The 144179-nt window shown below is 41.4% G+C and overlaps 3 protein-coding genes and 1 long non-coding RNA gene across 7 annotated transcripts in view; 3 read left to right on the top strand and 1 right to left on the bottom strand.

Annotated features, from left to right (window-relative positions):
• The window catches only part of LOC117445049 (excitatory amino acid transporter 5-like), a 30501-nt gene extending 27490 nt beyond the window's left edge, over positions 1–3011 (top strand). The window contains exons 9-10 of the mRNA XM_071203040.1: positions 417–519; positions 2841–3011. Coding sequence (XP_071059141.1) covers positions 417–519; positions 2841–3011 — 274 coding nt within the window. The remainder of the gene's footprint in view (positions 1–416; positions 520–2840) is intronic.
• Positions 3012–13117: 10106 nt separating this feature from the next.
• Positions 13118–21878, bottom strand: LOC117445945 (tetraspanin-33). Its single transcript, XM_034081899.2, has 8 exons — positions 21804–21878; positions 17760–17817; positions 17121–17245; positions 16920–16994; positions 16437–16532; positions 16227–16355; positions 15636–15797; positions 13118–13549 (listed from the first exon to the last, which is right to left on the bottom strand). Exons 1-8 carry the CDS (start codon positions 21858–21860, stop codon positions 13394–13396), a joined length of 858 nt encoding a protein of 285 aa, XP_033937790.1. The 5' UTR covers positions 21861–21878; the 3' UTR covers positions 13118–13393.
• An 8270-nt stretch (positions 21879–30148) lies between these two features.
• reep6 (receptor accessory protein 6) lies at positions 30149–122941 on the top strand. Of its 3 annotated transcripts, XM_034080524.1 has the most exons (7): positions 30149–30252; positions 61233–61326; positions 106485–106623; positions 119720–119888; positions 119968–120092; positions 121827–121848; positions 122696–122941. In XM_034080524.1, the coding sequence occupies exons 1-6, from the start codon at positions 30222–30224 to the stop codon at positions 121839–121841; spliced, it is 573 nt and encodes a 190-aa protein (XP_033936415.1). In that variant the 5' UTR covers positions 30149–30221; the 3' UTR covers positions 121842–121848; positions 122696–122941. The 3 variants fall into 3 exon arrangements, with proteins under 3 accessions (XP_033936415.1, XP_033936416.1, XP_033936414.1); XM_034080525.1 differs by lacking the exon at positions 121827–121848; XM_034080523.2 differs by lacking the exons at positions 121827–121848; positions 122696–122941 and having other exon boundaries at positions 119968–120624.
• A 1907-nt stretch (positions 122942–124848) lies between these two features.
• LOC117445969 (uncharacterized) lies at positions 124849–126346 on the top strand. Of its 2 annotated transcripts, none has more exons than XR_004552064.2 (3): positions 124849–125112; positions 125454–125559; positions 125726–126346. It is a non-coding gene; the product is annotated as an uncharacterized lncRNA (long non-coding RNA). The 2 variants fall into 2 exon arrangements; XR_011643196.1 differs by having other exon boundaries at positions 125454–125621.
• Positions 126347–144179: the final 17833 nt, after the last annotated feature.

Raw genomic sequence — 144179 nt, 5'->3', positions numbered from 1 at the left:
CGGCAGAAAGCTTACACACCTTCCAGACTGAAAACTCATCTCTTTCGACTCCACCTCGAGCGATAGAACTATTAACAAAGCACTTATATACTAATAAAGGACTGGCTTATCTAAAGCCAGTTGAGTAGCACTTGAAATGTTTTTGCTCTATGAAACCTGATGTACTTATATGATTCTGTTTTCTTCAAGTTTGTATTTTGTTGGTCGAACGCACTTATTGTAAGTCGCTTTGGATAAAAGCGTCAGCTAAATGCAATGTAATGTAATGTGATGTATGATGCACTCCTTAGGAACATCCTTGTGACGTCTACAAAAAAAAAGACGTCACAAGGATGACGTCTTTACTACTCTGAGACTCTCGTCCAGAGTAGTTTAGGTTTCACGGTGTCTCCCTTTAATCACACCTGTTTCTACAGTGACAGGTTTCGAACCATGATCAACGTTCTGGGCGACGCTCTGGCAGCGGGAATCATCGCCCATCTCTGTCGGAAAGATTTCCCCCTCAGTGGAGCAGAAAAGGTATCGATGAAAATCTTACTCTGTGTATGTTGGCTATTAACTTAATCTTACTTTTCTGACCTTTTAAAGTCATGTATTAAGTCTTTTTAGACGTTTTACCTTTAAAGCTCACCTATTATACTGTATTCGAACAATATATTATAGGGCCATATCTATACAAAACATGTCTCTATAGGGTCACCCATTGTAGCATGCCTCATACCCCTCTATTTCAGCCCTGTTACTAAAGTGCTGATTCTGGGTCTGGCCCTTTAAATGAAGCCAAGCTGCTGCTGGCCACACCCCCTTGGAGCTGCTGCTGGCCACGCCCCTTTGGAGCTGCTGCTGGCCACACCCCTTTGGAGCTGCTGCTGGCCACACCCCTTTGGAGCTGCTGCTGGCCACGCCCCTTTGGAGCGTCCACATGCAAGCAGTGAGCTCTGTGAAGAGAAGGCTGTCCACCAGCAGAAACTTAGCTAAACGCTGCCGTGATTAAACGCCATATTATGTTCCAAACCACATCAAGCATTCTCTCTGAAACAGTATGGAGCTCAAACGCTTTCTCTCTCGCGGGGTTACCACAAGGACAGTTCCTTTTATATCCTGCTTCTTTACACATACTCTCTCCAGTACAGCGTTAGCTCGGAGTGTTAGCGATGCTTGCTAACGTAAACACAGACCATATTACTTCCCAAACACGTCGCGCATTGTTTCTGATACAGCGTATTTATTTCTGATAGGGGACGATAGGTTGGGTGGGCGGGACGTTGCCAGGAGTTCAACGTAAAGCCCGCCCACATTTTAGTAATGTCGTCATGACGCAGTAAATCTGGATCAGCTCTGTTGTTCACCCGTTTTTAGAGATTTGGGTAAGGTGGAAAAGAGAGAGGGTTGTATTTTTGGAAACCTTGTGAGTCTCCTTACACCCCGGGGACACATATTCATTCATAAAAGACATCAAAAAGTGCATAATAGGTGACCTTTAACTTAAATAACAACAGAAAAAGTTTGCTCTTTTGGAGGCAATTACAAATCCCAAATCAAATATCACTCTCTATAACTTCTGATTGGAAACACAAACCTGTCGATTACAACTCTGAGCTGTAACTGGACTGTAACCTGTTGGGTTACAAACCGTTACATCAGTGTTTTCTCAGATCGTGGAGTCAACCACAACAGATTAGATCCCTTACTCTTATCTTAAATCCTTGTGAGACTTTGTCAAGCCCCACCCACTCTGCTTCACTCTTTTGCTGGGCAGAAACAGTTCATTCATAACCAACTGAGAACTAAGAATTCATTAAGTCACAGAACTGTTTATTACTGTATAAACTCACAAAGTGAGTTAGCTTATCTGTTATGCTATTAATGTAGCACCTAGCCAAAGGAACGCAATTTGAGGCAAAAATAATGATGTATCTGTTTGCCTGTATCTGTCGAATCTACCAACACCTAATGCTCAGCAATCTCTTGTCTAGTTAAAGTTTACCCCTTTATTTAGAAAAATAAATGTCACACAACCTTCATTTCACAAAATGTCTCGGCACAAGCACGAACAAGAAGGCTGAGCCAGTAGGTGGCAATAAAGTCTACAATGAATGACTTTTGGAGAGAATTAAGCATACATCTGTCAAATGTCCAAAACAGCCTTGTTTCAATGAAATAACCTCAAAATCACAAATTGCCATTCAGATGACTTTTGGAGAGAATTAAGCATAAATCTGTCAAATGTCCAAAACAGCCTTGTATCAATGAAATAACCTCAAAATCACAAACTGCCATTCAGATGACATTTATGCTTAACTATCTCCATAAGTAATCTGAATGTCAGTTTGTGATTTTGAGGCTATTTCAGTGAAACAAGGCTGTTTTTAACATTTGACAGATTTATGCTTGATTCTCTCCAAAACTGCCCTTCAGATGACTTTTTGAGAGAATTAAGCATAAATCTGTCAAATGTTCAAATCAGCCTTGTTTCACTGAAATAGCCTCAAAATGACAAATTTCCATTCAGATGACTTTTGGAGAGAATTAAGCATAAATCTGTCAAACACCAGAGTAGAACATATGTACAAATAACATGTTTATTTTCCTTTGGCAGCAGTACATTCAAATACAAACAATAGTAGCAAATGTATATTTTATGTATACTAACCTATTTCCTCACCTTTATCATGTAACCCGTTCCGACTGGATGGGACATGTGTGTGTATCACATATCCTTTCTGGCACATTGACCTGTGTTCTATGGCAACACATGTGTCCATCATTGTTGTTGTTTCAGACATATGCTTTAAATATGTTTGCATCTAATGTCTAAATGTAATGTGTTTTTTCTTCAGGCTGGGTCATCTTATGGTACGCAGAATCCTCACGCTCACAACAACTCGAACAGTGTAGACGTGCCAATGACAGAGATCCACACACACAAAGACTGTATGTTTGATACGACGGGCGACTCAGTCGGCGAGAGGCACGCACACACCGTCTACTATAACATCTGTCAGGTGTGATTGGAGACGCACCGAGTTAAAGTTCACTGTGCCATCTGAACAGGAGGCAGACTTCGTTGTTACAGAGCATGATACCTCTTCTTCTGAGCAGCCCCAACTGCTTTGAATTTCATTTAGGTGACAGGAAATGTTGTTTATTTGGCCAAAAGTGGATTGGAATGACAGTGAGAACAAAAGCTCCACTACAAGAACTAATGGTGCCATTGTAATGGAAACCAGCCATCAGCACTAACTGGCAAACTAGCCTGAATTTAAAAAGTGGTGGGATTGATATATCAAGAAGAGAAATCCAGCAAATGGTCTGGTTCCTTTTGAAGAACAGCTGAACAGGAGCCTGGTCTGCATCAGAGACACAGCCCTCCTGGAAGCACCCACACTCGTCCTCAGGTCTGACAGCTCCACGGAGCAGCTGGACACGCTGCAGTTCACCTTCTGAACTGGGTATCAAACCATAATGGCTCTCGGGTACTGCCATACATGTGACTGTACTATCACTTTCAGGTCAGTTTAGTTATTAGTTCAACACAACATGAAGATGGAATGCCAGTTCCACACCTTGAAGTGATCTAAAGAAGGAGATGGCTGATACAAGCTGCCAAAATACGTTTCCATCACAGGGTCACTCGTCCCAGCTGATAAGGGTTTCACAACAACATTATTGAAAGCACTTCCTCTGTCCAAGTAATCCACAGAATGAAGCTTATAACGTTATTATACAAATCTACATACTATCATGTGAAGGACTGCAGAGGGTCAGCTTACTTGGGGTGAAAACACTTTGGGCGCAAGACCTGGGCTGCCACTAAGATTCCTTTATTGCTGAGACCACCGAGTTACCTGTTGGACATGAATGAATGAAATGATTAGTGCATGATGAGGGGAACCAATGACCCTCGTGAGTCGTGACTGATGCAGCCAGACGCCTCCTGATAGAGATCAGGCACTTGCTACTGAAAAGACTCCGGGGAGGCCCAGAAGACACTGAAGGGATTATATCTCCTCAACCCTGAGCACTTCTTCCAACGTCTTCCAAGTGGAGCTGTTAGACATCCCGACTGCTCAGACCCTTGTAAGCCATCACCTTTGACTGGGTGCTATATTTGTACAACTGTGACCCCATCAAATAGTCCTGGTCCTCTTATTAAGGTACCTGCATCATGTGATACAGCTTCTTCCTGTTTGTCATCTCTACTCATACTTTAAAGCCAGAACAAATCCACTTCTATGTTGAGAGAGAGATAGTGTAAGACAACATGTTGGATCACATTGGATGTCATTTAAAATACTCGCAGGTTGACCAAAAGAGAAAGCTAAACAGCTTGGACCCCTCTCCTAGAACTTTTGTTTGTGTTTGATCTCAAATCATCATCATCATCATCATCATCATCATCATCATCATCATCATCATCATCATCATCATCATCATCATCATCATCATCATCATCATCATCATCATCGTCTTTCCTACATCCCTTTGACTTCTCTGTGTGTTTGATTGGCTGGTGCTCACTGCTGCCTGTTTGGACTGGTTGTGTGTTAAAGGGTAATCTGTTCACTCTGACAGCCCAATGGATCCAAGTGCTCTTCACCTTGCAAATCAAGCTTCTTCTTCTTCCGTCTTTTTTTTATTGACAGCATGCTGGCATGCGCTCTTACTGGCTTCACTTGAAGCCGCTGTGCATTATCTTTTTCTCCTGTTTTTAATCAAAGTGCTGTAGGGATTATGGGACTTGGTACCAAAGTCAGTTTGTGTTCAGTTACTACTTAACTACTTTAATGTGTGTATTACCTCAAATTGTTTACTTACATCTGAGATTGTGAGTGTTTGACAAACACCAGTGGTTCATAGAAGGTAAGAAAAAGGTGTAAAAACTCATGTTTCAAAAGCTGGTCAGGGGAAATTAAGTTATGATGTTATAAATAAATGACTTGTAGTTATGTGGACAAATCATACCATTTTTAAAACATATATATAAAGTGCTCCTTTAACTATCTCTGTGTACAGTAAGTTAAGTAGCTGTGTTGTTTATGTAGAACAATGAAAACGTAGACCTGCCTTAATGTAACCGTTGACATTCTGTCATTTTAATCCACATACCTCAATGTTTCTCTGCCAATGCACACTGACTAATTGCAACTATTACAAAAGCACAGTTTTCATCGAATTGCATCGTGTATATACTTTATTTGTTTTTTATATGATATGTGTTTTTGGACTTTGGGTAATTGCTGTTTGTTTATATTAAAAAATAAATAATAATACTGATACCAATACAGTTAATTCTCTCTTACATACAGTGAAAGTGACTTTTCCCAGAAAGTGACTTTTCCCAGACACTCCAAACCGACACCAAGGAACTATCAGAATGAAAGGTTCACTGTTGAGTCCCATCATGTGCCTGTGTAGGGGCCAAAACGTTTCTCCTAAAATAGTGTCTTCAGGTGGGATTCAACATTTTTCCCATTTAACTTGCATCATTGAAGCTGAAGTTGACTGAATTTGAGAATTTAGCATATTCTCAAATTAAAATGCTGACCTCGAAAAAACTGAATGCTCGGCACTCCAAAAAACAGAGAGGCTTACTTGTGCGCAATCAAGCAGGATGTTTAGGGTTCCGTTTATTTGTATTTACGCGTTCCTTTCTTGTTATTAGGGCCTGAGCACGAAGTGCAAAGACCTATTGAAATCGTCAGTATTATTAGGGCCCGAGCACGGAGCGCTAACGGCATCCTAGCACGAAGTGCGAGGAACCTATTGTTATTGGTGGTATTATTATTAGGGCCCGAGCACGATGTGCTAGAACCCAACGGCGTCCTAGCACAACTCCACCAATAACCTATTGTTATTGGTGGAATTATTTTTTTAGGACGCTTCAAAAGTTGTATAATTTTGCACGGACGCCAGGACTGGTGAAAACTACAATATTCTGGAGTCAATGGGTTAAATATTCCAACCTGCTCACTAGCGCCACCTATCAAAAGCCCATTTCGGAATACATTTACAAAGTTGCACCGTAACTCCAAATGACCTGACATTTTGCACACATATCCGAGTGGACCTGCTCTACAAATAATCCTCTTGGAACCTAAGCTCCGCCTACATTTAAATGTAAATTACCATAATGTTCAAAACAGTTAAATATTCACTTCAATTTAAATGTTCAGTTTTTCAACACCAAACTTCGTATACAGCATCGGTGGAGGGTCAGACACATTACCGTAGAAAATGAGCATGTTAGGACGATAAATATTGCCGCCGTCAATCAAAACGTACTCGCAAAAAGGTGGGGCTTAGAAATAAATGCTCATAACTTATCAACATTGTATCCAAACATCACAGATTTTGGTAGATAGGTTCAGTCTGTCTTGGGGAATAGGCACACCAAAGCATTTTCATTTTGGACTATAAAAACACCACCAATTCGAGAGCGGATGGACACATTTTTTTACACATACTCTCGAGGTGACTACGAACTCAGATTTAAAGTGTCACAATATATTCAGAATGTGGGCGTGGCCTATACATTTTTTAAAATTGCGATAGCATAAAATGAGCTTCGGACGCAAAACTTGGGACACACGTCAGAGCCCACAACCTTTTCGAGAATGTAAAAAAAACCCGTAATTTTTCAAAAAAACTGCTCACTAGCACCCCCTATTGTGTGGTAGTCACATATAGTTTCTCAGAACTTCACGAATTTTGGCACAGGCACCATTTTTGACGATTTACATGGCACAAATTGCGCCAAACTGCTCGCATATAGTTTTTCCGATATTCACGAAACGCTGTATACACATTACTATTATGATTGCACACATATTTCAAATTGCCTTCCATTAGCCCCGCCCCCCAGGAAGTCGGCCATTTTGAAAAATGTGCGTTTTTCATGCATTTTAAGGACATTTCTGCGAACCTCTCCTAGGGGAATGATCGGAACAATTCCAATCCAGGACAAGTTCAGCCCATATCCAATGTAATGCTAAATTGCGAAGGAATAATCGATCGCTCAAACGATGAGCTCGTAAGCGAACGGAGAATGTTCCATTTTTGACGATTTACATGTCGCAAATTACTACAAACTACTCGCATATAGTTTTTCCGATATTCAAGAAACGCTGTATACACATTGCTATTATAATTGCACACATATTTCAAATTGCTTTTAACAGGAAGTTGGCCGTATTCAACAATGTGCGTTTTTCATGCATTTTAAGCACATTCCTGCGAACTCCTCCTAGGGAAATTATGGAAAAAAATTCCTATCCAGGACAAATTCAGCCCATATCCAATGTGATGCTAAATTGCGAAGAAAATAGTTGCTATCTCAATCGGGGAGGTCGTAAGCTAACAGCGAATACACCATTTTTGACGAATTACATGCCACAAATTACTTCAAATTACTCCAATATTCACGAAACGCGGTATACACATTGCTCTTATGAATCTTATGACAGCTATCATACTGAATACATATTTACTGTGAATGTATGCAAAAATGTATGGCATATGGCTGTCTAACAGAAGTTAAATTCATTTCTCACTTATTCTGACAATGTACTTAACCCCAAATAAAAGAACCCCATAAAAAGAGTTGTTACATAATAGTGAAGTCACGTTGTAATAACAATAACTCATCTCTCTCGAGTTTTCTTTTTCAGCTTTGCTAAAAGCCACTGTGTCAAGTGTCCATCTTGGGTTGCCGTCCGGAGTTGTCCAATATGGCGGACCATCTCGCACATGCGCAGTACCGATCGGGCAGGGGGACGGATCGGGTAGTGACAGTCATAGATATATATGGTGACAGTCATGACTCAAGTTATACTGCAACAGCGGCAGCACTGCAATAAGCTGTAAGCTAACGTTAGCAGCCACCTTGTTAACCTGTATAGCCCGATTGTCCCGCCGGTGGGACATCTTGCAAGAAACAGCATCTCAGGACTTCTTAAAATGTAACAACCTATTAATGATGCTTACCCACTTAACGGGAATAAACTCAGCTAACTGACGATATTAACTATTTTTAACTAAACGAAACACAAGTCTAACAGCTAACGGGGCTAACGCTACTTTAGCAACTGGCAAAAGCGATCTTTTTTACTTCATGCTATCTGCACAAACGTATCATATGAAAGCTGAGATTCCACAGATTCCCTTAAAATATATGTCTCATCACTCAAAACTCACTGAACTAGAAGAAGAAACGTAACCTTAAATACACAATTAAACATTCACAAACTAAGGATTATCTAAATACATGTTTAACTCCATTAAAGTTGCAGCACTCACCAGATCTCAAGTCTTCTGTTCTCTGTTGACGTCCCGGTGCCCATATTTAACGTGTAGATGTAAAACTATCCCGATATCAGTCCATAAATTCGTGAGCAGACATACAGACAGCTGTAGCTCCGCAGGAGAACAGCTCAAACTGACGTGGAAGTTTCAAATTGGATTGAAAGGCCCGGACAGTGCTCATTAGCAGGTTTTTTCGATGACGTTTATATCAACCAATCAGGAGTGTTGTGGACTCATTCCAATCCTGCTTGTCTTGTCTGCCGTTGTATGGCTGGATTCCATTTCAAGTGCCGTAGCTTTCTACATACATTTTACGTTTTTTTTATTTGACACTTTTTTACAGTGAACTATTTTAGTATACTATGAAAACTACTTTATTTACACAAAATCATTTTTGGGTATTTCTGCAATATATTACATTTTTTGTGAAGATGTATACATTTATTTAACATTTTAGAGATGTTTTATAATAAGATTTCTTTTTATTCTACAACAGTACAGAATAGTTATTTTTTTGTTTTTTTACATTTTGTTACATTAAAGGTTTTACTGCAACAAAAAAAAGAAAGTTGCCTTCATTTTACATGCAGTAGAATTATGTGTATTTTATGTGTTTTTAGTTTTTACATAGAATTCAATGTAATTTAACATTCAAGACCATTAAACAATGGAATTATCCTGTAAAAAAACAATAATTTCTCATCAAACCAATTTACAGAATAAAACCTTTATTTATTTTAAATAAAAGTAATTTTCTGTATTGTTATGGTATTTACACGTAATATAGAAAAACAAGAAAGGTCTGTAAAATAAAAATAATACAGTACATTTCTGTGAAAAACTGTTTTTGTTTTACAGTGTACACAACTCAAAATGTTTCTTCGGGTCAATGCGACTGATTTCGATAGAGCAGGTCACATATTTGAAATTGCTTTTCATTAGCCCCGCCCCCCAGAAAGTCAGCCATTTTGAAAGATTTGCTAACTCCTCCTGGGGAAATGATCGTAAAAATTCCAATCCAGGACAAGTTTAGCCCCTATCCAATATAATGCTAAATTGCGAAGAAATTTTTTGAGAGCTCAATCATGGAGGTCGCAAGCTAACAGCGAATACACCATTTTTGACGATTTACATGTCGCAAATTACTCCAAACTACTCGCATATAGGTTTTCCAATATTCACAAGACGCGGTATACACATTGCTCTTATGAATCTGGACATATTTCAAATTGCCTTCCATTAGCCCCGCCCCCCAAAAAAGAATTGTTGGCCATTTATATGTCAGATAACCTACTGACACCTGCCTGTCTGCCTGCCACATCAACTCACACACACACACACACACACACACACACACACACACACACACACACACACACACACACACACACACACACACACACACACACACACACACACACACACACACACACACACACACACACACACACACACACCACACACACACACACACACACACACACACACACACACACACACACACACACACACACACACACACACACACACACACCATGTATACATCACTTCAGGAGACATTACATTGACTTACATGCATTTCCTGGAGACTTATCCTAACCTTAACCATAACCAACACATGCCTAACCCTAACCCTTAACCTTACCCTTACCCTAACCATAACCCTAACCCTGTCTTCACCCTAAAATTAATGATTTCCCTCATGGGGACCTCCAATGTGTCCCCATAAGGGAGGCGAGTCCCCACACGGTAATGCTAGGCCACACACACACACACACACACACACACACACACACACACACACACACACACACACACACACACACACACACACACACACACACACACACACACACACACATTGTACAACAAACACAAACAGCCTACAAATACACACACACACACACACACACACACACACACACACACACACACACACACACACACACACACACACACACACACACACAGACACACACACACACATTGTACAACAAACACAAACAGCCTACAAATACACACACACACACACACACACACACACACACACACACACACACACACACACACACACACACACACACACACACACACACACACACACACACACACACACACACACACACACACACACTGTGTCTGTCTATAAGGCTTAGAGTTACATTTTGCAATCATGCTTTAGCAACCATGTCTTTATTATGATCACTTGTTTTCTCTGTGATTACGACAACTCTGGAGAAATGGAACTGCTGGGGAACAACCCCTACTTTGAAAAGTGCACGGCCAATCAGAAGGACAGAGCTGCCATCCACCTGGACACCTGAGGTGCTGGAGAAAGCAAGCCTGAACAGCGCTCAGGAACATCATGCACCCAAACCTCGGCTGACTGCAGCACAGACGTATGAGTGTAGACGTGGAGAGCTCATCACTGCTGTCACTTCAGCCTTACATACTTTTACTTCTAACATTTTCTTTATTTTAAATACTGTCTAGACTTAATCTACAACTTTTCTCATATTATTTAATCTACTTTGTGGTTGTTTATATTTATCCATATGTTATCTTTCACTTTTTTGTGTTTTAGGTTTACAATTAAATTTTTGCTGTCCTTTCTTGTCAGAGATATTTAATTATTATCGCTTGCTTATGTTTGATTCCCCAAAATTATTATCACCACACACCTGCTTCTCTATACTTGCTGCATATAATTGATTGATACATTTTATTTTCAAACAAGTAAAATAAGAATTTACAAAAAAAAAAAAATGTTGCAGTGCATAGTCATGTAAGAGAAATCAAAACAAAAAAATTACATTTACAACAACAGCATTAGCAACATAAAAAGTGTATCTAATCTAGTGTTCGAAAAGGAGTGACACGAAGTATAATTTATGTAACCTCACCCCCTTGTCCCTAAATGATTTATTTATAATCTATAATCTGCAATAATTATAATTTGTATGCATTATTATTGTTATTATTATTAATCTGCTTTACCTGTTGATTGACCTATATACATATACACATATACATACACTGATATACATATATGCACACATACATATACACACCTACATACTCACACATATACACATAGTAGTAATCAAAATAAACAACTTCATAAACCCACTTTTGCTGATATTTGTTTTACTGTTGTTGTTGTTGTTAAATGACATGATTATTCTCATAATAGAAGACATAAGACATGAAGCTGCAGAGAGATGATGGACATATTCTTACCTCTACTTTGTGATTACATGAAAACACTCAATATAATTAAAATACTACTTGATAAATACTTTGTGTATTGCATTTACTGAGGTCTTAACCATACAACATTTCACTTACACCTGTTTACATGCTACTCTGACAAAAATAATTCCCACTTTGGTTCGAAGAGAGTATCATTTTCATCTACATACAATCTCCTAAATAATCCCTGCTCATTACTGCCACCTGCTGACTAACCCATAGTAGCACATATAATACCCATTTTAAATAACACTGCCAAACGATGTTAATAAACTGTGAGGGGACAATACAGTTGCATTGTATCGTAAATAATGCTCTTCCTGATTTAGGGGAATTACATTGTGTGGAAGACGATTTCTGGAAAAACTAAATCATGCTATCTATAGCAATTCATTGATGGTAATGTCATTATTACTAATAATATTGTGTTATTTACAACAGTTAATACACAATTTACGGTGTACGGTGGCCCTGAAGTGCAAGACACCACAGCATTTCACAACAACATTTCACATTGGACGGAACGGGTATTCCTTTAGGGAGAACACTTCTTGTTTATGATTGGACAGAGCCAGCTAGAGAAGCACTGCTGTGATTGGTTGTTTTTGCTGCCAGTCACTAAATGACGCTTCGTGATTGGTCAACGCCCGACAGCGCAATTTGTCCCTACCGGTCCCTCCCAACACATCAGCCGTTAGCACACACTCAGAGCTCACAGCTCCTCATATCTGTTCAGAAACTGGACAAAAGTTAAATATGTACAAACCACAGACTGTCTGTGTCATGGAGAATACAGTCGCTGCTTTATTTATGTCTGTATGACGTTGTTGTGAGTGTGGACGGAGCAGCTACAGGTTAGTTTAGCCTGATGGATCCGCTTCCATTCTGAAAACACGCATTTTAAAAGCTTTTCGCCTGCCGTCTTGTCTGCACACTTGTTAAAGCGTTAATTCATGGTTTTTACTAACCGGTATCAGTATGTAGTTACTTCGGCATCACTTTGAAACGTGTATTACAATTAAATCACTGTCAAATATGTTCATTTTGTTGTAGTATCTCCCATAGAATTTACATGGAGATAAGCCCCGCCCCCTTTCCAGCGCGTCTTGTTTGAATGACAGGAGCAAACACAGCTGACAGCCGCGGTGAAACTCGAGCGATCAGAGCGATGTGAATATTGGGTGGTCTACCATAGTATTTACATGGAGATAAGCCCCTTAAAAACCATGAATTAATAAAGCATTAATTCTGTGTTTACTCCTGTCATTCAATCAAGACGCTGGCGGGGCGTATCTCCATGTAAATCCTATCGGAATCGGATCGATCAGGCTAAAGAGATGCTGTTTGAGAAACCAATGTGAGTTTGGAACATTGAACAATGTAAATCTATTCTAGTAGACCTCAACAATGGAATTATGATCAGTAGAAATGGCCATGACATGGGACCTTTAAGACACACAGTCACATCACTGAGAGTCTGAGGAATAACTACATCAAGCTTTATTCTCACAATGATTAATAAACATGTACATTTATATACATACAAAAATACACAGTGATTTAAATGTTTTGTACTGGGTGTACATTTTGAATAATCTACAAGGAACAGCTTTTCATAGTATCCAAATATTTCTAATACTTTTCACATTATGTTGATAACAAAACTGACTTTCTCTTTAAATCACTTACTTGTATATAAGAGAGGTGACCTGAAGTGGTTTGACATGAGGCATCCACAAGGCATGGAAGCTGTTCACCCACTGGAGAGCCTCTGACACTCTCCTAACATGACAAACTAGATAATCACAGTGGCAATATCAGATATGTTTCCATCCCATCACTCACTCACATCATCGTCATTGAAGTCTGCAAAAGCGGGATACCAGTAGCTGTCCTTTCTTTCTGACCTCCTTCTGGGTGCATCTTCGTTCTTTAGTTGTTGGACTTTCTTTATCCAGGAGATTTGACCGGCAGCCAAGCCGATCATGCAGACCTGCCGGAAAGAACAAAGACAGTTTAGAATCTGATCAGGATGATTCTATCTTAAGTCCCTGTGTCCACATTCCGGAATATCGGCTTCCCCTCCAATGTGTACAGTGACATGACATGGACTCTTCACTGAGGACCTGACATGGACTCTTCACTGAGGACCTGACATGGACTCTTCACTGAGGACCTGACATGGACTCATCACTGAGGACCTGACATGGACTCATCACTGAGGACCTGACATGGACTCATCACTGAGGACCTGACATGGACTCTTCACACCACCACCATCACCAACACAGCTGGACAGCGGCTCTTCTTCCTCCGCAGGCTGAGGAGGTTCAACATGGACTCCAGGATACTCTGTAACTTCTACAGGTGCTCCATAGAGAGGATCCTGACCTTCAGGTGCTCCATAGAGAGGATCCTGACCTTCAGGTGCTCCATAGAGAGGATCCTGACCTTCAGGTGCTCCATAGAGAGGATCCTGACGTTCAGGTGCTCCATAGAGAGGATCCTCACCTTCTACAGGTGCTCCATAGAGAGGATCCTGACCTTCAGGTGCTCCATAGAGAGCATCCTGACCTTCTACAGGTGCTCCATAGAGAGCATCCTGACCTTCTACAGGTGCTCCATAGAGAGGATCCTGACCTTCTACAGGTGCTCCATAGAGAGGATCCTGACCTTCTACAGGTGCTCCATAGAGAGGATCCCGACCTTCTACAGGTGCTCCATAGAGAGGATCCTGACCTTCTACAGGTGCTCCATAGAGAGGATCCTGACCTTCTACAAGTGCACCATAGAGAGGATCCTGACCTTCTACAGGTGCTCCATAGAGAGGATCCTGACCTTCTACAAGTGCTCCATAGAGAGGATCCTGACCTTCTACAGGTGCTCCATAGAGAGGATCCTGACCTTCAGGTGCTCCATAGAGAGGATCCTGACCTTCTACAGGTGCTCCATAGAGAGGACCCTGACCTTCTACAGGTGCTCCATAGAGAGCATCCTGACCTTCAGGTGCTCCATAGAGAGGATCCTGACCTTCAGGTGCTCCATAGAGAGGATCCCGACCTTCTACAAGTGCACCATAGAGAGCATCCTGACCTTCCACAAGTGCTCCATAGAGAGGACCCTGACCTTCTACAAGTGCTCCATAGAGAGGACCCTGACCTTCTACAGGTGCTCCATAGAGAGGATCCTGACCTTCTACAAGTGCTCCATAGAGAGGACCCTGACCTTCTACAGGTGCTCCATAGAGAGCATCCTGACCCTCTACAAGTGCTCCATAGAGAGGATCCTTCTACAAGTGCTCCATAGAGAGGACCCTGACCTTCTACAGGTGCTCCATAGAGAGGATCCTTCTACAAGTGCTCCATAGAGAGGATCCTGACCTTCTACAAGTGCTCCATAGAGAGGATCATTCTACAAGTGCTCCATAAAGAGGACCCTGACCTTCTACAGGTGCTCCATAGAGAGGATCCTTCTACAAGTGCTCCATAGAGAGGATCCTGACCTTCTACAGGTGCACCATAGAGAGGATCCTGACCTTCTACAGGTGCTCCATAGAGAGGATCCTGACCTTCTACAGGTGCTCCATAGAGAGCATCCTGACCTTCTTCAGGTGCACCATAGAGAGGATCCTGACCTTCTACAGGTGCTCCATAGAGAGGACCCTGACCTTCTACAGGTGCTCCATAGAGAGCATCCTGACTGGCTGCATCACGGCCTGGTACGGCAGCTGCACCTCAACCATACAACTCTACAGAGGTGGTGAAAGCTGCACAGCACATCACCAGGACGGAGCTGCCCTCCATGGAGGACCTCTACTCCCAGCGACTCAGGAAGAAAGCCCTCAGGATGATCAAAGACCCCCATCACCCCTGTTCAGGACTATCAGACTAAAAACACCAGACTGCAGATGTACCAACATCTTAGTTTTTCCTACACTACATAATTACACGTAGTTGTGTGCTATGACAATAAACATCTGAATCTTCAATCTTTAAATAAAGACATTTGTTTACATGACTTCTGATGTCACAGAAAAATAAAGACTTGAAGTGTGTGAACTGGAGCTCCAGCGGTGTTACCTCGAGCAGCAGCAGGCCAGACGTCAGACCGGCCACCAGCAGCAGATTGGTTTTGGTCCACAGCGCGATCCCCTGCAAGCAGCCGATGGTGAAGACATCCTGACCGGCTGAGGACTCCTCCAGCTGCTGCACCCCGTAACCACACATCGTGTTCAGCACCGTCTGCAGCAGGGAACAGCACACACTTTGGATTTGAGAGGGTTGGTTAAGGTATTTGACATTTATTTATATATTTCAAGCTTGAATATTTTTCTTAGCAACTAAGATTTGTTAGAAAATGTTTTGAACTTTAGTTCAGAATTTATTTAAAATTGGGCTTATTAACACATGAGTACTGTGTAATATATGTTTACATATTTAAGAAGCACCATTAAAGACTCAGTATCTAAGTATCATGTGTGGGCCATATTCCATTGTACTTTTAGAATTAGCTGCGGGCCAATTAAAAATGGACCACGGGCCGTACAGACCTTTTCTATTATGATTTTTGGTTGCAGGAGCTGGCGAAAATTAAAATGAGCCAAACTCCAGGCATGAAAAGGTCCCTTTGTGAACCTGTCGGGGACCGTACAGACAGACAGTGGTTCTGACCTGGTTCTGTAAACCAACGCAGCAGGAGAAGGGAACTCCACAGGCCTCCAGACTAGGGTTTGTGTCCAAACACTCAAAGTAGACGTTACGAGACCAGTCCTTGTAGCTCTCAACTCCACAGCAACGAAACTGCAAACACATCAAACTCTTTCTCCCAGGAACCAGATGTAAAGGCCTCGTGCTGCTTCTCAGTCATCCATCCTTCCTTACCTTCTTCTGGATAAAGTCGATGGCGTTCTCCAGGTCCCGGTCCTCCCTGTAACGGACGATGGCCTTCATCATCAGCCTCTCCGTCCTCTCCATCACCTGAATATTAACATCAAGTTACTTAAGTCAATCCATGGATATCTATAATCAGATATCTGCACATGATGCAGGATCTGTACTAAACTTTGTTTTCCTTTGCGGACTGAAATCATCGTAGCTGATCGTAGCTGCAGTAACTCGGATAAGAAACAAAATAGAGGTGTTCGCTTTATTGGATGTGTTTTCAAACATTATTCTCAGTTCTGTGAGAAAACAAACCCACAGAAAAGTCTACGGATTGCTAGTTGTGATCTTATTATTATATTATATTTGTTGTCCAATCAGAGCAGTGTTATATTAAATCAGAGCAGTGTTATATTAAATCAGAGCAGTGTTATATTAAATCAGAGCAGTGTTATATTAAATCAGAGCAGTGTTATATATTACCATGTCAGTGAAGAGGTATCCGACCACCCCAGCAGCGATCTGCAGGAGGAGGACAGCTACCAGAATCCCAAGAAACTACCGGAACAAAGAAGAGATGACCTGGAAACAACTCAGCAGCACTGACTTGCAGAATAAACATCACAATAATCAAACGTTGACATATGACACTGAAACGTACAGTGATCAGCTGATCAATCATACCATCTTCAGAAGGCAGGTGGTGTTACGCAGCGCTCCAAAACACCCCAAGAACGTGATGAGAAACATCGCCGAGCCAACAACGATCAACAGCAGAGCTGGATCTAATGTCAGGGTGTCAACCACATCTACACACACACACACGCACGCACGCACACACACACACACACACACACACACACACACACACACACACACACACACACACACACACGCACACACACACGCACGCACACTTAAAACAGTGAGTAATGGTTAAAACATGTCTGATTAAATTTTCTGACTCAGCTACAGGAATGTTATCAGCATCATAGTTTTGTAACCTTGAACACACACACTCACACACTCTGAAAAGACAAAGAAACAAACACACATATTAAAGACCTATTCCTTCTGTATGCAATCAAGTCAGTGTCCTGAAAGCCCACCTTCATTTGTTTTCTAAGATGTCTCTTCAATAATCCAAAAGTAAACAGGGGGCAAAGATCATTATCAAACCACGGTTCACAAAAGTCTTTTTACCTTTGTGAACCGTCACACTTTGTAAAATGGGGTTTGGCATTAAAGACGACCCAGGTTTTTAGGATAAGGGTAAGGTTATCAGTTTCTCACAAATAGTACAATTTATTAATTTTAACTGACCTTTCTCCTTGGCGATCTTGCCGTAGATTCCAACTGCTGCGAGGATGGCACTCACCACCTGCAGTCAGAGAGAGTTGAGTGTTGTGACGCTCCTAGGCTCCTTCAGCGTCATAAAGGGACGCAAATAGCTTTCAACTGATTGAAATGTATTCCCATCTGCGGCGGGATTTGACGCTCATGGAAGCACGGCATTCGTTTATGTCGGCTGCCCTTAAAGGCAATGTGAGTGTCCATTCCCATTGGATAACGGAGAATTGTACACCCGGAAGTAAGTATTCCCCTTACTGTCGATTGATTTTACAGTGATATCTGCACTACTCATCGAATAAAAAACACCAGATTATCCTTGTTAATTACACAACATTGATTGGTTTAAATTGTGTGCAATGCTTTTGTATTTTTCCCCTTCGATTCGGAGAAACAAATATTTTTTCGGAGTAAAGGATGGCAGAAGACACTACACTACCCAGAATCCCCAGCTATCGTTTAGGACTACACCATGTGCTCTGTTTGACAAACCCCGTTTTTTTCACCATTCATTCCAATGGCTGGCGTCTATGTCACGTGATCTTCAAATTTCTCCCTGCAAAAAAACAAAACATGGCCGAACTTCGTTTTATTCTCGGTGGAAAATGCCTATTTTAAAGTTAGTTTGGCCATTAAAATGCGTTTTGATGTCATTTGATGCGAGAAATATGAGTTGTTATTTCAGATTATCTGTGCAGTGGATGTACATGATCTTTAGTCTGCTAGTTATTACGAAGATTACTTCAGGAAATTGCGTCCATAGAACGTTTTCATTGTTACCAAGGTGGTTGCTAGGGACGCTGCTATCGATATTATTTCTGTTATGTTGTGTAACTGTTTAATGGTGTTATCTTTATTGCTACCCCCTTCCCCGTCAATGTATAGTGTTGGTCCACAGCGCAAATGTATTAGTTTAACAAAATCCGCATCTAAAGATACGTTATTTCCCCCTGTGCAATTCCAGTCTCACATCTCACAGCACATCGTCATTAACAAATACCGGAAACAGACCGAAAACATTTAAAAAAAAAAGAATAATACTTTATTCCGAGTGTGCTTGCTTTTCTCTTTGAAAGTCATCACATAACGGCATTGTAATACACGGTTCGGCTGCATTAAATATTACATATCTGCCGTAGTTCTCTATTTATAGAGCCCTGATGAGAAGACTTCTAGACAAACATGAGGAACTGCCGCCAACACTGAAAATGTGACGTGGATCATAAATATATCAGCAATTAAACAACATCTTACATTTCTTTTCACACAATACGTCTCCTTGCAGTATCATCACTAATTCAGCTGACTTTTATATTTGATCCAATTGGTAGATAGGCTGTATTTACACCATAACGGTGCACAGCTGATATAAAGGGACACCTAGTGGTTAAAGCATGTTATTGAATTTCATTATTTTTATTATTAGATATTAATAGGATCCCTATAAAGTATATTCATTACTCGTTATTCTCTACTAATAGTTAATTAAAGACTGTATATAATGACTATTTTTCACATCCTTTTCAAGATTTCAATTTTTTCTAAGGTTTATTGACTTGATCATATTCACAAACGGTGTAGTTATGCATTGAATGAAAAACTTGGGTTGCAGGTTCCTTAACAGTGCATTACAAGACATCTATCAATATTTGTGCATACCTCCAGCAATGTTAACTATGTTGAAGCACTTATTTTAACTGATATTATACATAATGTATTATACTCTTATAAGATGTATGTAGATATTTCATCTCCGGCCTTGTCAGGTATTGAACAATCAATAAATAAAGAACACAGAATTGTTAAATATAAAACACAGAATGTGTGTGATTATACTAAATTATGTAAATAAACACCACTGCATATTTACAACTGTTACACATGCTGATGTAACGCAAATGTTTCCAACTTGGGATCAATAAAGTATATATTATCTTAAGCTGACCGATGGCTACTGCCATATTTGCAACATTTGCCTCTGAACCTTGACAAGTGCATGTTTCAGGCTTATCAATTAATATAATGTAATGTTATCAATTAACAACAGGGGTCACAAACATAAGACCAGCTGTTAAATAAAGCTCTGCTGACCTTAGCTGGCATGTGGGTATATATATTAATGCTGTCCATTATGGGCACAAGCAATTTTCACCCATTTATATGTATTACATTTGAGTATTTCCTATCCCCTAAACCTCTAGGGATGTACACAGTTTAATAATGGCCACTTCTTATTATGGGAAATACGAAAACGTCTTTTAAAACTACAACTCCCAGTAGAGACGTGCCATAGAAAGAGAACATGTTGCGAAACACAATAGCCAGCATGTGTAGTTCTGGGGACGGGGTGGGCCCGTTCAAATCCAGTTTTGGACAGTCTGCCGTGGTTCCATCCCATTTCAAGTGCTGTTCGACGCTCGGCGTAACACTCTGAGCACACTCTCCAATCACAGAGCTTGAGGACTATCACGGGGTTTGTCAAGCGAAGCGGAGAGAATACGTACTTCCCGGTGTACTATTCTCTAAAGCAAATGAGAAAATAACGTAGGCTATCTATGCCACAATTTTAGAGGCGGATTTTGTTAAACTAATACGTTTGCGCTGTGGACCAACACTATACATTGACGGGGAAGGGGGTAGCAATAAAGATAACACCATTAAACAGTTACACAACATAACAGAAATAATATCGATAGCAGCGTCCCTAGCAACAAGTAACAAGTAGTTAATAATAATAAAAGACATTAAGAAAAAGGCATTTTAAACCGTCATTAAAAAGCAACACAATCTACCTGCATTGCATTACTCTAAACGTGTAATAACGTGCTTTAACCAGTAGGTGGTTTGGGTGAAAAGCTGTCAAGTTTACAGTGTTAACAAAATAAAATATACTGCTGTTTCTGGTTTAGTTTACGACGGATATATTTAGTTATTGTTTTGATATTTGTAACACAAAAGCGATGGAAAAAACCCACAGCAACACAGAAATGATGGTCTTAACATGACCCAGCGGTCTAGCAGTTAATAAAAAACAATAATATCAAAACAAAATATTACTACTAACTTTATTGTGAAATTCAAACTGAACGGTAAAAGAATAGTTTCCGGTCTATTCTGAGCCCGATCTCTGTAGATAAATAAAAATAAAGAACTACGACAGATGTGTAATATTTAATGCAGCCAAACCATTTATTACAATGCATTCATGTGATGACTTTCAAAGAGTAAAGCAAGCACTGCTGAATAAAGTATGATTTTATCTTTTACGAAACGTTTTTTTTCATATGGAATGCAGTTGGAGGTCAACCAATCACAGAGCTTGAGAACTAATCACGGGGTTTGTCAAACAGAGCACATGGTATAGTCCTAAACGATAGCTGGGGATTCTGGGTAGTGTAGTGTCTTCTGCCATCCTTTACTCCGAAAACATATTTGTTTCTCCGAATCGAAGTGGAAAAATACAAAAGCATTGCACACAATTTAAACCAATCAATGTTGTGTAATTAACAAGGATACTCTGGTGTTTTTTATTCGATGAGTAGTGCAGATATCACTGTAAAATCAATCGACAGTAAGGGGAATACTTACTTCCGGGTGTACAATTCTCCGTTATCCAATGGGAATGGACGCTCACATTGGGCAGCCGACACAAACGAATGCCGTGCTTCCATGAGCGTCAAATCCCGCCGCAGATGGGAATACATTGCAATCAGTTGAAAGCTATTTGTGTCCCTTTATGAAGCTGAAGGAGCCGAGGAGCGTCACAACTGCACGCCACGGACACTGATACGGACACTAATATCACTGTATGCCAAAGCATTAACATGTTGCTCTATTGTATCAAAACCAGGTCAAAAGAACAGTCTCCACATACTTTTGTCAAAAGCAAAGTGAAGTCGTCCTTTACCTATGATGCGTGTTGAAACCATATTGTACAACAGGTTTAAGAGAAAGAAACCACACTAACAAATAAGTGTTATTTTGTATTCTCAAACTGTCCCCAACAGAGAAACTCACCCAGAAGACGTAGCAGCAGATGAATAAAGTGTACTTGATGCCTCTGTATCCTCTCATTTCCTCTCAGAAGGTCTCTGTTTTACCAGACTGCGCTGAAAGTCTGTTAGAGGCTTCTTATCTGGCGGCAGAAGACGTGTGTTGACCTGCACACATTCCTGCTGTCAGCTTCATCCCCTCCACTGCTGTCGTCCTGCCATCACACTGTGGAGGAAGAGGTGGGAGTCTGTTGGCGTTACGTCACAACTGCTGCTTCAACAAAAACACTTTCCTTTAATCCAGATTTTTTTATTTCAATTGACATGATTTATGAGAACAGTTAATTTTTTGCTTGGATTAAAGCATTACACAAGTTAGGATGACACAATAAAGAACAAGGGCTTTACTTTCATTGTCGTTCCTTCACATTCTTGAGTTCTCTTACCTTAGAGGCTGCAATGTATTATCTGCATGCATATTAATATTAGCCTTGAGTTCCTTAAAGTGTTGCAACACTCAGTACAGTGCCTGTTCTATGGAACGGCCGATTGCTTTGCCTCAGGTTTAGCTTCTTATCCAAACTACCCACTCAACACTGTTTACCCAGCATGCCAATTCGGAGGTTTAACAATTACCACCAAGCCCCTCTTTATACACTACAGAGCATGTCTCACTATTAAAAAATGTACAGTACATTTTAAGAGCTGACATTTGACACAGGAATTTCTCTGCTGATCAGACATACACGGGTAAGAGGTCGATAGTATTCATGGTTGTGTAACAAATCTACTGGTTATTTTTTTGACACAAAGGTATTATCAGAAAAATGAACTAAAGTGTCACAAGTAAAGTACCCTTCCTTCCTCCATTTCTCATGTAGTACTTATGGTAGGACATTATTATATTGTTTATAATGTTGCATCATGTAGCAATTTACTGATGTAAACAGACAAAGTTGTGATGCACAAAGAATTTATGTTTGAATATATTTCTTAACTTTTTGTGATATATTTGATGGTTTAAACATTTGTACCTTATACAGCTTTAATCTTTGGTCATGCATTTTGTAAGCAAAATAAAAAATATGTAATCTGAAAAGTGGATGAAAAATACATCCTGTAGAAGTGCTGTCACGATCCTTATGTTATGTCACGTTTTTAGTTTTGTATGTCTAGTTTCAACACACTCACTCCCTAAGCGTCCAATAGCGACGTTTGGTCAGTGTCCGTGGCGTGCAGTTGTGACGCTCCTAGGCTCCTTCAGCGTCATAAAGGGACGCAAATAGCTTTCAACTGATTGCAATGTATTCCCATCTGCGGCGGGATTTGACGCTCATGGAAGCACGGCATTCGTTTGTGTCGGCTGCCCTTAAAGGCAATGTGAGCATCCATTCCCATTGGATAACGGAGAATTTTACACCCGGAAGTAAGTATTCCCCTTACTGTCGATTGATTTTACAGTGATATCTGCACTACTCATCGACTAAAAAACACCAGATTATCCTTGTTAATTACACAACATTGATTGGTTTAAATTGTGTGCAATGCTTTTGTATTTTTCCCCTTCGATTCGGAGAAACAAATATTTGTTCTGAGTAAAGGATGGCAGAAGACACTACACTACCCATAATCCCCAGCTATCGTTTGGACTACACCATGTGCTCTGTTTGACAAACCCCGTGATAGTCCTCAAGCTCTGTGATTGGAGAGTGTGCTCCGAGGGTTAAGCCGAGGCTGCAGTCGGATAGTTTAAAAATCAGCTCCTAAGTTCTAACCCTATCGTCTATTCCTTGACCTCTGAGTGAAACGTCACGGGGTTAAGGGATAGTGGATAGGAGAATTCAAAAGGACTTAGGAGAAGAGACTGCGGTACTTTAGAGAATCCGAATGCACTTTCACTATCGGACGTGTTTATGATGCGCCAGCGGACGTCATTGTGTGCGTCTGCTGCTGTGGGGAAACTATTGAAACCACAGTTTTCTATACAGCGGACTACAACATGGATGTTTAATAAGAACGACGGACTCATCTAGAGACTCTGCACCGTGCTCTGATGCTGCTGCTTTGCTTTATGAACGTGGACAACAGAGAAACATATTCTTCATGACCAAAGTTGGAATTGAAATGTGAAAGTGAAACTTATGCTCATCACCTTCTCCCTCCGGTCCACATTAATACAAATGATCCCAATACGTATGATTGTATGAACTAAAGATCTTAAAATCAATACAGATGTATTTATTATAAACGTTAGTCCTTAACATCTATCACTGTGTACATCACCATTCAAACATCTTTTAAAAGTTGAACAAACCCCACACAGCTCAGTAAAGACTGTGAGATGTTGACTTTATTTGATAATTTCAGTAAAAACTAACGTTCATATTTCTCTTTTTGAGTATAATACTGATGAACGTTCAAAACAAAGCACTTTGGCAACTTACCACCTATGTTTTAAAATGCTTAATAAGCACCGTAACTTTCATGATATCATTTCTCGGTCATAATCGGTTGGTTCCGTGAACGGCCGACTGTTGAGTGACGGCAAATGCTGCGGCTGCAAGGCATTGTGGGGCAGCATTTTTGCTTCTCCAGTCAGTTAGGGAGGTCCAGTGGTTCCTAAGCTAAAGGAAGTTTGAAACCTCCTTTCCTATCATTCTCATCATTCTAGAGAATTCGAACGGCACTTATCATGGCTGCCACTGAGGGACTTCTGGGTCATTTCACTCCTTTAGGAAGGTTCCTAAGCTAAATGGACTATTCGACTTCAGCCCGATTCTCGAACAGCACTTGAAATGGGATGGAACCACGGCAGACTGTCCAAAACTGGATTTGAACGGGTCCACCGCATCCCCCCTCCCCCACCCCGTCCCCAGAACTACACATGCTGGCTATTCTGTTTCGCAACATGTTCTCTATCTATGGCACGTCTCTACTGGGAGTTGTAGTTTTAAAATACTTTTTCGTATTTCCCATAATAATAAGAAGTTGCCAGTATTAAACTGTGTACATCCCTGGAGGTTTAGGGGACAGGAAACACTCACATTTAAAACATATAATTAATAAATGGGTGAAAATTGCTTGTGCCCATTATGGGCAGTATTAATATATATACCCACATGCCAGCTAAGGTCAGAAGAGCTTTATTTAACAGCTGGTCTTATGTTTGTGACCCCTGTGATAACATTACATTACATTATTTTAATTGATAAGCCTGAAACATGCACTTGTCAAGGTTCAGAGGCACATTTTGCAAATATGGCAGTAGCCATCGATCAGCTTAAGATAAGAAATACTTTATTGATCCCAAGTTGGAACATTTGCGTTACATCAGCATGTGTAACAGTTAAATATGCAGTGATGTTTATTTGTAAATCATTTAGTATAATCACACAAATTCTGTGTTTTATATTCAACAATTCTGTGTTCTTTATTTATTGATTGTTCAATACCTGACAAGGCCGGAGATGAAATATCTACATACATCTTATAAGAGTATACATATGTATAATATCAGTTAAAATAAGTGCTTCAACATAGTTAACATTGCTGGAGGTATGCACAAATATTGATAGATGTCTTGTAATGCACTGTTGAGGAACCTGCGACCCAAGTTTTTCATTCAGTGCAGAACTACACCACAGTTGTGTAGGCCTATATATGTCAATAAACCTTAGAACATCTTGAAATCTTGAAAGGGATGTGCAAAATAGTCATTACATACAGTCTTTAATTAACTATTAGTAGAGAATAACGAGTAATGAATATACTTTATAGGGATCGTATTAATATCTAATAATAAAAATAATTAAATTCAATAACATGCTTTAACCACCAGGTGTCCCTTTATATCAGCTGTGCACCTTTATGGTGTAAATACAGCCTATCTACCAATTGGATCAAATATAAAAGTGAGCCGAATTAGTGTTGATACTGCAAGGAGACGTATTGTGTGACAAGAAATGTAAGATGTTGTTTAATGGCTGATATATTTATGATCCACGTCACGTTTTCAGTTCGTCATGTTTGTCTAGAGGTCTTCTCATCAGGGCTCTATAAATACAGAACTACGGCAGATATGTAATATGTAATGCAGCCGAACCGTGTATTACAATGCCGTTATGTGATGACTTTCAAAGAGAAAAGCAAGCACACTCGGAATAAAGTATTATTATTATTTTTTTAAAATGTTTTCGGTCTGTTTCCGGTATTTGTTAATGACGATGTGCTCTGAGATGTGAGACTGGAATTGCACAGGGGAAAATAACGTAGGCTATCTTTAGATGCGGATTTTGTTAAACTAATACATTTGCGCTGTGGACCAACACTATACATTGACGGGGAAGGGGGTAGCAACAAAGATAACACCATTAAACAGTTACACAACATAACAGAAATAATATCGATAGCAGCGTCCCTAGCAACCACCTTGGTAACAATGAAAACGTCGCGATTTCCTGAAGTAATCTTCGTAATAACTAGCAAACTAAAGATCATGTACATCCACTGCACACATAATCTGAAATAACAACTGATATTTCTCGCATCAAATGACATCAAAAAAGCATTTTAATGGCCAAACTAACTTTAAAATAGGCATTTTCCACCGAGAATAAAACGAAGTTCGGCCATGTTTTCTTTTTCTGCAGGGAGAAATGTGAAGATCATGTGACATAGACGCCAGCCATCGGAATGAATGGTGACACAAACGGGGTTTGTCAAACAGAGCACATGGTGTAGTCCAAACGATAGCTGGGGATTCTGGGTAGTGTAGTGTCTTCTGCCATACTCAGAAAAAATATTTGTTTCTCCGAATCGAAGGGGAAAAATACAAAAGCATTGCACACAATTTAAACCAATCAATGTTGTGTAATTAACAAGGATAATCTGGTGTTTTTTAGTCGATGAGTAGTTCAGATATCACTGTAAAATCAATCGACAGTAAGGGGAATACTTACTTCCGGGTGTACAATTCTCCGTTATCCAATGGGAATGGACGCTCACATTACCTTTAAGGGCAGCCGACACAAAGGAATGCCGTGCTTCCATGAGCGTCAAATCCCTATAAAGTATATTCATTACTCGTTATTCTCTACTAATAGTTAATTAAAGACTGTATATAATGACTATTTTGCACATCCCTTTCAAGATTTCAAGATTTTATAAGGTTTATTGACATATCATATAGGCCTACACAACTGTGGTGTAGTTCTGCACTGAATGAAAAACTTGGGTCGCAGGTTCCTCAATAGTGCATTACAAGACATCTATCAATATTTGTGCATACCTCCAGCAATGTTAACTATGTTGAAGCACTTATTTTAACTGATATTATACATAATGTATTATACTCTTATAAGATGTATGTAGATATTTAATCTCCGGCCTTGTCAGGTATTGAACAATCAATAAATAAAGAACACAGAATTGTTGAATATAAAACACAGAATGTGTGTGATTATACTAAATGATTTACAAATAAACACCACTGCATATTTAACTGTTACACATGCTGATGTAACGCAAATGTTCCAACTTGGGATCAATAAAGTATTATCTTATCTTAAGCTGATCGATGGCTACTGCCATATTTGCAAAATGTGCCTCTGAACCTTGATAAGTGCATGTTTCAGGCTTATCAATTAATGTAATGTAATGTTATCACAGGGGTCACACACATAAGACCAGCTGTTAAATAAAGCTCTTCTGACCTTAGCTGGCATGTGGGTATATATATTAATACTGCCCATAATGGGCACAAGCAATTTTCACCCATTTATTAATTATATGTTTTAAATGTGAGTGTTTCCTGTCCCCTAAACCTCCAGGGATGTACACAGTTTAATACTGGCAACTTCTTATTATTATGGGAAATACGAAAAAGTATTTTAAAACTACAACTCCCAGTAGAGACGTGCCATAGATAGAGAACATGTTGCGAAACAGAATAGCCAGCATGTGTAGTTCTGGGGACAGGGTGGGGGAGGGGGGATGCGGTGGACCCGTTCAAATCCAGTTTTGGACAGTCTGCCGTGGTTCCATCCCATTTCAAGTGCTGTTCGAGAATCGGCTTAACCCTCGGAGCACACTCTCCAATCACAGAGCTTGAGGACTATCACGGGGTTTGTCAAACAGAGCACATGGTGTAGTCCAAACGATAGCTGGGGATTCTGGGTAGTGTAGTGTCTTCTGCCATCCTTTACTCAGAACAAATATTTGTTTCTCCGAATCGAAGGGGAAAAATACAAAAGCATTGCACACAATTTAAGCCAATCAATGTTGTGTAATTAACAAGGATAATCTGGTGTTTTTTAGTCGATGAGTAGTGCAGATATCACTGTAAAATCAATCGACAGTAAGAGGAATACTTACTTCCGGGTGTACAATTCTCCGTTATCCAATGAGAATGGACGCTCACATTGCCTTTAAGGGCAGCCGACACAAACGAATGCCGTACTTCCATGAGCGTCAAATCCCGCCTTGAAAGCTATTTGCGTCCCTTTATGACGCTGAAGGAGCCTAGGAGCGTCACAATTGGACGCCACGGACACTGACCAAACGTCGCTATTGGACGCTTAGGGAGTGAGAGTGTGTTGGTGAGAACAAGCCTTCAGTCTTAAAAGTTTCCCCTCAATGTTCCATTGTTCTGTCATGTCACAATATGACCACATCTCAATGATTGATCTATTCAGAGTCTCACAGCAGAGCTAAGCAGTGCCATTTGTCCTGAGGGTGGCACTAGAGGAAAGGTGAGGTGGTCTCCCTCTTCTCCTCATTAAGCAGATTGGAGCTGTTGGAGGATTACCTGCACTCTGCTCTGTTTTACTCTCTCCCACAGGTCACCTTTCTCCAATTTCTCTGGTGTTTAAGGACCTCTTTAAGGACCATGGGTCTGCTGGACATCTTCTCGTCCATCAAAAACCGAGTGGATAAGTTTATGTCTGAGAAAAACATGGTGACAGACTTTTTGGGGACGTTGGAGGAGAAAACAGGGATAAGGAAGAAGATCATTGCAGCGGGTATGTGAATTGTGTTTGTCTGTTTTTGTTCACTCTGACTAATCATGAAGACTTTACTTGTGTTTCTATATGTTTCTCGACTTTTATTGAGAACATTTGTGCCTTCCTGTTACATGTCAGAGGATTCAGTTAATCCTCCTGTGATCATTTAGCTACAGTGAGCAGCTGCTATCTGTAGACATGCACATGCAAATACGCTGGAAGTTTTCTTGGTCAACATTTGTGCTGCAGCAGATAAAGTTCAAATGTTGTTACTATCAATATTTTATATTTGGGATCACATAGGGGAATTTGATTACACAGCAAGCACACAAGAATATCAAAACCACATCCCAACCGTTTATGACAGAACATTGCCTAATATAACATAAAATCATCATAAAAATAGCATAAGAAAACATCATTATTATTATTTTTTAAAGGACATCAGGTGCCACATTTAGACCCCATGTGATCAGAGCCGTTTAAGCAGCTGAATACTCTGTGGGAGGTCAAGCCTCTCTTGGTTTGCATCCTGGGCCAACATACCAGCATCCTGAAAGTAAAATAGCATTTTCAGGCCTGAGGGTGCAGTGGATCTGCTAAGAAACCTCAAGTAGTTCCACGGGAGGTGTGTAACGATTTAGGTTTTTGATTGTCAACATGGAGCTCTGTGGAGCTTCTCAGCCTCCTTACATTCTGATAGTTATGGTTTTGCAGCACATTAAGGCCTGCGGAAGGGTGGGAGAAGAGACACCCACATGTAACATAACATTAATGGGATGACATTAATCCATTATATCTTTACATAGCAAATAGTACTTCTCTATTTATAAATTATCTTCATTATAGTCTATTTTTAAAGTAACAAGGCAATTCAAAGTACTTTACTAAAGACGGACAGGCATCAGGAAAATGAATACAATTAATACACAAAAAATCAATAGAAAATAAAAAATCTGTTAAAATTAAATTGAACAGTAGAATAGAAAGTGACAGGAACAATGCGGTGTCAAACATAAAGTAAAGTCCGAAATGTAAGAACATTAGGATCAAATGCAGTTTTAGGCCTGGATTTAAAAGAAGTGATATGTGTTGAATTCAAATGTTAACTTCATACAGTGAACATATGAACCCTGCAAAGGTTTTTATCCTGCTCTCGATTTATTAGGAACAGCTGGGGGCAGAGAGGTCGAAGTTTTAAGGAATCAGACAAATACAAATATTGTATAGGTGCAGTATTCATTTGGGGACATTTACTGTACTGAGCCGTGAACAGCAGTCTATTCATACCCTTCTGATGCTCATACAGTGGATCAGTAGCACACTGCATGATGTCACTGTGGTGCCTGGTGCACACTGACCCACATCCTCTCTCTGCACCCTGCGGCAGTAATGTTAAAGAAGATAATCCTCAGAGACAGAAGCAGAGCAGAGCGGCCGCCATGTGTGAACGGCCACATAAGCTGATCAGAGGTAGGACACTTTGTATACAACTACCTGTTTGCCTGCTGCGCTCACTATCTGCTGAGTTAGAATCCTCATGGATTGTGTTGGTCAATCATTCCTCTAATTATCAAAGGAAACAATGCTTGCATTTGTTACTCTATAGACAGTATGATACTCTGTTCAGTTTTATTATTAATTATCTTTTGTATGAAATTATACACAAATCTAAGGCCATAACAAACACCATGTTCGAACATAAGGATGCTCATAAGTAGGGATGGGTATCGTTAGGATTTTATCGATACCGATACTGCTTATCGATACCGGTATTTTTCGATACTCTTATCGATACTTTTCAATAATTTGGTGCTCCAAATTATAGACATGATTACAAGATGTGAAGATTAAACAACAGTCATTTTATTGTAATTTATTTTTATTTATTATTTAATGTAACTTTTTCAATGTCATATCAAGCAAGTCTGAGTGTGTTTGACAGTGTGTCTCTGGAGGGGGGGCGGTTATTAGGGGCAGTTTATAAATCCATGTAAACATGACCATTGGTCAGTTAAAACGAGACGCTGCGTGTGCACCTCCTAAACCGGAAGCTCCGGTCGGCTAACCATTATAATCCGTTTATTTGTTCATTGTAATGATGGTATAGTGGCCAATTGTCCAAAGAAATCCATGTTCAAAGGCCACTTAGTCTAGGAGGCGAGCTCGAGTATTGACTCGCGTATATTCAAAAAATCAGATACCTTGCTCGTTCCATTCTGGTGCTTTATTGAGAGGTTCAATAGATCAGCTGGCGGGCCACTGCCGACGTGCAACATGTGCACGGTATTTAAACAAATAAACAAACAAGATCCATTGGTCATACGGATGTGTGCGGTCAAAAACGTTTTCCAACTGCCTCTCTAGACTTCCTGCTGTGTCATGCAGGCAGCGTCATTTATACCTGAGCACGCCCCTACTATTGCTTTGTATAAATAATAACAAAACATAAACTAGAGCTGTCCATAAGCAAGATGACACATTACAAAAACAGTATAATAATAATTCATAGTTATTCAGCTCATTTAAGTTAAATTAAAGAATATTAAATTGGCTCACAAAACCATAATTAATTACCATAAATAAATGTGCCTAAATGGCTCTTACAATTCCGGCCCCTAATTATAAGGCGGGAAGACTTATAATTAATAATAATAACAAGAGTCATTTCCAAACAAACATATGGCTAATAATAGCTCAATTATACTCCTAACAAACAACGTTTGCATTTACTTTTGGGGGAGGAATTCACCTACACCCCTTGACATAGGTTTTCAATAAACAAACTAAATATATAAAAAAATGTACATAAAATACGTATATATATTTTTAAAGGCAAAATCAAGTGTCCTATTCACAAATGAGGCAAAGTCTTTCCACAGGCCTCTCCAAAGTACTGGATTTTGTTTTAACCAGTACTCTACGAACCAGTCCTTTAGAGTCTGTGATGGTCTGCACGACTCTTCCCAGAAGCCACGAGCTCCGAGGGGCGTTGTCGTCCAGGATCATGACAATGTGCCCTCGTGCTAGATTCTGCTTCACTTTAGTCAATTTTTGACGCTCCTGTAGGTCAGGCAGGTACTCACTCACCCACCTTTTCCAGAACAGGTCTGATATGTACTGCGTCTGCTTCCATCTGCGACGTGTGTAGCAGTCATCCTTGCAGCTCAGTCCTGGAGGAAGCAATGGCTGTTTCTTTAATAACAGCAGATGATTTGGCGTCAGCGGTTCAATGTCATTTGGGTCATCAGATGATGTGGTTAAAGGTCTGTCATTAAGTATGGCCTCAGCTTCACACAACACAGTCTGGAGACACTCGTCGTCAATTGTTTGCTCGTGAAGGACAGACTTTAAGACCTTCTTTACGGATTTTACCTGCCTCTCCCATACTCCACCGAAGTGAGGTCCAGCAGGAGGGTTGAACATCCACTGGATTCCTTTCTGAGCAAGAGCTTCCTGCATGTTGGCTTGATTCCACTGCTGCATAGCTGCCCGTAATTCTTTGTCTGCGCTGACTAGGTTGGTGCCGTTGTCGGATCTCATCAGCGACACTTGGCCCCTTCTGCACATGAAGCGACGCAGAGCATTTATACAGGAGTCTGTGTCAAGTGTGTGAGCAACCTCTAGGTGTATGGCTCGGGTAGTCATACATGTAAACAATACTCCATATCTTTTAACGATGCTGCGACCTCTTTTGACCTCAATAGGCCCAAAATAATCCACACCTACATTGGTGAAGGGTGGTTTGTTTGGAAGCAGTCTGTCTGAAGGTAAATCTGCTATCTTTTGTCCTTGACTCTTTGCCTGTAATTTTTTGCATGTCACACACCTAGACAGGATTTTTCTTACTGCTGAATTTGCAGCAGGAATCCAAAATCTCTGGCGCAGACGGGAAAGCATGTAGTTTCTTCCTGAATGTCCGACTCTTTCGTGTATATCTTGCAGAAGCAGCGTTGTAGGATGCATGTTGTTGGGCATGATTATGGGGTGCTTTGATTCTTCGGGCATAGCAGATTTACTGAGTCGACCTCCAACTCTCAGAACGCCATCCAGCAGCACTGGGTCTAGTCTCCGAATGGGACAATTACCTTTGACCAGTGTTTTTTCGTTTTTTAGAGCAGAAATCTCTGCCGGGAAACTGCGGCGTTGACAGTAGCGGGTGATTTCCATCTCAGATTCGTTTAAGTCCTCCACAGTAAGGAGCCCCATGCTTAAGGTGCCTTCATACTGCTGCGTTTTCTTTTTCTTTTTGGCCCTTTGCCCGTTTGAAACTTCGTCGTCTTTGTGGATACGCACCTCCAATTCTTGACGTCTTTTACCTAGAATCAGGAGACCTTTTCTTAGTCTGAGCATCCATGCGATGGCTCTTTTCAGACGATACCAGCTTGAATAGTAGTGCATTAGCTTGTCCAATGCGTCCATGCCTTCAACAACGTCTATACGGTGCATGAAGACAGGTTTTCTCACCTCATTGTCCTCCTCAGGGAGTTTCACACTGTCCTGTTTTTCAGGCCATTTGTAGTCTGGGTCTTTTAGGATCACTGGTCCTTCTATCCAACTCTGTCTGGCCACAAACTGCTCTGCTGTGATACCACGAGAGGCACAGTCAGCTGGATTTTCTGCGGTGTTGATGTACCTCCATTGATCCACCTTTGTTTCTTCATGTATTACAGCAACCCTATTGGCCACGAAGGTCTTTAGACGTAGGGCCTCATTTGCTAAGTACTTCAAGACTGCAGTACTGTCGATCCAAAACACTGATTCTTGTAGTTCTAACTGGAGCTCCTTTCTGAGCAGTCTGTCCACTTTATAGCTAGTACAGCAGCACTTAACTCCATACGTGGGATGGTAGTTTGCTTTAGTGGAGCGACCCTTGCCTTTCCCATCATAAAGGCACAATGCACAAGGCCTTCCTTGTTTTTCAGCTTCAGGAATGACACCGATCCATAACCACTCTCACTGGCATCTGAGAAGTGGTGTAGCTTTAGTATATAACACTTTAACAGAGCAGTGATATATAACACAAATACACAAATACAGTCATGTATCAGACAATCTGTATCTTCAATTTATGTTTTTTCTACTAGAGCTGCACAAGTGTGTTGGTGGAGAGAGGACAAAAAAAAATTGGGCTCCATGATTAACTGCAATGATAAAATCTCTTCTATCATACATTTGACCTCTTCCCAAAATGTTTTTATCTTGGTACACTGCCAAACACAATGAAAGAATGTTCCCTTAGATTGTCCACATTTAAAACATAAGTCCGGGATATTACCATTACATTTGTTTAGCTTTTCTGGAGTATATATGTTACGCATCAGCCAGTTATATTGTAAGAGCTTAAGACGGGTAAACTTACCCCCTTCTCTAATTGCAAGCTCCTCAAACGACATCAGATTATCATCATTGAGCCTATTTCAATCAGGAGAGACGTGATGTATGGAATACATGTTTATTATCGGTCACATTATATAAATGAAACATAATGATGACAGTTTATAACAAGTGAATGAAATGGTGTTTGGCGATTAGGCCCAGGTTTTGTAGGACATCATTCGGGAAGGGAAAGAACCGTTTCCGATGAACCCCCCTGGGTCTAGACCTGGTGGTGGTGATAAATGGTTAGGTCCGGTTGGAAGGGAGAAGGTTGAGCTTGGCCTGAGTTGGAAGCAGGAGGCGAAGGGGTGGAGGAGGGTTGGGCGTTGACACCTGGAAGACAGCTGATAGAAAAAGGGAGAGCATATATAGAGGGATTAACAGGTGCGATAATTAGGCTTGTGAATGGAGGGAAGTGATAGGTTAGCTAAGGAGTGGCGCTCCCTGTCATCTAGTGGAGGGAGCGAATATTGCCATGACGAGCAATACGGAGTGATAGGTCTTCCTGCTGAACTTGCGCTAAGCTTCATTTCAATCATTAGAGACGTGATGTATGGAATACATGTTTATTATCGGTCACATTATATCAATGAAACATAATGATGACAGTTCATCACAAATGAATGAAATGGTGTTTGGCATTTAGGCCCAGGTTTTGTAAGATATCATTCGGGAAGGGAAAGAACCGTTTCCGATGAACCCCCAAAAGAAGTGAAGTATGAAGTACTGAACGTGAAGAAATCTTACCTTGTGGGATGCAGTGGAACTCTATGGATGAAATGAGAGGTTAATACATGTGGGAATTTAGACATACTGATGCCTCCCAGGCATCCTTCCTGGACGTACAGGGCATCCTGGACGTACAGGGCATCCTGGACATACGGGGCTTCCCGGACGTACGGGGCTTTCCCGGACGTACGGGGCATCCTGGACGTACGGGGCATCCTGGACATACAGGGCGTCTGGACATACAGGGCGTCCTGGACATACAGGGCGTCCTGGACATACAGGGCGTCCTGGACCATACAGGGCGTCCCGGACGTACGGGGCATCCTGGACGTACAGGCATCCCGGACATATGGGGCGTCCCTGAACATGCAGGGCTTCCCGGACGTGCGGGGCAACGTGACTTAGCAGGGACACATTTATACAGACCCGAAGGTTACGACCTGGACATACAGGTTAGACATGGCAAGAATAAACATGAGCCGCGGGGCGAACATATGTGACCCGCTCTATCGAAATCAGTCGGAAGTCGCAACGGCTCATTTCAGAATAAACGTGGATTTACGTAAAAAACTATTTTTTCAGGGTTCGGGTGTTTTGTTTGATTTTAAACAAACCAAGTCTTGGCTTTCAGAATATGAAACTTTTATTTCCAAAATCACACGATAAGTACATTTTTTAAGCTTGTGAAGGGACGAAGACAGGCACCTCTCACTCGCACTCTGCTCTTCCAGCAGCGCCGGCCCCCCTCCCTCCGGCTGACATTATGAACGTAAGAGTAAAGTAATCATAGATAACACGGCAGGATCCTTACAGTTTGTTTTCATCTGATTTAAATTAAACAGAGTCTTGGCTTTCAGAATATTAAACTTGTTTCGGCAAATTCAGATGATAAATATAACTTTGAAGCTTGTAACGGCATAATTACAAGCGGGGAACGGAGTCATTTAACGCCACAGCAGGCACAACAACAGCCGGTGTTTCTTGTGAGGGTTTCCCCGGTGAACAACACAATACACACAACGCAAAAATACACGCACACACCACACGCACACACGTATACACACACCACTCGCGAGCTTCCCCTCCAAACGAAAATATCTTCCCTCCGTAGTATTTTGATCATTTGCTCCACTAATAATCAATCAGATCGATGGATTCCAGAGAAGAGGAAACTTTAAAGGCCTTTTTCTCAAAATGAGGACTCTGTGACAGTCATTATATAATGTGACATATTTCGCTTAATATTTGGAGTACAAAAACAATCCTGATATCATTAGAAAGCTAGGAATCTCCTCTTTCCAACCGTGTATACAACTCAAAATGTGTCTTCGGGTCAATGCGACTGATTTCGATGGAGAAGGTCACATATGTGCTGACATGCTAAGAACCACCACCAGTTATATGCATACATACCAATTTTAAGGTTGGAGAGACCTTTGGATAGCCAGCACGGCACTGAGGTCAGGACGAATGCAGGATGAGAAGCGGAGAGGACCACCGTCCGAGTTGTTGCAGGGATGAGGATGAGACGCCTTGATTAGCAGCGGAAGTAGCTGCACCTTATTCTAAATGAATGCCCCGTGTATAGAAGGGGTGATAACCCGGATTTAATGAGCGTCTTTGGGTTCAGAAAAGCGCTATATAAAATTGATATATTATTATTATTATTAATGAGAACTTGCTTTTAAATAGTGATTGAACTGTCGTTGAGTTAGGGAAAATTCCCTGAGATAAGAAATAATGGTGAGAGAGGATTAGAGGTAGGTCCTAAGCCGTAGGAACTTGATCATGGCCTTATAAGGGCAGAACTGGGAGTCGTTGCGGGCGGCGATGACGGAGCAGGCACCGCCGCTTTTGGAGTGTTTAAGATATAAGCTAAAATGGCTGGCGTGAAAGGATATGTCAGAAAAGCTGACGTCTCGATTGAAATCGAACGTAAGAGAAGCTGTGGTAAATTCACCTGGTCTGAGGAAAGCATAAAAGCTAGGTGAAATAATGCATCAAGTAGTGCATCGATATAAGGGGAGAACAACCCACTTCTAAGTTTGGAGAGCATGAGGCGTAAAGTGGAGAGTGTAATAGGACGTCTCCGGTCTAAGACGGGGGGAAACGTTTTAATGAGACCTTTGAGAATGAGTTTGACTGACTGGTTTGCGAACAGGCTGGGAAAGCCGGGATCGAAACAGCGAACATTAAACTGAACTCCTGCTAAGAGGCCCCGGATGTATTGGGGTTTGAGGTGGCGATCAGTGGCGCAGTAGCACATGAAGGCGCAGACGATGGAGATGAGAACAGGTTTAAGTGTAATGCCTACGGAAAAGCAAAATAACGCGAACGTTCTCCAAGTGAAATCATATGTTTTGAGGGTGGACGCGGCTAAGCCCTTCCTCATAAGAAACCTGGCGGATTTGAGGTGCCTTGCTAGGAGGCTTCTATTTAGAAGAGAGAGAGGAGATGCAGGGGAGGAATCCTGACGGGTTGAGCGCTGGCTCCTGGGCAGAGGTTCCGGAACGTCTGGAAGTGGAAGCGAGAGAGAGAATCAGCCACTGAGTTAAGGTGGCCGGGAACGTGACGAGCGGAGATGAGGAAGTTGTGGGTGATGGAAGACCACGTGATGCTTCGCATGAACGGCATGATGTTGCGGCACGGGGAGCGCGCTTTATTAATAATCCGGACCACTGATTGGTTGTCACAGAGTACTGAGATCCGCTTCCGGGGCCAGAGGTGACCCCACACGTGGCAGGCAACAGCGATCGGAAAGATCTCATGCAGAGCGGAGGAAGAGGCATGGCTGGGGAATGACGGAGGTCACGAGCCTGCGAACCACTCTCCCTGAAAGAAACGCCCAAAACCCACGGATGGGGCAGCGTCCGTGAAGAATCTCATGGAGTCGGAGGAGTACACGAGGTCGTCGTAGAAGAAGATGACGCCATTCCAGTGTGCGAGCAGGAGGGACCAAAACCGCAGGTCTGAGTGGCAGCCTTCATCTAGAAAGACGTGGTCATGGAGGTTTTCTGCAGCCGACGCTGTATCCAGGAGCCGGGAAATAAAAGAGCGCCCCTGAGGGATGATAGGCATGGCGAAGTTGAGGTTCCGGAGCAGGGAGAGCAGCTGCTGCTTGGTGATAACTTGTTTCTCGCAGAAGGCTTTTGAGATGTCGCGAATGCGCTGCAGTTTGTCCGTGGGGAGAGACGCTTCCATGTCTACAGAGTCGAGTGTAATGCCCAAAAACTCCAGGCGTGTGGTGGGCCCTAGCGTTTTCTCTTCTGAGAGGGGAACACCTAACTCCTGAAAGCATAGTTTGAGTTTTGCTAGAGAGTCGCCTGAGTTGTCCCGAGGGGGATCTATGAGGAGGAAATCGTCCAATAAGTGAAGGACGGAGGGGATTCTGACGATGTTCAGGAGGATCCAGCAGAGGGCTTCGGAAAAAGAATTAAAGATACAAGAGCTACTTCTGCACCCGAAGGTTGAACGGACAGCGAAGTAGAATTTGGACTCCCACCTGATACCGAACATGTGCCACTGAGATGGGTGAATGGGAATTATTTTGAACGCGTCGGTGATGTCTGCTTTGGAGAGCCACGCTCCTTGCCCTGCGAATTTGATGAGCTTGATGGCATTATCGACTGAAGCGTAATGAAGTGAAAAATACTCTGGGGAATAAGGCTATTGATGCTGCAGAACGGCCCAGCGCGAGGAGCGGACAGATCGAAAATGAGCCTTTTCTTCTCGGAGTATTTGCGTGTAGCGACCCCTATTGGGCTTGTCCGGAACACTGGGAACGGAGAGGAATGGAAAGGACCGATTAAATATCCTTTGTTGAGCTCTTTTTTTAATGAGCTGAGAGACTATAGTGGGTTCTTTGGGGCGGCTGACTGCAAGGTTTTTAGCCACTAAAGTCACTGAGGGGGGGAGAAAGGACCCCTACCCTGAACCCTTGAGAGAGCCCTGACAAAAGATAATCAACGTACACGGGATTTGGGTGAGTCGAAAGCGCAGCTGCTAAGTGTGTGGTGTTAATGGGAGTCGAGGGGTGATGTTTTAAAAGGTTTTTCCAGCACGTTGATTCTGGCGCGGGAAAGGGGGCCGGCGCCTGGGGCAAACTGAACTCGGGTGAGCATCCCTGCAGGTACTGCAAATGTGAAGAAAAGTACAATAAGGGTAAGAACACACGTTCTCATTAAAAGAAACGCAAATCTTAGTGTCCCTTTGCTTAATCACCTGACGGTTTGGTTTATTGTTCCCGGAATACTGCGTGGGGAAAATGCTAGACCCGGAGAGAGGCACTGAAGGGCAGAGCGGAGAGGTGTGGCCCTGCGCTCCGCAGCTAATGCACGAGACGACTTGTTGCCCGCCGGTAGCCATTACGAGCAGCTCGGTATCCAGCACGGACCAGTCCAGGCGGATGTTACAATGAGCTAAGTGTAGCGCTGCTTTGCTAGAGAAGCTTTTGTGGTATTGATAGAACACTGATTTCCCGTATTTGATGTGAGTGCCAATCATGGCCAGATAAGCATCTAACTCCACTCTCCTTCCAGGGTAAACTGCGCAGAGGACATCGCGGAAGATGCTAAAAGCTACCAGAAATTGCCCTATAGAAAGGTCTTTGAGGAGCCGGGGGTCTGCAGATTTAAATACCGCGGTAATGCTTTCTCCCGTGGCGATGGCTTTGTCGCACTCTGGAGAAGGCAGAATAAGGCTAACCAAATTAATGTCTTTCCCGTCGAGGATTTTTGCTCTGAGCCGTGAGGAGATGTTAGCGGCTTGGGGAATGTAGGGCCTACCTGAGGGAGGAGCCGGGAGGGCAGAAGCCAGAGAGTGAGAAGGAACTACCATGCCAAATGCAAAATCCTGACCCGGCGGGGCCGCCGAAGAGGTTGAGGCTCCGGCCTGGCCTCTCTCCATGGACTGAAGGCGAGCGTCGATTAGCAGCATAGAACTTGCCAGAGATTGCAGTGTGTTGGCTAGGCTACCATCGAAGAGGGGCTGAGTGCCGGAGCTCCCGGGCTGAGCGGCGCTGGGCGGCGCTGGGCTGCTGAGCGGTGCTGCTGAGCGGCGCTGGAGTGAGCCTGAGGAGTGGAGGATGTATTGGCCGAGCGAGCTCCTGGAGGACTCGCTTTTTTAGACCTTTTGCCCCCTGCTGCCGCGAGAGCGCCCTTGCCCTCTTCCGGGGGGGCTGGCTGGAGCTGCTGGCCTGGGCTGGGAGACCGCACCGGAGGCTTGGTCCGACAGCTCACAGAGCTGGGAAAGCAGGAGATCTGGGGCTGGGGTGATGCCCCGCTTCCGGAGATGGGCGACGAGGAATTCTGCCTCTGCTGTGCGAGAGCCGCTGCGGGCGCTCAGACGAGAACTGAGGCGACGGTGACTTGAGGAGTTTGACGCTTCCTCTGGAAGTGCATCGGAAACGGGATCGAGATCCCAGGTTCTCTGAAGAGTCTGAATTAGACATGTTTGAGGTTTTCGTATCAAGTGTTTAGGCGTAAGAGGAGTGTAAGCTACTAACTTGCGCGTTGACACCTGGAAGACAGCTGATAGAAAAGGGGAGAGCATATATAGAGGGATTAACAGGTGCGATAATTAGGCTTGTGAATGGAGGGAAGTGATAGGTTAGCTAAGGAGTGGCGCTCCTATCATCTAGTGAAGGGAGCGAGTATTGCCATGACGTGCAATACGGAGTGATAGGTCTTCCTGCCTGAACTTGCGCTAAGCTTCATATAGATCTTGAATTTTCTGTACCCCCTTATCTGACCAAATCTTAAACCCATTATCAGCTCAGCCTGGAATGAAGTCATAATTTCCCCTAATTGGACTAAAACGTGAGAGAGAGAGAGAGAGAGAGAGAGAGAGAGAGAGAGAGAGAGAGAGAGAGAGAGAGAGAGAGAGAGGTTCGCCCAAGTACTTCCTTACTTCATGCCAGACTCTGATCATATTCCTAGTAATAGGGTTAGTGTTTTTTTTTCTTCAAGTTTCTTCACATTAGCTGAGTACAAATACATGGGAAGAGGTAACTCTAAAAGTTGGGTCTCCATCTCTCTCCAGACCGGGGGGTTGTCGTTTGTAAAATAAAACATAATAGTCCTTAACTGAGTTGCCCAGTAGCACCAGAGAGGATTAGGACACACAAGGCCCCCTCTATCAAAGGGCATACACAGGAAGGCCAAGCGCAGGCGGGCTCATTTGTTGTTCCACAGAAAAGTAACTTAACTTTGAAAATAAGTTTGGAGGAGGAGGCAGGGGGATGTTTTGGAATAGATACAGCAACTTGGGGAGTATGTTCATTTTTAATATATTAATTATGTTACAAACTCAGAAACTCAGGGTATGCACGACCCAGGAGACAAAGGTAAAGTATTAGTAAGATACTTTATTTTCCAAATATGAACAGGAAAAGCACAATCTAATCTCTAGATGAGATGAAAAAATGAATACAAAAGAAAATCGCTCACGTAGTGAGGAACAAAAAGGTCCCGTTAACAATGAGAGCATAGGCATGCTGGAGAGCATAGATCTGTCTGAGGCATAAGACAAGACGAACTGACGAAGCACACATGGGAGACTGGGGAATGTAAGCACAGGATAACAAGACACAGGTGGGAACAACCAGGGGCGGGCTGGTGCTGATCAGAGCGGGAGACACACAAAAGGTAGATGATCAGGGAGCCTGGCATGACAGGTAAATGGTGAGTGACAAAACAACACAGGAAGTGGAATACAATACAACCATAAAACAACATAAAAATGTTTCTATCACTTCTAATAACACTGGAATTGATCTCTGCAAGTCCCTGAGAAACACGATGACGTCATCGGCATATAAAGCTAAACGGTGGTCCGTTTGACCTATAGTTATACCAGAGATCTGTGGATGAGACCGAATAGCTATGGCCAGCGGTTCTATTGCCATTATAAACAGAAGTGGTGATAGGACACCCCTGACGGCATCCCTTGTGAATCTTAATTGGTTTTGAGGTTGTATTATTTGTAAGTATTTCTGCCACAGGGTCGGTGTATAACAATTTAACCCATTTACAAAAATGGTTACCACATCCAAAGCGTTTGAGGATATCAAAAAGATATGGCCATTCGATCCTATCGAATGCCTTCTCGGCATCCAACGACAAGAGAGCAGTATCTCCCACAAGGAAAGAAAGTATATGAACATATATGCCAATATATTGCAAATATATGCAGAATATATGTTGCATATATGTCATATTCAGGTTCATATATGTTCATATATGTGCATATATGTGGATTAATAGAAGATATATGTGTCATATAGCTCATATATTTCCACATATATGCCAAAGTCAGGTTCATATATTTGCATATATCTCCTACATAATGCCTCATATATAGCTCATATATCTGTCTTTTTGCATATATGTCATACAGAATGCCTACATATATATAGGTCTTTGCAAGGTAATGTGGTAATGTGCATATTATTCCAAAGTTCTATATAACTACATGAATTAATCATTGTACTTATTTCCATTCAATGCAGATTGAGGTTTGCGGATTGCCCAAGACAATTCAATGTATAAAGACAATATTGTTTGATTACGGTATGTTTTATTGTATGAAGCAACATTTTTAGTTTCAGCCACTGACATTAATCACATTCACTAAAAGGTAGTATTACATGTACTGTACCAAATGAAATGTTTTAAATCCTATGTAATTTATAATACCCTTAAATGAACAGTATAAACACATTGCTCCAAGGTCATTATAGCCAACTGAAACTAACAAAATAAAACTAAAATAAAAAGACAAACAGATTAGTTAACTGAAACATGGCTGCATGTACAAAAACGAAAAAAACAAACATCATGGAGAAAATGTCCTATTTGGTACGGATAACACTTTGGGGGGAGATCTAGTTTCCATTTTCTTTTTTGCAACCCATTAAAACCAGGAAAGCATCTTTGTCATTTTCAGCCATATTTTATACTTTATCTATTCAAAAATAGCAGATATGCAAGCTCATATCGCATCACTTCATGCCGCGCTATTAACTAAAATCTTTGGTTCTGGGGATCCCTGGAACAAAATGTTTTGAGATGGGGTCGGTGGCCAAATATATACAACTGTGGGGGTCCTTGACATTGAAACATTTGAGAACCACTGATATAGCAACAGCTTTTTTTCAGAAAACTTAGGATTTAAAGACATTTGTAGAATGGGCCTCGGGGCTTAATGGGTTAAAATTGTATGATGTTTACACAATACTTTTCCCTGAACATTTTGAATCTCACCCCAACAAACATACTGTATTATATCAAATAAAACACAAACATGTAAAATAATTGAGCAAATTTAAGCAAAGTCAAAACAAAACAAAATGCAAACATTTTGAACTATGATAACCATACTTAGTTCTCTTAGATTTTCTTTTTCAAATAAGAAAAAAAGATTTGTTAAACCCCCATGCCTGTCTATTGGAGCATTTCACTGTGGTTAATGAATGTGAAGACAACATCTACCTTAATCTTCTCAGTTTTAATGAACAAACACTTGGCTTTTATCTGTGATGCCTGAACAGCAGATAAATGTCCCAGCAGTTTTCCCACAGGGATGGAATAACCAGGGTTCTTACATTTACCATAAATGTCATGTTTCTCTTTTTTGTAGTACTGCCCTATTGCATAACATGTATCCCCCTGCCCTCGATCACAGACAATGAACGTCTTCACAGAGAAAATACTTTCCTCACCGTCATGGAGCACGACAGTATATGCATTCTACGCAAAGCACGTGTGTAGTTTTGTGAATGAATCATTTCACCGTTCACAACAACTCTGCTAAAATACCTTACAGGGACTCTACGTGCCTTACAGGGACTCTACGTGCCTTACAGGGACTCTACGTGCCTTACAGGGACCCTACGTGCAACATGACGGATGCTATTCAAGGCCAGAAAATCATTCTTTTTGATCGTACTTATGTTTGGCCCACCGAGAGAGGTAACACCATGAGAGCGATTCACTTCTTGCATTTTTTTTTTCTCACCCGAAAAAGACTCGAAGAGAGCCAAGCACTCATCAGAGGACCCTCCATGGCTTTTTTGGCAAATGATGGCGATGCCACCTGAAGCCAAACAGCTTTTATTATTTGCTGAGAAACACTCTGACTGCTCTTTATCATGTCTAACATGACCCCATTGTATGACTCAAACACACATGCAGACTGTGCCCAGAGGGGACCCCACTTCCTCACATCCTGGGCAGATGAAGGCACAAGTGTGCATTGAAAGTTACATTACTGGTCCCATAAAGGAGCTTCATTTCTTTGACAAACTCAATTAGCAACTTCTCAGATTCAGATACATGCAGCGCTGTTGTATCCTCACTAAGCAGAAGAGAGACCCCCTTAACCAACTTGAACCAGTGCTTAAGGTATTTCTCAGGTAAGACTCCCTTCAATGTTGGTACACTGTAATAAAACAACCACATGGACCACTCATGTGCTTTCCAGAATGTTCTCTCTGTAAGTGAGCGGGGAACACGGGAAACATCTACCTGTCCTATTGAGCGTCCGAGGTACCAAGGAAATTGAAAGTTTTCCGAATGAAACCACAGTGTGGTTAGGCTTCTAGTTAGGGGAGACAAGATCAAATACTAGGCCCTTTCACTCCATGTGTGGGCTTTCCCAAGAGAGCCTGTTCTACCAAACCCTCGGTTTGAGAGGGGTTCCTCAACTCTGCACCTCCATAGGGATATGCCCTTATACGCCCCCTGCGTTTCAACACAGCAGTCCCTTTCTGCATTCAAAAAGAGCATCTAAACTCTCCATTCAATTGCTTAAAGTTCTGAACAAGTGGTCGAGCAACTGAATCTGCCACCAAGAAAAGAGCAAGTACTTTACTTGAGACCACTTTCCCACTATCACTTTTCCATGCAAGACCATTTTCATAGAAATCAATGCATTCATCGACAAATGGTTTCATGTAAGTATTCATATTGGGTTTGTTTGGACCCAACCACAGCCCACAGACCATCACATGTTTTCCACGAAGATGTACTGGCAGTTCATTTATAGTACAAAGAATTGGCCACAAGCTGCTATTAGTTGATTTGTGCACCGGCACGCCATCATGTTGTCTGGTGAAGCAAGCGGTGATAGTTTTTTATATGATGGATGGAGAGGTCCTTCTCCTCAAACCGCTGTGCTAAATGTTTCCCTAAGTGATGGTCCTGTAGCAGTTTTCGTATTTGACTTTTTAGATATAAAAAGCATTGATCTTTTTGTGCATCTACTTTTGAGATGACCTGGTCACAGACTGGGCACTTGACGGTGTCAGGAGATTCCTCCATGCTCAGGTTGCAGATGTTGCACACATAGTGTACTTCCAATACGTCTTTAACTGTATCAACGGACTTGTAGAACATGTACTTGGACCCACTAACTGAAGGACCACCACTAAAGTTAATACGTTTCTAACGTCCTCTAAAGCTCTGTGTGTTATTCCATGTTTGAGTTGTAATGCCAGAAGCAGTAATTCCACTTGCTTCTTCGATGGGATCTGGTCTGATGTCGGACTGTCCTGTAGCCGTCCCTCTACCGGCTCCTCAGGTGGAGAGCTTGGGACAGGTGGTTGGTTCATCCGTGAATTTGAAACAGTGGATTAGCAATCTCAGTGCAAGACTGCATCAAACAAATGTACTCTTCCGGATGGTAGGCAACCACCTGGATTAAAGCAATAGGACACTTGGTAGATGTTTGGGCTGTGTAATTAATTTGAGATAACGTAACTAGTAAGCTGGTGATTGCTCCATTGCTTATAAATAACTAAAATAGCTACTCATTGAATTCCATTGTTCGGCCAAACAGCTCTGAGCCATCCTTTTAGCACATAAACGAACGCAAACAAAGCACATTTTCACAATATATCACATCACGAAACCCTGTGGTGCCTTTTTTAATTACCATCTTTTCAAATATCAACCTAATGTTTATTTTATAATTTGCTGTCGAGAAAGGAAGACGAACCAGGCTGGCAACACGGATCCGGCTTTTAAAATATCAATAGGAAGTTTGCATTTTTTTCCTTTAAAAAAACCTTTTTTGTGAAGGTATTCATATTAAGAATCAGCTTTAAAAGAGACTTTTAGAACTGTTTCGCCCTACAATGAAGTCAATAGGTGCCATTGCTGGATTATTAGTTTCTAAGTGCACAAAATATGTCTCAACAGTTTGACTAGTACATCACAAGGTTCCTATTGCTTAAACCTTAAATCAAAACTAATGTCTAAATAGTCATATCCTTCTACCAAATCACAGACTAGATTAAGATTCCTGGTCTGGCCCATGGTTTAATAATTGACTTTGAATGGGGATGACGTCACTTTGCCTCGCTTTTCGCCGAACTGCATTGTGGGGGAGCGAAGCGAAGATTTCCAGGATTTCCAGGATTCAAAAGTTGAGCAATGTTCAACTTTTGAAGCTGAGCTGGAAGCGTCAGCCAATCAAACACGTTTATGCAAATCTGACAGTAGAAGCGCTAGCCAATCAAACCGCGTGTAAGCAGGGAGAACCAGACTGCAGTTCATTTCCTCATATTCCAAACGAGAAGTTACGGTAGCAAATCACCCGGTTCTTTACGACCAGAACTATTAACGGGATACAAACCGGAGGAACCAGGCATGGAGGGAGGTGGCAGAGACAGTGGGTGAAACTGGTAGGTTTTCGCCTGTTTGGGGAGTTTATATATATATATATATATATATTGCTCGCATAAAATCCCCGGGGTTTTTTGCTTTGTATGTCGGGGGCGGGAGATTCATGTGATTGGTTGTTGGTCGCATTGCTCGCAAAAAATCCCCAAGCTGTCAGACACGCCCAGCTCCAAGATGTTCAAGATTTTTGAAAAGCTGCTATGTGGACGTACCGTTAGACATTTGAATATTTTAGCCATTTTTTGCAACTTACTCTGTCATTCGAAGCAGTACAGGCCTCAGCATCTCGATCGTTCGAAGCAGTATAGGCGGCGGCCTGGGCATCTCTGTAGTTCAAAGCAGTATAGGTGTAGGCCTCAGCATCTCTGTCGCCCACACCTGTGGTCAAATGCCTAACATCAGAGCAAATAGTTTGTTCATTCCCATTCAAGAATACAGACTGCATGTTTATCCATGTGTTGGCAACTTACTGTGCTGTTGAAGCAGTAGAGGCCTCAGCTTCGCCATTGCCCACATCTTCAGTGAAATGCCTGAGATTAGAGAAAATTGTTTGGTCAGCCTCATTCTAGGATTAGCCTTTGTAGTGTGTGTGTGTGTGTGTGTGTGTGTGTGTGTGTGTGTGTGTGTGTGTGTGTGTGTGTGTGTGTGTGTGTGTGTGTGTGTGTGTGTGTGTGTGTGTGTGTGTGTGTGTGTGTGTGTGTGTGTGTGTGTGTGTGTGTGTGTGTGTGTGTGTGTGTGTGGACTAGTATTACTATACTTGTGGGGACCTACATCTGTTTACATAGTCACGTGTGGGGACTAAAATTGGTAAAGATAAATAATTATCTTCCCCAATTATTATGGGGACAAATTGGAGGTCCCCATGAGGGGAATCATTAATTTTAGGGTGAAGACTTGGTTAGGTTTAGGGTAAGGGTAAGGTTAAGGTTAAGGTTAAGGGTAAGGGTTAGGGTTAGGCATGTGTTGGTTATGGTTAAGGTTAGGATAAGTCTCCAGGAAATGCATGTAAGTCAATGTAATGTCCCCTGAAGTGATGTATACATGGTATGTATGTGTGTGTGTGTGTGTGTGTGTGTGTGTGTGTGTGTGTGTGTGTGTGTGTGTGTGTGTGTGTGTGTGTGTGTGTGTGTGTGTGTGTGTGTGTGTGTGTGTGTGTGTGTGTGTGTGTGTGTGTGTGTGTAAACCTATACATAACATGTAAAGGTGCTTAAAAGGTGTTTAAAATGTATTAATTTTATTTAAAAAATGAAATGGTCAATACTTTTCATTGGTTACAAATGTATAAAACCCACAGACAGACGAACCCACTTATAGCCTGGCATCCCTTTTTTGAGTTAGTAATTATAGCCTTAATTGTTTAAAATTATGGTCGATCAGATCAGCTATTTGTGCCATTATTGTCCATCGAATGTTTGCATATACAGGAATGCCAGGTTTCATGTGGTTCATTTATAAAGGGGGGGGATTATTACATATGTTTATAGGTTTCTGCCAGTGGTGTAAAGTAACTAAGTATTGTACTTAAAGGGATAGTGGAAATTGAACCCCAAATAGTTTCGTTTTAACTTATATACAAGCATAATTACGTACCAAAACAATCACACCTGATTAAAAAAATATAATAATTGCCTTACGCATGTTAGAAGCACTTTATTGCAGCTTCCCCGAACTTTTTTAGAAACGAAATTATCGATTCAGCCAAACCGGAAGTGAGGAAAACTCAGGAAGACGAAACGATAACAAACAATGGCGTCTATGCAGAATGAACGTGGAAGGGCAAATATACCAGACAAAGAAGAAGGATTGTATGAGGTATCCAGTGATGATAGCGAGTCAGAAACATCCTCTCGGCTTTCCTACGAAAATGTAGTTTTAGGAACTGAATCTGAATCCGGTTCAGTAAGCGACGATGGTGATAATATTGAGCCAGACGATGGAACATTACGTCCTTATTTGTTCGAGCCCGAGCCCGAGGTGATGGAGTTAGTTCACGGCATGGGCAATGGCGAGGATGACCAGGACCAGGCGCCATATGATGCACCCCTACGCACACATAATCTTGACTGGTAGGTCCCTAAGCATAGCTCACGCTAGGCGCTATATTATATATTGCAAAAGTTGGCATGCATGTACTGTAGGCCTATGGCTATGCCCGAGGATGACTGCATGCAGGGTACATTTCATAACATACCAGGGTCATGTTCACATAAATTATCTTGTCACATTTATTATTGTATATGTAACAGCCTTATGGGCATTAATACATGAATACATTGAAATGAATTGTATACTAGCATGATATACAGCTAGAGCCAATCGGTCTTTTGACTTAGTAGGGTCCTAATCCTAGGCTAGCCAGGCTGCCTGTCAAGTGTAGGCTGTACTCACAGTACTGTTAGTCTATCATGTCTATATGATGACTGTAGTGTACACATTCGACACTGTGTACCGGATTATCGGATGACGAGGCCTCCGGTCGCCTAATCGACAGGCAATAAATGGCGTTGTAGACAATGGTACAGGCTAATGATGCATTAAATCAGCCAGAAAACATAATAAAATACTCACTTCTTATGTATTCCACTTTCAATTTGAGCTAGAGACAGAGGAATCTCGAAACAATCGTCAGTAAAATGACGGGAGCACACGACTGCCGAAGTACTCGTCAGCTTCGGCTCCGTGAAGTTTGCCCGTGTTATCTGAACAAATTTCAAACACTGACGACGAATGGCTGGGTTTCTTGGAAACGCATGCGTCGAAACGCCATTCTCTGCATTTGCTGTCGCACTACAGCCATACAAAACACATCTATTCACCATAATAAAGGTCGGCTATTCACATGAAAATTCTATTGAATGTCCGCCATTGTTTGTGCCCGTCTTCCTTTGTTTTCGTCATCACCTGAAGATTCCCGACGATTCCCGAAGTATTTAGTTTCATTGAGAGGGCGTGGTCGGGAGCAGTAAAATTGAAAATAAAATGAAACTAGGCGCATGAAATTTGAAAAAATTGTTTATTATGCTTATTTTTAATAGAAAATACATAAGTTAAACCCAAAATTCGTGGATTTCCACTATCCCTTTAAGTACAATTTATATAATTATAGGTACTTTTTTACTTTGCTGGAGTATTTCCAATTTTCAGTATTTTTACTTCTACTCCACTACATCTCAGAGGCGAATATTGTACTTTTACCACTTCAGGCTTATAAACGTTTTGGCCATATGAAAATAGCAGATCTACAAGCTCACAATGCATCGCGAGTACTTTCTACTTGGCATTTTAAGTTAAAACAAAAATTGTACCAATACTTTGGTACTTTTACTCAAGTAAATAATCGGACTATTACTTGTAACAGAGTACGGGCCCCGCGCCACGAGGGGGTAAAAGGGGGCATTGCCCCCTCAGTTGTATTCTTTGCCCCCTCACTTTGAGCATCATTCATCCATCAAAAAGTACAATAAATGTCACAATTATTAAATAATAATTTTAAATAATTATCTTCCCCAACACACGTTACTACGTTTAGATCAGATATGTGGGCAGGCAGTCAAGCAAGCCTCCACCCCAAGTGAGCTTGTAGTCTTTATGTTAGCGTGTGTGCTTAGATGTAAACAGAGTCGGATGGGTGACAAAAACTAACTTTTTCCGGGCAGAGTCCCCGTTTTCGGTGGCTAGTACCCGGTTGAAACTCCCGGAAATGTTCCCATTTTTTAACATGCGTTAAAAAAAATAGAGCAAGGTGAAATCAAATGTTATATGTCAGTAAAAACAGAGTAACAGTGTTGTGCCTGTTTGTAGCGTGAGCATATTTCTTCTTCTACTGCTACTTCTTCTTCTTTTTTCTTTAATGGCGAATCGCTTCCACTTGGAGCATATATCGCCACCTACTGTTGATTTATTAAATGTTTATATTAAATCCTTGTCCTCAGACCAGTGTTTTTGAGGAACTTGAAGATCAGCTTGTTTACTTCATTTCTTGATTTACTTTCGTATATTGACTTGAAATCGATGTCCTTGATGTTATGTTGTTCCAGTGTAGTTTTCAGAATGAGTCTTTGTTTGTTATAATCCGGGCAGCTAAAAAATACATTATGTAATTTTTCTCCCCAATTTTCGGCACCCCGATGGGTTGATGCGCCCTTAGCATTCGCCTATACTGCCTATGCCGGCCCGTTAAATGCGTTAAATATTTTAACGCAATTAATTAAAAAAATTAATTACCGCCGTTAACGCGATAATTTTGACAGCACTAATATATATTAGTGCTTTCAAAATTATCGCGTTAACGGCGGTAATTCATTTTTTGAATTAATTGCGTTAAAATATTTAACGCATTTAACGCATGTGCAGAATGGCCCGCCCCATACGTGCCACCAGTGGCAGGGCCAGGGTATGGCTGGGGTAGGCTACACCCATACCAAGAAATGGCTTAGCCCCACCATGAAAAATGATGTTAAAGTAAGCAAAATAAAGTCTGCCAACTCGCGCGGAGTAAATTGCACAGACAGCAGTTAGTAAGATTGATTTCAGTATCCACGGTTTTGAAAACTTTTGTCACGTAGTGATCGTCTTCTCAATAGAACATCTTTGATAATGTCTTCTGGCCAATCAGAATCAAGATAACGGCGTGGTGTTGTTGCAGGAAGTCCCGACGGAGAATACTTTTGCTGTAGTACAGGGGTGCACATAACTGGTACGCAGGTTATGTGCGTAATCTGAAATGCGTACCAGCACTTGTGTCACAAAGTGCATTTGCGTACCGACGTACTTGTGAAGCTTTTCCAGAAGGCGGTTAGATCACCGGACGACAGAGTCGGTCTCCGTGTGCACAGACAGGGCTGCTGTTAACGTTGGTCTGTACAACGGAATTTTGCCAAAACTACGCCAACTGGCTGCGGAGGGAGACTCCCCCCCCCCTTCACTGGAGAACTGCGCTAAAACAGCTGATCGCAACTTTCACACTCTGTGGTCACGAAATACTCCACTAGCCCCCCCTCCTCTGTCGACTTTCCTGAAGTACTCAAGACCCCACAGTTTGATGATTGATAGGTGTGTGGGCTATCTTTCATTTTGACACACAGAATAATCTTATAATAAACATAGATACTGTATGTTAAATGGATATATCCGCCTTCTTTCATTTATCTTTCCATTCCCACAACAATATACATAAATAAATGGCATATTTTGGACATAGTTCGAATGGTGATTAATCATGATTAATTAATTTTTAAGCTGTGATTAATCTGATTAAAATGTTTAATTGTTTGACAGCCCTAATATATATATATATATATATATATATATATATATACAGTGCAATAAGCTTCTTAGTGCAATAATAAGCTACAGGGACGTTAATCTAACTTCGGTAATATTAACTTTATTTAATACAACATTTACATCATACAGCCCATGTAGTATAATATTTTAAAAATGATGAATTACAGCAAACATGTGCAATATATCCATATGGTCCGTTGTTATTGTGCATCCATGGGTAAAGATAAACGCATGTAGTACTGAACACGTAACATGAACGTGCCGGGCGGCGCGGTCCTGTGGGTTAGATGCGCGTTCATAATGCAGAGGGAAATAACTCTCAGAATAACGTTATTAGCACATTTTTACAACTTGAGGAACGAATGTTTTTAATAAGTGATATACAAGTGTTCATACTGGGTTCATCTACAGGAAACAGCGTCTGAGGCAGACCCGGCGGCAGACATACGTCTCTGGGCGGGCATTTGATTTACCAGGGCGGGCCCACCACGACACTTACATTTCCCGGGAAATCTGAATTGTCAACCCGGGGGGGGGGGGGGGGGCTGTTAGACGCTCGAGATTTGTCAACGGGGGGGGGGGGGCTAGGGAGGCGCTCGTGAATGGTTGTTACGGAAACATAGGGGTTTTAAGTTGCCATAAGACTGTTGACGATCTTATTATAGGCTACATCCATTGGTTGGTTTTGTGGCACATTTGTAACGCTGTGCCAACTTGGGCAAGCACGCAGGCAAACTTGAGCGCACACAGGGTGGAGAGGTGGAGTGAGGTTGAGCAATGGAGAGAAAGGGAGAGAGAGAGAGATTGAGCGATCTGCTTGCGCACAGAGCAGTTTGTGAGAGAGCCGGCTTGAGAGGCAATTTCTCTTCAAAATATAATTGATTGCCAGCCTCCCTTGTCCCTGGCTGGCTTGCTAGCTCGTTGGTAACGTAACTGATGTCTTCTAATGTGCCTGCATCTGGCGCTGAGTTGCCATATTCCTTTCATGAACCACTTCCTGATATCCATTGTTGCAGATAAATATAAATGATAATAGCCAAACTAACCTAGCAAGAGTAAACTGACAGGCTGCTGTGACGCATCTCACTCAAAAACCCACACGACTCAACCCAGCGAAAAACCAGTCTTGCATGCAGCCTTTCATTCTGAATTTCATTCAGAATTTCATAGCAAAATTAAAAAATGATATTAAAATAATCTTTCAACATAGTTTAAAACAAAAATATATATTAGGACAAAGCCCTACAAATAACAACAATAAACATAATCAGTGGCGGCTCCAGAGTATTTTTGTTGGGTAATCTATGGTAGGGCTAACCCATACAGTGGTGGGGCTCAAGTCAGTATTTGCAATGTAATTAATATACACGCTCCCCTTGACAGTGAAACGCCACGCGTGAGGTTTAGTTTATTTCCCTGTCTCAATCCAAATTGAACTGTATGAAATAAAAAGGCACATTTGTCTTGTAGTAAATAAAAAGGGCGACCTGGAGCCAATCCTGCAATTTCCCCACAGGTGAAAGAGTTGACATGCTGAAAACCCAACCCCTGTCTGAGGGGATCGACATCGACATCGATTCTTGATTTCTATCAACACGTAATGTTGTATCGATGTATATAGAGATGTACTACAGCAAAAGTTTTCTCCGTCGGGACTTCCTGCAACAACACCACGCCATTATCTTGATTCTGATTGGCCAGAAGACATTATCAAAGATGTTCTATTAAGAAGACGATCACTACGTGACAAAAGTTTTCAAAACCGCTTCTAGTCTTCGGTATTTCCAGACAAGTGACTGCTGAAATCAATCTTACTAACTGCTGTCTGTGCAATTTACAATTGGCAGACTTTATTTTGCTTACTTTAACATCATTTTTCATGGTGGGGCTAAGCCATTTATTGGTATGGCTGTAGCCTACCCCAGTACCCTGGCGCAGCCACTGAACATAATAATAAAACAATTAAAAGGTTGTATTCAGCCCTGATTAAAACAGCGGGCCCAAATCCTGGATGGGCGGGCCCGGCGCCGGGTCCATGACGCCGGGTCTGGTCTGAGGGCTTCTTAATATGTAAACACCTATTAATGTGTCATACCCACTTAAGGGGAAGAAACTCAGCTATCAGACAATATTAACCATTTTTAGCAAAACAAAACATAAGGGTAATAACAAAGGCTCTGAATTAGCCCTGAGCGAAAAAATGCTAATACACTTAGCACAGAAATCACGTTAAAATACCCTTATTATCGTATCTGCACAAACAAGATATCGATTAGCAAACTGAGATTGCACAGATTCGACAGGTATTGGTATCATTACTGACCGATCCGAACTCGCGACATGAGAAGCTAACAAAGACATCACACCACGTAGCATTAGGTAGCCAACACGGCAATATGTCTTACCTTTGTTGTTTTCTGATCAAAAGTGTTCTTCAATGGCATTAAAACAATAAAAACGCTGCTGAAGCTTAATCCATACGTTAATCCAATGTGTCTGTGTCACTTTGAAATTATAAATAAAACTAGTTTTCAGTTTTCAGATGTCAGAGCTTGCTTTGGGCAAACTGCGTGCGCATAGCTCTAATTTCTCAATGGTAATGTGTGTGTGTGTGTAGGTGGAAATTCCCCTTCAATTCTATTGGCTCTAACGGTTCAAAAGAGATGTCAATCATCAAAAACGACCAATGGGTTCCAGAGAAACGGCAAATACGCCCATTTCCACCCAAATGACCCCAGAGGTGGGTTTCTTTTGCTAAACCACTCTAAAAAGGTCAAATGTCACTTGTTTTGCATCAATCTTGATACAAGGTACATATTATATGTTGTACTTTGGATTCCTAAAGCTTTTAGTCTAACATCCCATCATTCAAGGGTGGTTTTCACTATAAGTAATGGTTTATTTTTGGACGGACACTATAATTTACATTTTTCTTACTATGTTCAATCTGAATTTACTTTTAAAATAAAAAAATTCTATATTGATTCTGACTTTTCTACATCCAACTCACAGGTTTATCATTGCTTTGAGAAAAAAGATTATTAATTTACCCCTTTTAGAAGTGAAGGTATAGTCAGTTGCTCTGGGAATGTCATTATCGAGCCTGAGACCTGAAAAACAGGCTCGTCTGTTTTTCAGGTCTCTGAAAAGTCAGAATCAATGTAGATCTTTTTATTTTAAAGTAAATTCAGATTGAACATAGTAAAAAAATGTAAATTATAGTGTCTGTCCAAAAATAAACCATTACTTATAGTGAAAACCACCTTTGAATGATGGGATAGTAGACTTAGTCCAGCAAATATGTAAATAATTGTGCTTTTGATGATAAAAACATGAAATTTGGCACACTGTTAGAGCATGCCCTAAGGAAGATTTTTGGCTATAGGGCCATCGCAAATGTGTCCATTGGTTGTTATTTTACCAGTAGCTTGGGATCTAGACCACCTAGGATCTTGATTCTGGTGGCTAATCCTACATTTTCAAGGATGGGGAATGCATTGGTACTATTTAAAACATGCTAGAATGTAGCTAACTATATGTATCTGGTATTCAGGGAACAAAATACACAGTAAACCATTAACATATTTATTATGGTGAAGTAATACATATTACAGGTTTTCAACTAAATGCAGACTTAGTTCTGAAAACACAGTCCACCACAGTGGCAAAGGGCAGTGTACTGAATTGCTACCTTGACACATTTGCATTGTCCACTGCACCCCTTTTTGCATCCACAGCGGAGGAGTTCACGACAGGCCTGGGTCGCTTCTGGTAATGTGGTCCAGTAAACTTCCCATCCACCTGTGGCCTTCCTCTTCCACCCCTAGTCACCTGGGGATGGGAGTTCAGGGGCTGCAAACATCATCTGTCTCCAGCAGTGATCAGCTTGGAAGGCAGCTCTCTTTGTGTGCTGAATCAATGCTGCTTGTGTTGGGAGGAATCCTTCAATTGTTCTACCTTTCTGGGTGAAGAGCTGCCTGATTGACTGACTCCTGGATGCTAGTGCGGTCATACAGCAATACCATAAATCGCTCCAGAGGCTCCATCCAGTTGTGTACGGAGTCTGGGGTGGCAGCCAAGGCACAGAAGGCTCTAGTGACATCATCAAACGTCATCCATGTATCCCACGCCGTCTTCTTGCCCCTGCCACCAAAAGATGACACTGTCACATCCAGTAAATGCATGGAACATTGGTAAGGCTATGCATCGATCTGGACCTAGTGACCTCGCCATCTCATGAGTTGCTAAATGCCGAAAACTCTTCCCAGCTCCAAAGGCAACCCACAGCAGTGATGTTGAGGGATTGGGCTGCTGTGATTGCCAGTACTACCACATCCGTGTCAACTGTGCGTATTGACACCTTGCTATACCCTTCCCTCACAGCATCTCCTAGGTGCAGTAGGATGCAGGTATCAGCCATCTCATGTGTGCATGTTACAAGTACTGATTATTTGTTTGCCAGTGTTGAGGGCTGTCACACTGGTTGCCAGGAAGGAGAACAGTTCAGCCTTCTTGTCTTCAATGCGCAGAAGCTCTGGCCAGTTTCCAGGAATGACACTGGATGGCTCAACGCGTCTATGAACTCCCTTCCCTCTCTTGCTGCGTGTTTCAGCCTTCAGACTTTCGGGGAAATATTCATCCCACACGACATCGACTCTGCTGACATGCTCCAGCTGAGACAGGATGTATGATGAGAACGCTTTCTGTGCATAATAAAAAAACGTCGGCCCAAAGAGTAGTAGGCCCATCAAGGATGAAGCCTTAACTGTGGGGTGGGATGCGCTCTCTTGTAAAGAAATCAGGTCCTCCAAACAGCCCACCAAGTCTGACTTGGTACCAGTTCTGAGCTTGCCCATCTTTGACAATGATGATGGACATGCCTGGTTTTCAAGTTTATTATATTTCACATAATTAATCCCAAAACACTCATCCAGACTTCCATCACGCATCTCAGATACAATGTACAGCCTAGAGAACAGAGAACAGTCATTATTCAGAGATGAGAGCTGTTGTGGGACCTGGACTTCTCTCGGACTGGAGGCCGGCTGAATAGAGGGAGGTTTTTCCTTTTGATGGGGGAGGGGGATCTTTGATGGGCTTTGTCTGTTTGACCAGGCGCTCACTGACATACAGTGGAGGAAATAAGTATTTGATCCCTTGCAGATGTTGTAAGTTTGCCCACTTACAAATAAACAAACAGTCTATAATTGTAATGGTAGATTTAATTTATCAGAGCTGTGGCTGATGGGCCATTAGGTGTGTAAACAAAGAGAGTCACACACAGCTGATCACCTGAGAGCTGCCGTTTCATTCAGACTATTTAAAAAAAAAACGATCTGATTTTAACATTGCACAACAATGAACTCAATGTGTGATTGTTATAGCGGTAATATTAAATACTAATAATACAGTAAACTATTAACAATAGTATAATATTATAGCCCGTTTGCCCATGGTGAGGTGACGAGGCTTCTTTAAAAATAAACATATTTTTAGTGAATTACTGAGATTGGGTACATTAAATAACGTTTTAATGAAGTTGACTACAGTAAATTCATATTTGTCAGTGCTTTCATGTCAATTCGGCGAACATAAATATAAATGATCGTGAAGATGATTAAATTATGATTACAAATCGGTAGTGAGAGGTGCTGCATTTCCTCCCGTCGGATGTGATATAAAAACAAACCAATTTGTTTTTCAGTTGTAAACTCACGTGGATTAAACCACATTTATTAGTGCTTTCATGTCAATTCGGCGAACATATGATACATTAAATCAGTGCTTCTCAAAGTGTGGTTCGTGAGGCGCCCCCTAGTGGTCCGTGAGTATATTGGTAACATTTCACATTTGAAATAAATAAATACATTTAAGTTTTCCGCACTCTCGCGGGAATATCTCCGCAATGGAACGAGCTTAAGTTTAACTTTCTATTGCATGATAAAGCCCAGGGCAACACCTTCGTCACACATGTTGCCACTTGTTTGTACCATATTCAGGCGATTTATAATCTGTTCTAGAAAAACGATGTGTTTTGGGATATTTGTGGAGTTAGGTGGTCCGCGAGTGTTTTTTTATTGGTTAAGTGGTCCTTGGTATGAAAAAGTTTGAGAAACACTGCATTAAATGATCGTGAGGATGATGATTAAATTGTTTGTATGAGCCGGTCTGCATTTCCTGATGAAAAAACAAACCGATGGTTTTGTAGTTGTAGTACGCCAACATGGATTAAACAACATTATTTTGTTAAATAAAAATAGGTGATGTTTTGTAAATGATTACATGTCTCTTATTAAGCACAGAATATGATCCTATCCGTGACATATGGATCTTAACAAAGGTCCGCTATATCAGATACCTGTAGAGATCTATCAGCTGTTTATTTCACATGAGTTCCAGTGGCAGCTTTTTAATCACTGCTCCCCCTGGTGGATCCATGATCCATTGCAGCTGGTTTCATTATCATTTAATTTATTTATCAAGGGGGCGTATCACATATCGGTTTCCTTTCAGTGAGGGCCCACCCCGTGCCGATCACGGGCCCACATCGGTAGGGGCGCCCGAAATGAGGTGCTACATCTGTATCATGACAGGGCACCTACAGCCAAGTAACAATTAAACATGAATTAAGTCGGCATGGCGACCCACATTGAAAATGACTGAAACACAAAGTCCATCCTCCTGTCCTTTTGGATGAAGCACTTGATGGCGGGTCATGCAGCTGATCCTTTGCCACTCCAGTTTATCATTATAACTCAATCTTGAAAATGACTCGGTTAAACATTTCGCAGCGATGTCATCACTATCACTGACATGAGCCATCATGAATGCTAATCATAAATCTATCGATTTGATTTATGATTCGAAAATTATAAAAGTAGGGTAGACATGTGGATATTATCAGGCTGAACAAAACGTGCATTTATCTAACAGGTTCGTTTTCCACAGACCTTATTTGAGCTATTTTCCAAAACCCTATTATATGGAGAAATCCCATTGCTTTTTTGTTGAGGGAACCCATGCGCAGCTTACTTCCGGGTTTTATGACGTGTCACTGCACCTCTTTATACACATGCATAAACTTCACAGCGGGTGGAACTTGTCATAAAGTCCGCGAAAATAAAGCCCACCCATTTAGAGGGAAGATATGATTGGTCAATTGTACCGTAATTTGACATTACTCTCTCGTTGAATTACTATAGCAGGACCACCATTCAGCTCCTATCTTCACTGTAACTCGCAGAGACGAGCTTCTTTCATTTAACCCTTCACATTCAAACAGAAACTGAACAGGCAGATTCGAAGGATTTATTTCTTTGGAAATGTTATTTTATATACAATTAAATCAATTATGTTGGTAAAACTAATGACAAATATAACAAAACAAATATTTTTTTTTATGTTTTCAAATATAATATTTTGGAATATCTTAGGCCTAGAGGGCCCTGACGGCTCGCCACTGCTTAAACCCCTGGTTGCTAACCGTGCTAACTGGGCACATGTCTTTAGTTATGTAGAATGTGATGGCATCTGTTATATCTTTGTGTCTTTGTGAGCTGGTTAAGTAGGCCGTTGCTCTGTAAAGCGCGTCCTTAATTGATGACTGTGATGTGGTGGATGAAGTCGAGGGGGCACGCTCGTGAACTGTCAACAGGGGGGCGGGGGGAGCCTCGCTGCGGGGAAACTGTGGACCTCTGTCGCCTGGCAGCGCAACTGAAATGATGACGTATAAAAAAAGTGGCCCGGGCCGGCCGTCTGTGATTCTCCAGAACACACAGATAGCCAGTCCGCCCCTGCTGCACTGTACTTTTTTTTGTTCCACGTCGGACTCCTTAAACCCAAAGTATTTCCAAACAGCAGAATTTGTTTTACCTTTCTTGTTCACGAGTTGCTCTTGTTCTGCCAACTTCGCTTGCGCTGAACTCTCACAACTATTGTCACTCACAACCTGGACGAGAGGGCTTTTAGGGAGGGGCGAAAGCGCACACAGCAAAATAATCGTTTTATTTAGATTACGTTGTTTTCGTAATCGTTGCAAGCCAAAATCGTAATCAAGATTAAAATAATATTAATTGCACAGCCCTACATCGTAGCTGGATCTAATGATGAAGCTAAGTCTGCCAAATTCCATCTCCCAAAGATTCCTCCAGGTACGTTTCTATTGCTCCAGGTTTTCCCATGCTGTCCACTCGCCCTGCTCGGGTTGTGGGGCTGACTTTGAGCATCATTCTGCCTACACCCGCTGCCCCCCCAAGCCCCTTCTTGATTGTACAAATTGACTGTTTTCTCCAGCTTCTCAACTTTGGTGATGGGTAACCCGTAGAGTGTCACAGGCCACATCAGATGGGGGATCAATCAGAAATGTAAGCCCCACAGTTTTAACTTGCCACAGGGAGTATGGTCTTGTCTCTCCTCAGTTGGTCGCTCTCGTCGGAGTCTTTGAGTATTGCATTATGACATCACCCGAAGTTCTTGACTGGCATCTCCGACACCATTGGATTGGGTGTTGCGTTCATATGGGACCTCTGGTCTGTGATGTTGTTGATAATTTTCAGATCCAAAAGCATTGGCTAAGTCCAGGAAAAAGACATACAGGTCTCATCCTTACTTCTTTGTGGCTTGATTTTGATGCCATATCATGCTTGTATGTACTAAGCATCTCGACATACCTGGTATACCAGCTTTTTGCACACACGTGTCAATCAAGTTGTCCATTTCAGGTAAGTTGTTGTAGCTGTCCTTTCCTTCTTCACCGCTTTCTCAATCTCACCTTAGAGGGTGATGCCATGGTTGAGGAATGGGTAGCATGTCTTCAGGTGGCACATTTTGAGTGACCCATTAGTCACTCAAACTTGTGTACTGGCAGTGAATCTCTCATGAAGGCCGCCAGCGACAGCCCAAGCTCACCTCCTTTAAGTACTTCATCCGGCCTTGATATATTTGTAACCCTCTGATAGATGTTGACTTACCATAGATGTCTAAAGTGCCATCCCCACTTTAACTAGCTTTGAGGTGTGACTCCTAATTTACTCCTTACTCATATTTACCCTGTATAAAACAGCTTGGTTTTACCTCCATGTTGTAGCCGCTTAGATGATCCATAAAGTTTACCATTGAACTGACAGCTTTCAGATGCATGGATTTAAGAAGTGTAGAGCAAGATTGCACATCTTAAATGCGGATTGGTAACTCTTATAGATTCTTATAATATAATCATATGAATAATAGTCAACTAAAGGCATCAGGAGTCAATTTACAACTTCCAAAGGTAAAGAACCCTACAGCTGCGTATTTTGCCACCCAAGAATGTTTAACATTTCGAGTTGTGCTGCATTATTTCACTGGACATGACCACTGTCTCCGTGTGTTTTTGTTAAGGTGCCGTCTCGCTGACAGGACTCTACCTGATGTATGGATACGGTGCCGCCCTTGTCTGCAACATGATTGGTTTTGTCTATCCAGCATATTATTCGTGAGTATCTTTTTATTAAGATACGGACCTGTTTGTTGTGTTTCCTGCACTCACAAATACATGAAATAATCCTGAAACGTTTCTAGTCTGCCTTCACACACAAGGCTGAAAGAGACTGTCTGTCACAATTTTGATAGAGCAAAACTATAAGTCCCCTGAGACAAATGCTAACATTAAACAAATATTTGACTGTTCTGGTTTCTGGTATTGGCCGCTCTGTCTCTGTCACATGTATCAGTTATACATGCCGATGCCAGTGGTACTTCAGTACAGTTTTACTTGTACTTAATTCTTCCATTTTATGCCAGTTTATACACCTTATCCTTTTTCACAGACACGGAAATCCATGGGTGGGCATTTGATTTCCGAGGGTGGGCTCACGGTAAAAATCTGATATGTAACATAATGTGTATCTTGAATTTCACTGACCTGAATAAAACATCGTTAAAGCATATATATTTGTCTCAATCATTCAAAAGAGTAAATGTGTAACATTACTGCAAACACGCATATTTCAGAATATCAGAATCAGAATACCTTTATTAGTCCCACAGAGGGGACATTTACATTGTTAGAGTAGAAAAAGAGCCACAGACATCTTAATGTTACATATGTTACATATGTTACATGCGTTAAAAAGTATTAAAGTAAAACAAATATATATATATATATATAATACAACATATAATAAAAAATAAAAAGTTACACAATTTACAAAATACACATCCTGTAACAGTTCTTAGGATTTAGCAGCCAGGTATATATTGCCGTTATTAACGGCATATATATATATATATATATTGCACATATAGCACATAGTTGGTTGGTATTTAACAGCAAGGGGTGTTATAGTTACAACACTGTGTGTGGGGGTCTACTAGGGGCTGTGCTGGTTGTATAGTCTGACCGCTGCAGGAAGGAAGAACCTGCGGTATCTCTCCGTGAGACAGCGGGGGTGCAGCAGCCTGTCGCTGAAGGAGCTGCACAGTGAAGACAGGATGTCCTGTAGGGGGTGGGACCAGGGCTCGAAATTAACTTTTTTCCTCAGTGTCCCACAACTGTCCCGAATTCTACTTTGTATTGTCCCGGGTATATAACCAGCAGTGTCCCAAATTTAAATTTGTATCGTCGCAGCCGAGATGCTGCTGCCCCAGCAGGCCACACCATAGAAAATGGCTGATGTCACGACAGAGTCATAAAATGTCTGAAAGATGAATTATTATTATTATTATTATGAATATATTATATTATAATTGTAATGTAAAAATATTCACGCTGCCATATCGCCTCTTCATATCAGCATACATTTAAATGTGTTTGGACCTACACATTCTATTAATATGCATCCATGGACTATTGAAAATATGAATGCAAATATCTCGTGTGAGGGCCCAAATCCTTGATGCCGGTTCAGATTTTTCTGCACCTCATCACCTTAATTGGGCGTTTTCTCAGTTTTGTGAGAGGGCGCTGGCGTTGATTATCTCCCGCTCCTCCACCAAAAGTCTTATTTTGGTCCAGATCAGGGGCCTCATGTATAAAGCCTTGCGTAGGATTGGCGTGGGAACAGCCTGTCCTCCTACAAAAAACGACCATATAGGTCGATTGTTCAGCAGCTAAATACAACCCAGAGTCACGTTTTAAAGTGTAGCACCTCTAGTGGTCGTGTAAGAAACAACATGCTCCTGTCGATCGCAAACGCTCCGGAGGGTCGTGTATTCACAAATAACCCTCTCTGGAAAATCCTAAATTGTGGAATAGTTTGCCATTAAAATACTTTTTTATTAGATTTCTAGCGAGAAGTGTATATTGTACTTTTATAATCTACGTCCAGTGGATGTGTAGGATCTACAGTTTGATAGATATACGAAGATGATTTGAGGTCTCGCCAGGAGAACGTGTATGTGTGGCAGCTTCCATGTAAAGTTAGCGTGGGTGAAAACAGTATTTCCGGTCTCGAAGTTTTCATAATAAAACCGGAAGTATTCCCCTCACTGTCAGATGATTACACAGTGATATCTTCTCCATTACTCATCCACTAAAAAACATCAGTTTATCTTTGTTAATTACACGATATTGATTGGTTTAAATTGTGTACAATGCTTTTGTGTTTTTAACCTTCGATTCGGAGAAACAAATTGTTTTTTCGGAGTTTAGACACTACAGAGTTTCCGAAGACACTACACTACCCAGAATCCCCAGCTATCATTTGGGACTACAACATCCGCCTTGCTTTACAAACCCCGTGATTAGCCCTCAAGCTCTGTGATTGATAACATATAATTAATACATGGGTGAAAATTGCTTGTGTCCATAATGGGCAGCATTAATATACCCACATGACAGCTAAGGTCAGAAGAGCTTTATTTAACAGCTGGTCTTATGTCTGTGACCCCTCCTGTTGTTAATTGATAAGCCTGAAACATGCACAAGTCAAGGTTCAGATGCACATTTAGCAAATATGGTAGTAGCCATCGATCACCTTAAGATAAGATACTTTATTAATCCCAAGTTGGGAAATGTTTTTGTTACAGCAGCATACTACTTTGTTCTACTCCACTACAATTCAGAGGTTAACCTGGTATTTTTACTCTACTACATTTATTTTTGTTACTTTGCAGATTCTGATTAATGATGTGAAATATAAACAACCCTTAAATCAGACTTTAGTTACACCTGAGTACAATTCAGCCTTATCAGTTTGTCTGTTTTGCACATCCTCCTGTTAATATCTTTGGACGTCCTGCACTGTTTTATTGTATAGAGATCACTACAGTATCTTCTTGATATTTTCTATTCTATATTTCTATCATATCTATTTTGTATGTAGGCTACTCTTAATATTTAAATGTTTTCATCAAATATAACTTATTCAACAACTAAATTCAATAACGTGCTTTAACCACTAGGAGGTGCGGTTTAAAAAACCAGTGGTCTAGTTAATAAAACATAATAATATCAAACATAATATGACTATTCACTTTATTGTGAAATTAAAACAGAACGGTAAAGGAAAATACAGTTTCAGTCTCTCGATGTGAAGCTTATGCATTGTACCATGAACTTGTATAGACCTGTAACTACGGTGGCCTGAGAGGCCAGGGTGCTGCAAATAAAAATAACGCTGCAAATAAAAAGAAACAGAAACGCCGCGCAAATAAAAACGCCGCGATGCAAATAAAAAAGCCACAACGGAAGTGAATTACCGGTGACTATTATTGCTGATGCACATGCGGTTTTTTTATGCGAGAGAAGAAGAAGTCTGGGGGATCTCCAGGAAACATCTCTTGGGTAAGTTTATAATGTTAAAGTTACACAGGATGTAGATAATATCTGTCGCTGCCGTATTTATGACTTTAAATGACGTTATTTTGTGTGTGGGCGCAGATTATGTGTGTAGTGTATAATGTTAGTAGAACATAGCTACTTTTATCTGCTAACGTCAGCTGTTTTCTAAACAAACGGATCTGAGCCGACCGGGACTAAGACACACAAAGTAAGTTGAATATGCCTTTATTCAACAGACGAGCTCGGGTCCTCTCCTCAACATGCTCTGAAGAAACAACGTTTACTGAATTAGGGCCGGGCAAATTAACGCGTTATTAGCGCGTTAATCGCAGGAAACGCGATTAAAACTTTTAATTGTTGCCCAGCCCTATATTGAATACATACAAGTATAGATCTTCACTAACATCCTGTAGTCAATCTTGACTCCATCAACATGTCATCTAAATGTGCCTGTCTAAAGATAAATGAGGGTCTCTTATCCTGCTTAGAGATAGAGAAGGGTCTCTATCCTGTCCAAGATGTGCTTCCTTTGGGAAGTTTACTGGATTTAAATCTTTTTTTAATGTATTTTGACATTGTAGATGGATGCATGGTTCAGATATGAAGTGATTGCAGCTGATATCTGCTGTTAAATTAGTGTCAGCTGTTTGCAGGTAACATTACCTGCTGCAATAGCTTACCAAGTAGCTGTTAATTCATTGCAAATGAATAACATTCACATTGCTCCTTTTCCACAGGCAATGTATTGTCCATATTGTGGGACTGGTGGGTGTTTTGGGAGGTTTTGCGGTTCCTGTGGCAGCAACATTGAATGTTTGGCTCCCTTTCTCGAAGATGGTAAGCTCCTCCTTAAAAGTCAAGAATTTCACCAGTACAGCGATAATGTCTTATTTGTATATGATTTGTTGCCATTTTAATATATGCTATACACATATTATTGTCAGTCATGGCAATTTCAACCTGATTTAGATCTACTGATACAAAAAAATGCCAAGAAGTAAAAAAATCAGGTGAAATACCAAAGTTGACCAATGATGTGCTCCTTCATGTGCTGAGGGCTGAGCCTTCTGATGCGTGTATGCACAAATACAGGCATTAAAAGGGTACCTTTTTGTTCGCTACCTCTAGATTGATATGTATTTTTATCTTTACCAATTATGTAAGTATCCCAATATGTTGTCCTTTGCCTGTTTATTTCTCTTATTTTCTGCTCCTCATGTCTGGAATGGTTCACGCATTGAACATACTGAAAACATACACTTATGCATCAAACAGTTCAGGTATTTTCCTCATTACTGATACATTTTCATTTTTTTCTTAATACGTTTTTTGTTATTAAGTTTCATTCCTAATGACACTGTTGTCTTTTCCCTTCAGTCACAGAATCTAATGAAGGAATCGAGGCAGGCCTCATCCACAAGTACTTCACGGACGGACACGCTGATGAAGTGATACTTGATTTTCTAGAAAAAAGACACAACATTTTTCTTAGTCTGAGGACCTTAAAGAGGAGGCTACAGAACGCTGGCTTAACAAGAAGGACAGACTACACTCCCATTGGCACTGTACACCAAACTGTTGCACATGAACTGAGAGGCTCGGGTCGGCTGGTGGGTTACAGAGCTATGTGGCAGACATTGCAACACAAGTATCACCCGACAGTAAAAAGGGAGGATGTTAGACAGATGATTTCCAGACTGGATCCATCTGGTGTTCAACTTCGTTCCAGGCGAAGGTTTGTCCGAAGGGGATACGTCACAGCAGCACCAAACCAAGTGTGGCACGCTGATGGATATGATAAACTTAAACCCTTTGGTATTGCCACCAGTGGCTGCATCGACGGCTTTTCAAGGAAAGTTATGTGGCTCAGGAGTGGCAGCCACTAACAACGATCCGGGCATCATTGTGCAGTATTACCTGCAGTGTGTATCGGAGTTTGGACTACTTCCAGCCCGCCTTCGCACTGACTGTGGAACTGAAAACGGCACTATGGCAGCCATTAACTGCACATTACGATTACACACAGATGATTTTGCAGGAGCCCTCAGTCACATGTACGGTACCTCAACTGCAAACCAGCGCATCGAGAGTTGGTGGTCTTTCTTCAGAAAGCAAAGGTATAGCCTTTTAAGGTCAGGTCCAAGAATGTATGTGTGTGTGTGTGTATAGTACAGAGGTGCCCAAATACTTTAAATCTATCTGGATGAAAAAAATAGAAACAATTGTGAAATTACATTAGAGCTGTACACTAACATTTTCCCAAGGGAGTTTATGTGCTCCCAAATGAAATAATGTAGGAGCGCACCAAGAAATGTACAACATTTCTAGAAATATTGTGACTTTTTACTTGATGTTGTCTTTTTTTTCATGAAATACAAAAGTTTTGAATTCCACCATTAGGACTCAGTTCTGGATCGAGCTCTTCAGTGACCTTGGAGAGAGGCACCTCTTCAGTGGGAGCCATGAGCACAAGTGTCTGCTGCGATATGTGTTTCTGGGCATCTTACAAAAAGACCTCGATGAGTACAGACAGCTGTGGAACAACCACACCATCCGACCTGTTCGCCTGTCTCAGTGTCCATCAGGCAAACCTGATGCCATGTACCACCAGCCTCAAAGGTTTCTATTGAAATTGTTTGGTAATATTACTTTAAAATATATCTGACTTCATATCATTTGGTGTATCAGCTCAATATGACAAGTTTGTCACTTGATAAATAACGTGATTCATTTAGTCTGAAAACTCATTATTTCAAAAATGATTTCAAGTCTTAAACGACTAAAAATGGATTCCAACACAAAACCTAAATCAGAAAATGTCCAAAGCTATTCTGTCGATTTATCTTACTCAATTCCAAAAAGTACCTTGTGTTAGAAAGTGAGTAGAATGACCATATGTGACTGAAAGAGCTGCTGTCAACCTGAGATTAGCTCTTTGTTTAGGATTTAATTAACAAAGAACTGACTCAATGGAGTTTTAGTTATAATGCTTATCTAGCATGTTTGGGGGGTTAAATGATCCATTTGTAATCACTTGACTCATTATGGTTCAATTTATGACTGGTCTTAGGTTTGGCGGAAGGGAGTGTGGATTTCCAGTGTCCTGGGAAGCCCTACACCACTTTGATGGCATCATGCAAGCATCATCCCAGTACAATTTGTGTGGTGATGAGAATCTGGAGATGCATTTTGTGGACTTGCAAAGACGGAGTGGGTTGGCTCCACCAGGGAACTGGACAGCTGCTGTTCAGAATTACATTTCCATGACAAACATGTCTGGAGTGTAGAACACATTGCCCCACCAGACCCCCAGAACCTTTTGTGTGTACAAGTTTCCAATGTAGGTTGAATATTATTTAGAATGCTGCAATTCTGAGTAGATAAGTCCAGTGAAATATTCAGCTTGTATCTTTGCATAAGTCATTAGACTGAAACCTTTCTTTGTTTAAATAAACATACAGCATATTCATGTATTTTGTAAAACATGTTTAGTGTTACATCCGTGTTATCAGTTGAATGGTCGATCGTCAGAAAATTATACACCTAATATTTTGGCAATTGATTTTAATTTTGTTTTGAATATAAGCAGGTTCCAGCCTCTAAAATGTGAATATTTGCTGGATTAATTTGTTCTCTGTGAGGCTTCACTTTGTGACATTTTAAAGACCAAGGCGTGTCCGAAATCACTCTCACTACTCCCTACTCCCTATAGGGAATTCTATATAGTGAGTAGTGAGTGATTTCAGACACAGCCCATAACAAATTGATGAATGAACAATAACGTTCATTCATTGCATCAGTCACATATGCTACTGTTATTTCTGTTCTCACAGTGGATCTGAGAATAAAATCTTGTGAACCAGCTACAGCCGTGTCATCTTTGTAGCGAGTGTGTAACATATATGCTATACGTATAAAAACAAGTCCTTACGTTAAAATGAAATACTTTTAAACCATTTAATGAAGAGTCATTCAGCTTTACTCTTTCACAAAGTCCATGTAAAACATGATAACATGGCCAAAACAAAATTGGCACATTTACACGACAAGGTGCCTTTTGCAGTCTTTATTTACTGTTTATGTAAATATTTGTAAAACATCTTAACACATGTTCTGAACTCTTGATTTAACCATGGTCTACCTTACCTACCTAACGAGAATACAATAACAATACAATACAAATGTGTGGTGTTGTTCACATGTTAGATATGAAATAAGACAAATCTGCCATGAAAAATACTCACATCTCTCTTACGTCACAACATTTTGGTCTGACAGACCGCAACATTAAAACAACGGACTGTGTACTGTGTGTGGCAACATTAACTTGTACCACAAGTTATTTAATTGTTTAAAGGCACCCAAAGCCTGGGGAATTATTAATGCCAAAGTTCATGTTGGCTTTGAAGGCACCTTAAGTGTCCAAAAAAGGAAGCTTTAAAATGTTGGCACAGGTATTTGCCATTGGGAATGCTGACTTTGTAGAACATAGGAACTGAAGGCGTGGCAGAGGACTCATACCAGCAGGAGGCACACATGGCACACCCAGTGGCGCCTCCAGACATGTATCATAGGGGTGGCCAAATGGGGCCACTGAAAATCTTGGGCTGGCCCACCAAAACCAAGAATGTAATTGCTGTAAAAGTATAGACTAGATGAAAACAATGGCAAAGAGAATCACCTACTATTATACTTTGGTTTCTTATTTTACATTTTCTGATACTATTCATCTGAAGTGAATATAATACGGATAGTTAACATTTGACTTCAAACAACATTTAAAAGAACCTTGTTTTGTGTTATGTATACATGTGTTGGTGATTTATTGTTTTGGTTTTTATATATGCTAGTTGTTCTTTCCTTTTTAAAAAGACAAATACAGCTTAATTTAAATAAGTTCCTTTATTGTAAGGCACAACATGTTCAGCATTCTCAACACATACAATACACAACAGCAACACAACATGTTCTTCAGTTATATTATGTCTCTAGGTTATAACTTGTTTTAGAACAAAGCTGTTTGTGTCACACTGGGATCAAAGATGATTGACATGACTTTATTAAATCAAGTTTTAAAACACAAGGGGTATAAAATGGTAAATACATAGGCTACTATGATTGAACACAAAAACACCATATATTATTGACCTTTATAGCAAATTCAAAACATTATAAATGATACAAAACACCACCTTTTAGTATGAGACAGAAAATAGGTGAAGAGACATTCTATTTTTTTAGATTAGGCCACTGTGGTGAGAGTAATACATATAGCTTGTATTCCATTTGTTTTGGAAATGTATATTTATACTTTGTAAACAAACTGGTTACCCTTTTTTTAAATTAGCATACAGAACATTATGAAAACAAACTTGACTAATGGTCGGCTCATAACCTCAGAACACAGAAGAGGAACAACTGCATGGATTCTCGTTTCATTTTGAAGTAGCTGCAGACCTAAAGTGTGTAGAAGACTTACATGACTAAAAAGGTCACAATCACATTAATAAAACTGTACTTAGGTTTTAGTTTCACTTTTACAAAACAGAGTTCCACATGTACTTTCTAGCATGTATGGCCATCTCCTCACTAGCGCTATGCTGCTGCTGTCAGGATTATTATGTCATGTCACGTTTCTATCTCTAGGTGTGGGTGTTTTTCCGTTCTCCTTGTCATGTTTTCCTCCCTGTATATTGTCTGGTCTCTTTTCCCTGTGTTTTCATGTCTGTCGTTAGTTTCCCTGGTGTGTCTAAGTTCCTGAGTGTTTTCACCTGTCACTCCTTGTGTGTCTCCTGTGCTCATCAGTGTCAGCCCCGCCCCTGATTGTTCCCACCTGTGTCTTGTTACCCTGTGTTTAAATTCCCCTGTCTCCCAGTGTTCAGTGTCAGTTCGTCTTGTCATGGTAAGGTCTATGCTCCTGGTACTCATGAAAAGTTTTTGATTCCTCACTGCATGAGCGCATTAATTTTTTGTTCTCTGTTTTTTGTCATCTCGACTAGAGTTTTGGTGGTTACCTTTTTTGTTCATTTTTGCCAGTCATGGAAAAATAAAGTATCTTACAATACTTTACCTCTGTCTCCCTGTCTGCAATTGGGTCCAACATCCTAAGTGCCTGAGATCTTAACAGAACGAACTGACCAGAATATGGACCCAGCGGATATGGAAGATTTTGAGTTAGATCTGTTCGATCTAGACTTTTCCCTTCAATGTTCTCATGCCGAGTGGAAAGGAACTTCTTCTAGAAAGGACAAAGAGGCTATTCTCGAGAGGGCACGAATGGAGGTGGCCGAAATGCCTTGGTTGAGGAGTTCGTTGCCGGAGTGGTTACAGCTTTTCACAAGTTGTCCTGAGGACTGGTCCGACGCATCTAACCCTTTCCTCGGATCCGACTACTGTCCTGTTGGAGGTCCACGGAGTCTCCAAAGAGCCTCTAGGACACGCAGGGCCAGGATTCCAGCCCGTGCTCCAACAGCCATGATCCCGGTGTGGGATTCCCAGTCTGCTAGCCCCAGGCATGCTAGCTCCCCGTCTCCCAATTCCCAACCTGGCACCATATGCCTCGGTGGGATCCATCTGAAGTCAACCCATGCTTCTGCCCCAGGTCCTGCTTCTGTCCAGGAGTCGTATGCTGGAACTCGTCTGGCTTATGGAGGTTCACGGAGCCTTCAGGCGGCTGCTAAGAGAAGGAGTCGCAAAGCCAAGCTAGCAGCCATGCCTCCATGCTCCAGTACCGGCCCACGCAGCTTTGCGTCGATACTCCATTACCTGGCTTACACAGCCAGGGTCCAGGCTTCCGCTCCGCCCCCAACAGCCATGGTTCCGGCTCCAGTGCTGGACCCAGCAGCCATGGTTCCGTGCTCCAGTACCATCCCACATAGCCATGGTACTGTGCTCCAGTACCATCCCACACAGCCATGGATCCGTGTTCCGGTTCCTTGCCCAGCAGCAATGGTTCTGACTCCTGAACCGGTCCCCACAGCCATGGTTCCGGCTACAGAACCGGCCCATGCAGCCATGGTCCCTGCTACAGAACCGGCCCACACAGCCATGGTCCCAGCCCCAGTCATGGCCCCAGCAGCCATGGTTCTGGCTTCAGTACCGGCCCCAGTAGCCATGGTCCCAACTCCAGTTTCGGCTCCAGGACTGGCTCGCCGGCCGACGCCAGCTCCCCGTGTCCTGTCGGCGTACCGGCCGACTCCAGCACCTCGTCTCCTGTTGGCTGTCCAGCCGACGCCAGCTCCCCGAGTCCTGTCGGCGTACCGGCCAACGCCAGCTCCCTGAGGCCTGTTGGCGTACCGGCCGACTCCAGCACCTCGTCTCCTGCTGGCTCTCCAGCCGACGCCAGCTCCCTGTGTCCTGTCGGCGTACCGACCGACACAAGTTCCTTCTCAAGACCCATGTCAAGTCCCCTCTCGACTTCCCTCTCAAGTCCCCTCTCAAGTCTCCTCTCCAGTTCCCTCTCGAGTCCCCTCTCGAGTTCCTACCCAAGTCCCCTCTCAAGTTTCCTCTCAGGTCCCCTTTCGAGTCTCTACTCGAGTCTCCTCTCAAGTTCCCTCTCAAGTCTCCTCTCGAGTTCCCTCTCAGGTCTCTTCTCGAGTCCCCTCTCAAATCCCCTCACGAGTCCCCTCTCGAGTCCCCTCTCAAAACACTTCTCAAGTCCCCTCTCAAGACACTTCTCAAGTCCCATCTCGAGTCTCTTCTCAAGTCCCCTTACAGGTCCTCTCTCGAGGCCCCTCTCAAGGCCCCTCTCGAGTCTCCTCTCGAGTCCCCTTTCGAGTCCCCTCAAGTTCCTACCCGAGTCCCCTCTCGAGTTCCATCTCGAGTCTCCTCTCGAGTTCCCTCTCGAGTCTCCTCTCGAGTTTCCTCTCGAGTTCCCTATCGAGTTCCCTCTCCAGTCACCTCTCGAGCCCCCTCTCAAGTCACCTCTCGAGTCTCCGATCAAGTTCCCTCTCAAGATTCCTCTCAAGTCACCTCTCGAGTCTCCGATCAAGTTCCCTCTCAAGATTCCTCTCAAGTCAACTCTCAAGTTTCCTCTTGAGTTCCCTCTCAAGCCCTCTATCGAGTTCCCACTCAAGTCCCTACTCACGTGTCGTTGGAGGTTCCGCTGGGGGTCCTGCCAACTCTATGTCCTGTGCCGTTGGAAGCCCCGCCGACTACTCTTCTGCCGGGAGTCCTGCCAACCCTGTGTCGTTGGAGGTCCCGCCGACTACTCTTCTGCCGGGGGTCCTGCCAACCCTATGTCCTGTGCCGTTGGGGGTCCCACCGACTACTCTTCTGCCGGGGTCCTGCCGGCCCTGTGTCCTGTGCCGTTGGGGGTCCCACCGACTACTCTTCTGCCGGGGGCCCTGCCAGCCCCGTGTCCTGTTTCGTTGGAGGCCTCAACATCACCTGTTTCGCTGGGGGTGCTGCCAACTCCTTGTCCTCTTCCGTGGGGGATCTTGCCGACACCTGTCCCACCGGTTCCTGTCCGGTCAACACCGGCTCCTGCCCGGTCCCATGAGAGCTGTGGTCTTCGCCCATCCTCGAGCTCTGCCTTGCCCCCGGGCCGTCCGCCCGAGACCCCCTTTTTGAACTCTGCCTTGCCCCCGGGCCATCCGCCGAGACCCACTCCTCGAACTCTGCCTTGCCCCCGGGCCGTCCGCCCGAGTTCCCCTTTTTGAACTCTGCCTTGCCCCCGGGCCGTCCACCCGAGACTCCATCCATGGTCTGTGCCTTACCCCCGGGCCGTCCACCCAAGACCCCTTCCTGGTCCTCTGCCGTGCCCTGGGCTGTCAGTCAAGGCCCGTCCTCCGGACACCCTCCACCCACCCTGCTGGACGTTTTGGATTTGTTTTGTTTTGTTTAGGGACGTCAAGTATCCGTCCCTTGAGGAGGGGGTTCTGTCAAGATTATTATGTCATGTCACGTTTCTATCTCTAGGTGTGGGTGTTTTTCCCCGTTCTCCTTGTCATGTTTTCCTCCCTGTATATTGTCTGGTCTCTTTTCCCTGTGTGTTTCATGTCTGTCGTTAGTTTCCCTGGTGTGTCTAAGTTCCTGAGTGTTTTCACCTGTCACTCCTTGTGTGTCTCCTGTGCTCATCAGTGTCAGCCCCGCCCCTGATTGTTCCCACCTGTGTCTAGTTACCCTGTGTTTAAATTCCCCTGTCTCCCAGTGTTCAGTGTCAGTTTGTCTTGTCTATTGTCATGGTAAGGTCTATGCTCCTGGTACTCATGACACGTTTTTGATTCCTCACTGCGTGAGCGCATTCATTTTTTGTTTTTTGTCATCTCGACTAGAGTTTTGGTGGTTACCTTTTTTGTTCATTTTTGCCAGTCATGGAAAAATAAAGTATCTTACAATACTTTACCTCTGTCTCCCTGTCTGCAATTGGGTCCAACATCCTAAGTGCATTACACCAGCCCAGCTAACGTTAGCTTGGCAAGCTAAACTAACGCTAACTAGGATAGCTGCCAAAGTGTGTTTACAGACGAATTATACCTGAAGTCAAGTAGTGCTGCACGATTAATCGAAAAAAGATCGTGATCTCGATTCAGACACCTATGCGATCTCATTTCTAAATTACGGCGATCCTATGACGTCAAGCTGATTTTTTGGGGGGGATTTCTTTACATTTTTTTATTTTGCTTCTGAATAATACCAACTTGCAATGTCAATCATACTTAAACGATGTAAAGCAAATATACTCTATACATGTAACATTAAAGTACCATGATCGCATACAAATGGTAGTGTTCTGTCTGTCTCTCCTCCTCTCATGCATGCAGTGTTCACGCTGCAGCCACGAGGGTTGCCAGTTTTTGCGGAAGGAATAAGCAACCAGGTCTATGAAAACAAGCGCAAAAGAACATGAGCACTTTAAACCTATATATGTCGGGTCGGCTATTTGAAAATAACCTATCGACAAGCTCACAATCGCAACAACCATTATTACTTACTACCAAGCAACGTTACAGAAAGAGAAGCCCAATGTGGCTTATAATAAGTATAGCTGGCGACCCTCACTGACTGCAGCACGTGAGGGCAGGAGCCGGCAGTATGTTTACAGAAGCGTTAGCATTAGCACTGATTAGCAAAGAGTGACGAGAGTGACTAGTAGTACAGGAAAAACAGAAATGAGTGACACAGAAATGAGTGACGAGGAGGTCGAGGACAATGACAATGAAAATCCTGGTGGCGACTCTGGCGAGAGTGAGAGGGAAGTTGTGCTTGTGCCGAAAAAAGTAGATGGACTGTGCTAGTAGCTAGGCAGCTAGGCTTTATTTACATTTATTTTGAAGCTGTAACCTTATGTTCTGTTCCGTTTTTATATTCAGTACTGACTGCAGTATTTAAGTTAATCCTTTTGATTCAGTGACATTACTACTCAGTGGAGTCTAGCACTTTGTTTAAGTTTATGTTTTTTTCAGTACAAGAAGCTTTAAGTGCAGTAGTTGAACTGGGTGCTAGCCGGCTAGGCTTTTTTTTATATTATTATTCTAAAGCTGTGACTGTTTTGTTTTTATATTCAGCACTGTGGAAAGGTATTTTGAGTAACTTAAGTGTATTCCTCCCTGTAACAAACAGGTTGGTGTTGTTGTACAGGGTGTCCTGTCACTGTGGACAGGTGCTACTGCAAAGTTTACATTTTGTTATTATAAAGCTGCAAAAATTCTATTTTTTATGTTCAGCACTCAGGCAGCAGCAATATCTTTATTTTAGTTACTGTATGTTTTGTTACCAGAGAGACTTGAGTTTAAGTCAAGCACTTTGTTTAAAGCCACAGTAGTTGGCTGTCAAATTCATTTTAGTTACTCTATGTTTTTGCTACAAGAAACTGAGACTTGGATTTAAGTCCAGCGCTTTGATGTTGATGGTGTCCGTTTAAAGCCACAATAGTTGGCTCCAGGTTCCACATTTTGAATGTAGTAATGTTTGTTCAGTATTCAGCAACTACAGACTAAAGACAAAGTTATGTTTTTGTTACAAGAGAGTAGTGTTGTCACGATACCAACATTTTGGTTTCGATACCGATACCAAGTCAAGAATTGCGATTCCGATTCTTTTTCGATAAAAAAAGGGAAACACGGAATATCGGCTTTAAAATTAGGAATAATAGATGATTTTAGCAGTCAGAACAACTAAAGCAGCAGTGTTACTAAGAACAGAAACACCAAAGAGTCACATCTAATATAAATATATATAAAAGCATTTATTTTAATTGTGTAGCAGTGAGTTTAACATTTTGGCAGCACTGTTGAGCATTTTGAAAATGTATTTTCATGCCTCTGTGCAAGGCTTAGTCTTTCTATCTTTATAGCCACTGGTGTAAAGTAACTAAGTTCATAAACTCAAGTACTACTTGGGTACAATTTTGAGATACTTGTACTTTATTTAGGTATTTCAATGTTTCTTTTGCTACTTTGTACTCCACTACAGTTCAGAGGTACATGGTGTACCTTTACTCCACTACATGTATTAATACCTTTAGTTACTTCACGGATGTGGATGAATGATGTGAAATATAATCAACACTTAAATTAGACTTTAGTTCCACCTGGAGTAAATCCACAAGCTACCCTGCACTATACAAAGTACTTCAGACTAGCTGCACCTTCACCAGCTTTGAGAACACTTTCATGATCAATCATTATAAAACATATCATATATATTATTCTGAAATGGACCAATCTGCACAATGACTACTTTTACTGTCGCTACTTTAATACTTTTAGTTGAGGAACATTTTGAATGCAGTACTTTTACTGTAACAGACTATTCCTACAATCTGGTGCTTCTAGTACAAGACCTGAGCACTTATACTTTTACTGTCGCTACTTTAACTATATTTTGATGATAATACTTTTGTACTTTTATTTGAGGAACATTTTGATTGCAGGATTGTTCCTACATTCTGGTACTTCTACTTTAACTCAAGTACAAGACCTGGGTACTTCTACTTTTACTCAAGTACAAGATATATACTTATACCACCTCCGTTTATAGCCTATGAAAAAAACTAATAGAAAACGAAGGCTAAAGCTAACGTTAGCAGATAGTGATGCTAGTTTACTAGTTAAGTTTGCTCAACGATAATATTGCGACAGAAACACTTTTCAGTGCACATCACCCTCTTCCGCTCCGACAGGGAGCTCTGCTCTGAACACCTGAACGGCCCGTTCACAGACTTCTGGCGTCTTTTTTGTCAACAAGCCGAAGCGCAGCGGCAGTTGCACTCCCACTTGCAGCCATGCTTCTCGTTTTCTCACATGCTCTGGCAGCTAGCGCGTGGCCGCGTGCACGAGAGAGGGGAGGGACTTAGAACGTGCTTGAGAGGAGCGGGACTGCAGGCACGGCTGCAGTGCAGGGAGTGGAAGCAGAGCGCTGAACACACACGGCTCTTATTAAAACGGCGCTTTTTCACGGGAGTACTTTTTCCCGTCATTCTTAAAGTACCGATACTAATGAAACGGAGGAATCGTACCGTTTTTAACGGCAGGGTATCGCGGTACCTTTCAAGTATCGGTACACCGTGCAACACTACAAGAGAGACAAATGTTGTCTGTTTAAATTCATTGTACTCACGTGACATCTAAGAGTAAGAGTGCAATAAATATTTTCATTGAAACGATGAGAATCGTGTGAGAATCGTGATCTCAATTCTTATGGAGGAAAATCGTGATTCACATTTGAGCAAGAATCGTGCAGCCCTAAAGTCAAGCCAGCCTTTACTGAGCCCCGAGCCTGTTTTCCAGGTCTTCCAGCGTTTTTCTCGTTTTAATGCCATTGAACACACATTTTGATCAGAATAACAGCTAAAGGTAAGCATATCTCCGTTTTTTGCTACCTAAAGCTAACACACTAAAGCCTAAAGTGTTGTGGGGCTTAACAGGCAACGAACGTATATGACTTACCTTCTAGAAGTCTGGTGGATTTGTGTCAAGTCAGTAGAAAAATCAGTAGAAAGAAACGTTTTGCTACAACCTGCTGCGCGAATCTCAGAGTGATGCACACGAGTATCAGAGTGGTGCGCTGTGTATCAGAGTGTTACCATGGTAGCAGAGGGAGAGGGAGGGGCTGCAGTATGAGCGTTGGAAGCTCAAATCAAGCGACTCGCTGGCTGTGTATTTGTTGTTAAATCAGATAAACTACTACGCATACGTGACTGGCGAGGCGGTGTGTGTAGTGGGGGGGCCAACAAATATATCAGGGTGGCCATGGCCCCCCCCTCTTGGCGCCACTGGGCACACCTGTAGCGAACACATCGGCATGACAGAGAGCAGGGGTCAGGACCGTCGGATGCTGCTGCAGAGCTGTCAGAAACTGCACAGGAATTTGATGTCCTTGCCACATGAACAGCAAAAGGCTGATTTAGAAGCCTGCTGCTGTCCACAAAAAGGACAATACATTATGATACACAAATAAAGTATCATTAGGTTGCTTTGCGCTTCAATTGCATTAACATCTATCTATCTATCTATCTATAAAGCAAGAAATGTCTGTGTGTGTGTGTGTGTGTGTGTGTGTGTGTGTGTGTGTGTGTGTGTGTGTGTGTGTGTGTGTGTGTGTGTGTGTGTGTGTGTGTGTGTGTGTGTGTGTGTGTGTGTGTGTGTGTGTGTGTCCGTGGCTCGCATATCTCTCTGACTGTGTCAGATCGACCTAAGCTTTCGGATATGGCTTGCGGATTGCACGATGATGTGCATCCTTCATTTATAATTTTTTGGGATTAATTTTTCTAAACCTTTATCTTTGACGAATCTAAGCGCTCCGATCGGGTACGCCCCCCGGACAACATTGCAAGCAGCAATTATGGGAGCCAAACAATCGGTCCGCTTAGTACGGGCACAAGCTCTGAACGGCCATGCCCCGAACGGGCACTGCACTAGTTTTTAAATAACACTAACACATTTGGAAAGACTAATCAGTACTACTTTCAACGCTGGCTTAATACAAGGAATATCCCAACATGAATTGCAAGTGTGTCTTAATCACGGCATTCCCCACTGACCAGGGCAATACAAGCCTCAGGCAGTTAAACATACAAGAATACTGTGTGTGTGTGTGTGTGTGTGTGTGTGTGTGTGTGTGTGTGTGTGTGTGTGTGTGTGTGTGTGTGTGTGTGTGTGTGTGTGTGTGTGTGTGTGTGTGTGTGTGTGTGTGGTAGTCTAGATTTAAAACGGTTCAAGCTGCACGGATAAATCGAGCAGAATCAAACAGTTTTCACAGACAAGCAAACAACTTGAAAATAGCTTTCTGCAGTTTTGATCAAAGCTATGTTCTACTCACATTATACACTACACACATAATCTGCTCCCACACACAAAATAACGTCATTTAAAGTCATAAATACGGCAGCGACAGATATTATCTACATCCTGTGTAACTTTAACATTATAAACTTACCCATGAGATGTTTCCTTGAGATCCCCCAGCCTTCTTCTTCTCTCGCATGAAAAACCTCATGTGCATCAGCAATAATATTCCCCGGTAATTTACTTCTGTTGTGACTTTTTTATTTGCATCGCAACGTTTTTATTTGCGCGGCGTTTCTGTTTCTTTTTATTTGCAGCGGTTTTTTTATTTGCAGCGTTCTTTTATTTGCAGCACCCTGGCCTCTCAGGGCCACCGTTTATAACAGTCAACTGCATGAGGAGTTGGAAAGGTAGTTCAGAAAATCAGTAATATCTTTAAAAACTACAAAAAAGTCCCTTTCTATCAGCTGTGCACCGTTATGGTGTAAATACAGACTATCTACTAATTGGATCAAATATAAAAGTCAGCCGAATTAGTGTTGATACTGCAAGGAGACGTATTGTGTGAAAAGAAATGGAAAATGTTGTTTAATTGTTGATATATTTAAGGTCCACGTCACATATTCAGTTTTGGCGGCATCTCTTCCAGTTTGTCAAAAGGTCTTCTGATCAGGGCTCTATAAATACATATCTACGGCAGATATGTAATATTTAATGCAGCCGAACTGTGTATTACAATGCCGTTATGTGATGACTTTCAAAGAGAAAAGCAAGAACACTCGGAATAAAGTATTATTTTATTTTTTAACACATAAAGGCCATATCCCGACGTGCATTGCGGCGTGATTTTAGCCTATCAAAACCTCTGAAATGTGTCTCCCAGAATTGAAAGAGAAAAACCTATGGGAAAAACACAAAAGCATTGTACACAATTTAAACCAATTAATGTCGTATAATTAACTAGGATAAACTGATGTTTTTTAGTGGATGAGTACTGCAGATATCACTGTTAAATCATTTGATCATTGGTTTCATTATGAAAACGTTGAGACCGGAAATACTGTTTTCAACCCGTAACTCAGTGGTTCTCAAAGTGTGGGGCACGCCCCCCCTGGGGGGCGCAGAGGCATGCCAGGGAGGGCGCGAGAGACCAGGAGAAAAAATGGTTATATAAAAAAAAAAAGGATTAAAAAAAAAAATCATAATTTCAAAAATTATTGATTCGAAAATAATATGATGCAGTACAGTACTATTACGTCTGGGTCTCTGTGTTTCATTAAAGCTCGGCTCTGTGTGTGTGGAACGAGCCATTTTGTGTGCGCGAGCGAGAGAGAGAGCGCACCGGTACCGGAGATCGTTGCTGTTAGCTTCTGGTGCTAGCGAGCTAAGCTAACAGATATAAGGAGTTTTTTCAACAACAAAGTGGAGGAGAGTCCTCTCCTGTCAGACTGAGAGACTCAGTGAGCTAAAGGACTCTCTCAGTGTTATCTCAGTGGGTCTCAAACGTTTTGGTCACCATTAATGTAAACAATTATTTCCGAGGCACATATTTATATGATCATTATAGTTATAACAAAATAAGAGAATAAACAGCTATGAAATACTATATGACAGCAAAACAAGAATAAAGTTTAAAAGGGTGATTTGTAAAATATCCATAAAGAAAAAGTAAATCTGTTTACAGTTCTGTTTCATATGGGTGTTGAGAGATGTATCCATAGGTCTCTTCATTTTGCTCTCAAAGTGCACCAGATGAATGCATTTAATTTCAATATTTAAAAATAAATCTTCCCGGGGGAGCTTGCCCGGACCCCCCTATGTGAGGTCCACACACCACCTATAAAAATAGCACTTGACCCCTGCTTACACCTATATGCCGTGAGCTGATTATCGAGCCTTCGTTGTAACAGTTGCGGGAACACTGTGTATATGCGTGTGGGGAGTGTTGCAGTAGAACATTCCACTGTAGCGACCGGTACATTAATGGGAAACCCTAAATGTTTGAGCACCCTCTATGAAACGTCAAGCAACAGCACACCCAAAAGAAGTCTCTGGTGCCGCCACTGAGCCTGACTATGTGTGTTGGGGGGGCCCGACTTTTTTCTTTTACTCCTGACAGAAAAAGTTTGAGAACCACTGCCGTAACTTTACATGGAAGCTTGCACTAAGCATACTAAGCACTTGCATACACGTTCTCCTGACGAAACCTCAAATCATCTTCGTAATATCTATCAAACTATAGATCCTACATATCGACTGGACGTGGATTCTAAAAGTACAATATATACTTCTCGCTAGAAATCTAATCATAAAGCGTTTTAATGGCCAAACTATCCTACAATTTAGGTCAAAAGAGTCAAAAATAACAAAATAACAAAACCTGACAAGACTGGAAATGATCCTCTCTTTCCTGGCCTGGCACGACTACACCACAAACAAGACTAACTGACACAAGACAGGAGGGAGACGGGACTATTTAAACATGTGATGAGTGGGAACAGGTGGAAACAATCAGGGGCGGGCTGACAATGGCGGGAACACACACAAAGGGAGGAAGTAACAGGGGCGGAAATAAGAGAAAAGAGGTAAGTACAAAATAAAACAGGAAATGGAAAACGAGACACGACATGAAACACGGGGACTTAACTAGAGATGAATGACATAAATAGACAGACCTGACATGACGTGAATAAACATGAAAACCTGAGTAAACATGAAATGACAGACATAATACATAAACATAACTAACACATTTGACGAGACACAACAAAAGTATGAAGGTAGATATGGTGCAAAATGCGAGAGCGTGTGAAACCTGATGTGAGCACTTGCAGAAAAAAATCTGAGCTTGTGTGCATACATTTACACTTATATAAAATATCCACGTAACTGTGAACCAAACTTACACTTGTATAAAATATCCACGTAACTGTAAACCAAATTTGAAGTCACAGAAGAAAAAAAAGTTTTGTAGCTTGTAGGAAAAAAATGAACTTAGTGATGGCGCAGACTGAAAACTCATCTCTTTCGACTCCACTTCGAGGGATAGAATTACTAACAAATAACTGCTAACAGAGCACTTATATACTAACAAAGGACTGGCTTATCTATAGCCAGTTGAGTAGCACTTGAAATGTTTGGCTCTATGAAACCTGATGTTCTTATATGATTCTGTTTTCTTCAAGGTTGTATCTTCCTGGTCGAATGTACTTATTGTAAGTCGCTTTGGATAAAAGCGTCAGCTAAATGCAATGTAATGTAATGATGAAATGTTCACTTGCAGAAAAATACATATTTTTTAAATATATTTTCCATTACAACTGCAACTTGGTTATTACAACCTCTCAAATCAGTCATTACAACTTGACGAATCTGCTCTGTGGCAGTATACATTGACGAATCTGCGGTCTTGACTTTTGCTACACTTCTTGCGATAAATGTGTCACAAAAGTAATTTTCACCTGTAGATGTGGGGGAGGGAGGGGGGTTGGAGCGAAGGGGCGGAGCTATCAGAACGACGAGGCTCGGGTCAGTCACACAGTCACAGCCACAGTCAGGTCGAACCGGATGACTGCGGGGCTAACGGTTGGTGTCGCTACCAGTCCGCTGACATGGCCCGTCAATCAACGGTAAGTTTTGCCCATTACTTGCCCAGCATTACTTTGAATATTATTATTGTGATTGAGGATTAAATCCGCTATGAAGACCACGGTTTTATATCGTGCAGTTTAGCGGCAAAATAATGTCAGTTAGCCAGCTAACGCTAGCTTTGTTGAGTTTATGCTAGCTAAATAAGTAGTGGTTGTAGTCTACAGCAGTAATTAAATACTAAATACCAGTTCTAGAACCTTGACTTTAGACAAACAATTCAAAAGACAAAATGTATTTAAAGACCAATATTTATTTGAATGTGCCTCTTAACCTGCCATAGCTGATACCAACTGCACAGGCCTAGTCTGTCACGTTATTTGACTAAATGTGTTTACTTATACATTTAATAGGTTTACACCTTCTGTCCATATGTGCTTTTTATTTAAAACATGTTTGATTAACTTTTGGTTCATATTTCAATAAATTGTATTTGCACTCCTTTTGTCCATTATTCTTACTGAAAATGTTAGATTACACATTCACATCTAACTGAAGATTGGCCCCATTTATTTGTGACGTTACAAACTCTGCCGTACAAGGCACAAGTGATGTAAAGCTCATAAAGTGAGGCAAATAGAAATAATCAGCTGATGGAGTGTAGATGTGGAAATAGGTGCATTCGATCAGCTGACTGTGTTTTCACAATAAAAGTAGTTTCTTAGTGAATGTCCTGTACTGGTCTTAAAATCTCATAACATCAGCTTTTAATGTTCCTCTTGGATGTTCTTTTTGACCCTCAGAGAAGGAGAAAATGTCGTGTCTTTCAGGCATGTCCTTTCCTAACAAAAATGACAGGAAACATAAAACATATTATTGCCGAACAAGTGTGTTATTTATGAAAGCGGGGTGTTTGTGTGTTTAGGGGCTGTAGATATAATTATTTTGTAATTGTAATCAGATTATGAATGAACAGTATGAGATTCATCAACATTGAAATATATTTTATTATTCAAATAATATTTAACTTATCAAAACGTAGTCCAACTGTAGAAGCTTGCTCTGTTGTCTCACTGAAAGAATAACTTTTACCACGTTTTTTTCAGACAATATTGAGAGATAAATAGTAGCAGTTCTCACTATGTGTTAAATATCTTTGCCTTCAATACATTAAATTAGAAAGCTGACAAAGTCATATTGCTAAATATCTAAATGTAACTTTTTGCATGGAAAAAACCCTCAACTTAACTGATGTGTAGGTGATCTAGTATTTAGTATTGTTTAATGGAATGTATATCAGTGTATTCAAGTCAATACTTCATTTATTTAAACCAATATCTTTCTTGATTCTTTGTACAGTATGAAAAAAAAGAGTCTTAGTACCTGTGCTGAAGTTCACTGAGGAGTCCAGTTCTGTCTCTCACTCTCTGGTCCAGCATGTCTGCATCACCTGGACACTTTAAACAAACAGATATATATGTAAAGTACCATGTGTACAAACAATATAACTGATTCTCTTCTGTTGAACATGTTGGATTGTGTATTGTCCGAGTCCTTTTTATTTTACTTTAACTTTGGAAGTTGTGTTACCAATGCTTACTGTTTATTTGATACCAATTTGGTAATGCAATTAATAAAAACAACAAGGTTTGGGTTCGTTCTTCAGATGACTGTGACGTTAACGTGTAAGCTCAATAATGAACTCCAGCTCAACCAACCATATTGTAATATCTAAGTAATCATCTTGAAATATGACATTAATAATTGTAATATACACACATCTTATTGTGAGGTTGATTTCACATACACTACTTCGACGTTAGCTAAATAGAAAATAGCATGGATAATTTACAAAGGCTTTAAAAACACAGCAGGAGCCCAAGACAATTATAAAACGTGTCATTATTTCAGTACAGTTCAATAGGTTTTATTTTCATAAACGGTTATCAACCGTTAGTGCCAAAGCAGTAGGCTATAATATATTAATTACTGCTGTAGACTACAACCTCTACTTGTTTAGCTAGCATAAACTAAACAAAGCTAGCGTTAGCTGGCTAACTGACGTTATTTTGCCGCTAAACTGCACGATATAAAACGGTGGTCTTCAAAGCGGATTTAATCCTCAATCACAATAATAATATTCAAAGTAATACTGGGCAAGTAATGGGCAAAACTTACCGTTGATTGACGGGCCATGTCAGCGGACTGGTAGCGACACCAACCGTTAGCCCCGCAGTCATCCGGTTCGACCTGACTGTGGCTGTGACTGTGTGACTGACCCGAGCCTCGTCGTTCTGATAGCTCCGCCCCTTCGCTCCAACCCTCCTCCCTCCCCCACATCTACACTATAGAGAGGCGAAGTCACGCCCATCTACTTCCGGCCCATGGGACCCCGGAAGCGAAAAATGTACATTGAATTCAATGGAGAGAGAAAACGTATCTTTTGATCCCGTTTGAATTGTGCCACGAACTACACATATGGTGTTTGTCAATCTTAAACAATAAGTTTCATGTCAAAAAAGTCACATTTTGTCGTAAAACTGTTGAAATATAAGACTATGAAAAATACGCGACTACAAAGACTACAAATCCCATTATGGGTCGCGTAAGTGATGTCACAGGCGATAATGCTCCAAGTGGTTGCGACTCGTAATTAAAGCGAAGAAGAAGAAGATCTCAAAACTGATTTATTCCCTCCAATAAATAAGAGATTGCTAAAAATAAATTCACTTTTACAAGATGCATGTGTGCTTTGTACCAGGTTGTAATCACATAAGTGATCATACCACTTGCTCGTTCTATCGATTCCCCTCTGATGAAAGGACCAGGAGTCGCTGGATCAGACATATCAGGTAATATACATGTTGTGCATGATGGAACATAGTCAAGTTAGCTACCTAGCTAGTAGCGACGAGTAGCGAGCACATTAGTTAGCATTACATTACTTAGCCTTGTCATTTTTAGTAGCCTTACCATGAAGTTATTATTTTATTACATGAAGTAAGAGTAACAGTAGTCATGATGGTAAGTATTTCGTGAAACATTTGAAGAGTAGCCTACTGCGCCATCCACCGGGTGCTATGGAAGCAGTCAGGGAGTGTCGAAGGCAGGCAGGGAGCTTTGCATGACAGATTCGTCTGGACGTGTTTCATTGTGATGACAGTAAGGGTGAGTAAATCTGTTTGTTGTAAAGACAGTAGTTGAGTGATTACTGAGAGAAAATTATTAAAAGAGATAATTATTCAAAGTGTTGTTACTTTAAAGTGTTGTTACTGACCTTTTTCTCTTTTATTTTCTTTCCCTCACCTGTAACTGCTGAGACCCTGAGGAACATGCACACTGACCTGCTCTGGCAACCTGATTTCCACTGTAGGTAATAGTATTTCGTCATGGTATATTATTTATATACATCAAAGGCACAATGCACCCCCCAGAGACACACATGTATTGAGTGTGATATTGTGCATAGGTCATGTGAAATCATCTTTACATACTAGAAAACTGTAGGAGCGGCAACTTGTTTTGAAATTGAATTTTTAATATCCGATAATAAAGTTGATCTGTTTTCTTTATTCTTCTCTCTTCCCAGCTCCATCCATCACCATGCTCTGTTCCTGCAGGTCCTGCTTGCTAATCAATGCTCATATGTTTTTACACAATTACAAATAAAGTCAATATATTTTATGACATGAAGTTGTGCTTCATTCGGAGTCAATAATAAATTCATTCTGCCTTCAACTGCACAATGACTGTGGACTGCACCGACATCCATGTAGCTGCCCCCCAGTAAGATGAACCAAGCAAAGAGGGTCACCATCATGCCCAAGGACATCCAGCTGGCCCGCCGCATCCGTGGAGAGAGGACTTAGACTGACCTGAGACCAGCACACCCAAACACAACAGCTCTTTTAAGAGCCACCTACAGTTTCAAATAGTTGCAATCCTACGTTATTATAATTATTAAACTGGTTCATGTGTCACTTAGTTTACTGAACCGTGATGAATGAAAGAAATTAGTGAGGTAGTGGTTTACTGAAGTTACAAAGACATTAATATATGAGTAACAGGTCAGTGTAAACACAAGCTTCTGTCAAGTATGGATCATTCAAACTATTTATATACAAATATGTAATAAAGTTCTAAAACAAGTATTAGGTATATTCCTTGATAGCTTTTGGAGAAGGTTGTTTTTAAGTTTACTAACATCTATTGTTTCAACTGTTTCACTTTATAAAAAGGAACAGGTGAGTAGAGCATCATTGAGTTTCTTATTCTGTCAGTAAATTATCCAAATGAAATGTTTATCATTATTTTAGTCAACCCTAAACAAATTGATTGTACCTTGTAATAATGACCTTACATGGTCGGCAAAGTTAAATTAACTTCCGAAAATCAAATCTGTTCTGAGAAAAAACTAATAATGTTTAAAGATAGGAACTTGCCATCCCACTGAAAAACAGTCCTTCGAGATTTAAAGGCGTAGTTGTAGTTCAGTCCAACGTTTAATTTGGATTCATTTGACAACAGGCAACTATTTTCATAAAGAATATATATATTTTTCAAAGTCAACTTTATTGTCAATCTTACTCAGTTTGTGTTTATAGACAGAGAGATCAAAAAGACGTTTAAATACAATTATACAATTTACAGATATGTATACAAATATATATATCCTATATACACCATCATGTATAATGATGGTGTATGATGTAGAAGGGAGTGTGGTAGATAACAAGTAAATATAGAGTTACATACAGATCCATGTTACAGCAAAAGATGGAATAACTAAGAAGCACGCAGTATAATAATAATTACATGCAACAATGAAATAACTGCTCAGCGTCTCCAACACAATCCCAATCGGCTGTGTCCTGTTTTCCTCCCCTCTGCATAACACCCATCACACATACGGAACACAACGCAGAGTCCGAGGGTGTTAAGAGTATGTTTATTTAAATGTCCTCCTCTCTACTGGCCAACACAGGGAGCATATGCATATGTCCATGCCATGCAGGGTCTTTGGGGATGGGGATGATGATCGCCTCCTTCTGGTCCACACAACAAAGTAGCAGAGACTCCGGTCTGTGATGTGCAGCTGCCCTTGGACCTGGTGCCAGTATGGGTGATTCTCCTTGAGAATACATGACCCACCCTCCTCACGGAGACAGAAGGATGGTAACTGGACTGCCTCCGCGATGGTCATGTTCATGTCACCAAAATCCTTGAATCTACACACAGCAAATAAACTCAAATGACACAACGAGATGTAAAAGGAGATCACACATACAGTATAGACTATACTGTATAGTCGATATAAAACTGGCCGCTTCAATCTGAAGAGCAACTAAAACAAAACACGGGAGTGTACCTTGTTCTTGTGAACACTAATGTTATCCACAGCATACACAGAGACCACGAAGTTCTTAAGGAGAAAACTAGTTACTAAAAAAAAACACGTTAGTGTACCTTGTTAGCTAATGTTAGCTAGCTGACGTTACACATTGCACTCATATTACTCACCAACATCTTGTAAAGCCGGTCCCGCTGCTCTTACAGAACCGACTAACTCCCCTTTCGTGTATGTACAGCTCTCAACATGCCCAGACTTGTAGTGATTTTCACCTCATTTTATACTTTTCGCCTCATTCTGAAAGAAACAGGTGAAATTTGCTAACGTGACAGCCGTCTTTGTGATGGTGACGCGTATTGTGCGAGACCAGAGACCTGTAGTTCACTGAGAAGTTTCACACACAAAAATGTGTAACTTCACAGTTTTACGACACATTTTTTTTTTTTGACTTGCAAAATATTCTTTTAAATTGACAAACATCATATGTGTCATTCGTGGCACAATTCAAACGGGATCAAAAGATAACTTTTCTTTCTCCATTGACTTCAATGTATAATTTTCCGCTTCCGGGGTCCCATGGAGGCTCCCGGAAAGGGATGGACTTCGCCTCTCTATAAAGTCCCTCCCTTTCCGGGAGCCTCCATGTGTCACGATTCTCATGTTATGTCACGTTTGTAGTTTTGTCTGTGTTGGTGTTTTTCTTGTCTTTGGGTTTCCTGTTTTACTGTGTAAAGTGTTCACCCCCGTTTCCTGCCTGTCTGCTTTCTGTCTGTTTCCCTCCCTGATTACCCGATTGTGTTCACCTGTTGTCCTTGTGTTTCTCCTCCCCTGCCTAGCTGTGTCTTGTTCTGTGATTACCCTTCTGTGTATTTAGTCTAGTCTTCCCCTGTGTTCCATGTCGGTTCATTGTTTCCCCTCCATGTCATTCCACGGTCTGTGTTCCTTGTGCTGCTCGTTGGTGTTGGATATTTTGGATTCTGCCTTGTTTTGCCACAGCTTTAATTTATTTAATAAAGCTCGCTTTTCGTTATTCTGCATTTGAGTCCTACCTGCTTCACCCATTCCTAACACCATGGGACCCCAGAAGCGGAAAATTATACACATTACACATTTTTTTTGTGTGAAACCGCTCAGTGAACTACAGGTCTCTGGTCTCGCACAATACGCGTCACCATCACAAAGACGGCCGTCACGTTAGCACATTTCACCTCATTCTTTCAGAATGAGAATAAAAGTATAAAACGAGGTGAACATCACTACAAATCTAGGCACGTTGAGAGCTGTACATACACGAAAGGGGAGTTAGTCGGTTCTGTAAGAGCCAGCATGCGGCACCGGCTTTACAAGATGTTGGTGAGTAATATGAGTGCAATGTGTAACGCTAATGTCAGCTAGCTAACATTAGCTAACAAGATACACTAACGTGTTTTGTTTTAGTAACACATTTTCTCCTTAAGAACTTCGTGTTCTCTGTGTATGCTGTGGATAACATTAGTGTTCACAAGAACAAGGTACACTCCCGTGTTTTTTTTTTAGTTGCTCTTCAGATTGAAGCGGCCAGTTTTATATCGACTATACAGTATAGTCTATACTGTATGTGTGGTCTCCTTTTACATCTCGTTGTGTCATTTGAGTTTATTTGCTGTGTGTAGATTCAAGGATTTTGGTGACATGAACATGACCATCGCGGAGGCAGTCCAGTTACCATCCTTCTGTCTCCGTGAGGAGGGTGGGTCATATATTCTCAAGGAGAATCACCCACACTGGCACCAGGTCCAAGGGCAGCTGCACATCACAGACCGGAGTCTCTGCTACTTTGTTGTGTGGACCAGAAGGAGGCGATCATCATCCTCATCCCCAAAGACCCTGCATGGCATGGAAATCTCCTCCTCCTGGAACAATTCTACACCCAGCATATGCTCCCTGTGTTGGCCAGTAGAGAGGAGGACATTTAAATAAACATACTCTTAACACCCTCGGACTCTGCGTTGTGTTCCGTATGTGTGATGGGTGTTATGCAGAGGGGAGGAAAACAGGACACAGCAGATTGGGATTGTGGTGGAGATGCTGAGCAGTTATTTAATTGTTACATGTAATTATTATTATACTGCGTGCTTCTTAGTTATTCCATCTTTTGCTGTAACATGGATCTGTATGTAACTCTATATTTACTTGTTATCTACCACACTCCCTTCTACATCATACACCATCATTATACATGATGGTGTATATAGGATATATATATGTGTATACATATCTGTAAATTGTATAATTTTATTTCAACGTCTTTTTGATCTCTCTGTCTATAAACACAAACTGAGTAAGATTGACAATAAAGTTGACTTTGAAAAATATATATATTCTTTATGAAAATAGTTGCCTGTTGTCAAATGAATCCAAATGAAACGTTGGACTGAACTACAACTACGCCTTTAAATCTCGACGGACTGTTTTTCAGTGGGATGGCAAGTTCCTATCTTTAAACATTATTAGTTTTTTCTCAGAACAGATTTGATTTTCTGAAGTTAATTTAACTTTGCCGACCATGTAAGGTCATTATTAAAAGGTACAATCAATTTGTTTAGGGTTGACTAAAATAATGATAAACATTTCATTTGGATAATTTACTGACAGAATAAGAAACTCAATGATGCTCTATTCACCTGTTCCCTTTTTATACAGTGAAACAGTTGAAACAATAGATGTTAGTAAACTTAAAAACAACCTTCTCCAAAAGCTATCAAGGAATATACCTAATACTTGTTTTAGAACTTTATTACATATTTTTATATAAATAGTTTGAGTGATCCATAATTGACAGAAGCTTGTGTTTACACTGACCTGTTACTCATATATTAATGTCTTTGTAGCTTCAGTAAACCACGACCTCACTCATTTCTTTCATTCATCACGGTTCAGTAAACTAAGTGATACATGAACCAGTTTAATAATTATAATAACGTAGGATTGCAACTCTTTGAAACTGTAGGTGGCTCTTAAAAGAGCCGTTGTGTTTGGGTGTGCTGGTCTCAGGTCAGTCTAAGCCCTCTCTCCGCGGATGCGGCGGGCCAGCTGGATGTCCTTGGGCATGATGGTGACCCTCTTTGCTTGGTTCATCTTACTGGGGGGCAGCTACATGGATGTCGGTGCAGTCCATAGTCATTGTGCAGTTGAAGGCAGAATGAATTTATTATTGACTTTGAATGTATCACAACTTCATGTCATACAATACATTGACTTTATTTGTAATTGTGTAAAAACATATGAGCATTGATTAGCAAGCAGGACCTGCAGGAACAGAGCATGGTGATGGATGGAGCTGGGAAGAGAGAAGAATAAAGAAAACAGATCAACTTTATTATCGGATATTAAAAATTCAATTTCAAAACAAGTTGCCGCTCCTACAGTTTTCTAGTATGTAAAGATGATTTCACTTGACCTATGCAAATGTTCACACTGAATACATGTGTGTCTCTGGGGGGTGCATTGTGCCTTTGATGTATATAAATAATATACCATAACCAAATACTATTACGTACAGTGGAAATCAGGTTGCCAGAGCAGGTCAGTGTGCATGTTCCTCAGGGTCTCAGCAGTTACAGGTGAGGGAAAGGAAATAAAAGAGACAAAGGTCAGTAACAACACTTTAAAGTAACAACACTTTGAATAATTATCTCTTCTAATAATTTTCTCTCAGTAATCACTCAACTACTGTCTTTCCAACAAACAGATTGACTCACTATCATCACAATGAAACACGTCCAGAAGAATGTCATGCAAAGCTGCCTGCCTGCCTGCCTTCCTTCGACTCTCCCTGAACTGCCTGATCTTTTAATGTTCAATGTTAACCATTTGAGCAGATAGCATTAAGTAGAAAAGATTGCCGATGCTAATGTGCCGTTAGCCTACCTCCCGCCCCCTTAGCACCTGGTGGAGGGGGCGATAGGCTACTCTTCAAATGTTTCACAAAATACTTACCATCATGACTACTCTTACTGTTTAACATTTGGGTTCACTTCATGTTAAGGCTAATACAAATGACAAGGCTAAGTAATGTGATGCTAACTAACGTGCTCGCTACTAGCTATGTAGCTAACTTGACTATGTTCCATGCCAAACATGTATATTACCTGATATGTTTGGTCCAACGACTCCTGGTCCTTTCATCAGACGGGAAGCGATAGAACGAGCAAGTGGTATGATCACTTTTGTGATTCCAACCTGGTACAAAGCACACAGGCATCTTGTAAAAGTGAATTTATTGGTGCAATCTCTTATATTTATTAGAGGGAATAAATCAAATCAGTTATGAGATCTTCTTCTTCTTCTTTGCTTTAATTGCGAGTCGCAACCAGTCTTGGAGCATTATCGCCTATGACATCACTTACGTGACCCAGAATGGGATTTGGGATTTGTAGTCTTTCTAGTTGCGTATTTTTCATAGTCTTATATTTCAACAGTTTTACGACAAACTGTGACTTTTTTTACATGGAAATGATTGTTTAAGATTGACAAACATCATATGTGTCATTCGTGGCACAATTCAAATGGGATCAAAAGATACGTTTTCTCTCTCCATTGAATTCAATGTATAATGTTTTGCTTCCGGTGTCCCATGGACCGGAAGTAGATGGGCGTGACTTCGCCTCTCTATATGGTCTAGCTGCGGCCGCGGACAGTACACGACGGTACACGACACGCCCACCTGACACGACACTACGGTGGCTGAGAGGCATGGCAGAGGCATGGCAGATGAAAAGCGAATTGACGACACTACACGACACGCCCCCTACTACGCCGCCTACGGTGGCTGAGAGACCGTACATGGCATGTTATTGTAGCATTTTAAGCAACTATTAGGCAAATAAATTAATAACCTATCCGTTTGAGAACCCCTTGGAACCCCTTATCCCATTTTGATGGTTGACATCCCATTTGAACAGTGAAAGCCAGAATGACAGCAGGGGTGAATTTCATTTTATAATTTTGCAATAAATCAAAGATATGTTTACTGTATATTATAAAAATGCTTGTCATTTAGGCATACTGGAGGTATATTAGGGCTGTCAAGTTAACGTGTTAATAACGCGTTAACGCAAAAAAAATTAACGCCACTAATTATTTTAACGCGATTAACGCATGTGTATTTTTTTTCCTCGGCCGCCCCGTAGTTTCAGAGCGCATCAAGTTTCAAATACCATCTGCTGATAGCCCCGCTCCTGCCGCCTGCTTGTGGCAGACCACACTTCCACGCTCACCGGCAGGCACCGACTGGCCATCGGGAGGACCGGGAGGGTGTGTGTATGTGTGGCCCGAGCGAGAGAGAGACCTTACGTGCTTGTTGTTGTTAGCATCTGGTGCTAGCTAGCTGCGCTAACAGATATAAGGAGCTGTTTAAATGAAAACAGAGGAGCGACATTTCGCCACAACTGCACCGAGCACTTGACTTTATGCAGGAAGCAGACAGTGGGACATTGTAGGAGAAGTCAGCACACTCATGATTGCAGCAACATGATTGCAGCGTCCAGGCAGCTCCCGTTCGAGCATATGCCTTGAGTTGCACATAGCTCCAACGATCCAACACACACACACACACGTATACACAAACACACACACACACACACCCACACACACACACACACACACACACACACACACACACACACACACACACACACGCACACACACCCCATTTGTATTGTATGAGGTTCCATGTTGAATTGAGGCGAATATTTGTAATGTTCAGAGGTTGTTGTGTTTAATATTCATGAGAATATTTGTCATTGTTCAAATGATAATAAACACACATATAAAGCATATTTGTCCACTCATATGTTGATAAGAGTATTAAAAACTTGAAAAATATTCCTCTAAGGTACATTTAGAACAGATAAAAAATGTGCGATTAATTTGCGATTAATCGCGATTAACTATGGACAATCATGCGATTAATCGCGATTAAATATTTTAATCGACTGACAGCCCTAATATATATATATATATATATATATATAGCAAAAATAAACACAATTACACTGCGCTAAACAGCCACATCGACAAACAAACGAGAACCTAAATAGTATGTAATTATATCTAAAACCACAATACGTTAATTACCTGTACTCGGTGTGCCATATTGTTTGTTGTCTGTTGTCTGTAAACCTCCATGTCTCCTTAAATATCCTTGCGTCAGCGTCTCACGTGTTGGGCGTGCTCTCTTCTGACCATATTTGGAAGTACAACTTTCGCGGCCGCAGCTACCGTAGTGTCGTGTCAGGTGGGCGTGTCGTGTACCATCGTGTACCGTCATGTACTGTCCGCGGCCGCAGCTAGACCCTTCTCCATCTACAGGTGAAAATTACTTTTGCGACACATTTATCGCAAGAAGTGTAGCAAAAGTCAAGACCGCAGATTCGTCGATTTATACTGCCACAGAGCAGATTCGTCAAGTTGTAATGACTGATTTGAGAGGTTGTAATAACCAAGTTGCAGTTGTAATGGAAAATATGTTTAAAAAATATGTATTTTTCGGCAAGTGAACATTTCATCACTAAGTTCATTTTTTTTCTACAAGCTACAAAACTTTTTTTTTTCTTCTGTGACTTCAAATTTGGTTCACAGTTACGTGGATATGTTATACAAGTGTAAATGTATGCACACAAGCTCAGATTTTTTTTCTGCAAGTGCTCACATCAGGTTGTACATGCTCTCGCATTTTGCACCATACCTACCTTCATACAAAAGGCACTGTTTGGCAAATACATTATCACTATTCTTAGATAATACACAATATTTTAAAACACTTTGAATACAAAAAACCAAATGCAAACATATATTTTATTATTTAGTAGTGTGTAGGCAATCTGGCATTAATGGGATGGAGTTGAGAAAGAAAATAAAAAATAATAAGCCTGTACCCACAATCATAAGCTACGCTACACAGAATGGGGATAGGAGATGCACGTTATGAATAAAATGTAACTCTTTGTGTTGCAGATGAGCATGGAAGAACTGTAGTGTCTGATCATGGAAGTGTCTGATCATTTAGAGCAGGGGTGCCCAACCTTTTTTGAACCGAGAGCTACTTTTAAAGTTGCCAGTGTGCCGAGATCTACAAGTCCAAATAGAGAGGCGTAGCCATTACTGACAGCCTACTACCAGGTAAATACACACTTCTACTTGTATAGAACTGACCTTTGTATGATTAATACCTCATAAAATACTGCAGATCCTTTATCTTACCTCTTTCTAATCTACACACATACAAGTATTTAACTGAAGTTACACAACAGAGTTGTTGATACAGAGTTGGAGTTTATTCACACGTCACACTACAGTGGGTAATGTCTTCAAGAAGCATTGAACAGTGCTGCCACATAATGACACAGGGAACAAATAAAAGACTCTGAACCCTTTCTTTGCCATTATATAAAAATAGTGTTGCTACAAAAGTATAAATTAGGCTTACTAATAAGACAACTGAGATCTGAAGCTACACAGGAATCTGCTGCCAAAGTGCAATAAAAGAGACTAAATTAATAGAATCAAACTCTTTTTTTGTTGCATTTTAGTAGAGTATACAAAGAAATGCCTTTTTAAAATAGGATGCAAGCAACACTAGTTTCTTAACCTGAATTGATGATAGACTATAATCAACTTAAGTTTGCATTCTTATACCATTTTGTACAATAATTATAATGAATAAGTTCAAACAAACTAAAACTTACAGCTGATTAATAACGGTATCCAACTTGAGTTTTTATTAGATCAAAAACCTGTTGAAATGATTCTGTTATTTTTACTGTCCCCAAAAAGCAATTATTATATAAATATATATTATTATAAAACTACAACACAATCCCTGTTTATTTTACAAAAAAGAGCAATAAGACTTATTACAAATGTCGGCTATAGGGATCATACAAACCCATTATTCTTAGAGCTAAAATTATTAAAACTGTCAGATCTTGTTGAATTCCAAATTGCACAAATCATGTTTAAGGCAAAAAACTTTCAATTACCTGGGAATATTCAGACATTGTTCAATGAAAGACAAGGGAATTATAATGTACGTGGTTCATTTACATTCACTAATGTTAGGGTGCGCACAACAAAGAGTTGTGTTTCTGTTTGAGGGGTGAAGATCTGGAACAATTTGAGTGAGGAGCTAAAGGGATGTCCAAACATCAAACTATTTAAAAAGAGGTATAAAGACACAATTCTCACAAGGTACAGGGAGGAAACTGCTAAATCATAACTGTTATGTTCTTGTTTTGTATTCAATTTATGAATTTATGTTTATGAATTTGTGTATACATATGTTTATAAAACGGACAAGTCAAATCAAGCAATCTGATTGGTTCTTAGCCGTGATATACTGAGCGTATACCACGGGTAGAATTGTAAGTTACTTTTCACAACAAGTCAGTATCCCTCCGTGTCTGAGAAAAACAGTATACCGTTAGGCTGAAAAGCAAACTGCCTGCAGTTTGCTTTTCATACTGGATCAAGAAAGCAGCGGAGAAGTAACGGGGCAGAAACCCTCCTTTTTACGCAGCGGTCCAGACATACACATCAAACGGCAAAACATATTCAGTGTGCAGTTCCTTTGGCATAAGGGCAGGGATATCTAGATACTTTCCAAGGTCTGACATCATGAATTGAGCTACTTTTAAAGCAAGCAACGATGTTTTCAAATCTGTAATCAAAGAGGTCCGCAAAAATACTATCGTTACGAAACAAACTTACAAAGCATAAAATGGAAACATTTAAGATTAACTTCGTTCATTTTGTTGGCTATTTCACCCGGTTTCTACCCGGGGACATTGCCCGGTCTCGGTGTCTCACTGATCGAATGGCAAACGCGACCCACTGTCGGAGGGCCTCCGCGCCGGCCCGGCCTAGTGCCGGTGCTCTGGCGTTCGGTTCCTCCGAACTGCGGGTTCGACTCTGATGGCCGGGAGGGTGTGCTGCGTTGGGGTGGGGGACTTCCCCCACTCTGCGTGTCTCTTCCTTCCCGGGCCGGCCGATATGAAGCGTGACCAAGACGCACCGTACAGGGGTCCCACGTAGGGTTGCCAACCGTCCCGTATTAGCCGGGACGTCCCGTATTTGAGCCCAAATGGGCGTGTCCCGTACGGACTCCTGTGTAAAGGGAAAAATAAAAAATATGTTTCTGTTTGCGCACAATGCAGTGTGTCTGGCTGCGTGCCTGTGTGTTTGTGTGCTGTATGCGAAGGGCACTAGGACCACTCAGTTGACAGGGCAGGCACAATGCTCGCACGTGTGTGTGAGATTTTCTCCGGTGGGCCACGGGTGCGGCATCATTGTTTGTGGCATGTCAGCCTGTTCAGTCGTGTGGGAAAATGAGCGCTGCCGGTGGAGGAGGTGATAATGAAAGAGGAGAAGAGAGAGAGGATGTGGTTCTGGGCCCTGGCCCTTCTAAAAAGAAAATACTTGTGTCTAACGGCCCGTCTACACTACAGCGTCGACAGCGCCGACAGCGTCGACAGCGTCGAAAGCTCCAATCTGCCCATTCACTTTCAATGGGGTGACGTCACGTAGCCTCGCTTTTTCGCCGAACTGAATTGTGGGTAGCAGAGCGGTCCGTCTCAGGCGACAGGAGACGCCGGAGTAGCCAGCGCCAGCCAATCAAATCCCGTTTCTGAAAATCTGACAGATGAAGCCGTAGCCAATCAAACCGCGTCTAAGCTGGGAGAGATATCCCGCCGTTCATTTTTATATTTCAAAAAAAGTTGGAGGAGAAACTAACTATCGCCGTAGCAATCACCCGGTTTTGTATGACCAGACCCTCTTCACCTACCGGGATACAAACCGGAGGAACCAGGCATGGAGGGAGGTGGCAGAGACAGTGGGGGAAACTGGTAGGTTTTTGCCTGTTTGGGGAGTTTATATATATATATATATTGCTCGCATAAAATCCCCGGGGGTTTTTGCTTTGTATGTCGGGGGCGGGAGATTCATGTGATTGGTTGTTGGTCGCATTGCTTGAATAAAATCCCCAAGCTCCAGACACGCCCAGCTCCAAGCTATTTTTGAAGCTGTAGTGTGGACGCTCCGTTACAACAAACAGTGGAAGAAAAACACAGTTGGGTTAAGCCCGTGAGTGGAGATATGTCTCGGGTCTTCTGCGTGTGTGAGAGAGTCAGTCAGCTGATTGATGGGAAAATGCTGGGAAAATGGTTGGTTGAAGGATAACATTAAGTCTAATAATGATGTACCGTGCATGTTCGCATCATGTATACTTTGCATTACTTAATACAATTTTTCAAATATTTATTTTTTAACATTTTGGACAAAATAGCCAATTGTACATCGAGGTGCCCAGATGTCCCGAGTGCCCACCTATCCGATTTGAACATGCTGATGTACAATGTGATGTAGTAGCCTAATGCAGGTGTAAGACCATTGTGTTTGTATTGTGTTATAGGTATGCATAGTTTTCTATGCATTTTGAGGGTTTTGGGGGGTTTGACCCCTCGAACCCTAGGGGGCTGGCTCCCCCAAAATAATTAAACAACATAACCCTAACCCTAAAACCAAAATAAAGTAACAAAAAAAAGTAACTAAATCCGCCAGAAACCAGAAAATCTTCGCGCACGTGCGGGGGACACATGCATGTGTCCCGTTTCTCCATTTCTGGAAGTTGGCAACCCTAGTCCCACGGGTCCCGCAGCGGAGGTTCCCAGCTGGAACCTCCCCACCTCCGCCGCGGTGCACCCGGCGAACACGGTTGTTTCTCGAACCTTCCACTGTTGTCTAGTGGGTGTAACTAAAATACGAGATGTCGTATTTTATATATATAAATAAATATATATCTATATAGATAATAAGTGTCAGTACGATTTTATTTTGTATTTGCGTGCATTTCCTGTTCGGAAAGTGGCGCTGCGGCTGTACTGATAGTAACAACAATACAAGGTGTCCGTATATATCTATATATATATAGATATATACATATGTATATAATAAGTGTCACGATCCGTCAAGATCCGATTTTATTTTGTATTTGCGTGCATTTCCTGTTTGGAACGTGGCACTGATAGTGGTGATTTTATTTTGGAATTCTTAGCGTGCACTTCCTGTCCTGAGAGTGGAGGTCATAGATATATATAAACACTAGGCACTGGTGAGGTGGGCAGAGTCCCCTGTCAACTCCCGTTACATTCCTCCATGGTGTCTTTTGAGCGAAAAACTTTTACGAGAACCAGGCTGGGGGGTCAAAAGGGCTTGACCAAGGCCGACCCAAAGTGCACGGTGGGCGGACTCATCACCTCCGTGATGAGTCTCCATTGTGATTCGGTGGGTGGGGAAAAAAACGTGTTCGTCCTCGTCACTTCCTGTACTGACAGTGGAGGTCATAGTTTATATATATCTATGGTGGAGGTGTCCTGAGAGTGGAGGTCTGCACCGGAACTGTCCTGAGAGTGGAGGTCTGTAGGCAGACCCCTCTCACTCCTGTTGACACGGACAACTTCAGTGAAATAGTGCCCACTGCCAACCAGCCACGCCCCGACACATGGGGTCTAGCCGGCCAATCACAAAGCTTTGATGCGTTCAAGTGCATTATTCTGGCACGGGAAGATTATGTTATAGGTCAGTTCTATTTTTAGACACATCTCGCGATCGACTGGGAATCTCCCCGCGATCGATCGACTGGTTGGGTACCCCTGATTTAGAGTCTAGACAATAAAGTAGCATTTTTTTTTTTAATACACGTAGGTGTACAGTAGGCTTTCTCCAGTATGCTGCTTCCTTAACCGTCATGTAAACAAGGTAGAATTATCCTGCAGAACGTCGATTTCTCTGCCATCTATACAAGTAACTGGGTTTCTGCTTTTTAACACTGCAGACGGAGAAAGCACAGTGGAGGGCCTGAAAGGAGATCATATTACACGTAGCGACTCGTACTCATATTTAAAACGTATCTGGCCAAAGCCTGTAGAAGTCTAAATAACTAAGTCGATATCCACTGCTGAATTGGATATTGAATTATTAGTCAAATTCACACAATGTTGTGAGGAGGAGCTCTGCTTTGCCTGCCTATCCTCCTCTCACTGCCATCAGTCCACTCCGACCGACACACACAATGTGGCCTTTTCTGATACTATAGTACAGGGGTAGCCGACACGGTGCCCGCGGGCACTTAGTCGCCCGCAGGGGCAACGTGAGTCGCCCGCCGGGCATGTTCTAAAAATAGCTCGCCAAGCAAATCCAAAATGTATAAAATACACAAAACAAAAAAGGAAATGTAATTAAAAGAATCTACCCTATGCATAAACGAAACCTAAATCATAGCGAACTCTATCTACTTACTACACCTCTATAACACCCCTCCCCCACCCCCACAATGAATATCGACCAATCACGTTCTTGCTTGATTTGCGGGACCAGCGTTGCAGTCGGGAAGAAAACCAATTTGTCACCTCCCCGCTGATTTTCCTTCTGGCAGAATCTGCACTACACATCAGCCCCATTGAACAGCCTATCATGCGAGCCTATACAATACATGAGGGGCAGAGTTTTACTCTGTGTGGTGTAACTTATATATTTATTGCACTTGACGCACACACACGCATGGCGTAATTTCCACTGGGGACAGTGTCCCCCGCACTTTTCAAAATCACCTTTGTGTCCCCACTTTACAAATATGTTTATTATTATTTTTTAACGCAATCCGTCATCGCCACGGAGGAGCACACAGCTTTTGTGAGCGAGCGAGACAGAGAGAGAGAGAGAGAGAGAGAGTGAGTGAGCTAGGGAGGGAGGGAGAAAGAGAGACAGAGAGAGACGGAGCGAAAGAGAGCTAGGGAGAGCACACCTTTATCTATTTAATATAGATAAAGTAAGAAATAATTCCAATGTGTACTATAGGACAGTAAAAAAAACAGTTTAAAAGGGGAGTGGTTAGTAAAATATGCATAAAGAAAAATAAAGAATGCTAATAGGTAACATAAGATAAGAATAAACCAGTTTAAATGATTTGTTATTGGTTGTGATCATATTCTAAAGATGTATGGATTATTGAAAATACAGCTCCCTTTCATCTGAGTGTTGAGAGCTGGATCCATCAATTCATGTTGTGCTCAAAGTGCACCAGATTGATGCATTTAACTTCAACATTTAAAAAAAAATCTTCCATGCATGCTCATGAGGCGGTGAGGACCCCCCTAGAGGAGGTGAGATCCACCCCCAAATAAAGCAGGTTAAATTAATTAAATTGCAAACATTTTCTTTTAGTAAACACTGCAAACGGGTCCCACAGACCCAAACAGCACACAAAGGTTAAAGGTCAGCATATAATAATGTTAAAATGTGCTAAATATATACGCTGCAAAAAACAAAAAAAAGAGGAGTAAAAGTAGCCCTCGACTTGTTTTATTTTTTGAAAGTAGCCCTCACCCTAAAAAAGGTTGGTGACCCCTGCTATAGTATATCCCATTGAATCCTGTGCTGTTAGACAGGATACTTTTTGAAGAAGAAATACAACTTTAAAATTAGTCTACATGATCAGATACATTAACCATAACCTTTTTCCATTCTCAACTGCAACACAAAATATAATCACAGCACAAAGTTTATTATTCATAAATTCTCCCCATAAAACAAAATAAATAAAGAAAAAGCTTCTATATATTGAGCCTTGAAAGTGCTCTCCACACTATACGCCTGGGATGGCTTGTGACCATGACATGAGAAAATGAAAACTTTGCCGTAGAGGTACACCAAATACATTGTTGGAAAGGTCTTGACTTGGAGAGTAACGTATGTCAGTATTAAGATTCCACATGGCTCCTGCTTTGAAATACTGACCTTTGAACCTTGACCTCGGTGCATGTTTGAAGGCTTATATAAGCAACAAAAGGGACTACAGACATGGGACATTGTGTTCTAGAGAGCTCTTGACCTCAGATATCATGTGAGTATAGTCAAAACTGGGGGCCACTGTCACATTTGGGTCAAATATGGTTAAAATGTATTTAAAATCTGATTACACACATGTGTTTACCATCCCCTTAAACCCCTCAGTGTATTCTTAACACTAATATATTTTAAAAACTACAATTCCCTAGAGCCACGCTATGCAGCTTGGTACAAATCAGCACCACAGTTGTAGTTCTTCTGGTTTGCAAAGACATGGGGTCTTAAAAATATATATCTACTAAGTCAACACACTCTCACTCCCTAAGCGTCCAGGAGCAACGTTTGGTCAGTGTCCGTGGCGTCCAGTTGTGACGCTCCTAGGCTCCTTCAGCGTCATAAAGGGACGCAAATAACTTTCAACTGATTGCAATGTATTCCCATCTGCGGCGGGATTTCACGCTCATGGAAGCACGGCATTCGTTTGTGTCGGCTGCCCTTAAAGGCAATGTGAGCGTCCATTCCCTTTGGATAACGGAGAATTGTACACCCGGAAGTAAGTATTCCTCTTACTGTCGATTGATTTTACAGTGATATCTGCACTACTCATCGACTAAAAAACACCAGATTATCCTTGTTAATTACACAACATTGATTGGTTTAAATTGTGTGCAATGCTTTTGTATTTTTCCCCTTCGATTCGGAGAAACAAATATTTGTTCTGAGTCAAGGATGGCAGAAGACACTACACTACCCAGAATCCCCAGCTATCGTTTGGACTACACCATGTGCTCTGTTTGACAAACCCCGTGATAGTCCACAAGCTCTGTGATTGGAGAGTGTGCTCCGAGGGTTACACCGATTCTCGAACAGCACTTGAAATGGGATGGAACCACGGCAGACTGTCCAAAACTGGATTTGAACGGGTCCACCGTGTGTCCCCCACCCCGTCCCCAGAACTACACATGCTGGCTATTCTGTTTCGCAACATGTTCTCTATCTATGGCACGTATCTACTGGGAGTTGTAGTTTTAAGAGACGTTTTCGTATTTCCCATAATAAGAAGTTGCCAGTATTAAACTGTGTACATCCCTGGAGGTTTAGGGGATAGGAAACACTCACATTTAAAACATATAATTAATAAATGGGTGGAAATGGCTTGTGCCCATAATGGGCAGCATTAATATATATACACACATGCCAGCTAAGGTCAAAAGAGCTTTATTTAACAGCTGGTCTTATGTTTGTGACCCCTGTAGTTAATTGATAACATTACATTACATTAATTGATAAGCCTGAAACATACACTTGTCAAGGTTCAGAGGCACATTTTGCAAATATGGCAGTAGCCATCAATCAGCTTAAGATAAGATATACTTTATTGATCCCAAGTTGGAACATTTGCGTTACATCAGTATGTGTAACAGTTGTAAATATGCAGTGGTGTTTATGTGTATAATCACACAAATTCTGTGTTTTATTTTTAACAATTCTGTGTTCTTTATTTATTGATTGTTCAATACCTGACAAGGCCGGAGACGAAATATCTACATACATCTTATAAGAGTATAATACATGTATAATATCAGTTAAAATAAGTGCTTCAACATAGTTAACATTGCTGGAGGTATGCACAAATATTTATAGATGTCTTGTAATGCACTATTGAGGAACCTGCGACCCAAGTTTTTCATTCAATGCAGAACTACACCATAGTTGTGTAGGCCTATATGATATGTCAATAAACCTTAGAAAATCTTGAAAGGGATGTGCAAAATAGTCATTATATACAGTCTTTAATTAACTATTAGTAGAGAATAACGAGTAATGAATATACTTTATAGGGATCCTATTAATATCTAATAATAAAATTAATGAAATTCAATAACATGCTTTAACCACTAGGTGTCCCTTTATATCAGCTGTGCACCTTTATGGTGTAAATACAGCCTATCTACCAATTGGATCAAATATAAAAGTCAACCGAATTAGTGTTGATACTGCAAAGAGACGTATTGTGTGAAAAGAAATGTAAGATGTTATTTAATGGCTGATATATTTATGATCCACGTCACGTTTTCAGTTCCTCATGTTTGTCTAGAAGTCTTCTCATCAGGGCTCTATAAATACAGAACTACGGCAGATATGTAATATTTAATGCAGCCGAACCGTGTATTACAATGCCGTTATGTGATGACTTTCAAAGAGAAAAGCAAGCACATTCGGAAAAAAGTATTATTTTTTTTTTTTAAATGTTTTCGGTCTGTTTCCGGTATTTGTTAATGACGATGTGCTGTGAGATGTGAGACTGGAATTGCACAGGGCAAAATAAGGTAGGCTATCTTTAGATGCGGATTTTGTTAAACTAATATGTTTGCGCTCTGGACCAACACTACATTGACGGGAAGGGGGTAGCAATAAAGATAACACCATTAAACAGTTACACAACATAACAGAAATAATATCGATAGCAGCGTCCCTAGCAACTACCTTGGTAACAATGAAAACGTCGCGATTTCCTGAAGTAATCTTCGTAATAACTAGCAAACTAAAGATCATGTACATCCACTGCACACATAATCTGAAATAACAACTCATATTTCTCGCATCAAATGACATCAACACGCATTTTAATGGCCAAACTAACTTTAAAATAGGCATTTTACACCGAGAATAAAACGAAGTTCGGCCATGTTTTCTTTTTCTGTAGGGAGAAATTTGAAGATCACGTGACATAGACGCCAGCCATTGGAATGAATAGTGAAAAAAATGGGGTTTGTCAAACAGAGCACATGGTGTAGTCCAAACGATAGCTGGGGATTCTGGGTAGTGTAGTGTCTTCTGCCATCCTTTACTCAGAACAAATATTTTTTTCTCTGAATCGAAGGGGAAAAATACAAAAGCATTGCACACAATTTAAACCAATCAATGTTGTGTAATTAACAAGGATAATCTGGTGTTTTTTAGTCGATGAGTAGTGCAGATATCACTGTAAAATCAATCGACACTAAGAGGAATACTTACTTCCGGTTGTACAATTCACCGTTATCCAATGGGAATGAACGCTCACATTGCCTTTAAGGGCAGCCGACACAAACGAATGCCGTGCTTCCATGAGCGTCAAATCCCGCCGCAGATGGGAATACATTGCAATCAGTTGAAAGCTATTTGCCTCCCTTTATGACGCTGAAGGAGCCTAGGAGCGTCACAACTGCACGCCACGGACACTGACCAAACGTTGCTTCTGGACGCTTAGGGAGTGAGAGTGTGTTGACTAAGTATATACAATATCTAGTATAGCCAAACTAGTAATTACACTGCATCAAGATTATTTGTATTAAGAAAAAGATGTTGGTTTATTTAAGATATTTTAGCTATTCTAGAAATAGGGTTTTTCGGTTGATTCTTTCTTTTTTGTTTACTCTGATCTTCTACGGTACATTGTTGGTTACTGTGATTATCTACAGTACATTGTTGATTACTGTGATCTTCTACAGTACATTGTTGGTTACTGTAATCTTCTACAGTACATTGTTGGTTACTGTGATCTTCTACAGTACATTGTTGGTTACTGTGATCTTCCACAGTTGGTTACTGTGATTATTTACAGTACATTGTTGGTTAGTGTGATTGTTGGTAGCTGTGATCTTGTACAGTGTATTGTTATTACTGTGATTTTCTACAGTACATTGTTGGTTACTGAGATTGTATACAGTTGGGACGTTACTACTGATATTTTTAAAGTAACTCCAGAGGTACAGTAATTTTTGGTTGGAAACACGGTATTATACTCTAAAATAGTATAGAGTAATTTACTGTGCACAAACACTGTAAATAACTGTGGATTTCACAGCCATTTTTTACAGTGTCTTCACCCACACCCACTACCGAGCCCACATCACCCCTGCCCTTCAAAACCTGCACTGGCTCCCCATCCGTCAATGAATACATTTAAAAATCTCCTCCTGATCCACAAAGCACTCAACAACCAGCCTCACTGACCTGCTCCACCATCACACCCGCTCCCGCAGCCTTCGCTCATCAGAAGCCAACCTCCTTTCTATCCCCAGACGAACCAAGCACCGGACCTGGGGTGACAGAGCCTTCTCCATCTCTGCCCCCACCCTCTGGAACTCACTCCCACAACAAATCAGAGACTGTACTGACCTCCCCACCTTCGAAACACTGACCAAAGCTTTTAACTTGTGATTGATGACCTGTCCTTGTGACTAATGTGTTTTTTTTAACTTTATTTTCTTACATCTGTAAAGCGTATTTGAGCACCTGATAAAGCGCTTAATAAATACAATGTATTATCATTATTATTATTATTACATTCATTGAATAGCTAGAGTTTCTTGTTTCTCTTCAGACTCTGATTTCTTGAAATGTGAAAGAAACACATGAATAGCTTAAAATACAATAACCTGTTAAATACCAACCAATAGTATCTGACCTTTTTGTTTTGTGACAATGAATTGTAAGGAATTTCGCCAACTTCATTTAAGAGTTAGAGCCTACATTTCACAAAACTACGATTTTAGCAAAGTGTTAACGTAAAACACAAATTTGTTTAGTAGAATTTAATTTTTTCTTATTCTTTACCCTGTTCCCACCCTCTTCAGATGTTTTATGTTACCAAAGGATCTTTATACTCTGGTTGTGACATTGTACTGGTAGCCTTCACCAAAGCTCGACTGAGATATAGCTGGACATGCTTCAGTCAAATTCCAACTCTGTTATTTCTGAAGGTATTTCAAAGATAAATGTATTCATCAGCTCACCTGAAACATTTGACAATCTATTTCCACTCGTATCTGCAGAATCAAAGCCCTTGAAAGTCCAAGCAAAGAAGACGACACAAAATGGCTGACGTATTGGGTGGTGTATGGCGTCTTCAGCCTCGGAGAGTTCTTCTCCGATATTTTCCTCTATTGGTTCCCATTCTACTACGCTTTTAAGGTGAGAAAAGACTGAAGGACCAATGATTGTTTCAAATTATTCTAAGCTTACTTTGGTATAACTTCAACAGAACCTAATTTAGTGTGAATTCTGCCCATTTTAAGGGCAGTTAGAATCGCTAAATGGTATTACAGATGTGTTAACCTGTTAAGTCCTGAGCCTGTTTTTCAGGTCTCAGGCTCGAAAATGACATTCCCAGAACAAATGACCATATCTTCCCTTCTAAAAGGGTTAAATTAATAATCTTTCTTCTCAAAGTATTGATAAACCTGTGAGTTGGATGTAGAAAAGTCAGAATCAATATAGATGTTTTTTATTTGAAAGAAAATTCAGATTGAACATAGTAAAAAACTGTAAATTATCGTGTCCGTCCAAAAAATATGTTGTACTTATAGTAAAAACTAACCTTGGATGATGGGTTAGTAGACTAAAAGCTTTAGGAATCCAAAGTACAACATATAATAAGTACCCTGTATCAAGATTGATGCAAAACAAGTGATATTTGACCTTTTTAGACAGATTTAGCAAAAAAAACCTCTTATGGGGCCATTAGGGTGGTAGGAATGGCCCAACCTGATCTCACCAGAATGCGTGACTCCACCACGACTCCTTAACACCGCATTGCGTGGTGGACTCACGAACTTTGTTACATTTACGTGTCTGCACCACGCAAACAACCCCAATGTAAAGTGAATGATGCTCTTTTGTCATGGTGCACACACACATTTCTACAACGTCCTGCAGTGAGCTTTTATTCTATAAAACGTTTTTAAAATCTACTTTATAGCTTGTAGTAATTTCTTTTATTTTATTTGTATTCATAATAATTTTTATTTTCGTCAGAATGTAAAAATTACATTAGTTACGAATTTGTGTTCTAAAAAAACAGTGCATTTTGTGTAATACAACTGTGATTTTTATTACATTAGTTTCTTTTTAAGGAAGGCCAGAGCTTCAGCTGTGTCAAATAGATTGTTCCCTTTAGTTAACGTTTTTTAAAAGAACATTATATTCCGATTTGATCATGTCCCCTTTCTTGTATTACGGAGAGCAATGTGAGCGTCCATTCCCATTGGATAACGCAGTATTTTACACCCGGAAGTAAGTATTCTCTTTACTGTCGATTGATTTTACAGTGATATCTGCATTACTGATCAACTTAAAAACACCAGATTATCCTTGTTGATTACACAACATTGATTGGTTTAAATTGTGTACAATGCTTTTGTAATTTTCCCCTTCGATTCGGAGAAACAAACATTTGTTCAGTTTAGGATGGCCGAAGACACTACACTACCCAGAATCCTCAGCTATCGTTTGGGACTACACCATGTGCTTTGCTTGACAAACCCTGTGGTTTGTCCTCAAGCTCTGTGATTGGATGTTGGATGTTGAAGTTTACCTGAGTGACAAACAGCATTTTGAAATGGAATAAAACCCATCGACAGCACACTATTCAAAACAGGAATCGAACGTCTCCTACCCCCCCCCCCCACCTTAGGTCACAGGCTCCTCCAACAGTGCAACACAATAAAACAGATAAACAGAAAAAATAGTGCAAGTCAATACAAATAGTAAAAAGTGAAATAGTGCAATAAGAGTCTATACAAGCGATTGGAATATATTAGACAAATCATTTCTAAGTAGCAGCCAGATGAATGTTATGGATGTTATTTCAAAGTTCAGGTCTTAAATAGTCTTATGGCCTGTGGGATGAAACTGTCCCTGAGTCTGGTGGTTTTAGTCCGGATGTAAGATAAGATAAGATGGTACTTTATTGATCCCAATTTGGGACATTGTTTTTGTTGCAGCAGCATAAAAGGCATTTTACAATAAAACAAAACCACAAATAAACAAGAATAGAAAGAAAAGAAAAGAAAATAGAAAATATACGTGTTGAAATAGAAAACATACATGTAGATATTATATATGCAAATATACATATTCAAAAATATATGACAATGGAATATGGAATATCAAATATTGAACAGATTATATATGTGTAAAATGTACAGCGAGGTTGTATTAGAGAAACTATGGAGCAGAGAGTTCTCTTCCAGCCAGAGGTGATTTATTGTACAGAGTTATGGCAGTGGGCAGGAATGTGTTCCTGTATCGGTCCTTGTGACAGCGGAGCTGCAGCAGTCTGTTGGAGAAGGAGCTCCGTTGACTGTCCAGCTGCAGGTGGAGAGAATGGGTGGGGTTATCCATCATGGACAACAGCCTGTTCAGTGTCCTCCTCTCCACCACAGCTTCAAAGGGGTCCAGCTTGATGCCGATGACAGACCCAGCTTTCCTGATCAGTTTATTGATCCTGATGCTGATGCTGCCCCCCCCCCCCCCCCCAGCAAAGAAGAGTGCACTGGCCACAACAGATTAGAAGATCTCCAGCATCTTGCTGCACACGTGGAAGGATCTCAGCTTCCTCAGAAAATAGAGTCTGTTCATCCCCTTCTTGTACACAGCGTCAGTGTTGATCCTCCAGTTCAGCCCATAAGTGCACTCCCAGGTACTGTAGTCCTCCACAACAGCCACATCCTCTCCGAGAATGCGGCTGTTGTGCCAGATGGCAGCAGACAGAACAGTTTGTGGCTGGGGTGATGGGGGTCTTTTATAATCCTGAGGGCTTTCTTTAAGGTTAACCTGGTATTTTTACTCCACTACATTTATTTTAGTTACTTTATAGATTCTGATTAATGATGTGAAATATAAACAACCCTTAAAGCAGACTTTAGTTACACCTGAGTAAAATGCAGGGAAGGTGATTGTCAAGTGCCAACAATCAGGAGAGATATTTGATTGGAGGACTGGCTTATCTAAAGCCAGTTGAGTAGCACTTGAAATGTTTTTGCTCTATGAAACCTGATGTACTTTATGATTCTGTTTTCTTCAAGGTTGTATTTTGTTGGTCGAATGCACTTATTGTAAGTCGCTTTGGATAAAAGCATCAGCTAAATGCAATGTAATGTAATGTAATGATTGTTGGTGCTTGAGAAGACTAAATATGTATCTGCAGATCCCTATAAAGTATATACATTACTCGTTATTCTCTACAAATAGTTAATTAAAAACTGTATATAATTGCTATTTTGGACATCCCTTTTCAAGATTTCAATATTACTCTAAACGTGTAATAACGTGCTTTAACCAGTAGGTGGTTTGGGTTAAAAAGCTGTCAAGTTTACAGTGTTTACAAAATAAAATATACTGCTGTTTCTGGTTTAGTTTACGACGGATATATTTAGTTATTGTTTTGATATTTGTAACACAAAAGCGATTGAAAAAACCCACAGCAACACATAAAAGATGGTCTTAACATGAACCAGCGGTCTAGTAGTTAATAAAAAACAATAATATCAAAACAAATTATTACTACTAACTTTATTGTGAAATTAAAACAGAACGGTAAAAGAATAGTTTCCGGTCTATTCTGAGCCCGATCTCTGTAGATAAATACAAATAAAGAACTCCGACAGATGTGTAATATTTAATGCAGCCAAACCATTTATTACAATGCATTCATGTGATGACTTTCAAAGAGTAAAGCAAGCACTGCTGAATAAAGTATGATTTATCTTTTACGAAACGTTTTTTTCATATGGAATGCAGTTGGAGGTCAACCAATCACAGAGCTTGAGGCAACGCGGAACAATAGCTGAGGATTCTGGGTAGTGTAGTGTCTTCGGCCATCCTATACTGAACAAATATTTGTTTCTCCGAATCGAAGGGGAAAATTACAAAAGCATTGTACACAATTTAAACCAACCAATGTTGTGTAATCAACAAGGATAATCTGGTGTTTTTGAGTTGATGAGTAATGCAGATATCACTGTAAAATCAATCGACAGTAAAGAGAATACTTACTTCCGGGTGTAAAATCCTGCGTTATCCAATGGGAATGGACGCTCACATTGCTCTCCGTAATACAAGAAAGGGGACATGATCAAATCGGAATATAATGTTCTTTTAAAAAACGTTAACTAAAGGGAACAATCTATTTGACACAGCTGAAGCTCTGGCCTTCCTTAAAAACAAACTAATGTAAAATCACAGTTGTATTACACAAAATGCACTGTTTTTTGAGAACACAAATTCGTAACTAATGCACCATAATACATTCTGATGAAAAATAACAATTATTATGAATACAAATAAAATAAAAGAAGCCTCCCGTGAGTTACTACAAGCTATAAAGTAGATTTTAAAAACGTTTTATAGAATAAAAGCTCACTGCAGGATGTGGTAGAAATGCGTGTGTGCACCACGACAAAGGAGCCTCATTCACTTTAGATTGGGGTTGTTTGCGTGGTGCAGACACGTAAATGTAACAACGTTCGTGACTCCACCAGGCAATGCGGTGTTAAGGAGTCGTAGTGGAGTCACGCATTCTGGTGAGATCAGGTTGGAATGGCCTGCTCTACTATTTTAAAACAGAATTGCAGTTTTATTGCTTATAGATTATCAGAACATTTCAAAGGGGACACAGCCACATTGGATATTAACCTATGGATTAACTACACCATCGTTTTTATCGTTTTAATGCCATTGAAGACCAGTTTAGAACAGACAAAGACAAAGGTAAGCCATGTTAGCGTTGTGGGCTACCTAGCGCCACTTGTTTTGATGTACGTTTTTGTTGATAACGCCACAAGTTTGTATCTTTCAGTGTTGAGGTGGGCACCGTTAGATTCTGTGTCTTTACGATCATAAACGATGTGTTGGATGTGCAGCTAGGATAAGTAATAAGGGAGCTAGGAGTGATTTTCGGTGCAGTAATAGGTTAGCATTTTTCGCTCTGGGCTAATTCAGAGGCTCACTGTTAGCATTGTGTTTTTTTTTTTTAAAAAGAATAATTAAAGAGATCAGTTAAATGAGTTTTTTCCCGTTATATGGATATAAAATATTCATAGTTTATTAAATATTAAGGTTCCTTAGACGTTGTTTCCTGCAAATCACGCGATTTCGGCCCCGGAACCGGGTCCGTGGGGCTTAACCCTCTGGAGTCTAAGGGTATTTTCTCGAATTGTTGATGTTTTCTTAAATCCCCTTTTAAATGTATTTCTTCTAACATGGCACCCCATGTGTTAAATATCAAAATGTTCAAGACAATCTCTGGTATTGCTATATATGCAAATTACTCACCTTAGAGCACTGTTTGATGAGATAAGTAGCTCAAAAGCTTAAAATGTTACATCCGATTTTCGGAAAATCTTCAAAACTCTTGTGAAAACACAAATTTACTCATGTGATCGAATTGTTTTGGTGTTTTAGATTTGGTTACCAAAGTCTTAGGATCACAAAAGCAGTGAAATATTTGAATTACACTGTGTATAAATGTGTAATTCATGTCTAAAATGAAAAAAATGTAATTCGAATTTTGAGTAAAACAGGTGTTTATCACTCTACTTTCACCACAGCAGGGACTGAGATACATTAGGACTGAATAATGACTTCATATTACATACCAAGGTTCATGTGATGTGTAAAAATACAAATTGAGCATTCAACCTTTTTTTCAACCAACAATTTATTATAAATATGTTTTTTTCAACCAACTATTTATATAAATATAAGAAACTGGAAAATCTCACTATTTACAAAATTGAATATCAGAACTTTCAACCAACTATTCCTTATAAATGTCAAGACAGTGTCAAGGTCTTTGTCTGTCTTCCAAGACAGTGGGTCTGGCTGCTGTGTAGGTGGGGGTGATGGTGCATGGGCTGCTGTGTAGGTGGGGTGTACAAGTGCTATACGAGACCTCCACGAGACCTCCTTGCTGGCTGGGTTGAAGGTGATGGCTGTGGTGGAGCATTTGTGCTGAGGTGTATCTTGACCTGGTGGCAGCCGCAGATGGAGGTGGAGGCTGCTGTAGTGATGCTGGTCTGCTGGTCCTTGGTGGTGATGGCTCTGTTGAAGGCCCTTGAGCAACAGTAGATCTTGACCTGGGGGCCGGCACAGATGGATGTTGTGGCTGCTGGATAAACGCCGCCTGTGGGCCACTAGGCCCAGACAGCTGTGAAACATCTCTGTAAAACAAATAAAAATGTAGGACAATAATTACAACTAATTTCATTGAAATAAAGTTCAAGCAAAATGTTGCTCAACACAAATAACAATGCACACATAAAAAGAAAGTTTGGGAGGTTGCAGAAGGAGTCTCTCTCGATATCACACACACACACACACACACACACACACACACACACACACACACACACACACACACACACACACACTTCCAGTTACTTTACTTCAGTATAAAATCACAGACACACATATACATAGGCTACATCTGATTACAAAGTCTCATCTGTACAGGACGGTAAAATAATAATAGGCACACATAAATAAATATATGACAAAGTCTCATCTGTACAGAACAGTATGATAAAATAATCGATGGCAAAAACATGTCACTGTAAATGTCTCCGTTGTGGGACGAATAAATGATTAATTTAATCATCTACACATGTAATCTCACTGTTACACACCAAAATAGCGTTAACACAGAGTAAACGTTTGCTAATGGAGTCTATTTTGTCCCAAGAAAAAGTTCATGACTATCGATAAAAAATATATATCAATAAACCTATTGTTCATTTTCGCGGTATTCCCCACACATTGCCAGTACACTATTACTGTAATATTTACACTTACCCATGTCCAAATAGATACTTGTTGTTGTCTTTGAGTTCTTCTTCTTCAGAAGAGTCGAAGACTTCAGGTTCTGAGGCTCTATCTTCACTGCTGCTAGCGAAATAAATCTCTAGCGAAGTCGGCAAATGTAAAGGTTTTTTTAGCCATTTTCTCTGTCTCTCTCTCTCTCTCTCCACACAGACGTAAACTGATGGGAGACATGTGGTTTATGTTTTTTTTACTTGGTGGGTAGGTCCTTAGTGATTTCTCGATGTCCATTGGTCATTTCAGACCATGATGGCTGCCGGCCGAGATTTCCTTGACGGACACACCAATCCACCAATCCCACACAGTGTAAAGTCAAGCTGCTTTGAGCGGCCATATTGGCTGCTGTGCCCTGGTTACAGTCTCACAGGAGATACAGCTGGAAAGCTACCCTTCCAGCGATTCTGCGGATATCTGAATCATGTTTCTCCTCCTTATAATCGAAAATATATGATTAATTACGTAAAAGTATGCGCATCTGGACGCGCCGGCGCGTCCACCGACTCCAGAGGGTTAAGAGGTTAAAGGCTTCGGAATCCCCCCCATTATAGTTAAAAACTGTAAAAACTAGGGCCCCCAAACTGCATCTTGAATAGGGCCGCCAAAAAGCTAGAAACGGCTCTGACTACGAAGCAGGATTTTCGTTTAGCAAGATAACTTCTGGGATTTCCAGTACTACGAAGCTGGCTCACTTTTTAGCGGGCTAGATAACTTATTCTGAACGGCTAGCCTGTGCCGGAGCAGGATAGCTTCCAGGATAAGAGATCAACTGTGCGGAGTTCTTCTTCTTCTTTGCTTTAATGGCGAATCGCTTCCACTTGGAGCATATCACCACTGTACTGTTGTTTTATTTAATGTATAAACTGCCCATATTGTTCATGTAGAACAGTGTTCACGTAAGCCTGCACATTGATTTTATTTTTCATTGAATGTAACCGTTTCAATAAGGATAAATCTATTATAGGTTGAGGTAGAAACCATGGTGGAACAGCTGATAACAACAGTGTGCAGAGTTTAAAGCGATCAAGTCATATTACAGGATAAAGGAAATACAGTTTAAACTGCCGTTGCAGTTCAAATCACCGACTGTGTGAACGTGAAAATGAATAGAATATCACCTCCCATCTTCAGAGCAATCTGACTATTATATTAGCGTTACGAAAGCTTACTTTCCAAGCTTTTATATTTATTTCAAAACATCCCCCTGCCACCCCCACCAGATTTTTTTCCTAGAATGAAGAAAATATTTAGTAATTTTATATGGAATAACAGACGCCCCAGGCTCCGTTTATCTCTTTTGTACTTGACTTATGATAGAGGAGGATTACAGTTCCCTAACATGTTGTGGTACAGCTGAGAACATTGATGTTTTACTACACAGAGGAGAGGACTCCGGCATGGAGGGATGTTGAGTCTTGCTCCTTAAAGCTCCCACTTCCTACTTATTTATACTCTGACAACCCTAAAAACCTTAAAAAAACTACAACTAACTCTATAGTTAAAAATATGATTGATGTTTGGCAGGAGGTTAAAAAATATATGAACGAACCTTCTTCTCTCTCCGGGTTCAGCCTGATATGGGGAAATACTCTTTTTGTGCCAGGGAATGCCGATGGAGGTTTTAGACTATGGGCGGAAAAGGGGGTGGGACAGTTAAAAGACATGTTTGGAAGTGATAATGAGAAGTTTTTATCATTTGAGGAACTTGTCAGTAAACACGAAATTCCTCGTAAACATTTTTTTTAATACTTGCAACTCAGGAGCTTTGTAGGAGCGAACCAGGACCGACTCATGCTGGCCCCTCCTCTGTCCATATTGGAGAAAGTTTTAATTAAAAACCCCTTTGGGAAGGGCATCATATCTGAATTCTACGATCTCCTGCTGGCGTTCTCCTCAGAATCCTCGAACTCTAGACTCAATGCTTGGAAAAATGACTTACAGGAAAATCTAACATTGGAACAGTGGAGCACAGCTTGTAAGGTGGCCCAAACACAGACGGGTAATACGCGTCTAAAGCTTCTGCAATACAAGTGGCTAATGAGAGTGTACATTACACCAGAAAAATTGAATAAATGTAACGCTAATATCCCAGACACGTGCACCAGATGTGGGGAAGGAACAGTACAGAATATTTTAGCGATCAGCTTAAAGCTGGAACCAAAAATGTTCCTACTTGGCCTATATCCGGATGGACATAACATACAACGTTATAAACAAGTTTTTATAGATATATGTTTACTACAAGCAAAAAGAGTGATTGCCTTAACATGGAAAAAGTTGGGCAAACCTAGTATTGCACAGTGGTTTAGGGAACTTTCTTTATGTCTGCCTTTAGAAAAAATCACTTACATTCTTAAAGACAAACAAGAACTGTTCCAGAAGGTCTGGGGATGTTTTATAGAGTACACCAAGAACAACGACCTATCTCAATTTCTGAACGAAACTGGGGCAGGATAATGCGATAATTCTATAATGTGCTACAATATGGTAAAATGTAAATGACTGTGATATCCTCTGTATAAATACGGTCCTATTGCTGGAAAACTTGATGATTGCAGATGTATTAGAGTGCCCTTGTGGTATGTACTAATTTAATTTAGTGTTGCTACTTTTCTTTAATGTAAAGTAGTTGTCCTGTGTATATATGTATTGCTTTTGGCTCTATGTCTTCGTCCTATGTGATTTTTTGTAAACTGAAAATCAATAAACATATTGAAAAAAAGAAAAGAAAAAGAAAGCTTACTTAAATATCTGCCACAACATACACTGAACAAAAATATAAATGCAACACTTTTGTTTTTGCTCCCATTTTTCATGAGATGAACTCAAAGATCTAAAACATTTTCTATATACACAAAATAACCATTTCTCTCAAATATTGTTCACAAATATGAACAAATCTGTGATAGTGAGCACTTCTCCTTTGCAGAGATAATCCATCCCACCTCACAGGTGTGGCATATCAAGATGCTGATTAGAAAGCATGATTATTGCACAGGTGTGCCTTAGGCTGGCCACAATAAAAGGCCACTCTGAAACGTGCAGTTTTGCTTTATTTGGGGGGTCTGGGGGGGCCCGAAGACCAGTCAGTATCTGGTGTGACCACCATTTGCTCACTATCACAGATTTTTTCAGATTTGTGAACAATATTTGAGAGAATTGGTTATTTTGTGTATATAGAAAATGTTTTAGATCTTTGAGTTCATCTCATGAAAAATGGGAGCAAAAACAAAAGTGTTGCATTTATATTTTTGTTCAGTGTAAGTAATCGGATCAAAGTAACATTACGTAGGCTACAGTCCGCGGCACTGTGAGTGCAGACGTCGATGTGTCCCATTATCATTCATATCACATCATAATGTATCATATATCTCCTTATCTGAGTCAGCTGAGCCGTATCTGGCCGTGCAACATTCACAGTGTCACATACTGTATGCAGAAGTAACCAGGTTAGGTTGAACCAGCTTCGTAGTACAGGCCTCTGGTCCCGACCAGGGGGGTATACTACGAATCTCAACCTATCCTGGATATGTTTGAGTTATCCGGTTGACTTAATCCAAAACAAACGCGCTCTCGCTAAACTGTCCTACAACGCTGGCTATCAACTTGTTCGCTCAAGCCAGCCGTGTCCTATCTAGTTAGATGCGCGTTCACATGAAAGGGGTGGTATCTGGAGCATTCGACCAATCACAAACATGGAAAGCGTACTGACAGCGCAGCGTCATACTTCCTGAATGTCAACTATAATATTAGACATATGAAGAAGTTACACTTTAAACATCGATGACTTAAACACTTTATCCAGGATAAAAGCCACAGAGCTGCACCTGCAAGGTGAATACAGCTGGTAAAAGAAAAAGTGTTTGAATGCGTATATTAACAGGTTTATGATATCACCGCCCAGTCCAAGACACGAGTGGATCTGACTTTAATTACATTTGACTCGAGTGTTTCGTCAACTTAATGTGTTGCTTAAAATAATGCTTATGCATACAGTAGGCCTATGTGACACTGAGTGCTGCACGGCCAGATACGACTCAGCTGACTCAGATAAGGAAATACATGACACATTATGATGTGATATGAATGATAATGGGACACATCGACGTCTGCACTCACAGTGCCGCGGACTGTAGGCAACGTAATGTTACTTTGATCCGGTTTCTTATGTTGTGGCAGATATTTAATTAAGCTTTCTTAACATAATAGTATAATAGTTATAATAGTCAGATTGCTCTGAAGATGGGAGGTGATGTTCTATTCATTTTCACGTTCACACAGTCGGTGATTTTGGCCGGCCGTCTTTCCTGCAACGGCAGTTTAAACTGTATTTCCTCCGCACACTGAGCTCTGATTGGTCAGCAGGCGTGGTGCTTTCGCTGAGTTGATCTCTTATCCTGGAACCTATCCGGCTTCGGAGCACAGACTAGGTTCCAGGATAAGTCACCATGGAGATCTAGCCCGCTAAAAAGTGAACCGGAAATCCCAGAAGTTATCTTGCTAAACGAAAATCTTGCTTCGTAGTATACCCCCCAGGTTAGCCGCACAGCATAAGTTACCATGGAGATCTAGCCTGCTAAAAAGAGAACCAGCTTCGTAGGACCGGAAACCCCGAGTTTTCCCTGAAGTTAGCCGGCTAAGCGAAAATACTGCTTCGTAGTATAACCCCCTGAGGCCTGTACTACGAAGCTGGATTTTCCTAACCTGGATATGTTTGAGTTAGCCGGTTGGCCTAATCCAAAACATACGCGCTCTCGCTAAATGGTCCTACGACGCTGGTTATCAAGTGGATCGCTCAAGCCAGCCGTGTCCTATCTAGTTAGGTGCGCGTTCACATGAAAGGGGTGGTATTTGGAGCATTCGACCAATCACAAACATGGAGAAGCGCACTGACAGCGCAGCGTCATACTTCCTGAATGAAAAGTGAAATGTAATACTAGTCAAATATGAAGAAGTTAAACTTTAAACATCCATGACTTAAACACAGGCTCCACCAACAGTGCAACACAATAAAACAGAAAAACAGAAAAAATAAATACAAACAAAATAGTAAAATTGCGAAATAGTGCAATAAAAGTCTATACACAAGTGATTGGAATAGGATATATTTGATACATAATTTGTAAGTTGCAGCCAGATGAATGTTATGGATGTTCTTAACAGAGCTCAGTGTTTAACAGTCGTATAGCCTGTGGAATGAAGCTGTCCCTGAGTCTGGTGGTTTTAGTCCGGATGCTGCGGTACCGCCTGCCAGACGGCAGCAGACTGAACAGTTTGTGGCTGGGGTGATGGGGGTCTTTGATAATCCTGAGGGCTTTCTTCCTGAGCCGCTGGGAGTAGAGGTCCTCCATGGAGGACAGCTTCGTCCTGGTGATGTTCTGTGCAGCTTTCACCACCCTCTGTAAAGCCTTACGGTTGAGGTGCAGCTGCCGTACCAGGCTGTGATGCAGCCAGTCAGGATGCTCTCTATGGTGCACCTGTAGAAGGTCAGGATCCTCTCTATGGTGCACCTGTAGAAGGTCAGGATCCTCTCTATGGAGCACCTGTAGAAGGTCAGGGTCCTCTCTATGGAGCACCTGTAGAAGGTCAGGATGCTCTCTATGGAGCACCTGTAGAAGGTCAGGATCCTCTCTATGGAGCACCTGTAGAAGGTCAGGGTCCTCTCTATGGAGCACCTGTAGAAGGTCAGGATGCTCTCTATGGAGCACCTGTAGAAGGTCAGGGTCCTCTCTATGGAGCACCTGTAGAAGGTCAGGATGCTCTCTATGGAGCACCTGTAGAAGGTCAGGATCCTCTCTATGGAGCACCTGTAGAAGGTCAGGATCCTCTCTATGGAGCACCTGTAGAAGGTCAGGATCCTCTCTATGGTGCACCTGTAGAAGGTCAGGGTGCTCTCCTCAAAGAGCCGCTGTCGAGCTGTTTTGGTGATGGTGGTGGTGTGAAGAGTCCATGTCAGGTCCTCAGTGAACAGTCCATGTCAGGTCCTCAGTGATGAGTCCATGTCAGGTCCTCAGTGATGAGTCCACGTCAGGTCCTCAGTGCTCAGTGATGAGTCCACGTCAGGTCCTCATGGATGAGTCCACGTCAGGTCCTCAGGGAGGTGGACCCCGAGGAACCTGAAGCTGCTGACTCTCTCCACCGTAGTCCCATTGATGGCGATGGGGGCGTGTCCCTCTCTCTGCTGCTTCCTGTAATCCACAATCAGCTCCTTGGTTTTACTGACGTTGAGATGGAGGTTGTTCTCCTGGCACCAAGATTTCAGGGTTTCGACTTCCTCTCTGTATGCCGTCTCATCACCGTCGGTGATCAGGCCAATGACGGTCGTGTCATCAGCAAACTTCACAATGGTGTTGGAGCTGTGTGAGCAGTATAGTAAACCAAGTCAATCCATTTCTGATCTTTGTGGTTCCAGTGTCTTTTCCTGTTGTGGTGCATGGCTCCTATCTCGTGGAATGGCTCCCAGGTCATCTACAACAAAGTGATTCGGCCCATCTTCCTCCGCTATGAGGCTGTGGTGGACGACATTGTGAATGACATCGGCGGGAGGGCGATGAGTGCTGCTGAGGACATCACCAGAGAAGGTAAAGACCAGTTCAACACCAGTTAATTGTGTTTTTTTATTAAATATGTGAGTACTTGAATATTTCTGCTTTTCTTCAGTCCTGTGCACTCTGATGAAGAATAACGCTGTGGTAGCGCTGACACCCGCTCAGCCTGAAACCAAAAGTTTACCGAGTTCATCAACAGCTACAGTAGCTCCTTCAGATTCAAAAGAAGAACAACCAGTACGTATACCCCAGCTGCATCGCCCACCTTCTGAACATAAGTCCAACCTGAAGGCCTCTGTATGCTTCAAATGAACTGAACACTGGACATAGCTTTGTTACCCCTTTTTCTAGCATGTCTGCTAATCTAATCAGGTCTTGACTCAAGTTCAGTATCTTCAGTATAGCACTTCATCAGTCTAACCATTACTGCTGACATTTAAATCCTTCTTTCTCTGAAAGAGTTAGAGCATTCGGATTTTCAGCACCGTCTTGTAAAAACGGCTGCTCAAAGTTCCAGTTCTGTATTTACTAATTCATTGGTTTGGTGTTTGGAGATCTAACCAGTTCAGACAGCCACTCAGAGTCTAATTTTCATTACATAATTCAGTCGTTTCCATGCTTTTTTAGCAAACATGGTGACTTGTTTGTCCATCCCACACAAGAACTGGAGAGACCAAATACTTTGCAAAACAAAGTTCTTCAAAAGTGTTTCTAGTCAGTCTCTGATTGTATTACGTTATTATGAGAGTGCTTTCATACTTGTTTGATTCTGAAATTGTATATATTTATATAAATATATGTGTGTGTAGCCTGTTATTATCTCATTACACCGCACTGTGAATGAATTAAAAGTAAATATATAAGTGGTCATGAACACATCTGTCCATCAGACAGAGGGCTGCTGTGCCTCCTGTCATCATTAATGGACGTCTCTTTAAAATGACCGCTCAGAGGAGAGGAGTTCTCATTTCTCTAACAGCCTGCTGCTTCCCCTCCTCTCTCCTCGGCTCCCCTCCTCGGCTCCCCCGCTCGCATCTTTTGTGGACGGGACTAAGACACGAGGATAGGAGTCGAGGAAAGGAGTCAAGGAGGGGAATTGGAGAAATTAGAAACCTTCTCTGTCTTTTAACCTCTTTCCTTCTATCCCCTGATCCTCCTCAGCAATGGTCCTTATTTTGGGTGCATAATAATGACCGTGGCTGAGGAGGATCAAGGGACAGAAGGAAAGAGGTTAAGAGGTTTGACAGAGCGTTGGATGTCACAGAAATCAACAGAAGACAGACAGGAAGTTAACATCAGCCCTTTCTCATTTCTCAGTTAGCACCTCCTCGACTCCTCTCCTCGTCTTAGTCTTAAAAAAGGAGCCTAACATCCAGGGGAGATGTGATTAGTGAGTAAACAAACGATAAAGGGCAGAAAGTCTAACGCACATTTAAATAACTTATAATCACAACGGAACAGTTTGCCCCGGAGGATACATCAGTGTACCCTCGGTTATAGCTCCTCCAGAGAGCCTCCTCGATCCTCGATTTTCGATGCGCATCTAGAGAAATAAGATGTCCTTCAAGGTGGCTCGCTGACATTGATTATCGGGTCACTACCGAGGAGTCGAGGATTAGAGGAATTGAAAATGAGATAAATGAGAGGTACAGGTACAGCTTAAGAAGACAGACAGGAAGTAAACACGAACAGGAACAGTGACAGTATGGGATCTGCAATGTTTAAGGACATGTTGGTGGAAAAGAAACTCTGACAGTTGTTTTCTTAGTGGAAGCAATACAATAATTTTCATAATTTTCGGTATAATGTGCTGATCAAGCTCCATGTTCTTTTTCCAATAATGACCCTCCGCCTCGACCCATCAGAATTGCATATTCAACTAAGCTGTCTAATAACCAAAATTGTTTGTACATTCAGATTCGAGATTACTTAACATGCTTACCTATCCTGTTGTCTTGTTACCTATTTCAGCTCTTCCTTGGTTAACAATATGGTAAGTCAACTGGTTGTGAATGTTGCGTGTTAGTGTAAGAAAATTAGCATGGAGCTCTCATGCCCCTTTTCCACCAAACCGGTTCCAGAGCAAGTTCCGGGCTAGAGCCTGATTAAGCTCTGGTTCTTCTTGTTTCCACCGCATCGGAGCCGGCTCTAAGCACCAAAAACCGTCACCAATACGTCACTCTTACGTCGGAGGCGGGATTAAACTGATCAACAACAACAAAATTCCACAAATTCTGTACAGCAACACACACAACTACGAACCAGGATGGATGCCATTAAATGTAAGCAGCATGGACCGCGGAAGAGACAAATGACCTCTTCGGGCTTTGGTCAACGCAAGAGGTACAGAGGAAGTTGGACGGCACAACGCGGTCTAAAGCTATTTTCCAGCAGCTGCAGCGGGAGTTGGCCCCGCTGGATACCACCGGACTCTGGAGCAAATAAGCAACAAGCTGGAAAAACTCAAGAAAGACTACCGGGATCGTTGTTGGTGTTGTCGATAAGAGGGATTTTCACGGCGTGTGGGTGTCATAAGAAGGCACATAAATGTTTACGTGATGTAAGGATGATTAAAGGATGACGAAATGACGCAGCTTCACTCGAGCTCCGCTCGGGCTCTGAGCGGAGTTGGTGCTACAGCATCAGAAAAGCAAAAGAACGGTTTTTGAACCGGATCCGGTTTGGTGGAAAAGGGGCATTAGACCCTCAATGCTGCTGCAGTTTTGGGCTGCAGATTAGAATGTAGCCCCATGAAGACCTAAACAGTCCTGAAGAGTCCTAACAAATCAGGTATATAATAATGCATTATTCTGTGTTTCCTGACTTTCTCGTCCTTTTAGTCCTTCAGATAGCAGCCGAGAAAGAGGAGCAGAGGGCCAAGGCTGGTCTGTTCAGCCTGACATATCCCAACAAGAGGAATATTCCCTTTCAAGGAGACTGATTTCCTTTTTATATGAGATATGTTATATACTATTCTTTACTGCAAAAACTCTGCAATCAGACTCTGACTTTGTTTTAATTGTATTTATATATTAATGGTTTTTGGGGGTCAGTTGAATGATTTGTATAGATACAAAGCACCTGAATGCAACAAAGTAACAATTACAGCAGCTTAATAAAGTCATGCAACACTAACCAGGCTTCGTGTGATTCTGTTTATTTGTACCTTACTTTCACCATCCATTCGCTGTTATTCATAGGCGGCGCGTGAGGCTCAGGTTTGGGAAGGCTAAATCACTTTTTTTTTAACCTGACACCTCAGTGTGCGGAGTTTAAATATATCAAGTCAAATATATTAAACTGCTGTATGCAGAGAAGACACCGACGGTCGCACTTATCATTCATATCACATTCAATCAGATCATATAATATCATAATATATCGTAGACCTATTTCCTTATCTGAGTCAGCTGAGCCGTATATGGCCGTGCAACACTCACAGTGTCACATACTGTATGCAGAAGTATCATTTTAAGCAACACATTGGGTTGACAAAACACTCAACTCTAATGTAATTAAAGTCAGATCCACTCGTGACTTAGATGGGGGAGCTGATATCATAAAACTGTTACGCTTTCAAACACTTGGTAGTTTATTTATTTTTTAACTACTTCACCTTCACCATATTCACCTTGCAGGTGCAACTATGTGGCTTGTATCCTGGATTATATGTTTAAGTCATGGATGTTTAAAGTTCATATTTGTCTAATATTAGTTTACTTTTCATTAATGAAGTATGACGCTGCGTTGTCAGTACACTTGTCCCTGTTTGTGATTGGTCAAATGTTCCTAACCCCGCCCCTTTCACGTGAATGCACTCTCAGCTGGTGAGGGAAACCCTGGCTTGATTTACCGAGTTGATATTAACCAGCATAGTATGACCGCTTAGCGAGATCTCGTTTGTTAGGGTTAGTTAAGATAACTCAAACATATCCAGGATATGTTGAACTGGCTTTGTAGTAGGCCTACAGGGCACAGGTGGCTGCATAGCAGCGCTAATGTCAAAGACACAAACATTATATTTTTATTTTACCAGGATGCAGTGACAAAAATAGTTGGGAAGGCTTACCCCCTAAACGCACCAGGAGCGTCTGCGCCGTGTTACGGCCGCGTTACGGCCGCGCCGCGGCGGTCGTAAGGATCGCGGCCACTCTAGTCAATGAGTGCTATTCCACCACACGCGCCGCGTTACCCCCTAAACGCACCAGGAGCGTCTGCGCCACGCTGCGCTACGGCTGCGCCACGCTGCGACCTCCTCCTGCGACCTAACACACCAGGCGCGTTTCAAAACGTTGCGGAAGCGGAGCGTCGTGTGTGCAGCCTCGCAGTTGTTGTTGATTTTGGAATATTTCCTGGACATTTTGTACTTCTACAAGTAAGTAGGCTACGTAGTTAAATGGTTTATGTTTGTGTCTGTTTAAATCGGGTTTATTGTTGTTATTTCCTATGTTGTTGTGTTGTAGACTACAGACACAGTTAATAATAATTGTAATATTCCAGTTATAAACGACATGAATCAAAGATGTGTTGCTGTATTTTAGTGGTAAAAAAATATGCATTCATCATCATAATTATTCTATATATATATAATTGACAGTGCCTGTAAACCGGAGGAGAACGCTGCAGTATTCTCCTACTTGAAAGACGGTGGTGGGGGGGAGGAGAAGGAGCCGGTTTTGGGTTCATCCGGTGCACCCCCTCAACCAGCAAAGCAGACAACAAGGTGATTTTCATCACTTCCTGCCTGCGCCGCGCTGCGCCGCTTCAAAAATAGGATTCATCCTTTTTAAGCGAGGAGCTTCTGGGACGGCGTCTGGTGGAACAGCACCCATTGACTAGAGTGGCCGCGATCTTTGCGAACGCCGCGGCGCAGCCGTAACGCAGCGCAGACGCTCCTGGTGCGTTTAGGGGGTTACGGCTCAGACGCGTCCCAGAAGCGGCTCGGCGCAGCGTTTCTCTAAAATTAGGATGAATACTATTTTTGCCGCGGCACAGCCGTCGGGCAGGCAGCCCCCCCCTCGCAGGAAGTGGAAAGGTGAGCATCCGGGCCAGGCCCATCCCGCATATATACTAATTTAGCAGACCCCCCTCCTTCATCACAACACCTCCACTACGATGCGCACAATGGACGACGAGGTGTTCATAATGGAAGTGAAGAAACACACAATTTTATACGATGTAACCAATGCTTTTTACAAGGATAACATCAGAAAGGACAAGGCCTGGTTTTTAGTCGCTGCAGTTTGTGGAGTGGAAGGTAACAACTACATATTAATGTTTTAAAGTTGTTTTTATTCATGTGTTATAACAACTACCCAAAATACTCTCAATAATGTTTAAATACAGTATGCTGTGGTGGAAAATCTTGCATTTATAGTCAGATAAATTGTGAGGACAGACAAGAATAATTTGGCAGTCATTTGTCAGACAAAACCATTTATTATAAATTGTATTACATACACAGTAGCGCATCCTAGGCGATAGCTGAATGCTAGGCTGACCAATGAGTCCCTGGAAGCCAAGTATCTGAAGGGTAAAAAAAAGCAAAGAAAAATATGTGAAATCATGTTATTAATCTGAATCTATTCTTTGTTTCAGTCGACATTTGCAAGGCACGATGGAAGTCACTCCGGGATGCTTTTGTTCAAAACAGGAAGAAATCTCTCCCAAGTGGATCTGCAGGCGGCACGCAAAAGGGCTTGAAGTATACAGACCTAATGTCCTTCCTTTTGCCCTTTTGTAATTTGTGATGATGTATTGCAAAGGGTATGAAAGACTTTATTTTAAATTACATAAATATGTTCCTATTGCATAAATTAATCCCCAGAAAAAAGGTTTTAATTGTTTTCATGTTGTTTCTTTTCATATAGTTCAAAAAGCAGCTTGAGCAATCCTTCCCCTGTAGAAGACATGGAGAGAGCATCTACACCCCTGTCATTGGAAACAGAGGAACATGCCAGGACAGCATGTGGATCTCCAGCCCCACCACCTACAGCCCCACCACCTCTGGTACCCACAACCTCTGCAGAGAGGCAAAGGCCCTCTAGGTCCCGTAGCCCCAGGGATCCCATTTCCACACCAGCAGCGGCCCAGCGTTCCACACGGGACACAAGGAGGAGGCCACAGAGCACAGACCTTGGAGAGCAGCTGATATCTCTACTGCAGGAACCTCCAACTGCACCACACATGCCAGACTCAGAATTAGAGGAGTCATACTACTTTGCTCTCAGTCTTGTGCCCATGTTGCAAAGACAGAAAACATCAGGCCAAAATCTGTATTTTAAACACCTTCCACAACTTGGAAAGAGACACCCAACACCAGCAACATTGGCAGCCCATTGATCATCCCCCCGCCACTCAACATTCTATTCACACCTCCAGGCCAGTAGCCTTTCGGCCAAGTGTACCCCAACCCCCACGCGCCCAATCAACACCTACAAGGCCATCAGACATGCTGTCCTCCAGCAGTAGCTCAGCTTGGCAGGAGTCTTTTTACGAACAATAGTTGAGCAATTGAGTTCATTGTTTTTTTACTGTAAATAGTTACTTTTTTGTGTTGATTGTTTATATTTGATGTTTCTGTTTAAAATGTTGTTTGGGGTGAAATTGTTAAAAATAAAACGTTTATTAAATTTGTGGTCAGTGATTTATTGTCTGTGAAATGTGCATTTTACCTAAGTGCAACAGCCAGTCTCTGCTTGGGTTCTATGGCAGCTCTGAAATGTGTGGATTGTCTGGTCAGTTCAGGGCCCAGGAGGGACAGCAGTTCATCCATCTGCTCTGCACTCATCCGAAAATATTGGTGATGTCGTTGGCTGTCCAGCCTCAGCTCAGCCACGAGGTGATGAAAATCACCTTGTTGTCTCCTTTGCTGGTTGAGGGGGTGCACCCAAAACCGGCTCCTTCTCCTCCCCCCATCGTCTTTCAAGTAGGAGAATACATGCCAGCGTTCTCCTCCGGTTTACAGGCACTGTAAATTATATATATATATAGAATAATTATGATGATGAATGCATATTTTTTTACCACTAAAATACAGCAACACATCTTTGATTCATGTCGTTTATAACTGGAATATTGCAATTATTATTAACTGTGTCTGTAGTCTACAACACAACAAAATAGGAAATAATAACAATAAACACGATTTAAACAGACACAAACATAAACCATTTAACTACGTAGCCTACTTACTTGTAGAAGTACAAATGTCAAGGAAATATTCCAAAATCAACAACAACTGCGAGGCTAACATTAAAGGAAGACATTTATACCAGATACAAAGGGAAGTAGGTACAGGAAGCACTTGGGGGAGTAGTAGAAGAGAACAGAGCATTAACAGCAGGATAACATTGGGACACTCATCACTGCATCTGATTGGAAAACATCCAAATGGCAATTGTGATGGTTGCCAACAACCAGAGACAATACATCATGTATTTTTTAGCTGCCCGGAATATACAAGGCAAAGACTCATTCTGAAAACTGCACTGGAACAATTCAACATAAAGGACATGGATTTCAAGTCAATATATGTAAAGTAAATCAAGAAATGAAGCAAACAAGCTGATCTTCAAATTCCTCAAAAGCACTGGTTTGAGGACAAGGATTTAATATGAACATTTAATAACTCAACAGTAGGTGGCGATATATGCTCCAAGTGGAAGCAATTCGCGATTAAAGAGAAGAAGAAGAACTGCGAGGCTGCACACACGACGCTCCGCTTCCGCAACGTTTTGAAACGCACCTGGTGTGTCAGGTCGCAGGAGGAGGTCGCAGGAGGAGGTCGCAGCGCGGCGCAGCCGCAACGTAACGCGGCGCAGACGCTCATGGTGCGTTTAGGGGGTTAGCCTTCCCTAGCCTACAGTACCCGCCGCCCCTGCTGTTATTGATCATTGTGGAGAGCACTGGCAGACGTTTTGTTTTGTATTATAGCATCCATCGGATGGAATCAATGCATGGGCTGCACAGGTTGTCATGTCCGACTATCACAATTAGAATCATAATGAAAAATACGCCAGTAAAATGTGCCTGTAGAAAACGGCTTATGCCACAATAGGATAGCAACAACAAGTAGTCAAGATAGTCAGTTTAGCTTCGGTTGCTAAGCCAACATCACCCATTTTATACCAGAGAAACTTTAATAACAGCATTGTGATGCCAAACAGCGTCAATTCAGACTGAAACACATTCACTTATGGGGAATTGGGGATATGTATCAGCTGCTTGTGTGACAGTCAGACAGTGAATACCTTTCAGCGGACGCTGCTGTGTGAGCTAACCCGGAGCTATGGGAGAATAAACTGGAAGAGCAGCACTGCAGCGGTCGGTAAATGCCGCCGAAACACATTAATAAACAAAGAACCACGGCACTCTGGAGAAAAGTATAAGGTTGGAGAAGTCGTTATTTAATTTAATCTGGCTTCGCAACACGATCATCGTCCCCCGTTGTTGTTGTTGTTGTTGTTGAAGTAGTGAGCGCCATAACGCCGTTGGGGAGAAAATCAGCAACGTAAACGGTGACGTCATGACGCAGCAGTGGCAGCACCAGTCGGGCTCTGGGGGCGTACTGTCAACTCGCCGGAGCCTCGTAGCGGGAGAAGGGTCAACCGTAGTGATGGAAATTCGGATTCCCTTCGGGGACACAAATATTTTGATTCAGTTCACTTGAAAGATTCGTTCACTGATTCGTTCACTGATTCGTTCACCGGTTCGCGAACGACTTCTGGTGATTTGCACATTCGCGAACGATTTGTCTTTGTACTTAATTCGTTCAGTGAGTCTTCACTATTGCCGAAGTCCATACAAGAAGTTAGCTGGCGTAACATTTATGATATTAAAACACATTTTACACCTCACCTTGTTGCCCCATGAATTATGCTCTGGGAATAGGCTACATATTATTTAAGAAATATAATTGGCCATTGTTAAATCTCTCATACATTTGTGCCTGACTATACGATGTATTACAGCAGAGTAGCACGTTATACTTTCAAACCCATGGATGTACTATGTGCTTAAATCCCAAAGCATTAAACTCCATTTGGCCGAGTTCAAAGTGAATAAAAAAATATATCCTCTACATCGGTGACGATTTATTCATATTCTATAGTATGTACCCATCTATGTTTACCTTTAGCTAGCGGCTAAGCTAGTGGGACGCTACGGAGCCCAGCTATCCGCCCTCTGAAGCGTTTAGGGCCGACAGGGAGAGGAGAATGTCCCGCTAAAGCTGTGTGTATGTTTCACATTAGCGGGACGCTATGGAGCTCAGGTATCCGCCATCTGAAGCTTTTATGGCTGACAGGGGGAGGAGAATACAACGCTGTGTGTATTTATCGCTATGCTAGCTGGACGCTACGGAGCCCAGCTATCCGCCCTCTGAAGCTTTTAGGGCCGACAGGGAGAGGAGAATGTCCCGCTAACGCTGTGTGTGTGTATTTCACATTAGCGGGACGCTATGGAGCTCAGGTATCCACCATCTGAAGCTTTTAGGGCCGACAGGGGGAGGAGAATACAACGCTGTGTGTATTTATCGCTAAGCTAGCGGCTAAGCTAACAGGCCTACATGCTGTTAACATGTAATACATGTTAACAGCGTCAATAGCCACTTTAATGATACTAATGGACGATAGTCCCGGATGTCGTCGTGAAGGATTTTCAGAATAAAAGCTTGGTATTGAGAACTTCCGTTTTTTTCCAGAATAAAATAGCATTTAAACTGTTTAAGGTACATTATGCTATCAAAACATTGATTTTAATTTCTAACATTAGCTAGCTCAACGATTCCTTAAATAATATTGTGACAGAAAAAAAATTCTGTTCACATCACGCTCTGCAGCTCCGACAGGGAGCTCTGCTCTGAGCACCCGAACGGTAAGGTGATATGGGTCCGTTCTTATTGTGCATCCATGGGTAAAGGTAAAACGCATGTATTACTGAACACGTAACATGAACGTGCCGGTGTCAGTGGCCGTTTCTCAATCTCGAGGATACTGGCTTCCAAGCCAATATTTCAAGGATGCTACGTCATCGAGTGCCGCCGAAGGACTGTTCCAATCTCCAGCATACTTGGAATTCCACCGAGACCGCGTCCTTGGTTTGGGGGAAATTTCGAGGCTGCACATGGGTAGTCTTCGCGTTCTTAAAATCCCCATAATGCTTTGCGCACGGACCAATTTCAAAAACCCTTGCGGAGAATGGCTGAACCGATGCAGCACACATTTAAATGTAAGTATGTAGTGGCGTAGAACATGTGTTGGTAAATATGTGACTTTGTTACATTTGTTTGTTATCACCAAAAATGTGTTCTGTGAAAGTATAGCAAGTTCATAATTAGATAGACATCGTGAGGTATTTATTTTCGGTAGAGTTTATGTTGAAACCGTTAGAGAGAGTGGCACACTTGTTAGCCTGTTCCATTCTTCTTCGTTTTCCGAAGCCGTGGCTTGGAAGCATACTTGCTTCGTTTCTGAAGGAAGTGACTTGGAAGTATGCGACTACCAAGCCAGCATCCTCGAGATTGAGAAACGGCCACAGTCACTACCCGATCTGCAGCTCTGCCCGATCTGCAGTGTGCATGTGCGAGATGGTCCGCCATATTGGACAACTCCGTACGGCAACCCAAGAAGGACACTTGACACAGTGGCTTTTGGCAAAGCGCAAAAAGAAAACTCAAGAGGGATGAGTTATTATTATTACAACGTGACTTCGCTATTATTTAACAACTCTTTTTATTGGGTTCTTTTATTTGGGGTTAAGTACATTGTCAGAATAAGTGAGAAATGAATTTAACTTCTGTTAGACAGCTATCATACTGAATAAATATTTACTGTGAATGTATGCAAAAATGTATGGCATATGGCTGACAAATTGAGGCTTAAAAATATGAGATAATCTTCAGTGTAGTTAGCTATGAACCTTCCAAAACTGTGCAACAGTAGGCCCACACAAACTGCAGAACACTGGTGCTTTGGGAACACTCAAATGATTGAATTCCCATTTAAAATCAGGAGACTAAATACGAACATTGTGTGTGTGTGTGTGTGTGTGTGTGTGTGTGTGTGTGTGTGTGTGTGTGTGTGTGTGTGTGTGTGTGTGTGTGTGTGTGTGTGCGTGCGTGCGTGCGTGCGTGCGTGCGTGCGTGCGTGCGTGCGTGCGTGCGTGCGTGCGTGCGTGCGTGTGTGTGTGCGTGTGTGTGTGTGTGTGTGTCATACTTGCCAACCATCTCGATTTTCGCGGGAGGCTCCCGATTTCATTGCCCTCTCCCCGGTTTCCTCCCAGGGTCATATTTCTCCCGATTTCTGACAAAATCAGATTTACTCTGTTTCCACTCGGACTTTAATACAGCTTGTTGACAGCTTCATAGTATGTTGAATACTTAAAACGAAAGTTAGTTATAATCAAATATAATCAATTATATTCTTGTATAACCCACAATGAAAATGCTTCATATTTTAGGTTTTTCTATATTTACAGCATAAACAAAACAAAGTGGTTTGTTAAGTTGAGTGTAAGGCCTATGATTTATGCCCTGCTCTCTGATAAGAGAGTGGGCAGGTTCTTTCCTCTCCTCTCACTGCAGGGAGGGGGGCTCCAGACTTAAGCAGAAACACATGGAGGCCTCAAAAAGGTGGTTATGTCATAGTCATAGAATATGTCCAGTCATGTTTTGTTTTACACAAACTTGGGAAGGTGTGTCTTATGCCAGAGCCAATAGAATATGTTGGTTGGGTATAGAGGAGGTGTTTGTGGGTTTTCTATCCGGTTTTTTGAGCATAAAAAGATTGGCTTTTTTGGATTTCGTCGGGGAGAGAGGGGGAAACCCCTGGTATACTCTCTCCCGGTAAGCTCTGTCCTTCAGAGCTGGGTTAATAGCTCTCGGTAAGGTTCTCTCAAACTTGGTGAATATCTCTTGAATTTCTTGGTTGGAATGCTGAGTGAATTGCTTTGAATGAGGGAATTGCTTTGAATGCTGAATGGAATGATTTTATGGAAGATGATTTTGAGGGTATTGGTACCCACCTACGTGAGGAACTCCCTCCGAAACACTGTGGGATTTGAGAGTATTACTACCTACCTACGTGAGGAACTCCCTCCGAAACACTGTGGGATTTGAGAGTATTACTACCTACCTACGTGAGGAACTCCCTCCGAAACACTGTGGGATTTGAGAGTATTACTACCTACCTACGTGAGGAACTCCCTCCGAAACACTGTGGGATTTGAGAGTATTACTACCTACCTACGTGAGGAACTCCCTCCGAAACACTGTGGGATTTTGAATGGGCTTTTTATTATCACCGGTCTTTTTATGAGGAAATGCCTCTAAATTCTATCGGGAGATTTTAAATGTCACAACTGAATTGGGCAGTTGAAGTGAAACATTTTGGTAATAAATGTAAGACTGTGAATTAAAGTTTCATATTTGAACTAGGGCTGGGACTTTAACGCGTTAATTAAGATTAATTAATTACACAAAAATTAACGCGTTAAAAATAATTACGCATTTTAATCGCACTTATTTTTGCACAGCAGAACGTTTCTCACTGGATGAGTTTCAGGCGTACCGATTATACTGGAGCACCAACTAACGTTCATGACTTCAGCATGGGACTTCAAACAATAACAAACCACGGTGATCAATAGTCAAACATGAACGAACAAGCTGATGAGACCGCTTTGGTCGGCCCCGTGGATGGGACATTTTGTTTTAAAAAACGGACGGATGGAAGCGTCGACAAGAGCACGGTTGTGTGCAAATTATGCAAAAAAGAATTTTGAGAGGTAATTGAAATAGCTACGTGTGATATTCTAACCTGAAGTGTGTGTTTTGTTCCGCTCACATGTGGTTATGCAGAGCTGCGTGTCGAGTCTCGACTCGTCAGCAGCAGCTGATCTCTCTCTCCTGTCAGATTAGACTTCACTCGCGTTTATGTCCATATCAATCAGATCCAGCTAGTTCTAGCTAATGATATGACTACCTATTTATTAAAAGACACCTAAACAATAAGTGTCGCTATGCAACTGGATGATGCCACAAAGTATAGCGCAGCATTATGCATTTGTTTACATGCCCACCGGAACCCCCAGGCATTACCAACAGATCAACGCACAATCAACCCATACAAGACATCTCTTTCTCCACATTAAGTGTTAGACATTAGAGTTGACTATTCTTGTCTGTCACATACTCTTCTTGTCTGTCACATAAGTGGCGCAACTGAAGCGGTATTGCTCTAAAGGGAAATTATTTTGACCGAAGATATTTAGAGTTGCCGGCTAACGGGATGCGCGCGGCTCCTCTCGACTGCTGCTCGGGTCTGCTCGGTCAGCTTCCGGATGAGGAGGCATTCGTTCGACCAACTTACAGTAGTTAACATTACAAACATTTTTAACAGGGGCCATAATAGTGTAAATAATGTTTGTTTTGGCAGTTATAACTGAATGTAATGTTTTCTACTTTTTTCCATCTGGGAAGGCATTTGCCTTCATCAGATGGAAAGTGTTTTGACCAACAACTTAAGTATTTCTTAAAGCTATGCAGGGCATGCAAGCGAGCAAACACAAACAAGAACAAACAAACAAGTGAAATGAAGAATACAATTGAAATTGTACAATATAATATTGTGGTGGTTCATCTTATAATTCATAGAGAATGCACCAGACAGCATCTAAGACCTGCAAAAATTAAAAAATGTCTAGGGGGACGGAGGCCCCCCAAACCCTTCGTGCCATTTCGTCCGCATGCATTTTCAGGGCAATCTCTATTGGGCTCAGGGCCATCTGTAAATTAGCTTAGATGGCCCTGTGCTTAAAAATGCGATTTTTAAAAATGCGATTAATTTCGATTAATTAATTACAAAGCCTCTAATTAATTAGATACATTTTTTTAATCGAGTCCCGGCTCTAATTTGAACATGATCACAGCATCATTTTTTTGTGTTGTTTAGTATGATTATAATGTTGTAAAGAGAGAAGGTAAAAACCCTGTATTAGTTTGGACCTATTTTTCTTCAAATAAACTGATCCCACCTTTTGGACTGGGACAACTTAAAGGACATCTGTGCTCTCCTCTCCTGCTTCAAAGGTAAGATTGCACCCTGCCACACATACGTTTAGGTAGGAACACACCCCATTTACTGATACCAAAATTCTTCGGGATCGCTTAAACAGATTAAAAAGAGTTGTCTGAATAGAAACAGCAGTTAATTGAACCTGGTTCTTCGGGGAGTTAATAGAGGTGAGATCTTGCTGACGTTTGGTGGATCTGAGCCAAGCAGTAAACTTACATAGACTCAGTAACTTCGGTCGGGTCAATTAGTGAGGTCAGAGTAATTTACCGGAATAAATTAACAGGACCACACCTAGAACTCTAAACATGGTGCCCAACGTGGGGCTCTGTGAAAAGTAATATCTTTACAGAGTCAAAATACAAGAACCAAAACGACCTAGTGAAAAAAGTCGATGAGTACAAATCAGCGAAATACAGGCTGAAAGTCTTGTTAAAATACCTACCCGAATCCTAGAATATATATTTTAACTTAAAGTGTAGTAATTTAAGTGATACTATTGCACCGGACTGAGGGTTATATTATATCGGATATTGCTGTCTGTTAAAGAAGCTAAAGTAGGTTCTTCTTCCCCAAGCCAAATTGAGAAGCCCCTGTGGTCCCTTTAACACAGGTTTAGTGGCTAGTGAAGTCCGCCGTAGGAGCACTGCTCAGTATCTGTCCAAATTGCTTTGAAACTTATAGGTAGGACTTGTCAAAGAGCTGCGGTTTGAACTTTTGCGTTAAAACATAACGTGGGGAAGAGTTAATGGGAGATTTAATAAAGATAAACATCGGTCTAAAGGTACCTATGCTGTTGAAACAACTCGAAGCTCGATACATAACACTCTTAAATGAGGTGTCCGCATGCACTAGCTGAATCCAGAAGAGAACCTAGAACCAAGTGACTGTATAGTCGGACTGATCCTCCGGCGTGAGTAAAAGCCTAGAAACTTGCATGTGTATAAAAGAGTGAACGAAAACCCTTGAATAAAATAAAAAATAAAATAAAAAGAATGGCTGATGAGGTTAAAACGCAATTTAATGACTCAGAGCCAACCACACAGGGAGGGATACACAGAAGCAACATCCGGAGCTTCTGCTCGCCCTGGTCAGCTTAGCCCAGACCCACGGGCGTACCGCGACCCAAATACTTTCCTGTCAGACTACCGTTTGGACAGAGAGCCACAAGCAGGTGGTATAATGTCTGAGACCCTACCTCCAGCCTACAGGGATAAAAGCTAGAAAATGTCATTTATGAGAACTTCATAGTATGATACTAATCCTAGAAGAAAACACAGTGTTAAACATGATATTCAGGGGAAAGGAATGTTGGAAATAATAAATGTCAAAATCTTAAACTAGTCAACAAACCATGTTAGTGAACCCTGCTAATAGGAAGCTAAAACATGCAGGAGGAATAGCAGCAGCTCTGGCAAAGAGAATAGGTCCTAGCACAGAGTGATAATATGATAAGGACTATTAAACTGTCAGAAGGCAAGGTGGTGATCAGATGACCCACAAATACTGGTTGTTTTGCATGTACTTTGAAGAGAAAACCTAAGTGGGAACTATCAGCAGATATCAAACCCCAAAAATATCTTCAAAACTAATATGAGGAAGTTTTTTTGCGAAGCTAAAGCTCAAATACTTTACCAAAATCAACTAAACTATTTTGCTCATGAAGGAGCTTGCACTTTTGGAAAAAAGAATCTTCCCCTTTCTCTGCTCCCGAGGTGCTGCAGAAAAACCCAACACACAGGGTCAGAGACAGGGTCAGAAAATCTGAGCAGACCACGGAGCGACCCATTAAAACCTTTATGGCCTCAGCACAGAGAGGAAGATCTGGAGACTGTAAGCAGGCTATCCACCCCCACCCCCACCCAGCACAAGGGGAATAGTGTTCCTCTCACCAAAGAACAAATCACCTCTTAACCAAGTCAGATCTAAAATAGACATAGCTCCAGTTGTTAAGAAAAGAGGGAGATTCAAAAAATTATCTTAACACCAGAACAAAAATATCAATATCAAAAAACTGAGAGAATAAGAATGGAAAATGGCAGAGGATGATGTCAGATCCAGATGTGGAGTTTAGGACCACAGGTAGTAAGCCACACAGGGAAACATTGAAACCCTTAAACCGCTGCTCCAAAGGTAACACTGTTTACAGAGGGGAGTTTGCGAAAAGGTGACCAAGCAGCCACTTGGGCCTTTATAATGAAAACTAATTCAGGTGAAGTACTTTGCAAGCAAAATGGTGCAATACCAGGTACAGCACAAACTGCTGAGGCAAAGGCCATTTGTTGAGGGACTTCTTTTTGCTAAACAACGTAAAATAACACACATCCGTATTGTTACTGATTATTTTTAAGCGGGTAAAGAAGAGCTTAATAACTGGGAACAAAGGCAGTTCAATGTGAAAGGTGAAGCACTTACACATGCCCTTCAAGTGAGGGTCTTATTGCAGAGTTAAGAGCAGGCATGTACCTGGAGTGGAATCATGTCCGTAGCCATACAGATAAAATAAAATTAGACTATCAGGGTAATAGAGAAGCTTTACCTTGCTTAAAGCCGGGGAAGAGTTAACCACCTGACTTCCATATTCCCTAGAATATGGAAAAAGGGTAGAAGCATTCACGTACCCCCTGAAGAAGCTCCTCAGGTTGTGCGTGAATTACACAGCAGTTTAGGCCATGTGGGCCTATTTCGGATGAGAAAATATTGTCTCCACAAAAAAAAAAAAAAAAATAATAATAAATCCTCATACCGACTGCGAATGCACCTACAACACACACGGTCAACATGTCTTCAATGTGCAGAGGTGGATGGGTTCAAGAAAATTCATCCTGAGCATCTTAAAATAATAGAGGAAGAACCAATAATCAGTTTTAGTGCTAACATAGCAGGTTTTCTTCCAACCCGCACTCCCAGTGGGAACAAGTATTTCCTTGTGACCTTTGATAATGGAGGGAGTCATAAACATGTCTATCCTCTGACCAGAGCAACTGGAAAACAGTGTCTGCTGAAATGGCGGAACATATAAGTATGTTTTTCCTAAAAACTGAGAGAATAAGAATGGATAATGTAACTCACTTTAAAAATGAGAAAGTTTTGTCACCCTTGCAGGATAAAGGGATTCACACCTATCTGGTCGTTACCATAGAAGTATCAGGCGTTAGAGCAGCCACAGAGTGGAGTATAAAAACTGTAAAACAAATTGGAACATTCCAATCAATTTGACAAGGCTGAATATATTCCTATATGTATGGAAAAGCTACCTAGGGCAAAGGTCAGGTCATATCTAACTATCACACCTTTTCCGTTTAAGTTCAGAAATCGTGTATGGGTGACCAGAAAGGGGCAAAGTCCAGAGAAGGGTCAGCTTAAAACTAAATCAGAAGGTTTGGATACAGTGAAGTCAGTCTCTGGGAACGTAGTTTCACTCCAGAAGAGAGGACCGGTTCACGCCGAGCCAACTGAGTTTAGAATCCAGTTAGGAATATGACTGCGGCCCTAACCCATCCACTGTTGATGCCATCAGTCTCACATCACATGACATGTTTTGCACACACCCGTGGCAGTTAATGTGCTTTCTTCCACAGGAGAGGATGGCTTTTTGTGGGATCTTCCCTCTAGAATTTAGAATTTGTCTTGGTAAACTCTGTACCAAGGGATATTTTATAGAGCAAAAGAGGGAATTTAAGTCTGAGTAACAAGTAATAGCTCAAAATGCAAAGGATTTAGCAGTAGAACTGTTAGAATCTTTAGTATTATGCAAAGATAGATGGCAAGAGGAAACTCTGTCTATTAGCATATGGATCATTGGAGCTTGAATGGAGAATACCTCAGTATCAAAGAGGAAATGGGAAATAATCTTTGTATTATTTTTCTCATTGTTTTTTAATTTTACACTATTAGTTTTCTTTTCAGTTATTTTAATCGTTATATGCCTACACCCTACAACAGTATTCATTTAAATTAGATTTTTTTTTTTAGCACATCTTCCTCCTTCTTTTTTGCTGGTTTTCACACAGCATGGAGGTGCAGGGCTGTCAGGTCGTTAAACTGATAAGAGTAAGTTATGGCACAGTGCTTGAGAAAACCCTTGGGGAAGTTTTAAACTGAAAACAACTTTTTATGAATCAGAGAAATGATTTATACTTGATCTTAGCTATATTGTTGAGATTAATACCTCAGCAATCTACCAAGAGGATTTTAACCTCCCTAGCGGGACAACTTCAGTCACAGTGCCTCAAGTGAAGCCAAGTCCTGGACCCAGGAAACCTGTGCAGCATGAAGCCAGCGGCTGAGTCACCTGTACCCCTGCCAGTGGAGGATGATGTTTCTTCCAGCTCTGAGGGACAGGCTGCATCTCTACCCGCTGAGCCACTCCGATCGCAGTGGATTTCCCAAAAAGGGACGACTACCTGATAACTGCATGGTCAGACATCAGACGCCAGGTAGCAGCAGCCCTACCTACCCCTGACACTGGTCCACTTCACTACATGGGTCCACGTCAGCCACTGCAAGGTCGTAGTCACAGGCCAGGAGAGACGGTAGAAACAGACGACAACAAGTGACGTGCCAAGTCACCACCAGCACCACACTCACACTGCACACACAGGATGCCATGAGCGAGGGCCAGCTAAGCTGTTTCATATGCTTCTGGTTCCTCGTTTGTGCTATCATTGTGTGGGGCCTCATTGACCTTGTCACAAAGTCATGAGCGATTATTGACGAGGTCTAAAAAATCCACAACAACTGTCGACCGAGTTATCTGGCTTTCGTTTGGAGGTGTCATCCAGGGAGGAACCTCAACCCCTCCATGGTCAGGGTCAAGGATTTACATCAGATAGCAACATGGATTTAGGAGTCTACACTGGAACAACAGATACTGTAGGCCCCCCGCTCCTGCAAGTGTCAGGCCGAGTGGGGGTGCGCACAAATCTATGATCATCATGACTCTTTTTACTCGGGTGCCTGACCTGTGATGACGAGAACATTCCAGTGAGGTACTATGTTTTCGGGGTTCTCCACACCAGGTTCATCAAAAGGTCGTCCTGATTACACATACTGAAGAACTTTTCATGATATTGATGCATGAAGTTTTACGGATGTAATATGTATGTGTTTTTACGATTTTATCTGTTGCTGTTTGATAACTTTGCGTTTTCAAAAGAGGGTGTTGAGAGCTTCATAGTATGAAGTAAATACTTAAAACGACAGTTAATTATAAATCATATATGATCAATCATATTCTTGTATGAACCCATAATGAGAATGCTTCTTGATGGTTTTTGAATATGTATGTATGCTTACAATTTTAGTTGTTGCTGTTTGATAACTTTGCGTTTTCAAAAGAGGGTGTTGACAGCTTCATAGTATGTTGAATACTTAAAACGAAAGTTAGTTATAATCAAATATAATCAATTATATTCTTGTATAACCCACAATGAAAATGCTTCATATTTTAGGTTTTTCTATATTTACAGCATAAACAAAACAAAGTGGTTTGTTAAGTTGAGTGTAAGGCCTATGATTTATGCCCTGCTCTCTGATAAGAGAGTGGGCAGGTTCTTTCCTCTCCTCTCACTGCAGGGAGGGGGGCTCCAGACTTAAGCAGAAACACATGGAGGCCTCAAAAAGGTGGTTATGTCATAGTCATAGAATATGTCCAGTCATGTTTTGTTTTACACAAACTTGGGAAGGTGTGTCTTATGCCAGAGCCAATAGAATATGTTGGTTGGGTATAGAGGAGGTGTTTGTGGGTTTTCTATCCGTTTTTTTTAGCATAAAAAGACTGGCTTTTTTGGATTTCGTCGGGGAGAGAGGGGGAAACCCCTGGTATACTCTCTCCCGGTAAGCTCTGTCCTTCAGAGCTGGGTTAATAGCTCTCGGTAAGGTTCTCTCAAACTTGGTGAATATCTCTTGAATTTCTTGGTTGGAATGCTGAGTGAATTGCTTTGAATGAGGGAATTGCTTTGAATGCTGAATGGAATGATTTTATGGAAGATGATTTTGAGAGTATTGGTACCCACCTACGTGAGGAACTCCCTCCGAAACACTGTGGGATTTGAGAGTATTACTACCTACCTACGTGAGGAACTCCCTCCGAAACACTGTGGGATTTGAGATTATTACTACCTACCTACGTGAGGAACTCCCTCCGAAACACTGTGGGATTTGAGAGTATTACTACCTACCTACGTGAGGAACTCCCTCCGAAACACTGTGGGATTTGAGAGTATTACTACCTACCTACGTGAGGAACTCCCTCCGAAACACTGTGGGATTTGAGAGTATTACTACCTACCTACATGAGGAACTCCCTCCGAAACACTGTGGGATTTGAGAGTATTACTACCTACCTACGTGAGGAACTCCCTCCGAAACACTGTGGGATTTGAGAGTATTACTACCTACCTACGTGAGGAACTCCCTCCGAAACACTGTGGGATTTGAGAGTATTACTACCTACCTACGTGAGGAACTCCCTCCGAAACACTGTGGGGTGGGCTTTTTATTATCACCGGTCTTTTTATGAGGAAATGCCTCTAAATTCTATCGGGAGATTTTAAATGTCACAACTGAATTGGGCAGTTGAAGTGAAACATTTTGGTAATAAATGTAAGACTGTGAATTAAAGTTTCATATTTGAACATGATCACAGCATCATTTTTTTGTGTTGTTTAGTATGATTATAATGTTGTAAAGAGAGAAGGTAAAAACCCTGTATTAGTTTGGACCTATTTTTCTTCAAATAAACTGATCCCACCTTTTGGACTGGGACAACTTAAAGGACATCTGATTGGCTGAAATTATGTTTCGGCGGCATAGTAGCCTATACAGATAGCAACAGTCAGCTTGTTGGCTGCTGCTGCTCTGGCTGAGAGCTCCTTTCTACCGCCCGGACGAGAGAGGGTAATGATACACGCTGCGGCCAGGCAGGAAATATGTGACTTATCAGTAAGTTTAGACATCGTAAAACAATTTTAAACGAGATTTTATTGTAGATTATACATTTTACCTGATACCTGGCCCAAAAACGGCTAATGGTGTCCACTGCCTGACACTGAAAATCTTCATCTTGTTGGACACGGAAGATAACGGTTTGCTTTGGCGTTCAGGTGATGAAGTCTGCATAGGTTGTTTTGCACACAAACATCTGCATCTGCACCTGTAAAAAAAAGAGGAAGAAAAAGTACAGCATAGACTCCAACTACTTACCTGCAATTAACAAAACACAGATAATACAATTCATTATGAGTTGTTATTTATTGTATTACCTGGGTGTAGTAGCTGTGGTTGGTCCTCGGCGACAACAAAGTGTCCAGATGTGTGGAGCAGTGGTCTGTGCGTTTGATCATCAGATCAAGGGGGCGTTCGTGAACTCCAGTTCGAAACCCGCTCCCGCCCCACTGCGTCAGGCCGTTGTGTCCTTGGGCAAGACACTTCACCCGAATTTGCTCCTGTGGGTATTGTCCACAGTAGATGACCATTACAAGTATGATCTGTATGTGTAATGTGTACTTGTAATGCGCTTTGAGAGTCATTGAGAAAGTGCTATAATAAATATAAGGATTATTATTATTATTAGATGTCCTCTCTTGTCTGCTGGCCAGTGATCAGCTGACAAATCACTATTCCACTTCAAGGGGCACTTTGCCTCAACCACCCCCTTTCCACAGCAAACGCAGTGTACATAAGCATCACCGCTTACACCAATGTAGGGCTTCTCTCTGCACACTCGGAAGCCTGCCCGTTGAATACTGATGCTTGTGTGGGGTTTATATATGTCACTGGAGATGTTAATTAAAGTGGGTGCTGTATATGCAGTTGTAAGGCCCAGTGCATACGTGTATGTCTCAATTGCATCCTTTTCGTGTTCCCTACCCCAAATGATATGGTGTTTTCAGCGGATTTTTGCATGACTCTTTCTGCACAATATCCCTCAGCAGTGATTTTGATGGTTTCTCAAGAGATGTGTGGATAACTCTGTGTGCTGATGTACCTGCTGTCACCCGCCCAACCCTCTGCTGGTGCCAAGATGAACATTCTGCCCGGTGTTTTGTCTCTTCTTCTGTACCTGATCATCTGAAAATTCTGACAGATGTTGGAACCAAGGCTTTGGTTTGAAAGGGTCTGCAAAAGCCTTGAAAGTGCTCAGACCAACAGGCAGTTCTCCTGAGGCAGACAGCATTTCCAAGAACTGTTGTTTATTTTCTTCATTCGCCATTGGAATGACCCTGCAGTTTGTTCCTGTGTCCCTTTTTTTGGCGTTGTCTCCATTGAAGTCTATTGATGACCATGTCTGCCTCAACTTTTTTCGTGCAGACTTTATTCCAGGCACAGGCGATGCTGGTTGGTGCCACACTTGAATATCCAAGGCGAACTGATGCCTCCAACTTAAAAAGCAGGGCTCCGACATGGGAACAACTTTCTCCTAGTCTAGAGTAAAAAATATATTTTTTAAATAAATACTTTTTCACCAAATAATAAAAGCATTTCTTCCCTTCTGAATGATTACATAGGTGGCATTGTGACTGTACTATTAGTGTTATGCAGTCAGCTTACCCTGCCATGCAATCACAGTGAGCAGCTGTGACCTCTCCAGTCTTGTTAACAGCAACCCAGGTGTTGTGGGGTTTATCTGTAACTCTCCATGATGGCTTTACATGGGTCTTGAAGACTGTTGTGTCAGCACAGGGTTTGTGGTGAAGAACCACAAACCAAAGGTATGTGTAAAGGTATGTGCTTCCAGAGACCTGAAGTTCTTCATTGAACTTGCTGTGTAAATCCCTAGAGGACAAGTTAGCAGACACAAATGTCTAAACCTGCTCCGTCACATCTAAAAACATTTAAAAAACATTAGTAATACAACCATGGGCAATCCAGAAAGTTAATTAATAAAGACTGAATGTTGCTATTGTGATGAACTGTGTATGTTAAAATATTGTCGTACTGTGTTGTGGTATATTTACTGAGATTATAAAGATAGGCTATAACATAATATCGTCAATTATCAACCCTACCTATAACTAGATAAAGTTGGTAAACCCCCTATTTAACACGTTATTGTATAACACATATTTATAGTTTAAACAGTAACGCAAATTGGACAGACTATTAAAATGGATAAATAATGTTTCTTGATGACGTCCTATACAAAGGCGAGACCTGCTGCCACCGAGCTGGAAGTTCCAGAGCTAGCTGAAGCTACCAAGCTAAGCTAACATGCTCCCCATCTGCACACTGCCGTGGTATTTTACGTTTCTAAGGTAAGCGGACATGAAACTATTCAGCAAAACTATAAATAATAATCTAAGTTATTGAGTTTTTAGCATAATACTTCAGAATCTTAAAATCCCTTAACGTTTGTATGCAATTGTGCTAAATTCAACACTGGAATCAAGCAAATGTTAATATGTTTGCATGACATTAGTTATTTATATTTTGATATCACTTAACTATACACTTAATACATTTAAGTCAAGCTAAGGTACATGTGATGGTAGCTAGTCAGTGCTCTTACCTGTGATGCCTCCTCCAAACAGCATAATAACTAGACTATCATTCAAACTAAGTACCAGTTCTAGATCCTTGACTTTAGACAAACAATTCAAAAGACAAAATGTATTTAAAGACCAATCTTTATTTGAATGTGCCTCTTAACCTGAGATATTAGTTATACAGTAATAGTATTGACAATCTAAAAAAACTGAGCAACTCAACAGTCAACTTTATGTTTCTTATTGTCTAAAGCATTTATTATTTTCATTTTTCCCCTCTCATATTCAGTGTGGACGGATTGAGACAGCGTGGTGTCCAGAGAGCTGCAGAGACTTCAGGGAGAAACCTCCGTGTGATGGTCTGTTGGTTTGGAGAGGACTGAGGGTCTTTCCTCTGCGAGGAGGACCAGGCCTGATGGAGGAGCCCATGCTGGGCAAAGCTGATACCAACTGCACAGGCCTAGTCCGTCACGTTATTTGACTAAATGTGTTTACTTATACATTTAATAGGTTTACACAGTGGTGGGCCGTCAGGGCCAGCAAGGCCTTCTCTGCTGGCCTAAACATCATCAGAATATAAATTTAATTTTGATATATTTTTTCCACAAATATGTATTAAATTATTCCCCATAGTCTATTCTTTTCATTTCATAGATTTCCTCTTGGTTGCGCTGCTTCCAGCCTCAGAACAAGATTTGGAGGGCTGGCCTTTATGTTAGAGCTTTTATCCAATCATATTTCAGCCATAATGTGTTGCCAGGGTC

Source organism: Pseudochaenichthys georgianus, chromosome 4 (assembly GCF_902827115.2).
Source record: "Pseudochaenichthys georgianus chromosome 4, fPseGeo1.2, whole genome shotgun sequence".
Classification (NCBI taxonomy): Eukaryota; Metazoa; Chordata; class Actinopteri; order Perciformes; family Channichthyidae; genus Pseudochaenichthys; species Pseudochaenichthys georgianus.
This window is presented reverse-complemented; position numbering and strand designations above follow the sequence as displayed.

Excerpts from the sequence above, each read along its gene's own strand:
- LOC117445945 (XM_034081899.2), bottom strand. The coding sequence starts at position 21,860 with ATGAGAGGATACAGAGGCATCAAGTACACTTTATTCATCTGCTGCTAC. Across the intron at positions 16,533-16,919 it reads GATACCTCTTCACTGACATG|GTGATGGAGAGGACGGAGAG; the intron begins GTAATATATAAC and ends GTTAATATTCAG. Across the intron at positions 13,550-15,635 it reads CTGGCCTGCTGCTGCTCGAG|GTCTGCATGATCGGCTTGGC; the intron begins GTAACACCGCTG and ends TCTTTCCGGCAG.
- reep6 (XM_034080523.2), top strand. The coding sequence starts at position 30,222 with ATGTGTGAACGGCCACATAAGCTGATCAGAG. Across the intron at positions 30,253-61,232 it reads GCCACATAAGCTGATCAGAG|GTGCCGTCTCGCTGACAGGA; the intron begins GTAGGACACTTT and ends GTTTTTGTTAAG. Across the intron at positions 106,624-119,719 it reads CATTCTACTACGCTTTTAAG|TGTCTTTTCCTGTTGTGGTG; the intron begins GTGAGAAAAGAC and ends TTGTGGTTCCAG.